The sequence below is a fragment of the Mytilus galloprovincialis genome, chromosome 12 (assembly GCF_965363235.1).
Source record: "Mytilus galloprovincialis chromosome 12, xbMytGall1.hap1.1, whole genome shotgun sequence".
Classification (NCBI taxonomy): Eukaryota; Metazoa; Mollusca; class Bivalvia; order Mytilida; family Mytilidae; genus Mytilus; species Mytilus galloprovincialis.
Window position 1 is genome coordinate 5,261,890 of NC_134849.1, and position 108,443 is coordinate 5,370,332.

The 108,443-nt window shown below is 31.8% G+C and overlaps 2 protein-coding genes and 2 long non-coding RNA genes across 10 annotated transcripts; 3 read left to right on the forward strand and 1 right to left on the reverse strand.

Moving 5' to 3' along the window:
- Positions 1–14,886: 14,886 nt before the first annotated feature.
- Positions 14,887–69,976, reverse strand: LOC143054322 (uncharacterized). Of its 7 annotated transcripts, XM_076227285.1 has the most exons (20): positions 69,470–69,976; positions 68,947–69,027; positions 68,380–68,487; positions 66,550–66,657; positions 64,779–64,886; positions 62,977–63,084; positions 62,749–62,856; positions 60,979–61,086; positions 57,211–57,318; positions 56,982–57,089; positions 55,211–55,318; positions 52,958–53,065; positions 52,729–52,836; positions 50,952–51,059; positions 49,173–49,280; positions 48,169–48,257; positions 45,755–45,848; positions 44,122–44,338; positions 42,756–42,832; positions 40,860–41,295 (listed from the first exon to the last, which is right to left on the reverse strand). In XM_076227285.1, exons 1-19 carry the CDS (start codon positions 69,774–69,776, stop codon positions 42,763–42,765), a joined length of 2,262 nt encoding a protein of 753 aa, XP_076083400.1. In that variant the 5' UTR covers positions 69,777–69,976; the 3' UTR covers positions 40,860–41,295; positions 42,756–42,762. The 7 variants fall into 7 exon arrangements, with proteins under 7 accessions (XP_076083403.1, XP_076083402.1, XP_076083400.1 ...); XM_076227288.1 differs by lacking the exons at positions 40,860–41,295; positions 42,756–42,832; positions 44,122–44,338; ... (1 more) ...; positions 48,169–48,257; positions 49,173–49,280 and adding exons at positions 14,887–16,756; positions 18,863–19,079; positions 20,009–20,102; positions 23,009–23,097; positions 23,839–23,946; XM_076227287.1 differs by lacking the exons at positions 40,860–41,295; positions 42,756–42,832 and adding an exon at positions 14,887–16,756.
- A 5,955-nt stretch (positions 69,977–75,931) lies between these two features.
- LOC143055369 (uncharacterized) lies at positions 75,932–77,818 on the forward strand. The gene is made up of 3 exons (XR_012972004.1): positions 75,932–76,172; positions 76,622–76,696; positions 77,110–77,818. It is a non-coding gene; the product is annotated as an uncharacterized LOC143055369 (long non-coding RNA).
- Positions 77,819–86,815: 8,997 nt separating this feature from the next.
- LOC143055371 (uncharacterized) lies at positions 86,816–96,926 on the forward strand. The gene is made up of 3 exons (XR_012972005.1): positions 86,816–87,070; positions 95,760–95,834; positions 96,261–96,926. It is a non-coding gene; the product is annotated as an uncharacterized LOC143055371 (long non-coding RNA).
- Positions 96,927–100,800: 3,874 nt separating this feature from the next.
- On the forward strand, positions 100,801–107,632 carry LOC143055370 (stromal cell-derived factor 2-like). Its single transcript, XM_076228507.1, has 6 exons — positions 100,801–100,949; positions 102,386–102,501; positions 103,159–103,241; positions 103,703–103,842; positions 104,842–104,923; positions 105,932–107,632. Exons 1-6 carry the CDS (start codon positions 100,883–100,885, stop codon positions 106,104–106,106), a joined length of 663 nt encoding a protein of 220 aa, XP_076084622.1. The 5' UTR covers positions 100,801–100,882; the 3' UTR covers positions 106,107–107,632.
- Positions 107,633–108,443: the final 811 nt, after the last annotated feature.

A 108,443-nucleotide genomic window follows, 5' to 3' on the forward strand; every position in this document is an offset into this window, starting at 1 on the left:
GGTAAAATTAAATCTATATTTGTCAATCTGATTGCAATGATTAAATATTGAAAAGTAATCCACCTTGACATTGGCTTCCAAAGTATCCAGTTGGACAGGAACAAACAAAACTACTTTCGGTTGGTGTACATTCTCCCCCATTCGAACAAGGTGAACTGTGGCATGGTGTGACTAAGAAAATAAAATAAAATTCTTTGAGTAAAATAAGTAAGAATCAATATTCTAAGTTATACTGAGATAGTTATTATTGGTACCTTGACTGCAATATTTAATTTATTGAGTTGAACAAACTCACATGATGCTAGAGTGAATACCAATAATTTTAAGCGTTTCATTTTTATACAGGTAAAATTGTATATCTTCGAATTGACAATTATCCCATTTTTTCTTAATTGGTGACTGTCAATTGGTTTGAGAAATATTCTTTCTAGAACGTTTTTACTCCTGTATTATTATGTTGTCCAAGACTGCTTTTTCACTGGTATCTTTTCTTATGGTCTTTGTTTTCTGTCAATCGTTATCATATATATTTATCTTCTTTTTGTGCAAAACAATATCTTGATTTGATGTAGCACCATTTGAATTTTAAATATTTATACAAGTCATGCTTTCACTCTGCAGTCAAAAGTGTTTTTTTTTATCTACAGACGTTAATTCTATTTCTATTATGCAGTGTCTAACCAAACACTGTAAATGTTATACATTTTGTAAAATAAAGAAACCATAAGTTTGTCGGAAGTTAAATGTATTCGTTGGTTGTTACCCTAAGAAAGTGACGAAAGATAACTGAATCAGCCAAACTCATAGATTGAAAATAAACTGACAACGTCATTGCTTAAAATAAAAAGACAAACATACAACTAATAATACAGAAGACAAAACATAGAAACATAAAGACTAAGCAACATGAATCCCACCAAAATCCGGGGGTGATTTCAGATGCTCCGGAAGGGTAAGCAGATTCTGCTCCAAATGTGGCACATGTCGTGTTGCTTATTTGATAACAAATCCGGTAAAAACTCTAATTCGGTAGGTCACAATTGTGAAACGGAAAGGTATTGTAGTTACGATTTAAGGAACATATCCCATATCATCTGTGAAACGGTTATCACATAACGTTCAACCAACCCGTGATGGCGTCCCTAAAATTTACGAAGGGATGATTTCAACTTCACCATTTTGAACTCTTTGTTCAATAGCTTCCTTGTGAACAGCAATCCTCTATCAAGAAAATCATGATAGAAAAAACAAGCCCGGGAATATCGTATCAATTTGAAGATATGTAATTCGTATTCAGGCGCTGCTGGAATGTTTGTACATAGAAATGAAAAGTTCACAATTGGGAAGCTGAAATCATCTCCTTTGTCTAACTTTTGCCATATGGATTCCAATTTCAGCGCGGATATTTTTTTACACCTAGACACCCGGAATTCCAAACGCCATAAATCATATCATAAACATAGGGGAAATTCGTCGCTTATCTGCTAACAAAGTTAATAACCTTCACATCTTGATCCATTGTATCCATCAGTACAAGTACAGAGTGGTAAATTACTATGTTCAGTGCAAGTTCCATTGTAGAAGCAAGGTTCTCTAGAACACGGTGTTTCTAAAATCGAAAACGAATATATTATCACGAAACAATTGCATGATAATGTTGAAATACCATTCAAAGCATGTTTAATACTAACATTTGCGTTATATTTCCCGTACAAAATTAAAGAGTACAGGTATAACATATATTGTTTTGGACAATGTCTCATTTACGTCGGGGTAATCATAATCAACTATGTGTATTTTCGTGTGCCTTACTAGGATCAACGACCTTTCTATGTACAGATAATCCACTTTTTTCAACATTCAATACATTTTACTTTTAATCTCATCAAGTTTGACGGAAGTTTGACATCTTGAACTATTTCGACCAATCAACGTTCATTTCCGGTAACTAGGATCTTCTACCATCTGCTTATTATAAGATATCACGTGTTATTCATTCAAAATATAGAAGGTCCTAGCTACCTCGATAATTAGATTCCGTTTCTCCAAAAGAAAAAGAAAGAAAAACAGGTGCACTTGTGTTTATATGTCCACCTTTACATATATTTACCTTAACTTTCAGATCAAAATATCTTTCGTGATACTCACAGTAATGATTGAATGAATCTATTAGTATCAATCTTTTGTGTTCAGATCTTATAAAGCCAGGATGTCAATCAAGTTTATGAGTTAACTATTGTATACTAAACGTATTTACCTTGACATTCAGTTCCATTAAAACCAACAGGACACTCGCATTGATATGTATCGTTTTGTACTTTACATTCTCCATTGTTTAAGCATGGTGAACTGGTGCATGGTGTCACTGTAATAATATAGAATAACTTAGCTACTTTATCGTTTAATTTTATATCAGATTATATTACATCTGACATGATAAATCAAGAATTTCAAGTTTCTGATATATAAACAATGTCTGACTTTAGTTTTCATTTTCAGATAAGTACGGAGCCCGGGATTACTAATCCGTTGCAAAGGGTAACTAATCCGTTATAACGGGTTGCTAATCCGTTTCCATAGATTACTAATCCGTTCCCACGGATTAGTTATACATTATTACGGATGTCTTCCCGTTATAATGGATTACTAATCAGTTATAACGGATTGCTTATCCATTCCCACGGATTACTAATCCGTTAAACGGATTACTTTTCCGTTCCCACGTATAACGTGAATTTTTTGAAATCCCAAATGAACTTAAGATATAAGATGTATACAACTTGTGCAATACCATTGTGTCCACTCGACCAATACAAAATAATTCAGTCAGTATATATATATTTTTGGCCGACTTCGAACTCAACTAAAATACAGTATTTCGGGATGTCTCTGGATTTCTTATCTAACTTTATGGTTAATGGACTTTATTTATATTCATTTATTTGATGTTATCATCTTTAAAAGACAATGAAAGCAAAGACAGAATATTTCTTAAGATCCAGACAGGTTTCTCTAGAAATAAAACAGTTCAACTAAATAATAATTTTAAAAACTATACAGACAAACATCTGTCTACTAGTTTGATTCTTGCTTAACTACGTGTTCATTCAATTTGATTGTTTTGACATTGACACCATTTATATTGTCTCTATTCTCATTTGGACATTTATTTATATCTTTTACGTTCAAGTGTGTCATCAGATTTATTTCGTTCCTGGAAATTGTTTTATTCAAAAGTTAAATACGCTTCCAGAATTAACATTTATTTACTGGTTTTTCGTCATAGAAACTAACTGAGTGAAAGAATATTGAATACTATGTTAGGACAGAGAACAGAATAGCGTGCCAGCCCATAAACAGGTATTTTCACGTTCGATTTTTTTCTGCGTTTGCAATTGGGGTAACTTTTATCATTAAGTTTCCCATTAAAATGAACGATGAAGGCAACACCAGTATACCACTATTCAAACGTTATTATTTCATTAATTTAGAGAGAAAAACTAAAACTTATCGAAACACTTCAACTATTAGAGGAAAACATCGAAACACTTCAACTATTAGAGGAAAACATCGAAACACTTCAACTATTAGAGGAAAACATCGAAACAACAGAATCACTGAAGTGCAACAAAACAAATATAAACAGTGACGTATTTTTATGACGTAAATATAATCTTGAAATGCATACAAGTATATATAACAAGATCGTTGATTTAAATTACTTTCACAATTATAGTCCAAACAATTATCATGATTATGAAGGTATTGAACATGTTTAAATACTGTTTTAAAATAATGCTGTGACGACGTTATAACTATTTGGACTAACACAACACTTTATTTAAGGAAAATGAAATTAACTCCACTGTACTGATTAATAATACATATATGACATATACCGAAAATATAGAATTAAAACCACAAACGATAAGACTTAACACAATATCCAACCAATCCCACAGTAGAAACATCATTACTAAATACAAAAAAAAATAAAGTCACTAATGTTAGTATACAGAAATATTTCCTAAATTTATTTTGATATATCATCAGATAATTTGTTGACATTACATCTTTTTATTTATATATTACAGATATATATCTAATAATAATATAATTATTTAAGTAGTTTTCCTCGAATTGAAAATCCGATGGATGTAACGGAAAGCTCCTTTTATCTTCCGGATTTATGTGTGGTTATTTTCTAGACCCGGTTGTTCATCTCTTTGTTAAATTTTAACCAAGTGTAAAATGTCATAACTCTTGGTTAAAATTTAACCCTAGGTTATTTTCAATTGTTCATCCTTCAGCTGTGACTTAGTCTAATTTTTTGTTAAATCCTTCGTTAAATGATTCATATTTAATTCAACCTTAATTATTTGTCCTGGGCAATCCTAAGTTTCGTTCAATATTTAGATTATTGATTTTGTTGTATAAACTGCAACAACCATGTACATGACAATGTATCTCTCTGAAGTATTCTAGTAAAATAGTAACTATAATAAGTGTCTATTGAACAGATATACTTCAAACGATAGAAAATAACAGAATAAAGCTAGCTTCAATTCATCCTAAAATGAAAACAATCTTTAGCTGCTATGCTGGCGAATATATCTATTCAGCCAATCTTTTTATCTCAGGTGTCTAGTGGTCGTGTGGTCGCCTCAAGGTCGGTACGTGTGAGTTTGACTCATAGTAGGGTTTACCAAATTAAGGTGTATTGGTTGCTTCTAAATTAAGCGTGGGACATTTAGGAGTAAAACACAAGAAAGATCATAATAATGGGTTCGGGAGACATCATTATCTAACGACTTCACTTCAAAGAGTAGAATGGTATATTCAAAGTAAGCGAATCATTGTGAATTGAGCAAACTTGTAAATATTTGTAAGTAATGTAGATTTTTTTTACTTTCGATTTCATCAATAAACATTTTATATATCAAACAAAATTTATTCAAATTGACACTTAGTAGTTAAGTAGTTTTCTCGTTAGACAGGAACTTTCAGTTTCGATGATTTACTATTGAATACAAACATAATAATAAAATTTAATTATGGTCACGCGATGAAATCTATGGTGTATTAATATGACACATGTGTTCCCTTAACGCAGTTTTATACAATATATTAACACGAAGGGACCATTTTTTTGTAAATTGATTAGGCTGTAAGTTTTCCTCGTTTTAATTATTTGACAATTGTGATTTCGGGGCATTTTAAGGCTTACTATGCGGTATGGGCTTTGCTCATTGTTGAAGGCCGTAGTACAGTGACCTAAAGCTGTTAATTCATATGTCATTTGGTCTCGTGTGTAGAGTTGTCTGATTGGCAATCATACCACATCTTCTATTTTATATAAGGAATATCAAAACACCTTTGATATATACATATACATATAATATATCCGAGCGAACTTGAAATTAAAGATACTACCGACACAGATAAGTCTGCTTCATATTTACACCTTTTTCTCGAAATGACTACTGATGGTAGGTTGAATACCAAAATTTATGACAAACGCGATGATTTTAATTTTTCTATAGTCAACTTTCCATTTCTGTGTAGCAACATCTCAGCGGCACCAGCATATGGCATATACGTGTCTCAGTTGATACGTTACTCTAGAGCTAGCTCAAAGTACGTTGATTTTGTTGAACGAGGAAAACTGCTTTCTCAAAACTTGCTACGACAGGGCTATGAATCAATCAAATTAAGGTCATCACTCCAGAAATTTTACGGTCGCCATCATGAGCTGATTGGATATTATGACAAAAGTGTGTCAGAAATCATATCGGATATTCTTCCTCAGCCATAATAACCTTCCATCATTACCGATCTGAACAAAGAAATAACACGACAGGTGCCGTATGTAGTGCAGGAAATGCTTACCCTTCCGGAGCACCTGATTTCATTCCCGGATTTTAGTGGAGTTCGTGTTGTTTCTTATTTCTTAGTTTTAACTGTTGATGTGAATGTCCACTGGTTTTGTGAGTCTTTGTTTACTCCTTGGTTTTGATTGTTATTGTCTTATTGTCCTTCACTATGAAGTCAATGTCAGATTAATATCAACTATTTTGTTTGAGAATATAACCGTGTTCACATTAATGTTATCTCGGTGTGATGTAAGTGAACTCAATACTTAAACTTAACTGTAATACTTTCCTTTTGATAATTATAAATGTTAACATGTAGTTTAAATCAGTTTTGACTACATGCAGTCGAAGGTCAATAAAGTCCTTTTGCCGGTTAAGTGTAGATACACTTAAATAGTAAGACGATTGGTTTCATTATGAATATTCAATAACGTTTCATATATTAAATTAAGATTATCATAATTATATTTTATTGATATCATTACTGATTTATTTATATATAACAAAAATCTCAAAAATTGCTCATTTAAAACCATAATTAAACATTATAAAAAAGAAGATGTGGTATGATTGCCAATGAGACAACTATCCACAAAAGACCAAAATGACACAGACATTAACAACTATAGGTCACCGTACGGCCTTCAACAATGAGCAAAGCCCATACCGCATAGTCAGCTATAAAAGGCCCCGATAAGACAATGTAAAACAATTCAAACGAGAAATCTAACGGCCTTATCTATGTTAAAAAAATGAACGAAAAAACAAATATGTTACACATAAACAAACAACAACCACCGAATTTACAGGCTCCTGACTTGGGACAGGCACATACTTGAATAATGTGGCGGGGTTAAACATGTTAGCGGGATCCAAACCCTCCCCTGATCCTGGGACAGTGGTATAACAGTACAACATAAGAACGAACTATAAAAATAAGTCGAAAAAGGCTTAACTACATATTTTAGAACAAGAGTTTTAGAAGTAGTTTACTGTCTACGGCTGGCACAATTTGTAGAGTAAAAGATAAAATTATCGGAAACAATTCTAATTTTTATCGTCAACAAATAAAAAAGATGTATTAACGATGTCGCTGAAATAGATATTATTTAAACATTCAAACTGATAATTTCTATTTGTTACGTTTTTATATTTTTTATATAAAAAGTGGCCTTCTTGTTTGTTGTAGGACTTATTAGTTGGTTTAATGAATGGGTTAAACAGGTACCATGCAAGGATCAAAAAGGTTTAATGTTTTGCAGAGCACCTCATTTTAATCTTTAAAAAACATAACCTAAATGGTTTTCGAAGTTTAAACCAAAGAAGGAAATAACCAGAGCAATCACATTCGATTATTTGTAGAAAAGTAAATTATATAAGAACAATAATATAATAATCCCAATACAAGATTTGCAAATTTTATGATACCTTGGTAAAGAGGGACGAAAGATACCAGATGGACAGTCAAACTTATGAATCGAGAATAAACTGACAACGCCTGACTAAAAATGAAAGAAGACAATTAGACAAACAATAGAACACCCGACACAACATAGAAAACTAAAGAATAAGTAACACAAACCCCACCAAAAACTAGGGGTGATCTCAGGTGCTCCGGAAGGGTGAGCTTTTCAAGCTTTGTTTTAAGAATTCAAACTTGAAAAAATGCATTGTAATATAAATAAAGCTAATACTAACAATGACCACTGCTCTTTTCTCGATCTTGATATCTATATCACTAATGGAAAGCTGAATACTAAAATTTATGATAAAAGGAATGATTTTTCATTTCCTATCGTTAATTATCCGTTTTTAGATGGTGACGTTCCCTTGTCACCATCTTACGGTGTTTATATATCCCAACTTGTACGATTCGCTCGTGTATGTAACAATGTTTTAGATTTTAACGAGAGAAATTTATGTATAACTGAAAAATTATTACACCAGGGTTTTCGATATCACAAACTAGTCAAAACATTTACTAAATTTTATCATCGGTATAAAGACATCATTCGTAAATATAGCTCAACATGCAGACTTCTAATACGTTCAGGTATTTCACATCCAATTTTTTATGGAAATATTCTTTATAAAGCACAAAGGTGTCAGTATTCACCTCAGAAACCTACAAAACCTTTGAATAGACTTATTAAGAAGGGATATAATTACGATACTGTTGTCAAGTCATTAAAGATTGCATATTTTGGCGTTAATATTGAGTCACTGATAAGGTCTTTGCATCGGAACTAAACACATTTGTTCTAAAAACAGTTGTTGGCATGACACGGGTTATGTTCTTCTCATATATGTTATGATGGTATGATACTAAACCCCTAACGGGAAGGATTGTGCCTGATGTTCATATGATGAAATCATAATCTTTCAGTCAGTTTAATTGAAGTCTGGAGCTGGCATGTCAGTTAACTGCTAGTAGTCTGTTGTTATTTATGTATTATTGTCATTTTGTTTATTTTCTTTGGTTACATCTTCTGACATCAGACTCGGACTTCTCTTGAACTGAATTTTAATGTGCGTATTGTTATGCGTTTACTTTTCTACATTGGTTAGAGGTATAGGGGGAGGGTTGAGATCTCACAAACATGTTTAACCCCGCCGCATTTTTGCGCCTGTCCCAAGTCAGGAGCCTCTAGCCTTTGTTAGTCTTGTATTATTTTAATTTTAGTTTCTTGTGTACAATTTGGAAATTAGTATGGCGTTCATTATCACTGGACTAGTATATATTTGTTTAAGGGCCAGCTGAGGGACGCCTCCGGGTGCGGGAGTTTCTCGCTACATTGAAGACCTGTTGGTGACCCTCTGCTGTTGTTTTTTATTTGGTCGGGTTGTTGTCTCTTTGACACATTCCCCATTTCCATTCTCAATTTTAATGCAGTTTGTAAGTGAATTGTAAGTTTAAATTGCCAACCCTGTCTTTTCTTGCATATATGTCAGATTTACAAGAAGTCCAGATTTGTATTTCGATATCATACTGTTTAACATTTGCAGTGTTTTTATCCAAAACAGTAAATTTGTCAGAAGTTTGATTGTGCTCCTTTGTTTAATCGCAATGTTCTATATTTCTGTATTTTGTAAATGTTGTTATCATTTTAAACGTTTTGCAAGCTATACTAATAGCTTTTCGATATTACCAAGTCCATTGGCAGTACAGGTTCATACGTTTGGTTTTCATAGAAAATTGGCTTTGGTGAGCAAGTATTTTCATCAAGATGAACAAGTTTTGTCCTCTTGCAGTATATGTTCATACGTTTGGTTTTAATAGAAAATTGGCTTTGGTGAGCAAGTATTTCTATCAAGATGAACAAGTTTTATCCATCAAGGTTAGAACATGATTTGGCAATCATATACATGTAGTGTTCTCTACCAATTTCAAATCCTACTTTTTTTCAATCATTAAACATTTGATATGTCATAGTACATTAACTCAAACAAACACAAAGAAATTAACAAATCGTTCAGCAGTTTTCCATGATTTACTGTATAATACAAATATAATACTTAAAAAAATTGAAAACACCACTTTGAATAATTCTATGCGTCCGAAGCGCTTTTCTGGATTTACCTTCATCAGGAACGCTCAAAGACAAACATTTGAAATCAGAAGATGTATAAGTACCAAAACCGTTGAAGAGCTATATGACAAAAATATCTAAAATAAATGGCCAAATTCATCTAAAGCCAACTTTGCCTGAGGGAGTTGAAACCTTAATACCTTAAATGTCCGTATTGTTACACAATGAAAATTTAAAGTGTCACAATATGATACTATAAAACATATACAGCTGAGAGGATGATGGAGCAGATTGGTACATCTCGAAAACCCTTGTCAACCTCTCAGCTATTTGTTATTCAATTAAGTATACTAAATAATCTATATTTTTTTTTTATTTTTGTCTGTATAATTTTGAATTGAAACTACTTTTATTAAATAATAGGATAAAAAAACCAGCCCTAATACTACCAAAACGGCATGTGTCATACTGGTGACGTCATCCTTGTCATATAAATCACGTGATCTATATTGCTTTTCAGCCGGGTCCAATATTTCCAATGAATCCTGAATTACATGTAAACATATATTGTGCATAAAATTCATGATTCATTGCCAGTCCGTATTGAAAATATTGGCCCTATATTCACATCATTGCCAGTCCGTTTTGGAAATATTGGCCAAATATTCACATTTGATGTGTGTAATACAGCATTCAGAACAAGTCTGTATTGAAAAGGTGGATTATTGAAAATAAGTGTTTTGAACTGGCTGTTTCTGTATTGGCACTGGTATAGATTCTCCTACGGGTCTCGAGGCCAATACAGCAAACCTTGAATCTACACCAGTGCCAATACAGAAACAGTCAGTTAACAACACTATAATACATGACGACAGGTATGTAACAACGTTACAATAATTAGAAACCTAACAAGTAATGCAATATTTTTTTATTTGAACAGTGTTAAATTTGAAGAAAAAAATCTGAGGATAAAACGTAGAACATGTGCATTGTTTAATTAGATTGATACAAGCCATAGGATAGAGTAATCCAATCACAATCTGTCATATATACGTGCTTTATAATAAATAAATGCATTTAACGCATTTATATACAATTCATCTACATGCACATGTATCACACGCGTTTACTCTTGGGAATCACGGTGTATCAAAACACATTTGATATATATATACATATTCAATACAAAGTCAATATCAGATGATTATCAATTATTTTCTGTGAGACTAAAACATTGTACATATTGAGCTAATCTCGGTATGGTATACAGAGTATGATAACAAGTAAGTTAGAGTATTCAACTCAACTCTCATGAATACTTCCCCATCGATAAACATTAAATGTGGTTTTTTTTTAATTTGATCAGAGACATATATACACAGAGATTGGCAACTCCGTGAAATCCCGTGAAAGATCGCGGCCCGGGATGAGATTCTCGTCGATAAATATTAGAACATGTAATCAAGTCAGGGATGAAAAACCTCGATAGATAATCAAGAAAAGCAAAGGGAAAATTATTTCAGATCATCTTATAATTTCTTTTTTTTTTTTAAATACTTGAAATCGTTATATTCATTTTTATGTATTTATTGAGAAAAAATTTTTTTCTGCATTTCATATAATTTAAAAATTCAAATCTGGTAATGATCAATTGTTATTACAAGAAACTTTTCTTTACCGCATATCTTTGCAATAGTTTGCTCCTTAATTACACAGTGAAATTATGTGTGTCCGATTTTTCGGTAATTAGTCCCTTAGAGTTGTGACTGTTGATTCACAGGTGTGCGATTACGCAATTTATTGCCCTGCGATCACCTGAATTTTGCCGGAGGTGAAGTTCTATATGGATTATTACTTGGTAATTGTTTTTAAAACTTAACAAATTCTGACATATTATTTTAACCATGACCAGAACTTTATTTTAACAGAAGCACTGGCCAATACTTTAGTATTCAATCAGGAAAACAAAAAGTCTTTTAACATGTCAAAAAAAGAAATGAAGCAACTTTTTCATATATAAAAAATATGTAGCCAGTAGAATTTTGTATCGTGAGAAACTGATTTTATATCTGTTTTAATTTAATTTTAATTTTTAATTGTCAATTTGACCTAGAATAAAATTATTTATGGAACCTTTGCATAAATTTGATTTTCCTAAAGGCACGTACATTATAGTGTTGTCGAAATCACTATTTTTGCTGCCATGAAATATTGAATATGAATCTGTCATTATTTGTAGTTTTTTTAAGACTTGATATCACAGACTCTGATTAAAAACAATTTGTATCATAAGTACATAAAAATGCCCTGCTGAACTGTAGCATTTTAATGTTTTGTTTCATAGATCACCGGAGTACTACTACATTCTTATCTTTACTCTTTCCTATCGGGTAGTGAAACTTGAGTTTGAAATTAGAAAGATTTAAAATTGTGCACGATCTTTTGTGAGTTTATGTTGTTCAAGGTAATTTTCGGTGCAGTTATTTTCTTTTCATTTGTTATTTTTTTCCTCTGTGTTACACGACCTTGTACTTTTTGTATTACCCCTTGACATCTCCTGCTTCTGTTTAAACCTTTTCCACCAATATATTTTATTTAAAACATATGTCATCTGTTTTAAATAAAATAGTCTCATTCCCGGAATTTGTTATACAGTTATTCATTTTAATATCAGCTTTTTTATAAGCATATAAACTGCTTGGTCTCTTCACACAACTTATGTTTAGGACTGAATGCAGAAATAGGTACATACATGTACCAGGTTATGGATATATAAGTACATGTTATGTGCTTTTGACCTTCACACGAATTCTTAAACATTCATAGATGTGCAAAGAATATTGTTGTCGTTGGGTTGTTGTCTCATTGACATATACCTCACATTTCTGTTTAGTCATAGCATCTGTGCCTTTTCAATTTATTGCAGAAAATATTAGCATAAACATTTTTTTCAAAACAGGAGAGGTGAAATAGTGATCACAGAATGAGAACATGTTATATTATAAAGAAGAAAACTGAAACAGATAAATATAAATAAGCACCATTGACAATTTGTTAAAGGACTGAAACAAACATAGATGGTGACCAATGTGAGCGACTAGTGTACAGTAGTAGAGTGGACATTTCTTGCTTCTTTTTCTACACATTTTGTCATTTCATATAAACAATTAAATATGTTACTTTCCATGGAGAGGAAGGAATTTGTGAAACGAAATATTTTGCTATTTAGTACTGTCAAGATATATCACAGGGGTGTTGTAAGATAAATGAACAGTTTCTCTTTTTTTACATTATGCTACCTTTATGCTACAAGGGTAGCATTTTCCATTCTCATGATGTACAAAGATATTATAGAGTGGACTTCCAATGATAGTCATACATGTAAATCATTGTCTCATTAGCAATCATACTACATCATCATATTGTTATACATGTACATGTATGTAAAAACTATGTACATGTATACTTTGTAAACATAAAGAAGACAAATGAAGTTGAACAAGATATTTATTTGCTTTTTTATCCATCTGCACAACTGCCACTGTATCACTTCTGCTTCAAATTCAATAGATTGAATGCAGAGTCTTGTATTTGTTTTTAGTTCAATGGTCTCGCCATCAATTGCACAAAAGTTGCAAACACATGTACATCAAGTTTGGCATATGAACTACAATAGTATGGTGTTTTTACAGTCAGGATAAGCACATGTAATTTTCTCTCTTACAAAACCATTGTTAAGTATCACATTGATAGTAGTAATCAGTCCACTACATGACAGTGCCGTCACATTCGGATAAAGTCATCACTAATAGTTGTTCCTGTTTGCCAGGGATTCTTAATTTCAATCAGAAAGACTTGGGAGTCCTACATTCAGCACATGTATGATATTTTATCTCTTGTATGCTGCACTGTTAGGTAAATTTGATCAACATCTTTGTTCTTTAATAACGTGCAGGATCCTGTTAAAAATAAAAAGCTGTCAGATACTGAATGTAAATATATATATAAAATTGTAAATGTCATCAAAGTGGTGGAAATAATGAAAAAAACAATTTTTATACCCAAATCCAGTATTAGTATGTCTTGTGAAATTAAATCATGTGATGGTTACAATTTTTCTCTAAAGATGGACAAGTTTATAACCTGTAGCCATGGACAGGGGTCTGTCTTTATATTGAAGAAAATTAACATGACCGACAGCTTGAGTACTGATTTTTAATTGTAAATTGCATCAAAGTGGTTGAAAATCTGAAAAAAACAACCTATATACACAAATCCAGTATGTCATAGGAAAGTAATGCAAGTACTGGGTACAATAATTCTCTGAAGATGGAAAAGTTTATAAAGTGTAAACAGACAGGGGTCTGTCTTGATATTGAAGCAAAACACCATGGCCTACAGCTTTAATACTGATTTTTAACTGTAAATTGCATCAAAGTGGTTGAAAATATGAAAAAAACAACCTCTATATACCAATCCAGTATGTCATAGGAATGTAATGCATGTGCTGGGTACAATAATTCTCTGAAGACGGAAAAGTTTATAAAGTGTAAACAGACAGGGGTCTGTCTTGATATTGAAGCAAAAAAAAACATGGCCGCTATAATACTGATTTTTAATTGTAAATTGCATCAAAGTGGTTGAAAATATGAAAAAAACAACCTCTATATACCAATCCAGTATGTCATAGGAAAGTAATGCATGTGCTGGGTACAATAATTCTCTGAAGACGGAAAAGTTTATAAAGTGTAAACAGACAGGGGTCTGTCTTGATATTGAAGCAAAAAAAAAACATGGCCGCTATAATACTGATTTTTAATTGTAAATTGCATCAAAGTGGTTGAAAATATGAAAAAAACAACCTCTATATACCAATCCAGTATGTCATAGGAAAGTAATGCATGTGCTGGGTACAATAATTCTCTGAAGACGGAAAAGTTTATAAAGTGTAAACAGACAGGGGCCTGTCTTGATATTGAAGCAAAAAAAAAAAACAAGGCCGCTATAATACTGATTTTTAATTGTAAATTGCATCAAAGTGGTTGAAAATATGAAAAAAACAACCTCTATATACCAATCCAGTATGTCATAGGAAAGTAATGCATGTGCTGGGTACAATATTTCTCTGAAGACGGAAAAGTTTATAAAGTGTAAACAGACAGGGGTTAAAAAATTTCATAACGTGCATGTCGGCCAAGCTTCCTTTATTATATACTGCAATTAAACGTTAATCGTCGCAATATTTTAACTTATAACTACTACAAACTGAATAAAACAAGGTAATTCATATACGAAATTGAAATATGTACTTACATTATGCTGTTTTGAAATGCTTGATGTAAAATAAAATCGAAGCGAGGTGGTGTACTTGTCGTGATAGAATAAAAATGGCGATCTCGTTAAAGTCTCGCGTGATGCGATGTTTGGATTAGATTTCGCTGACCACTGTTACAGTTGCCAATCTCTGTGTATATATGTCTCTGATTTGATAGATGCTTTTTGTAAATGTTTGTTTGTTTTGAGACTATAACACAGAGATGACAGCTGTAACCATATTTTTACTATTTTACCGATTATGTCGGTTTTGTTAACGCATCGTTGTAAAAATAACGGCATTTTATGCGACTGTCATCAAAGTGAGAGGTTTAGAGTTATAAAACCAGGTTCAATCCACCATTTTCTACATTTGAAATTGCCTGTACCAAATCAGGAATATGACAGTTGTTGTCTATTCGTTTGATGTGCTTTATCATTTGATTTTGGCATTTGATTAGGGACTTTTCCTTTAGAAATTTTCACGCAGTTCAGTATTTTTGTGATTTTACTTTTTACATGTAGTTTAAATCAGATTTTGACTACACATATGTATTAGGACAGTTGGTTTTATCATAAGAATTTAAGGAAGTTACATATATTGAATAAAGAGCTTTGTAATAATATTTTGAATTAATTATTTACCTATTTATATGACAACTACTCAAATTTTGCTGAGTTAACATCATGAATAAATTTAATTAGTCTTGGTGAGTTCTCTATGAGAAAAAGGATTTTTTAGTGATGGATCATTTATTTGACAACAATTCACTTAGTCAGACAGCAGTTGATCATAGATAAATACAAAAGTCTTATAAATGTTCCGACATGTGAATCAGTGTTTAATTTTATTCTTGCAAACACAAAAAGTGGCATCGCACATTTCGTTTGTAAATAAAGCAAAGTGACAAGTAAGAGTCATGTTTCATGGAAAGAAAAAGCTGATAATACAGATAAAAAATCAGGAACATTATTTATTGGAAATATTTTCTTGCTAGAGATAATCGAAGTTGTTAATGTTCTCCTTGACTACATTTATGTACATTCGTTACAGCCGGTTGCAATGAGTGTGTAGATAAAGGTAATACCGGGTATCTTTGGTTAGCTTGCTTGATAGCTGAACCTCGAATTCATTATTGGGTTAGGTAATAGTTCAGTTTGTATGTGAATTAGGTCAATGTCAGAAAAATATCAACTTTTTTGTATGAGGCTGAGAAACTGGGAAAGGGCGAGGTTCTACCGAGCCTTTCCCCAGTTTTGCACCGAGTACAAAAAAGTTGATATTTTTCTGACATTGACCTAATATTGTATTTATACTGCAACTTAAATAAATAAATTTATAGCTATTTAAAATGTAACACAAATTTCAAACTTACGTTCATCCCTTAATGAACCCCTGACTGTGGAAAAAGTCTTCCATGATGAAATTGGCATTGCACAAAATATAGCTGTGTTACTATATTTAGGAAATAAACACAACTCGTTGCAGTATATAAATGTTTATTCTGATATTATGCTCCATTCTAAACACATTTAAATCGGACCTTAAAAATTTATAAACAACACAACTTATATAATTTATTAGATAAAGTACTATTTTATAGAAATTATGATATTTTTTTCAGTACATGAAAACCTTTGGAATTGATCTGAAGCATGGATTCTTAATTTTCTTTATTTATGACACACAATTTTCAAAAAGTGCACGACTTAACATTTCCAATGAAGTCATGAGGTAAAACAAATTCTGTTCTCCGCTGTACCACTATTCGGAAAGTAAAATTTAATTTGAGTACTCCCATTTCAAAATCGTTTTCCCAGAATTATGCAGATATACACATGCATATTATGATAACGTTGTTCGATAAAGATAAACATACAAATATAAAACCGAAGTAACATTTGAATTGTTACAAATATATTTTCATGTTCTATCAAATGTCACCACGTGTTCTGTTCTATTAAATATCACCACGTGTTCTGTTCTATCAAATGTCACCACGTGTTCTGTTCTGTCTTTGTCATATTGTTTACTCCAATCTGAAATAAGAATTTTAACGATATAGACGTGTATTTAATGTGAATGATTAGGTATTTATTTGTTATTTATTTGTTATTGTATTGGTAATTCACTTACATCACAACGGTTTCCACATGTGGAACAGCACCTGAAATCCACCAAGTTTTTGGTGGGGTTCGTGTTGTTGTTGTGCCCCTATTTGTGATATTTTGTTCACGCTTCTTTGTCAATATGATGGAATTTTATGCGACTGTCGTACAAGGGGGAGGTTTAGCGCTAGAAAACTAAGTTCAATCCACCATTTTCTACATTTGAAAAGCCTGTTCCAAATCAGGAATATGACAGTTGTTGCCCATACGTTTGATGTGTTTTATTACTTGATTTTGCCATTTGATTAGGGACTTTCCGTTTAGAATTTTCCTCGGAGTTTAGTATTTTTGTGATTTTACTTTTCACTAAAGAAAATACGGAACCCCATGGAAAATTTAAAAAGGAAAGTTCCTAATCGAATGAAAAAAACAAAAATTCAAACACATCAAACGAATGGGAATATATGGAGACTAAAATTTAGGTCTGACCTTATTAGTTACTGATCGTTCTACGGTACATGTTATCAGCTTATGGATACAGTTGGTAGGGTCAGTAAGAGACAAAAACAATTGTAGTATATATGCTCGCTTCACTTTTTTCTCTTGAATTGTTATATGCAAAGTAACAAGTTTAGCGCAAATGACACGTGCTAAAAGGAATTGTAAGTTAACCCGTAAAAATGTCAATTATCAAATATGTGATTCCAATAAGAACTGAAATAATCTAGTTAATACCAAAATGTCGAAAACGAAAACGATACTCGTTTTATTAATTTCATTCTTTATGAAATTATTGTTCTTCTATAAAATTCCTACAAAATTTTCTTCATCATAGGTTTCCTGCGCTTGGGCTAAATTGTAATTTCAATTCCTCCGGAATATTCTGTTAAAAACTAATGAAGTACCGATATGTAAGTTCTGAGGACACAGTTATTGTCTTTTGAATTGTTCATATTGGGGTCATACATACATTTTCCAAATTTATTTCTTTATATTTAATGCAAGAAATATAAAGTAAGGGAAAGAAATTACATGTCAAAAACATTGTGTTCCGAATCTTTCTGTTAAGTAGGAATTTGGTCAAGTTAAAAAAGGTTAACAAACAATATATTAGAAGCTGTCCAACTGAATTTTAGACCACCGTAACAGAAAATTGTCCATATTTTAAGTTAAAACTGGTAGTCTTTTCTATAATTTTGGTATCATTTGTCCCTATTGTAGTACACTACACTTTAAAAATCTTTTTGAGATAGATGAGGTGCTTATTTTTTTTAATTTGAGTTTATTGTCTAAAAGAAATGCTTTACGAAATAACTGTGCACACCAATCTTTTCAATGGTCCTGTGCCCCTACATATTCATTTTCATTACGTTTTACAAAATTTAATATCTCTTTAATATGGATAATCTATGACGTCATTTTTATTCAATAGATATTTGATAATTTTTCATTAGTTTAGTGTTTCTCAATGATTACCAGTAGTTAATAATCGTAAATTATTAAGATGATTAAGTTGAATGTTTAACGTGCATTAGACAACAACTCAAAAACCAATTATGTTCTCTTTTTGAAGATATTTCCTAACGGAGTACTCCAATATAGCTATGTATAACAAAAGAGTACGTGATTAGTAAACTTTCATCATGTTGACCCCCAAAAATAATATAGAAATGACAATTTTAAATTTTCTTGATTTGTTAATTGCATTACTTTGAAAAAAAGATATAACCTATATAATTATTAAATGTAGATCAGGAATTTGATGTTCAGTAGTTGTCGTTTGTTGATGTGGTTCAAAAGTGTTTCTTTTTTTGTTTTTATATAGATTAGATCGTTGGTTTTCTCGTTTAAAGTTTTACACCAATAATTTCTGGGGCCCTTTATAGCTTGCTGTTCGGTGTGAGCCTATGCGCCGTGTTGAAGACCGTACTTTGTCCTATAATGGTTTACCTTTATAAATTGTGAGTTGGATGGAGAGTTGTATCATTTGCACATCTTCTTATATCTATGGATTTGGAGAATTTAGAGTACACTCACGGTTTTTCGCATATGAATCTATTCTGATTCCAACAGTTGTCATCATTCCATTCATAATCCAAGTTTTTATGCATGTCTAGACAATGTTCGTTTCCATTATTATTATTTGGTTCGTGCACAGTACGTGTATGCCAATCCGTTACTGTAAACCCCTGTCCACTAGTTGTCCATACCCACACACCTTCAGTAGCCAGATCTGATCCACCAAGCCAAAAAGCTGAAAAATATTTTTTAAGAATAGATTAACTATTTATTCTGTGTTTGACGCAAAAAGTGGAGCACAAATGCGAAAGTCTATAGTTGAGTATCTCATACTTTAAAGGTCAGAATGTACGGAAACCTATCGAGCACCTATACAAAAGTGTAGTTATTTAGGTGATAATAATAGCATATACTTATAACATTGCGCATGTCAAATTCGTTAAATGTAGATTGTTTGAGAGGTTCAATGTATAAACCACAACATTGTAAATATAACGGAATTTGATAAGACTGTTGTAAAAGTGACAGGTTTAGCGCTATAAAACCAGGTTCAATCCACCATTTTCTACATTTGAAAATGCCTGTACCAAGTCAGGAATCTGACAATTATTGTTCATTCGTTTGGTGTGTTTTTCATTTGATTTTGCCATGTGATTAGAGACTTTCCGATTGAATTTTCCTCGGAGTTCAGTTTTTTTTTTTGTGATTTCACTTTTTTCAAATAAACTACACGTCTGTACGTACTGATTGTATTTAACAATTGCAAATATGTTTCAAAGGGTAGTCCTATGAAAAGAAAAATTAAACAATGTTAAAATTGTCTAGAGTTCATGCGTTCGAAGCGCTTGTTTTGGTTTACGTTCACCAGGAACGCAAAAAACTTAAGATTTAAATGCCGAGGATAAATTTTAACTTTCAACAATTGAAAAGCTATATGACCAACAGCTGGCGGGGAAAAATAAACCAAACACAACTAAGGTTAATTTACCTGAAGGAGTTGAAATCTTAGTGCCAAAGTATAAAATTTAACGAATGTAAAGTTATCTTATGTATGCCAACGTATTTACATAATAATGCATAGTTGAATAGATTTCATTTGACAGGATTCTTATCCTTATATTTAATTTAATTCTTTTAAATAGTTTTAAAATTGCCCATACGTACTTTTCCGGAACTTTTTTGCATTTGAGTTCAGAAAGTTTATATCACTCATCTGTTTTGGTTCTGCAAGCATACTGTTAAGGTTTTGACAAGCACTCTGAAAAAAATACAGTTTTGAATGAAATATTAAAAAAAAATTCACGTTTGATCGTAATGTGTAACATAAATGTAGTAATGATGTTCGGTAATCTTGTTTTTTGATAATTATCAATAACTGCTGATTCAATTATTTTCGTGGGTACCAAATTTCGTGGATTTAGGAAAATTTGCATGTAAGTTGATATTTAATTTCGTGGTTTTGCCGGGATCTGCATAAAAGAGGGACGAAAAATACCAAAGGGACAGTCAAACTCATAAATCTAAAATAAACAGACAACGCCATGGCTAAAAATAAAAAAGACAAACAGACAAACAATAGTACACATGACACAACATAGAAAACTAAAGAATAAACAACACGAACCCCACCAAAAACTAGGGGTGATCTCAGGTGCTCCGGAAGGGTAAGCAGATGCTGCTCCACATGTGGCTCCCGTCGTGTTGCTTATGTGATAACTAATCCTGTAAATAGTCTAATTCGGTAGGTCACATTCATGAAAGGGAAGGGGATTGTAGTTACGACTTGAGGAACATATCCGATATCATTTGTGAAACGGTTATTCCATAACGGTCAACCAACTCGTGATGGCGTCCGTAAAATTTATGAAGGGGTGATTTCAACTTCACCATTTGGAACCCTTGGTTTGATAGCTTCCTTGTGAGCAGCAACCCTCTAGTAAGAAAATCTTAAGAAATGCTAGCACGGGAATATCGTATCAATTGGGAGATATATACCCCGTATGCAGGTGCTGCTTGAATGTTGCTACTTAGAAATGGAAAGTTTTACAATTGGAAAGCTGAAATCATCTGTTTTGTCGTAAAGTTTTGTTTTCAACCGACCCTTATTGTCAATTTCTAGATGTAAGTCAAGATAAGAGGCCGACTTAACTGTATCTGTAGTATCCTTTATCTCTAGTTCGATGGGATAGATACGTTCCATATAGTCACCAAATTTTGAATTATTTAGTGAAACATGCCTATAAATAATTTGTTATTCGTTGAACATTTAATTTCGTGGTTCATCTGTACGAAAATTGGTATCCAACGATTAATAATGAATCCACAGTATTCGTAATCTTCTAGTGTACTGTTGTGAATTCATGGGAGGTGTTCGTTGTTATTCTGTGGTTCACATGTTGTAATACACTATTGTATTACTTATTTCGTAGTTCTCTGTCCAGAGTGTTCTTCCGTTAGTTTGTACTGTACTCCTGTCAATTAATGTTGACATTGTATCTATGTTTCAACATTGCCATATAACCAAGAGGTTAGGCATGCCATAAAATCCAGGTTTAACGATAACCCAGCATTTTATTCCAGTACACTTCTGCCAGGTCAGGAATACGGCAGTTTTTATCAAATAGTCCGGTTCTTTGTATGTCGGCGTTTGTTTTTGATGCAGCACCATGTTTCTTTTTCCTCAGTATTTCCTCTTATAGCTGATCTGTTTTCCTCGGTTTCGATTTGTGACCCAGATTTGTTTTCGCTTTATCGATTTCTAACTATTTAACAGCTGTATACTACTGTTTTTTTATTCATTAAAGGCATTTTAAGTTTTGTACACTAACCCCTCATTTTCATTTCATAATTTTCATAATTAAAGTTTTAAAGGTAATATTTAAAAATCTTATTTAATTCTTTTTTTATATTTTTTATATTTTAAAAGAAAAAGATAAATAAAGGTAACAGTAGTATACCGCTGTTCAAAACTCATAAATCCATGAACAAAATCGGGGTAACAAACTAAAGCTGAGGGAAACGCACTATATATAAGAGGAGAACAACGACACAACATACACACAGAAACGGACTAAGCATTAGACAAAATCCTATGAGAATAACAAATATAACATCAAAACCAAATACATGAATATAATCCATGTCAAGTGACAGATGTCCTGGTTCCAAGTACTACGTTCCAATTATTTGCTAATAGCCATACGTTCTCACGTTGTATTGGTATATGTGTAACATAAGGTTTGGTACCATTTAAACGTTTAATCACATCGAAATCTTTGCACCTGTCCTAAGTCAGTAATCTGATGTACAGTAGTTGTCGTTTGTTTATGTCATTTATACGTGTTTCTAGTTTCTCGTTTTTTTAATAGATTATATCTTTGGTTTTCCCGTTTGAATGGGTTTACACTAGTAATTTGGGGGCCCTTTACAGCTTGTTGTTCGGTATGAGCCAAGGCTCCGTGTTGAAGGCCGTACATTGACATATAATGGTAAACTTTTATTAATAGTTATTTGGATGGAGGGTTGTCTCATTGGCACTCACACCACATCTTCCTATATCTATTAATATTGGGATCGGGAACCAGTCAAGTGTATTAAATCCCACGATAGAACCTTGCTTGCCAATTTTAAACAACAACGATAAATGCATTGCCTCAAAAAAGGCAATCAGACAAAAAAAAACTATAAAATGGTAAGATTCGACATATGCATTTAGGAATTCATGCAGAATTTAAGTTGCTTAGCAATGGCGGTTTCTTGAATGTTCAAAAATGTTAAAATATCAAGGCACGTTTTCTGTTTGTATTGTTTTCATATGTTTTTTTCAGTTTAAATTAATTACTGTTTGATGCAATATAGAATATCGTAAATAAATATAAGTTACGGATAAAACTATTATGATACATAATACTTTCAAATGACTACTAGTATTTTCATGTTCTGTAATATTCTCTGGGGCCGTATGGCGATAATAAGAATGATTAACAAAGAAGCAGCGTGTTCATTTGTATTCCACACGAATAATTATACAAATAATATATGGGGTTCACATAGATCATATCAGACTGATAACAAAGGGAAGTAACTCAACAAACGTAAATCAAAGTACGTAAAGTACTACATAAGAATAATGTTACATGTTCTTAATGTATAGATATTCCAAACCTTGGCACCTCTCCAATTCTTGTTGCTACTGCTGAAATAATAACATTTGTCTTCATGCATCTTCCAGCCGTATTTGCAAGATCGTTGAACTGTAAAATGTAATTCATAGATATCAAAATTAAAAAAGATATTATTATCGATGGATTGAAAATTTCAATTAATTTTAGTTTGAGTACGTAGTTATACATTAAAAAGAAATTAATCATATCAATTAACTGTTAACTAATAATCACGTATTTTGCGTACGCTAATGCAACGAATTCAAAACATCTAAAATAGTACATTTTTTTTATTTTGGGACTAGCTTAAGCGCACATACGGTTGCGGGGTTGATTACCCTTTTGAAGCCTTTGGCTGCTTTCTGCTATATGGTCGATTTGTTGTCTCTTTAAACATTTCCAATTTCCCTTCTTAATTTCCTTTATTGTTTATGTTTTTCTTCGTTATGTTCAATCGGGAAATAACTAAATATTTACTTGATCTTTGTTCTTTTAATTTGCTTGGTTTAATTATTTAGGTTATGGTATTCATTTCCATCCGAATACTGTCATCCCTTTTGGCGCCTAATTTTAGATTTTGTTATAACTGGTATCTTTTGTGAGTTATTTATAACTTTGCACAATTTACATTATACTTGTAGACACTCCCAATTGTTGTTAATCACTTTTTATTAAATCAGTGTCATATCTATAAAAAAAACAATTAAATTGAAGTTGTAGTTTTATGATTCCATTTCTTTTAAATTTTGAGTTTGTATATTTTGTCCATAATGAATTAGATAAATCGCACTGCTGACCAAAATATTGATAGAATATTCAGGCATAACAGACCTTGACATTGGTTTCCAAAGTATCCAGTTACACAGGAACAAATAAAACTACTTCCGGTTGGTGTGCATGTTCCGCCATTTAAACATGGTGAACTGGAGCATGGCGTGACTGTAAAAAAGAAAATAGAAGCAATGAAGTGGAATCATACTATTATAATAAAATAATCTATCCGGATTACATTTTTTTTATATAAGGCAATTAGTAAGTAGTAAGTAGCAGATATTAAAATTGGTCTTGGTTTATATTAATATACCATTTCAAATTCGAAACTCCAAAACGCATGCTGAAAATTAAAAATTATGCTTTTTCGATACATACCAGGAAGAGTATTTATTGGCGGTCCATGGTTAATGGTTATCAATGGCAATTTCTCCATTCCAATTTTTTATGTATAGATCGTACTTATTGGTATATATCTTTTTTCAATCGAGAATTACAGAAACCAATATAAAAATATAGAGACATCAATGATTCATTCGTTATAATTTTAAAAATAAGACGAAAAAAATATCAATGAGAGAAATCTTTCTCATGGGCATTGGTGTAACAAGTTTCTAAAAAACTGGACCTATAGTAAAAATATGAACATCATGAAACAAAACATATAGTCTTCCTCTTTGACTGACATATTATAAAGACATTGACCCTACTCAACTTGAGCACGTGTATTGTGTCGTTGTAACACTATATAAGGAAAATCGATGATTGATTTAACATGGATCACTCAGTCGCACTTTTTGACAATTTAATTGAACAAATAGAATAAAAGTTAGGAGGTATTTGTAGAAATGTTTTTTCTATTTATCAATGTATTCGTGAAGTATGCCTTAATTAAGCAAGCGATATTAGCGTATGAGGTCAATCAATCTGTTGATTTCTTATGTCTTAAATTAAGCCTCATATTGTTTTAGACACGCTAATGGTAGGCAAAAGGACACATTGGTCTTCTGACATAAGTTTTTCGGATTTTTAGGTTGAAGTTTTATAAATTAAAACATTTTTTTTCTAATTTGCTCAAACACTTTTTTTTTTAATTTCTAATGTCATTGTCATTGAATCTTGCGCAAATCGAATGGATAAAATATTAATATTTTTAACCTTTACATGTATTTTAGTCAATATGCTTTATTGGACAACGTAAAAATAGTTATTTATAACACAGGAATGGCAATTCTAGATCTTAAGTTGAAATTGCGAACGAAATTAAAGAATTATCCTTGTTTGTGGATTAACGATTGACGTGATGATGTTATCTTTAGCTTACTAAATTTCTTCGATACATGTATTTGTTCATTTTTCATTAAAATATGAATAAGAATATCATCTTATACTGTATGGTTAACAAATAAAAGAATAAGGTGTAAAAATTGTCTTACAACATTCATGATAGAGAAATATGGACCCAAATCAATTTAATTATAATTTAACTTTGATAACTTCCTAATTTGAATGCCAGTAAAATATCATTAATAAAATTAATTATAATTTCTCTTTAATAACACATATACATTACTTCAATAGACCATCTTACTTGAGACTTGACGAGTTTATGTTATTTTCATCAATGACACAAAATGTGTGAAATGTTTGATTGTCAGTTTAAAAAATAAGTTTAACACAACTTTGCGTTTTGAGCCTTTGCAAATAGATTAAGAGGATGCATTACAATATATCGAACGCACGTGTACGCGAGCTTGTGTGACCTAACACAAAACAATCAGACATAAATCACCAGTTATTTTAAACATTTAAGAAAATTTAATCATTCGAAGGTCTGATACGTCTACCTCACTAAATTGTGTAAGACACTATAACATAGTTTAACAACCTTCACATTTTGATCCATTATATCCCTCATTACACGCACAATTGAATGAACTCCCAAGGACAGTACATGTTCCATTGTAAAAGCAAGGTTCCACAGAGCACGGTGTTTCTAAAGAAAAACCAAGATTATTCAGTAGATATTTTCATGTTTGAATTCAAAATATACACATTAAATATATTACCGTAATATCTCTTCAAACATTTTGAACAGTAATTATGCGGCATACACCAAAGTAGGCACAACGAAGTCTATTAAACAAATTGTGCTTAAATAGAAAAACATTAGCTTGCTTTTGTGTCATAAATTTATATAATCCTAATATACAATATTCATCATTACAACGATTTCTATCGCAGTATCAATTAACTCTAATCGACAACAAATCTTTATTTTTAATCGGATTTCAAAGAATGTGTTGACCGATACGATCTGTCGGTGTCTAAATACATTTACAACTTGTTTTCGTGTTCTTAAATGTAAGATACTAACATAGAAATCTCATCTGATTATTTCACGAATTGTTTACTATTGCCTATATGGACACATTAACTGATATGAGATAGAATAGCGGTTGATTCATGAATAGCATTCAACGCTTTCATTGTCGACGCAACCGGTCATGCTCCCTTTGTGATAAAGGCAGTTCCCTCAGTTTCTATGAGTTACCTTGATATGCTTCTCCTAATATATTTACGAGATTTAAAAATATGTAAACTAAATAAATGTAGTCTTAATTTATTGTTTCCGTTTGTGCATTCATTCCTTCTCACTTTAAATTTATATTAGCACATACTTCAGACATAATTTGAAATATATTTTTGTGCCAATTTGCCTCATGTTTTAATCCGAACTATTTTTCTTTTCAGAAAAAAAAGCGAAACATGTATTATGCTATACCTATATGTTAGCTAGAGGTAGGAAATAAATATCTCCTTTTAATATATCTCGAAAACCAGGTATTACACATCATCATGTAAATACATTCTTCTACCTATACCATCTTAAAGAATTACATTTTGTTTATTCATAATTATAGCGAAAGAAAAATATGTCATTTTGTGTTTGATATCAACTTCTATTCATATCTAACTTAACTCTTCAGATGAAAAGTAGTCATTAAGAAAATGTTTTGATTTTGCATGCAGAGAGTCCACCAGTATCTGCCTTGAGATTCAGATCAAAGCTAAGCAACGGGCCTATTTCATTTGGAAGTTTTGTTTTATATGCAATATATTTAAGTATATACATTCACCTTGACATTCAGGTCCATTAAAACCAACAGGACAATGGCATTGGTATGTATCATTTTTGACTTTACATTCTCCATTGTTTAAGCAGGGTGAACTTGTACATGGAGTCACTGTAAAGATAATATAGAACATCGTACTTTTTTTTATTGAGGGAAAGGTGCATGGTGTCTTTTTAATTATTCATTTGAAGTGACTCTGTGGTTATGTAAAACCACATACTTTGAACGGCAAAATTATTTCATTTATTGATATTACTTTTACTTAAGGATCTTGACATACTATGAATGACAAAACTATTTTATTCAATAAGACTACTTTTTCTGTTTAGTCTGTTTTTTATGATATACATTTGACGTGAAACTGTACTTATGTATCCCGTCATACTTTGAACCACACCATTGTTTTATTTATTATTATTACTTTTACTGTTAAATCTGGTTTTTGTTATATCTACTTTACGTGAGTCTGCATTTATGTATGCCGTCATACGACAAAATTATTTTTATGTCTACCTGTGCGAATTTCAAACGCGCAATTTTACACCAGTAATGAAAACCTTCTATCATTTATGGGTAGACTTTACATAGATAAATTCAGCCGTATTTGACGTGAAACTGTACTTATGTATCCCGTCATACTTTGAACCACACCATTATAAAATTATTTATTATTTTTATTGTAAGTCTGTTTTTTTGTTATATCTACTTTACGTGAGTCTGCATTTATGTATGCCGTCATACGACAAAATTATTTTTATGTCTACCTGTGCGAATTTCAAACGCGCAATTTTACATCAGTAATGAAAACCTTCTTTCATTTATGGGTAGACTTTACATAGATAAATTCAGCCGTATAGGAAAAGCAAAATGAGAATGTTGAATTTGATGTATGCCTTTTTGTGCTACTTTGTTACATTTGTTGTTTATGTAGTGATATTAAGATGATAACACAATATTGACTGTTGTACCCCTATTTTTGACATTTTTACTCTTTGAGTATGTTTGTTTTGTTCATGCATCGTTGACAATGTAATGGAATTTGATGCGACTGTCATACAAGTGAGAGGTTTAGCTAGCTATAAAACCAGGTTCAATCCACCATTTTCTACATTAGAAAATAAAATTGAGAAAGGAAATGGTGAATATGTCAAAGCGACAACCACCCGACCATAGAGCAAACAACAGCCGAAGGCAACCAATGGGTCTTCAATGTAGCGAGAATTCCCGCACCCGTAGGTGTCCTTCAGCTGGCCCCTAAAATATGCCTGTACCAAGTCAGGAATATGACAGTTGTTATCCATTCGTTTGATGTGCTTGGACTTTTGATTTTGCCTTTTGATTTTTGATTTTCCTTTTTGAATTTTCCTCGGAGTTCAGTATTTTTGTGTTTTTACTTTTTCCTTATAATAATAAGAAAGAGCATAATTAGTTTTTATTACATATTGTGTAAAAAAGATTACATTGTATAGGTTTTAATACATATCTTAATATTAATGACACAATTCAGGTTAAGAATGTCTTAACGTAGGTGTCAATGTCAGGTGGATTTTGTAAATGTGTGCCAATGAATTCTATAGTACAGTCGTTGGACAACAGAAAAAAATGTTTAGAATAGGTTGTTTATCGTTATACCAACAACTATTCATATTATGTTATGCCAGTAAACTTTAAAAAATGTTTTATGAAAATTGTAGCCTTTATGTCTTTGCGGAGATGGAAATAAAGCTGATCTGGGGATGACTTTTGGTATATAAATGCAAATCTATGATGAATTTTCGAATAAATGTGGGATTGTTACACTTAACCCTTTTCGGGGCTATTGGTAAATAACAAAATGTGTCAAGTTGTTTGTCACCGTTTCTGTATCAATGATACAATCCACACAAACGCTTGAGGCAATTAGACAACACTTTATTAAGAAGACAGTCTCACGATGCATTTCGATTGCTTTAAGTGCTAAACTGTTATTTAAAAGTGGTAATATAACTATGTTGGAAATTTCCACTTGTATCATGGTTGTGAAATTTAATCATATATATTACTTTTATTATAAAGTACTCTTCTATTATTTAACATTTTCTTCAAGCAGACGTTTAAAGATTGTTATCCACATATATTATAGTGTCATAATTGAATGAAACATTTCATATATTTTGATTTTTAAATCCTCAAAAAAATAAATTTTCATTGTCATTTTTCATCATAAAATTACACATAAAATAAATCAGGTTAATATTTTAGTTTGTATAGTACGTCAGATTTTTTCAATTAAATTGCTATATAGCGTTAAAATCAAAACATGATGCAGATTTGACCAGACATGATCGAATTCCGTATTCATCCGTGAATTAACCCTACTGGAGAAAAAAGTAGTCACAAAAATATTGAACTCCAGGGAAAACTCAAAAAGGAAAGTCCCCAATCAAATGGAAAAATCAAAAGTTCAAACACATCAAACGAATAGATAACAACTTTCATATTCCTGACTTGGTACAGGTATTTTCTTTGTCTTTGATCATTACATACCGCATTAGTCGTGTAACTGATTGTAACATATTATGATATTTTGAAAAAAATTAAAATCCCCAAAAATACTTAACTCAGAGGAAAATTCTAAAAGAAAAGGATATTCCTGACTTTGTATAGACATTTTCTTGTGTAGAAAATGGTGGATTTAACCTGGTTTTATATCTAGCTAAACCACTTGTATGATTGTCGCATCAAATTCCATTGTATTGACATAGTGTAATTTCCCATTGCAGTTGACATTGCATAACATGAGACGTTCTCCCTGTCTTGCTCACTTTTTAGAATGAACCTATTCAATCACTTTAACATTTTCTCTTTGATTTGTATATCATAAAGGCTTATTGAGATATGAACATGATAAAAATGAAATAGCATTTGGTTTTGTGTGAGTTCTCGAGCCTACCAACTAACCTTACATACACCACACCATCGGACAAACTGTAACAATTCATTCGTGGCATATGTTGTACATTGTATAGAATTTTCTAATATCTCTTTGGTATCTAAATAATCGCTAATAAGTGCGAAAATACTACATAGAAATCCAAATACCAGTATGTTTGATTACTTTTCAGTTTCATTCAATATTTTTGGAAGTCAAAAGACTACAAATAGATAGACATGATCTGAAAACAGGTAAAAAAAAGACACCAAAAAAATGCTATCACTTTAATTATATGAAACAGAGAAGTTGACGAAATTACACAGTAATTTACATAACATTTAAGCATGAATCTTATCATCCAGGTAAAACCTCACTATTATCATATACCATTGAGATTATCAAGATTATTAACTCTTAAAATTGTGCTGGTGTTATTGCAGGAGTCAAAACAAATTTACTGCTTTTTCGATTAAATAAAGGTGTTTACACCTAAATAGTGTCTAATAATAACAAAAATACCGAACTCCGAGGAATTATAAAAAATTATAAATCTGTATTCAAAGGACATAATCAAAAGTTCAAACACATTATGTCGTAAATATATCGTAGTCAAGGATGTACGTAGGTGAAAGTAAGAAAATCAAGAATTCAAAATTGTTTCTATAAGTATGAAGAGCGTTAGTTAAGGTACAAAATAAGCTAAATATATTGATAGGTCATGGAATTCCTTTTCATGATATTCGATTTTTAAAATATAACTGCAAAAGACTGACTCGGACTTTTATCTTCTATATGCTTTGTACTATTTGGGTCTGAAATCAAATGGAACAAAGTTTTGGAAAATGATCTTTTATGAGCTATTAAGTCGTAAATGAAAAGATAAATGGGTCCGAACACCTGATACAAAATTCGAAAACCTCACCTAAGTACATCCTTAATTTTTTGATATTTTTTACCTGCACATTTATATCCCGTGATACCTTTTGGACATATGCAATAGTAGCTACATCCAGCTGTTACACAAGTTCCTCCATTTAAACAAGGGTAACTGACACATGCATCTTCTGTAACAAAACAATGCATTATTAACAATTTGATATAATATGGCTATGTAGTTGTAAGACTATAATCTAACAAGCACCAAAAACAAAGATGTAAAAAACAACAATAAACATTCCTGTCAATTCTAATCTGCAAAATCGTTACTGTATATCAAATCATAAAAACTATCTCTATGATAAAATATGAAGCAATTAAGCTGCTTTTCACCTAAAACAAAACTTTAGTAACGGTATTGTTCGTACCTCATATTGAAATTAACGTTTCGTCTTTGGTGGAATTTTAATTTTTTTGTTACATTATTAACTAATTACAGCGATTAGAGTAACACCTTTAAAGTATTTCTCAGAATTTTAGTAGATCTGAAACGGCGGATTAGAAAAGAAACAAATAAAAAGCTGATATAAATAGAAGGTGACTTATTTGACGATATTACATTAAGAACATACATATAAAACCAATGACAAATAAAATTGTTTACTTTTCTATTCAGAATTTGTGATGATAAAAAAATCTATATATTCACATTTATTCGGTGATTTTCAGAGAATCTTAACACACAACTTTCAATTGAATATCATTTTTTTTTGCATTGAAACAGATATAACAGCACCGAACTTGACCTTGGCATAACATTTCAAATATTTCAGTGTTTGTTATGCTATAAACTGTCGGGGTCATCAGACAGTGTTCAAAATATATTCTTATCCAAAGTCGATAATGTTTAAATGTATGTGGAGCTGCACAAGTATTTGTTGTCTTTAATTTGAAATTCATTCGGAAAAATTATTAATCAACTGTATATATGTTATTAGCAAGAAAATTTAGTCTACATGTTTTCTCCTTTAGCACAATTTCGGTAGTGGAAAGAATGTACATTATACTATACCTTTAGTTGTATGACCGTTCGTCTCTGTAAATCCTTTATAATTGGTAATATTTTCCGTCTTTTGTTGTAAACTTGAGTGTCCTTTAACAAAATAATAAATAAATTGATTTTAGAATCCGTAAGTATTAGTTCTTTATCAACAATGACTCCTTCTATCAGAAAATGTGTGGGTTGGTTCATGGAAGGAACGCAAAATTGTTTAATCAAGGACATCAGAGTTGGAATTTGTTCATACAATGTAATTGGAGAATGACCGAACACCTTGATGACAATACAAATAAAACTAAACTAATGACGATGAGTCCGAATCCCTTGTCTTAAATAATATTTTACAGGAGCTCTGTAGCCAGAAATTTTAAAGTTTAAGGTGTATGAATACGCTGACACGCTTAAAAAGAAAGAGCAAAATAAGCTGATATAATTAGTCAAATTCATTACGGTCAACTTTGTCAATAGAATTTGGAACCTTCGTTTTTTTCGTTAATTACATCTTATGTAAGAATCTTGGATTTTGATTGCTCGATAGCCAGTGTATTTTTCACCAATTTACTGTTATCAAATGAATATCCTTCATTTTTTAACGCAGCCGGTTTTTTTGTCAAAAGGATATGCCTTTTTTACCCTCTCTGTCATGGTATTTGCCAAAAAATCCTCTATCAGACTGGACATTTTGTAACGTCACGATCATCAATGCGTTTTTAAACATTAACATTCGGTGTAATTAAGCAGATATATCATGTTCTTGAGGGGCATTTGCGAAAAATACCAGTCTTGAGAATGAATTTACCTCGCCTTACGGCTCGCACAATTTAACATTCTCTTGACTTTTCGCAAATACCCCTCCTTAACATGATATATCTGTTTAAAACATATGAAGACAACCTTCATACTCTCTTTATTCGAGAAGTATAATCAACCTTTCAAATGTTGATACAGCTTTATTCTGTCCAACATAATTGTTTAAATAAATCTATATGAATTTTGTATTGTATATTGACATTAGGGATTCGCAGTTTTTATATTTATTCCACATTTAAGATCTAGTCATTTATAGGTAAATTATTTTACTACAAAACAGAATTGTTCAAAGACCTTAATGCGTTTAAAATATATCGTTTTTGAATGATGTTCTTCCTAATATATATTTTGACCAAATACTATGCCTGAAACGGTCATTCTATGTTACATACTGACGTCTGGGGTCGCACAGGCGTATGATGATTATATTCATCCCATTGTACTTTCAGTTGAACTTTACCAATTGAAGGCAACTATCTATGGTTATTAGTTTGTTGATAGAACAAGGGAATCTCCTATATTTGGGTTGGAAGGAGTGAATAATTAATAGTACCACAAATAAGATAAAACGTGTATAATACTAAATAGCATTTGACTTACCATGAGTATTTTTACTTTTGTTAGAACTGGATGTAGCAAAATAAATTGTTACCACCAAACACAAAACTGTCGTTGATATAAACAATACCGTTCCAAATCTCCATCTGTTTCTACTGATTTGCATATCTTTGCTGTCCTGGAACTGCCAAGTTTTATCAGATTGATCATCTTGCAATTTATGGTCACTGTCTTTAAATAAACCATCGTCATTTAAGGTTTCCTTTTCTTGAAATGTTATAATTTCCTGGGTATATGTGGGATTGCCAGTACGTGTAAAATACGCTACATGTCCGTCGGTTGTCATTTTTCTTGTTATGAACAAATACTTTAATTATACATTACGAAATTGACAAAATATGTACTTACGAAATATCAACCTTTGAACGATTTGAATGAGTGTTAAATTCCCAATTGTATGAGACTCTAAATGAAAAGGAAATGAACAGTTAACTAAATGCAAATACATGTACAATACAATTCAAGTGTATTTAACTCCAATTTGTATTAAACTCCAATGTCAGCCCCAGACATGTAGGAATCAGAACTGATTAAGATTTATGATGAGAAAGACATTGGGGCATAAATCAGAGCCAGAAAAAATATATTGATTGGATTGAAGTTGTAGGAAAAAAATAATGTGTATTTTTGGGACTTCAAATGCAAAGGCAAATTAAGATATCGATAAACAAGTTATTGAATGAAAATAACTATGTTTTAAAAGATCAACGTGATATTTTACTTGAAATTAAAAAACGATGATGAAAAATTATATTTTTTGTAAATTTTTGTTACCTTTTACAAAAATCTTCTTCTCTGAAGCTACTATGAGAAATTCTACCAAACTTGTCCTCAATCATCATTAGAGTATGTAGTTTTAAAATGTGTCCGATGACCTGGCCCGTGAACCAAGATGGCCGACATGGCTAAATAGTTATCAAAAGTACCAGGATTATAATTTAGTACGCCAGACGCACGTTTCGTCTACATAGCATAACAAAAAAAAAGAGTAAATAGGGTAAAATGCATTTTTTGGCTCATATCTCTGAAACCAAAGCATTTAGAGAAAATCTGCTGAGAAATAGAATTGTTCATTAGGTCAAGATCTATTTGCCCTGAAATGTTCAGACCAATCGGACAACTTGTTGTTGGGTTGCTGCCCCTGAATTGGTAATTTTAAGAAATGTTTGCAGCTTTTGGTTATTTTATTGAATATTATTTTATAGATAGAGATGAACTATACTGTAAAGTAAGAACTACAAATAGTCTACTTGACCAAAGTGGTCAATTGAAACCCTTATTGAGTTATTGTCCTTTGAAGTCAATCTACTTGACCAAAGTGGTCAATTGAAACCCTTAATGAGTTATTGTCCTTTGAAGTCAATCTACTTGACCAAAGTGGTCAATTGAAACCCTTAATGAGTTATTGTCCTTTGAAGTCAATTTTTTTTCAATTTTCATAAATTTTTTTTCAATTTTCATGAATTTTTTAAAACTTTTGCAAATTTTTACAAAATATTTTCCGCTGTCACTTTTGGGCCGATTACATTTTAGATACAGATAATTGTAAGCAGCAAGATTGTTCAATGAAGTTAGATCTACAAACACATCACCAACACCAAAACACAATTTTGTCATGAATCCATCTGTGTCTTTTGTTTAATATGCACATAGACCAAGGTGAGCGACCCAGGCTATTTAGAGCCGCTAGTTTCACTTTGAATTCAATGAATCATTTTAGAAATTGGGTTAAAACTTTGTATACTGATATTTTGGTCTTCGATACTCTTCAACTTCGTATTCTATTTGGCCTTTTAAACTTTTTTGGGATTTGAGCGTCATTGATGAGTCTTTTGTAGACGAAACGCGCGTCTGGCGTAAAAACAAAATTTTATCCTGGTTTATATGACGAGTGTATGTATCTGCTCTACTTTTTGTCATATCTCTGAAGATATTGGCACTGAGACTTCGAAATAACTAAATTTCAAAAATGATTTCAGATCAAATTTAATAGGAAAACCCATTGTATTAAAATAAACCAATTAGCTGTTGACACAACTTTATTTTTTAATGTTTTAATGACATCAAGCTAGCATTAAATGAATTTGAAATCTTTGGATCTTATTCCAGATTAATTATAAATAAAAATAAAACAGAAGGGTTACGGATAGGAAAACACAAAACTAGTAAAGACAAAATTGCAAATATTAGCTGGACATTTTAACCTGTTAAAGCTTAAGGGAATTGTTTTGGACATGATAATGAAGAATGTGAAAGATTAAATTTTGAAAATAAAATAGATGAAATGGATCATATGTAAAATAAAAAATAGAAAATAGAAATAGAAAGAAAATAACAAACCAGATAAAGTTAAAAGAAATACGATGATTAGTAGTTATGAAAACGAGGGTTTGAATATGATTGACATTGAAAGTCACTTTGAATCACTAAAAGCATCATGGATAGGTAGAATTTTAAATAAAGATATTGCTAGATGGCAACTTATACGTTTAAAAAGGCTCAGGAAAAATTTCCGTAGCAAAATTTTGTAAAAATGTATTAAAAAGCTGGCTAAAAGTAGGAGGAGGACAGACAGATATACCAAAAATCTTATACGAAATTAGAAACCAAATTATTTGGGGGAATAAATACATTACATTTAATAACAAATTTCTTTTTTTTTTTCAAAAATTAGATAAAAGGCAATTTAATTTACATAAATGATATTTTAGATGAACAATGTTTGTCAATTAGTGGTAATTATATTGACATTCTTCTTTGTCCAATATATCATTATATAACAAATAAGTAAAGAAAAAAGTCATGAAACCGGTTGGTATAAATGTATGGTTAAATATATTACCATTACAGTCAGAATTTCATTTGAACCATTGCATAACTTTATTTTTTTTATTATATAGATAGAAACTTTAAGAAAGTATAGCATGTATATTACCTACTCAAAAGATATTGTTAAGATAGAAGGTAACAGACAATTATCAACAATATTTTATGTCATAATCTTCATAGTTTATAATTCATTGCAAAAAGTAAATATAGAAAAAGCTGTCAGATTGAAAGATCTTGCATTTTGGCTATAAAATATCCAATTAATGTTACGTTGGCCTCAACAATCTTATTAATTTAATTGGATTTACAATTTATAAATTCTACTTTGTATCTGATCAGAAAATGAAAATACTTGATGTATTTTGTCTATTAAATAGAGAATTTACAAAATAAATGTACTATTCAAAGCATTTAGAAGAAGTTAAATTTTTAGTTAATGTTAGAAAACATTTATTAGATTGATCTTTTGTATATTAATATAATAAAACTTAAAATCATATAATTCACAAGGAGCTAGTGATATTATAATAAAGAACCTTTGGGACTTTGTGTAACAAAGTGTAATCAAGTACTTTATACATTTATTTCATGTCACTATTTGAAAATTAATACCTGTGAGCAAAAAGTGTGTATTGTTAATAATAATCAAATTTAATTCAACCTTAATTATTTGTCCTGGGCAAATCCTAAGTTTCGTTCAACATTTAGATTATTGATTTTGTTGTATATACTACAACAACCATGTACATGACAATGTATTTATATAAAGTATTCTATTAAAATAGTAACTATAAGAAGTGTCTATTGAACAGATATACTTCAAACGATAGAAAATAACAGAATAAAGCTAGCTTCAATTCATCCTAAAATGAAAACAATCTTTAGATGCTATTCTGGCAAATATCTCTTCAGCCAATCTTTTTATCTCAGGTGTCTAGTGGTCGTGTGGTCGCCTCGATGTCGGTACGTGTGCGTTTGACTCATAGTAAGGTTTACCAAGTTAAGGTGTATTGGTTGCTTCTAAATTAAGTGGGGGACATTTAGGAGTAAAACACAAGAAAGATCATAATAATGGGTTCGGGAGACATCATTATCTGACGACTGTAACATCACTTCAAAGAGTAGAATGGTATATTCAAAGTAAGCGAATCATTGTGAATTGAGCAAACTTGTAAATAATTGTAAGTAATGTAGATTTTGTTTTAATTTCAAAATATTATGGAATTGTTATCAAAGGAACCAGGATTATAATTTAATACGCCAGACGCGCGTTTCGTCTACATAAGACTCATGAGTGACGCTCTGATAAAAAGACTTTTTTTTTCTTATTGCAATGCTTTGTAAGTTGTTGAAGTTATATATTTTTAGGCTAATAGTTTTATCTCTTACTTATCTCATAAACCATTTAAACTCTTATTCCATGTGAACTAGAATCTATCAAAATCGTTATTCAAAATATAAAACAAATATGTTATAAAAATGACCTTACCTTGAGCCTGAGTGTTTTGCTTGTCGGGATCTTGCGAATTATTTTTCAGTAACATAAACGCAGTCATACCGACTATGACACCCAACAAAAGAAACCCAAATAAAAAACAAGTCCAACGTTTTCCTCGCCAAGATTTGAAAGTCAAATGTGTTGAAGCACAATGAGTAGGTTTCACTGCTTGAACTTCTATACTCTCATAAATATCAGAGTTACAACAAGTCTCGTGTTGTTCTTCGATACAATAATAATCTTGAGTATCGTCGCCAGTGTTATTATCCAAAATATGCTCCTTTTTTCAATCACTTTGCTCTATTCTTCCACTTGTCTTGTTTCTATTAATGATTTTGGCATTTTGATCGTTTTCATAATTGCTGTTCGACAATACAAAGTCCTCTATATTTTCATACGTTTGGTTTTCATCGGAAATTGTTTTTGGAGAACAAGTATTTACATCATGGTTAAAATATGATTTAGCCATCACACCCTATATTCTGTTCCAATCTCAAATCTAACTTTCGTTTTGATCGATAAACATTTTATATATCAAACAAAATTTATTCAAATTAACACTTAAGTAGTTAAGTAGTTTTCCCTTTAGACAGGAACTTTCAGTTTCGATGAGCTACTATTGAATACAAACATAATAATAAAATTTACTTATGGTCACATGATGAAATCTATTGTGTATTAATATGACACATGTGTTCCCTTAACGCAGTTTTGACAATATATTAGCACGAAGGGACCATTTTTTGTAAATTGATTAGGCTGTAAGTTTTCCTCGTTTTAAGTATTTGACAATTGTGATTTCGGGGCCTTTTATAGCTTACTATTCGGTATGGGCATTGTTGAAGGACGTAGTACAGTGACCTAAAGCTATTAATTCATATGTCATTTGGTCTCATTTGGAGAGTTGTCTCATTGGCAATCATACCACATCTTCTATTTTATATAAGGAATATCAAAACACCTTTGATATATACATATACATATAATATATCCAAGTGAACTTGAAATCAAAGATACTACCGACACAGATAAGTCTGCTTCATATTTAGACCTTTTTCTCGAAATGACTACTGATGGTAGGTTGAATACCAAAATTTATGACAAACGCGATGATTTTTATTTTTCTATATTCAACTTTCCATTACTGTGTAGCAACATCCCAGCGGCACCAGCATATGGCATATTTGTGTCTCAATTGATACGTTACTCTAGAGCTAGCTCAAAGAACGTTTGATTTTGTTGAACGAGAAAACTGCTTTCTCAAAAGTTGCGAAAACAGGGCTATGAATCAATCAAATAAAGGTCATCACTCCAGATATTTTACGATCGCCATCATGAGCTGATTGGACATTATGACAAAAGTGTGTCAGAAATCATATCTGATAAATCAGTTTTGACTACATGCAGTCGACGGTCAATAAAGTCCTTTTGCCGGTTAAGGGAGCTACCATTTGATTTTTATGGGGGGGTTTGGGGGGGGGGGCTAGGATGAAATTTGAAAAAAATAGGCACGACAGGAATTTTGAGTAAAAAAAAAGGCAGGATGAGACACTTGCAAAAAAAAAAGTCAGGATGACATTTTAGGTAAAAAAAAGTCAGGATAAACTAAAAAAAAGGCAGGACCGAATAGAGTGAAAAATAAAAAGGCAGGACAGAGATTACAACTAAAAAAAAAATGCAGGACAAAATTTTTCATCCTAGCCCCCCCCCCCCCCCCCATAAAAAACAAATGGTAGCTCCCTAAGTATAGATACACTTAAATAGTAAGACGGTTGGATTTATTATGAATATTCAATGACGTTTCATACAAATTAAATTACGATTATTATAATTATTTTATTATTGATATAGTTACTGACCTTTTTATATATGACAAAACCTCAAACATTGCTCATTTAAAACCATAATTGAACATTAGTTAGTTTAAACATGTTTATTTATAGTGGATTGGGAAACAAGTTATTGCAACTTATATTAATCCCTTTCAACTTTGTGTGTGCAAGTGCCTTTTTGTAGCGGCATTAACCTGCTCTTCTACGATATCGACAAGGGTGTCTTATATGTGCAAGACATATGGCTATCTCTTTACACGGGTCCGCCATTTATCGTCACCTTCCGACAGACTATCATCGTTTCTTCAAGACCATACTCGCAATTGGTGCCATGGGAGAGCCGAAAATTCAGTCCCTGAAATTTTCTGTCCGGAACGATGATCGAACAAGAAACCTTTGTATTAGTAGTCCGATGCACTAACCACTACACCACGGCTCTCGACCACATTAGTTGACCATCTGATTTTCAGTAGGAAGGGGAATTTTTTTGCGATGGAATATTAATGGTATAAATGTTGATAGAACGGCTTGTTAATTAAGAGATGAACTATTTTTGTTGTGCTTAACTATTTTTCCAAGTCCTGTGTTTTGTTGGTTAAAAATTTCATTGTTATCCTGTCTTGCACATGGTAACAATTTTTTTCTATTATTTCACGTATCACGTATCGCACAGGCATATATATTTTTTTAATTATCTCAGTTTAAACATATGTTTTTAAAAAATCATTAGCTAAATGGTATTCGAAGTTTAATGTTTGGCTTTGAGCGTTCCTGATGAAGGTAAATCCTGAAACGTGTTTCGGACGTGTTGTTTTCAAATTTTTACACCACTGGGTCGATACCTCTGCTGTTGGACTATCAGTCCCCGAGGGTATGATCAGCTCAGTAGTCAGTACTGACATGATTTAACAAATTTTACTAAAATTGTCCGTTTATAAATTTTGTAACTATTAAGAAACTAAGGTTTCAACTCGCTCAGGCAAAGTTGGCTTTAGATGAATTTGGCTATTTATTTTAGGTATGTTTGACGGTTTCGTTACTTATACACCTTTGGATTTCAAATGTTTGGATTTGAGCGTTCCTGATGAAGGTAAATCCAGAAAAGCGATTCGGACGCATGAAATTATAAATCGTGTTGTTTTTAATTTTTGTTTTAATCTTAGTTGCAACTTCGATCACTCATGCTACTGATATCGTCTTTAAAATCATTGTGTATAAAGACTAACAGTGGGAATGTAGTTCCAGAAACCTGGTAAATTTTAACCTGAAAATTCTGTTGAATTTTATCAACAATGCGTTTCGGGTACTCGTTTGATACTTATGATTCGTGTATGTTTATCTTTTCTAGAAATAATATTTTCCGAGGTCAAAAATGAAGGTCATTATGTTACAGTTATTTATAAGGTTTTGAAATTCCCTTAAAACGTCAAAAGTCAAATGATTATTCTGATATCATGCTCCATTTTACACAAATCTAAATCGGATCTTAAAAATTGATAAACAATACTACTTTATATATAATTTATTAAATAAAGTATTATTTTGTAGAAATTATGAGGTTTTTTTTTCAGTACATGAAAACCTTTGGCATTGATTTGAAGCATGGATGCTCATTTTTCTTTATTTATAACACACAATGTTCAAAAAGTGCACGACTTAACATTTCTAATGAAGTATCATATGCCATAAGGTACAAGAAATTCTGTACTCTGCTGCACCACTATTCGAAAAGTAAAAGATTTGATATGAGTGATCCCATTTCAAAATAATTTTACAAGAATTATGCATATATACACATGCATATTATGAGAACATTGTTCGATAAAGATAAACATAAAAATTGAAAACAGAAGTAACATTAAAATTGTTACAGGTATATGCTCATGTTCTATTAAATGTCACCACGTGTTCTGGTCTGTCTTTGTCCTATTGTTTACTCCAATCTGAAATAAGGATTATAAAGATATAGGCGTGTATTTAATGTGAATGATTGTGTATTCATTTTTTATTTATTTGTTATTATATTGGTAATTCACTTATAACACGACGGTTTCCACATGTGGAGCAGCACCTGAAATCACCTCAGTTTTTGGTGGGGTTCGTGTTGTTGTTGTGCCCATATTTGTGATATTTTGTCAATATGATGGAATTTGATGCGACTGTCGTACAAGTGAGAGGTTTAGCGCTATAACACCATCTTGAAAATGCCTGTACCAAGTCAGGAATGTGACAGCTGTTTTCCATACCTTTGATGTGTTTTATTATTTGATTTTACCATTTGATTAGGGACTTTCCGTTCTAAATTTTCCTCGGAGTTTAGTGTTTTTGAGATTTTACTTTTCACTTTTCACTGAAAATACGGAACTTCTAGGAAAATTCAAAAAGTAAAGTCCCTAATCAAGTGGAAAAATCAAAAACTCAAACACATCAAACGAATGGGAATATCATAAGAGACCATAATATAGGTCTGACCTCATTATTTACTGATCGTGTTACGGTACATGTTATAAGCTTATGGATATCATACAATTGGTAGGTGCAGTAATAGATAAATACAATAGTGTCTATTGGTTTGTAGTTTATGTGCTCCCTTTACTTTTTTTCTCTTGAGTTGTTATATGCAAAGTGACAAGTTTAGCGCACATAACACGTGCTAAAAGGAATTGTAAGTAAACCCGTAAAAATGTCGATTATCAAATATGTGATGTCAATGAGAACTCAAATTATCTAGTTAATACCAAAATGTCGAATACGAAAACGATACTCGTTTATTGGTTTCATTCTTTATAAAATTAATGTTCTTTTACAAAAGTCTTTCATCATAGGTTTCCTGCGATTGGGCTAAATTGTTATTTCAATGCCTCAGAAATATTATGTTTAAACGAAGTACCGATATGTAAGTTCTGAGAACATAGTTATTGTCTCTAGATAAATGGTTCATAATGGGAACAGTATATAACTTGCAATTTGTTTTACATACACTTTCCAAATTAATTTCTTTATATCTAATGCAAAAAATATAAAGTAAGAGAATGAAATTACATGTCAAAAACATTGTGTGCCGAATCTTAATGTTAAGTAGGGATTTGATCCAGTTTAAAAAGGTTAACAACCAATGTGTCAGAAGCTGTCCTACTGAATTTTAGATCCCCGTAACATAAAGGTGTCCATATTTTAAGTTAAAACTGGTAGTCTTTCTATAATTTTGATATTATTTGTCCCTATAGTAGTACACTACACTTTAAAAAACATTTTAATATAGAGGAGTTGCTTATTCTTTTAATTTGAGTTTAATGTCTTAAAGAAATGCTTTATGAAAGAACTGTGTTCTCGGGCCATATGAACGATTAAGCGTTCCAATCTTTGCAATATATATCCTATATAATTACCAAATGTAACTTACTGTGGATTCACTTATGTCCATGAATTGCTGAAAACTTGCATTTTCGTAGATATTTGAATTCGTGATTTTGCCCATCTCTGCATTTAAAGTAGTGGGAGATATTATGGACATAATTGTGCAAATCGTGATACAAGCATGAAATTTGGTATAAAGGTTAACTAAATGATACTTATAAAAAATCCGCTGCTGGCCAGAAAAAAAATCAATTTTTCAAAATAGCCACCACACGTTTTGGAAATGGCTCATTACAAATTGGCAATACTTCGTTAATCCTTTGAAAGGTGTGTTATACGCCAGGAATGAAACTGTGGTCGAGATGACTCTATACAACAGTCTTTTAAATCATTGAACGTCACATGACATAATTATACATTCTGAGTTTAGCTTTCATAATCCAAAATTAACAGTTCAAGCAAAATGAAGTTGTCTGATGCGCCTGTCTAGTCCTAGGTACATTTGAACATACATAAAAAAGAATCTCCCGTTCTTGGTGTTGCAATATTGGCTTCAGTAAAACAACATGTCCATCCCCTATCACGCAATATATCACACAGAGTTTTATAACAAGTCATTTCAATGTGCAATCCACCAAACATGACGATAAACATCTTTGACGTACAAATCAGGCAATTCCCAGTGAATTTGCTCACTAGGCATTTCCAAACGTGGCTGATCTGCAGTTACAATTGATATTTCTACGGGATTCACCACATTTTCGCCTTATCCATCGAATACCTTAGAATTGCCTGGTAGTGCATACAAATCGCTCTTGATGTCTATAATTAGTTAGCACATGCGCAAAAGTGTCAAACACATGTGTATCATAACCTTGAAAAATGTTATTAATCCAATTCATAATATCATTAGCAATCCAAAAACACTAAATATATAGTAATAGCTCAAATGTTTTTGAAAGAATTTTGTAACATTTTCGCGCATGCGCAAATACTGGATATGTCAAATATTCATTTTTGATAAATATGTGATGTAAGGAAGGTAGCCGCCAAACCTGATAATTGGTTTTTACTTAAAGAAGTTCAAAGAAAAGTTTTCCAGAAAAAACAGTATATTCAAACTGAAGAAAACAGCCATTTTAGAAAATTTTTTTTTAATGGCCAGCAGTTATTTCTTAAAAAGTATATAATAATGATGCTTTGTGGTAACTTTCATGCTTGTATCATCATTTGCACAATTCCCTCGATTTTGCTTGCTAATAGCTTCCACTAAAGCCTATTGAAAGTATGTTATTAACTGAACATTTGAAAACGTGGTTCACCTGTACCCACGAACCCACAGAAATCAGTATCCAACAAATAATTATGAATCCACAGTATATATTAATTTAGAGAAATTAAAGTGCCCTCACGGTTTTTCGCATATGTATCTATTCTTATTCAAACATTTTTCATCGTTCCATTCATAATCTAAGTTTTTATGGATGTCCAGACAATGTTCTACTCCATTCGCATTATTTGGTTCGTGTACAGTACGTGTATACCAATCCGTTACTGTAAAACCCTGTCCACTAGTTGTCCATACCCACACACCTTCTGTAACTTTATCTGATCCTCCAAGCCAAAAAGCTGAAAAATTATTTTTTAAGAATGGATTTACGTGTTGAACTTTTTATTTTGTGTTTAACCACTAGTTCGAAAGTCTATAGTTGAGTATCTCATACTTGATAGGTCAGAATGTATGGAACCCTATTTTTTTACTTTTACAAAAGTACAGTTATTTAGGTGATAATAATAACATACTCTTATAAAATTGACAATGTCAAATTCGTTAAATGTAGATTGTTTAGAGGTCAAATGTATAAACCATGTAAGATATAACAGTAATTGAGACCTTGTTAGAGAAACAAAAAGGGGATTTTCAGAGTATTATATTGAAAATGATGGATTAAACTTGATTTTTAAGCTAGCTAAACCTCTTACTTGTATGACAAGGAACATTAAACAAAGCACAACATTAAAACTTAAAACTGAGTAAAATAATCTTACCAAAATCAGGGAGGGATTTCAGATGACTCGGTTGATCTCGTGGAAGGATATCAGAAGATGTACTTATCAACTTTTTCCAGCAGCTGTCATTATTTTATCCCGATTGGACCACTTTTCAGAACTTACCTATTGGATTGTTTGTAATGTGTGTTCGAATGGGTTATTAATAATTCAAATCAACTAGGCGTGAAAAAACAAATGACAATCAGTCAAATAACTTCTGTGCCCATATTTTGACTCTTTTATTTATTATGTCTGTTTTGTTCATACATCATTGTACATATAACGGAATTTGATGTGACTGTTGTAAAAGTGAGAGGTTTAGCGCTTAATAACCAGGTTTAATTCACCATTTTTTACATTTGAAAATGCCGGTACTAAGTTAGGAATATGACAGTTGTTGTCCATTCATTTGATGTGTTTTTCATTTGATTTTGCCATGTGAGTAGTGACTGTCCAATTGAATTTTCCTCGGAGTTCAGTATTTTTATTGATTTTACTTTTTTCAAATAAACTACACGTCTGTACGTACTGATTGTATGTAACAATTACAAATACGTTTCAAAGGGTGGATGTATCAGAAAACAAAATGTATAGAAATGTTCATAACTAGTCCGATGGAAAGAAAAAATAAACAGTCTTAAAATTGTCTAGAGTTCATGCGTTCGAAGCGCTTGTTTGGGTTTACATACACCAGGAACCCCAATTATAATATTTAAATGCCGAGGATAAATTTGAACCGTCAACAATTGAAACGTTATATGACCAACAAAAGGCGGGGAAAAAATAAAACCAATCTCATCTAAGATTAATTTACCTGAAGGAGTTGAAATCTTAGTGTCAAAGTATAAAATTTAACGAATGTGAAGTTATCTTATGTCTGCTTACGCATTTGCACAATAATGCATAGGTGAATGGATTTCATTTGGCAGGACTACATGTACCCTTATAGTTAATTTAATTCTTTGAAATAGTTTTAAAATTGCCAATACGTACTTCTCCGGAACTTTTTCGCATTTGATTTAAGAAAGTTTATATCACTCATCTGTTTTGGTTCTGCAAGCATACTGTTAAGGTTTTGACAAGCACTCTGAAAAAAAAATACAATTTTGAATGCAATATTAAAAAAGTGCATATTTGATCGTAATGTGTAAAATAAATGTGGTAAGGATGTTTGGTAATCTTGTTTTTTTAATAATTACCAATTACTGCCGATTCAATTATTTCTGTGGATACCAAATTTCGTGGATTTGGGAAAATTTGCATGTTAGTTAATATTCGTGGTTTTGCCGGAGTCTGCATACATGCCTATTAACAACTTGTTATTGGTTGAACATTTAATTTCGTGGTTCACCTGTATGAACGAAATCTACGAAAATGGTATCCAACGAATATTAATGAATCAACAGTATTCGGAGTCTTCTTGTGTACTGCTGTGAATTCATGGGAGGTGTTCGTTGTTATTCTGTGGTTCACATGTTGTAATGCATACGCGCGTCTGGCGTATATACAAAATTTAGTCCATGTATCTATGATGAGTTTATTTGTATTACTTATGTGCGTATTTCTCTGTCCAGAGTGTTTTCCGTTAATTTATAAATTAACTGTTTACAAAATTTTGAATTTTTGAAATTCTAAGGCTTTTCTACCTCAGGGATAGATTACTTTAGCTGGATTTGGCAAAACTTTTAGGAATTTTGTTCCTCAATGCTCTTCAACTTCGTACTTTATTTGGCCTTTTTAACTTTTTTGGATTCGAGCGTCACTGGTGAGTCTTTTGTAGACGAAACGCGCGTCTGGCGTATATACAAAATTTAGTCCTGGTATCTATGATGAGTTTATTTGTAATGTACTCCTGTCACGTAATGTTGACATTGTAGCAATGTTTGAACATTGCCAAATAAGCAGGAGGGTTAGAGTGCCATAAAATCCAGGTTTAACGGTGATTCACCATTTTATTCCAGTACACATGTGCCAGGTCAGGAATATGGCAGTTGTTATCACATAGTCCGGTTCTATGTATGTCGGCGTTGATTTGATGCAGCACAATGTTTCTGTTTTCTCAGTTTTTTCTCTTATAGTTGATGTGTTTTCCTCGGTTTTGGTTTTGTGACCCAGATTTGTTTTCACTTTATCGATTTCTGACTATTAAAGAGCTGTATTCTACTGTTGCTGTTATTCATTAAGTGCATTTTAAGTTTTGTACACTAACCCCTTATTTTCATTTTATAATTTTCATAATTAAAGTTTTAAAGGTAATATTTAAAAACCTTATCAAATTCTCTTTAAGATTCTATTAGATTTTAAAAGAAAAAAGGTAACCTATGTCAAGTGTCTGGTATCCTGATTCCCGGTACTACGTTCCAGGTATTAGCTAATAGCCATACGTTCTCCCTTTGTATTGGTATATGTGTAACATACTGAATATTGGGATCGGAAACGATGGACGAAATATACCAGAGGGACAGTCAAACTCATATATCGAAAATAAACTGGCAACGTTATGGCTTAAAATTAAAAGGACAAACAGACAAACAATAGTACACATGACACAACATAAAGATAAAGAATAAACAACTCGAACCCCGCCAAAAACTAGGGGTAATCTCAGGTGACTACACCAGTCAAGTGTATGAAAACTTTTGATAATACCTTGCTTACCAATGTTGAACAATCACGATAAATGCAATGCCTCAAAAAGACAAACAGACAAAAAAAAATGTAAAATGGTAAGATTCGACATATGCATTTAGGAATCAATGAATAATTTAAGTTGCTTAGCAATGGCGGTTTCTTGAATGTTCAAAAAATTTAAAATATGAACACAATTTATGTTTGTATTGTTTTCATATGTTTGTTGCAACCAGAATTCATAAATCAGTTACTAATTTCCAGTATAAATTAATTATTGTTTGGTGCAATATAGAAAATCGTATAAAACTATTATGGTACATACTACTTTCAAATGACTATTTGTATGTTCTGTAATATTCACTGGGGCCGTATGGCGATAATAAGAATGACAAACAAAGAGGCAACGTGTTCATTTGTATTCCACACGAATAATGATACAAATAATATATGGGGTTTACATAAATCATATCAGACTGATACCAAAGGGAAGTAACTCAACAAACGTAAATCAAAGTACGTAAAGTACTATAAAAAAATAATGTTACATATAAATAGGAAGATGTGGTGTGAGTGCCAATGAGACAACTCTCCATCCAAATAACAATTTATAAAAGTAAACAATTATAGGTCAATGTACGGCTTTAATACAAAGCCTTGGCTCACACCGAACAACAAGCTATAAAGGGCCCCAAATTACTAGTGTAAAACCATTCAAACGGGAAAACCAATCTATAAAAAAACGAGAAACATGTTCTTAATGTATAGATATTCCCAACCTTGGCACCTCTCCAATTCTTGTTGCTACTGCTGAAGTAATAACATTTGTCTTCATGCATCTTCCAGCCGTATTTGCAAGATCGTTGAACTGTAAAATGTAATTCATAGATATCAAAATTAAATGATATTATTATCGATGGATTCAGAAAGGAAGTGAATTTAGTTTGGGCAGCGTCCGTGGAGACGAATTTTAAACATCTATGTTACTAAAATAGTGAAGTTGAAAACTGGATCCATGTGCGGGGTTTATTTGTTGTGTGTATGCCCTCTTCTATATTGTCGATTTGTTGTCTTTTTGAAACATTTCCCATTTCCATTCTTAATTTTATTTGTTATTTATGTTTATTTCGTCATGTTCAATCGTTAGGTTCCTAAATAGTTTCTTTTTTATTGTTCTTTCTTTGCTTGTTTTAATTATTTAAGTTATGGTATTCATTGCCATTCGAATCCTATTTACGCCGAATTATACTATTTACCGGATTTGGAATAACATGAGCAACACGACGGGTGCCACATGTAGAGCAGGATCTGCTTACCCTTCCGGAGCACCTGAGACCACCCCTAGTTGTTGGTGGGGTTCGTGTTGCTTATTCTTTAGTTTTCTACGTTGTGTCATGTATACTATTGTTTGTCTGTTTGTCTTTTTCATGGTCATGGTGTTGTCAGTTTATTTCGATTTATGAGTTTGACTGTCCCTCTGATATCTTTCGTCCCTCATTTTATAATTTGTAATTACTGGAATCTTTTGTGAATTATTTATAACTTTGTATACATACACAAATTATTAACCTTATACTTGTAGACACTACCAATTGTTGTTATTTACTTTTTATTAAAACAGTGTCATGTCAAAAAAAAAAGGACCCAATTAAACCCAAAATTGAAGTTGTAGTTTTCTGATTCCTTTTCTTTTAAATTTTAAGTTTGTATATTTTATCCATCATGAATTAAATAAACCGCACTTCTGACCAAAATATTGATAAAACATTCCGGCATAACAGACCTTGACATTGATTTCCAAAGTATCCAGTTGCACAGGAACAAATAAAACTACTTCCGGTTGGTGTGCATGTTCCGCCATTTAAACATGGTGAACTGGCGCATGGCGTGACTGTAAAAAAGAAAATAGAAGCAATGAAGTGGAATCATAATATCATAATACAGTGATCTATTCGGATAACATTTTTTTTCTAAGGCAATTAGTAAGTAGTAAGTAGCAGATTTTAAAATGGGTCTTGGTTTATATTAATATACCATTTCAAATTCGGAACTCATGCTGAAAATTCAAAATTATGCTTTTTCGATACATACCAGGAAGAGTGTGTATTGGCGGTCCATGGTTAATGGTTATCAATGGTAATTTCTTCATTCCAAGTGTTTATAATATAGATCGTACTAATTGGTATATATCTTTTTCCAAGAGAGAATTACAGGAACCAATATAATCTTATAATAATAAGAGGAAAAAAAACATCAATAAGACAAATCTTTCTCATTGGTCATTGGTGTAACAAGTTTGTAAAAAGCTGGACCTATAGTAAAAATATGAACATCATGAAACAAAATATATAGTCTTCCTCTTTGGATGACCTATTATCAAGACTTTGACCCTACTCAACTTGAGCACGTGTATTGTGTCGTCGTGACATTATAAAAAGAAAATCGATGATTGATTTAACAAGGATCACTTAAACGCACTTTTTGACAATTTCATTGAACAAATAGAGTAGAAGTTTAGAGGTATATGATTTTTCTATTTATCAGTGTATTCGTGCATTATTTCTTGATTAAAAAAGCAATATTAGAGCATGAGATTAATAAATCTGTAAATTCTTACGCCTAAAATTAATCCTCCTATTGTTTTAGACACCCTAATGGTAAACAAAAGGAAATATTGGTCTTCTGAATTTTAGCTTGAAGTATTTACAAAAAAATATTTTTTTCTAATTTACCCAAACACTTTTTTTTTTAATTTCTACTGGTCATTGATATTGAATCTTGGGCAAATCGAGTTGATAACATATTTATATTTTTCACCTTAACATGTATTTTAGTCTATATGCTTTATTGGACAACATAAAAATAGTTATTTATAACACAGGGATGGCAATTCTAGATCTGAAGTTAAAATTGCTAACGAAATTATAGAATTATTCTTGTTTGAGGATTAACAATTTAAGTGATGATTTTGTCTTTAGCTTACTAAATTTCTTCGATACATGTATTTGTTCATTTTTATTAGAATATAAATAAGAAATATTATCTTATACTTTATGGGTATCAGATTAAAGAATAAAGGTGTAAAAATTGTCCTATAACATTCATGATAGGAAAATATGGACCCCAATCAAAGATCTTAAATTTGATGTGTCATAATTTGACTTTGATAACTTCCTAATCTCAATGGCAGTAAATTCTCATTAATAAGCTAAATTATAATTTATCTTTACTAACACATATACATTACTTCAATAGACCATATTACTTGACTCTTGACGAGTTCGTTTTATTTTCATCAATGACACAAAATGTGTGAAATGTTTGATTGGCAGTTTAAAAATAAAAAATAACACAATTCTGCGTTTTGAGCCTTTGCAAATAAATTAAAAGGAGACATTACAATATATGGAACGCACGTGTACGCGAGCTTGTGTGACTTAACAAAAAACAAATCAGACATAAATGACCAGGTTTTTTAACATTTAAATACATTTAATCATTTGCAGGTCTGATTCCTCTACCCCACTAAATCGTGTACGACACTATAACATAGTTCAACAACCTTCACATCTTGATCCGTTATATCCCTCCGTACATGCACAATTGAATGAACTCCCAAGGACTGTACACGTTCCATTGTAAAAGCAAGGTTCCACAGAGCACGGTGTTTCTAAAGAAAAACCAACATTAGTCAGTAGATATTTTCATGTTTAAATTCAAAATATACACATTAAATATTTTACCGTAACATCTCTTCAAACAATTTGAACAGTAATTATGCGGCATACACCAAAGTAGGTACAACGAAGTCTATTATACAAAATGTGCTCAAATAAGAAAAACATTACCTTGAAGTTGTTATTGTGTCATAAATTTATATAATCCTAATAAATAATATTCATCATTTCAATGATTTCTATCGCAGTATCAGTTGACACTAATCTACAACAAATCTTTATTTTTAACCGGATTTAAAAGAAAGTGTTGACCGATACGATCTGTCGGTGTATAAATACATTTACAACTTGTTTTCGTGATCTTGGATTAAAGGAATTTCGCTGCTCAGTTTCAAAATAAATAACTTTCCATAAAACTAGTATATATTTATAGGGGATTAATTGAGGAATAAAAAAGCAAACAAAATATAGGGGTCAATGTGCTTCGCAGCTTGTTTTGGAGATATTAGCCATTGGAATTTTGGCGGGAAAAGTTCTCTCTTGACTTTTCATAGCTTTATTATTGACCAGTTAAAGTTCTCAAAAACTAATAAAAAATAAATAGGATTTTATAAGACTTTTACAAATAGCTGATAATTATACATGTAAAAGATTTATAAAAAGAAAAATGGGGGTCCATGGGCAAAGTTTTTAAGGCATTCAAATGGATAAAACCAGAGGATTTCGAAAATCTGACAAAAATTCAAAAACATCCTTAAGATACTAGCATAGAAATCTCATCTGATTATTTCACGAATTGTTTACTATTGACTATATGGACACATTAACTGAATGTGAGATCGAATAGCGGTTGATGCATGAATAACATTTGATGCTTTCCTTGTCGACGCAACCGGTAAAAGCAGTTTCCTCAGTTTCTGTGCGTTACCTAGATATGCTTCTTCCTAATATATTTACGAGATTCAAAAATCTGTAAACTAAATTAATGTTGTCTTAATTTATTGTTTCCGTTTGTGCATTCATTCATTCTCACTTTATATAAGCACCTACTTCAGACATTATTTGAAATATATGTGTGTGCCCATTTGTCTCATGTTTTAATCCGAACTATTTTTCTATTCAGAAAACAAAAAAGCGAAACATGCACTATGCTATACCTATATGTTAGTTAGAGGAAGGCAATAAATATCTACTTTTAATATATCTCGAAAACCAGGTATAACACATCATCGTGTATACTACATTCTTCTACTTATACCATCTTAAATCATTACAGTTTGTTTATTCAGAATGACAATGAAAGAAAAAGATGTCATTTTGTGTTTTATATCAACTTCTAATCATATCTAACTTAACTCTTCAGATAAAAAGTAAAATCACAAAAATACTGAACTTAGAGGAAAATCAATTTGGAAAGTCCATAATGACATGGCAAAATTAAAATACAAAACGCATCAAAAACGAATGGACAAGAACTGTCATATTCCAGACTTGGTAAAGGCATTTTCAGATGTAGAAAATGGTCATCAAGAAAAAAATTTAATTGTGCATGCATAGAGTCCACCAGTATCTGCCTTGAGATTCAGATCAAAGCTAAACAACGGGCCTATTACATTTAGAAGTTTCGTTTTATATGCAATATATTTAAATATATACATTCACCTTGACATTCAGGTCCATTAAAACCAACAGTACAATCGCATTGGTATGTATCATTTTCTACTTTACATTCTCCATTGTTTAAGCAGGGTGAACTTGTACATGGAGTTACTGTAAAGATAATATAAAACATCGTACATTTTTTTTGGATTTAGGGAATGGGGCATAGTGTCCTTATAATAATAAGAAAGAGCATAATTAGTTATTGATAAAACGTTCCGGCATAACAGACCTTGACATTGATTTCCAAAGTATCCAGTTGCGCAGGAACAAATAAAACTACTTCCGGTTGGTGTGCATGTTCCGCCATTTAAACATGGTGAACTGGAGCATGGCGTGACTGTAAAAAAGAAAATAGAAGCAATGAAGTGGAATCATAATATCATAATACAGTGATCTATTCGGATAACAATTTTTTTCTAAGGCAATTAGTAAGTAGTAAGTAGCAGATTTTAAAATGGGTCTTGGTTTATATTAATATACCATTTCAAATTCGGAACTCATGCTGAAAATTCAAAATTATGCTTTTTCGATACATACCAGGAAGAGTGTGTATTGGCAGTCCATGGTTAATGGTTATCAATGGTAATTTCTCCATTCCAAGTGTTTATAATATAGATCGTACTTATTGGTATAATATCTTTTTCCAAGCGTGAATTACAGGAACCAATATAAAAATATAGAAATATCAATATAATCTTATAATAATAAGAGGAAAAAAAACATCAATAAGAGAAATCTTTCTCATTGGTCATTGGTGTAACAAGTTTGTAAAAAGCTGGACCTATAGTAAAAATATGAACATCATGAAACAAAATATATAGTTTTCCTCTTTGAATGACCTATTATCAAGACTTTGACCCTACTCAACTTGAGCACGTGTATTGTGTCGTCGTGACATTATAAAAAGAAAATCGATGATTGATTTAACAAGGATCACTTAAACGCACTTTTTGACAATTTCATTGAACAAATAGAGTAGAAGTTTAGAGGTATATGATTTTTCTATTTATCAGTGTATTCGTGCATTATTTCTTGATAAAAAAGCAATATTAGAGCATGAGGTTAATAAATCTGTTGATTCTTACGCCTAAAATTAATCCTCCTATTGTTTTAGACACCCTAATGGTAAACAAAAGGAAATATTGGTCTTCTGAATTTTAGCTTGAAGTATTTACAAAGAAATGTTTTTTTCTAATTTACCCAAACTCTTTTTTTTTAATTTCTACTGGTCATTGATATTGAATCTTGGGCAAATCGAGTTGATAACATATTTATATTTTTCACGTTAACATGTATTATAGGTTGCACTTAGTAAATACAGCTGTTTCTCAAAACACGCCTCTTTTGGGGAGTAATAGAATATTCATAGAAAATTAATTTTGTTTACATACTGGTTCCCAGTTATGCTCTCTGTGTTCCATATCGCAGAGACAGAACTTGGGAATGTTACCAGTAAATAAACACGTGCATATTGTTTACATTGAAATCTGTGGTAACCTTTCATTCGAGGTAGGGGTAGTTAAGAAAATTAGTGTAAGTTTAAACTCTGAGAAGTTCAGGGCATATAAACGTTGAAAATATGCCGCACAGCCCTATATTTTGACCTTTGAAAAAAATTGTGGTGCATATGAACTTTCAATTCTAGGATAAGATTTTTTTCAAAACTTCATAGTAAAAGTGGTACAGTTTTAGCCGTAAAAGGAGTTCCTATGGGAAATTGCATTGTCAATATTTACAGAAATGCAACCTATAGTCAATATGCTTTATTGGACAACATAATAATAGTTATTTATAACACAGGGATGGCAATTCTAGATCTGAAGTTAAAATTGCTAACGAAATTATAGAATTATCCTTGTTTGAGGATTAACAATTTAAGTGATGATTTTGTCTTTAGCTTACTAAATTTCTTCGATACATGTATTTGTTCATTTTTATTAGAATATAAATAAGAAATATTATCTTATACTTTATGGGTATCAGATTAAAGAATAAAGGTGTAAAAATTGTCCTATAACATTCATGAAAGGAAAATATGGACCCCAATCAAAGATCTTAAATTTGATGTGTCATAATTTGACTTTGATAACTTCCTAATCTCAATGGCAGTAAATTCTCATTAATAAGCTAAATTATAATTTATCTTTACTAACAAATATACATTACTTCAATAGACCATATTACTTGACTCTTGACGAGTTCGTTTTATTTTCATCAATGACACAAAATGTGTGAAATGTTTGATTGGCAGTTTAAAAATAAAAAATAACACAATTCTGCGTTTTGAGCCTTTGCAAATAAATTAAAAGGAGACATTACAATATATCGAACGCACGTGTACGCGAGCTTGTGTGACTTAACAAAAAACAAATCAGACATAAATGACCAGGTTTTTTTAACATTTAAATAAATTTAATCATTTGCAGGTATGATTCCTCTACCCCACTAAATCGTGTACGACACTATAACATAGTTCAACAACCTTCACATCTTGATCCGTTATATCCCTCCGTACATGCACAATTGAATGAACTCCCAAGGACTGTACACGTTCCATTGTAAAAGCAAGGTTCCACAGAGCACGGTGTTTCTAAAGAAAAACCAACATTAGTCAGTAGATATTTTCATGTCTAAATTCAAAATATACACATTAAATATTTTACCGTAACATCTCTTCAAACAATTTGAACAGTAATTATGCGGCATACACCAAAGTAGGTACAACGAAGTCTATTATACAAAATGTGCTCAAATAAGAAAAACATTACCTTGTTATTGTGTCATAAATTTATATAATCCTAATAAATAATATTCATCATTTCAATGATTTCTATCGCAGTATCAGTTGACACTAATCGACAACAAATCTTTATTTTTAACCGGATTTAAAAGAAAGTGTTGACCGATACGATCTGTCGGTGTATAAATACATTTACAACTTGTTTTCGTAATCTTGGATTAAAGGAATTTCGCTGCTCAGTTTCAAAATAAATAACTTTCCATAAAACTAGTATATATTTATAGGGGATTAATTGAGGAATAAAAAAGCAAACAAAATATAGGGGTCAATGTGCTTCGCAGCTTGTTTTCGAGATATTAGCCATTGGAATTTTGGCGGGAAAAGTTCTCTCTTGACTTTTCATAGCTTTATTATTGACCAGTTAAAGTTCTCAAAAACTAATAAAAAATAAATAGGATTTTATAAGACTTTTACAAATAGCTGATAATTATACATGTAAAAGATTTATAAAAAGAAAAATGGGGGTCCATGGGCAAAGTTTTTAAGGCATTCAAATGGATAAAACCAGAGGATTTCGAAAATCTGACAAAAATTCAAAAACATCCTTAAGATACTAGCATAGAAATCTCATCTGATTATTTCACGAATTGTTTACTATTGACTATATGGACACATTAACTGAATGTGAGATCGAATAGCGGTTGATGCATGAATAACATTTTACGCTTTCCTTGTCGACGCAACCGGTAAAAGCAGTTTCCTCAGTTTCTGTGCGTTACCTTGATATGCTTCTTCCTAATATATTTACGAGATTCAAAAATCTGTAAACTAAATTAATGTTGTCTTAATTCATTGTTTCCGTTTGTGCATTCATTCATTCTCACTTTATATAAGCACCTACTTCAGACATTATTTGAAATAAATGTGTGTGCCCATTTGTCTCATGTTTTAATCCGAACTATTTTTCTATTCAGAAAACAAAAAAGCGAAACATGCACTATGCTATACCTATATGTTAGCTAGAGGAAGGCAATAAATATCTACTTTTAATATATCTCGAAAACCAGGTATAACACATCATCGTGTATACTACATTCTTCTACTTATACCATCTTAAATCATTACAGTTTGTTTATTCAGAATGACAATGAAAGAAAAAGATGTCATTTTGTGTTTTATATCAACTTCTAATCATATCTAACTTAACTCTTCAGATAAAAAGTAAAATCACAAAAATACTGAACTTAGAGGAAAATCAATTTGGAAAGTCCATAATGACATGGCAAAATTAAAATACAAAACGCATCAAAAACGAATGGACAAGAACTGTCATATTCCTGACTTGGTAAAGGCATTTTCAGATGTAGAAAATGGTCATCAAGAAAAAAATTTAATTGTGCATGCATAGAGTCCACCAGTATCTGCCTTGAGATTCAGATCAAAGCTAAACAACGGGCCTATTACATTTAGAAGTTTCGTTTTATATGCAATATATTTAAATATATACATTCACCTTGACATTCAGGTCCATTAAAACCAACAGTACAATCGCATTGGTATGTATCATTTTCTACTTTACATTCTCCATTGTTTAAGCAGGGTGAACTTGTACATGGAGTTACTGTAAAGATAATATAAAACATCGTACATTTTTTTTGGATTTAGGGAATGGGGCATAGTGTCCTTATAATAATAAGAAAGAGCATAATTAGTTATTGATAAAACGTTCCGGCATAACAGACCTTGACATTGATTTCCAAAGTATCCAGTTGCACAGGAACAAATAAAACTACTTCCGGTTGGTGTGCATGTTCCGCCATTTAAACATGGTGAACTGGAGCATGGCGTGACTGTAAAAAAGAAAATAGACGCAATGAAGTGGAATCATAATATCATAATACAGTGATCTATTCGGATTACAATTTTTTTCTAAGGCAATTAGTAAGTAGTAAGTAGCAGATTTTAAAATGGGTCTTGGTTAATATTAATATACCATTTCAAATTCGGAACTCATGCTGAAAATTCAAAATTATGCTTTTTCGATACATACCAGGAAGAGTATGTATTGGCGGTCCATGGTTTATGGTTGTCAATGGTAATTTCTCCATTCGAAGTGTTTATAATATAGATCGTACTTATTGGTATATATCTTTTTCCAAGCGAGAATTACAGGAACCAATATAAAAATATAGAAATATCAATATAATCTTCTAATAATAAGAGGGAAAAAAAACATCAATAAGAGAAATCTTTCTCATTGGTCATTGGTGTAACAAGTTTGTAAAAAGCCAGGGGCGGATTTAGGCGGGGGCGTGGCGGGGGTGCGCCCCCCCCCCCCCTAAAATTTGCAAAGCATGGGTTGACTTCAACATATTTAATTATCAGAAGAGACTATTCAATCTTTTTTAACATTCAAAGTATATAAAACAGTGAGTTTAACAGAATCAAGGTGATTAATCAAATGACCTACGCTTTATTAAAGTTCTATAAATAACTTCAAAGGAAGGTGTCAAACGCGGAGCTACGTTTGATGACAAATATCATATAATATAAATATAAAGATTTCCTCTTTATTTTTCTGTCATTATATCTATGGTTAAATATGTACACAGGCTTAAGAAGTTGGACACAGGGTTACTTTATGATGCTTATGTTTGTAATAAAATTTTAGATGCAGAAAACATTAATTGTTGGTATTCATCTATGAAATATGTACTTCAATCACTTGATATACAAAATTTAGATACAAAGCTCAATAAATTAATTAAATTTGTAAAATGTAAACTTTGTAATAGTTTCAAAACATTTTGGTTGGTCAAAAGATCTGAAACCTTATCACAAGGTAATAGTAAATTAGAGAATTATTTCAACCTCAAGACTGACTTTGTAAAGGAGGCCTATTTATCAATTAAAGATTTTAGTATAAGAAGAGCTATATGTAAAATGAGAATAAGTGCTCATGATCTTAAAATTGAGAAAGATAGATATAATAAAAAATACATAGAGAGAACTCAACGTCTATGTCATCACTGCTTATCACATGGATCAAATTCTATTGAAGATGAGACCCATTTTACAGTAAATTGTCCATTATATGATGAACAGAGAAAATTATTATTTGATAAAGTTATAAATTTTTGTACTAATTTTAAAGAACTACCTAATGATAAGAAATATTTCTGGCTGTTCACAAATGAGCATTTACCAACTCTCATGTGCCTAGGAAATTACATTATTAAAGGGTTAGAAATAAGATCCAGATGTAAACAAAATATATGAAGTAATTTAGTATTTTATTGTTATAAGATTTAATATAATAGTTATATAAAACACATGTTGTGTTAGGCTCTGATCCTGTTCATAACGTTAAAGTATGTATTAGTTTTCTGTTTTGCTTTTTCCAATCATATTGTGTTGTAAAATGATGCCCTTTATGGGTTCTTGATTAGATTAATAAAATTCTTATCTTATCTTATCTTATCTTATCTAATAGGTTTTTAACAGTTAAAGTAAAAACAAATGTTACATTGTATTTGCGGTTTTTATAATAAATTTGTTTGATAATCGAAGTTCCAAAACATCCCTTACTCACTTTCACAATTTCATAATGACACGGTCAAGAAAACAGTGAGATTCTTTTATAATATCCCTAATGAAAGATAGAAATACTGTTTCAAGCGAAAGGTTAGTTTATCAATTTGTTTCTCTGTGTCTATATATATCATTTATTTCTCACTTGCAACCTAAATATTTAGCCGAATTCTGTACCGTATTATTGTATGCTTGGGATTCCAAGAAAATAAATATAACTGCGTAAATGCATCTCATTCTGATTTTAGTTGTTTGTGGCGAACACAGTGAAGTCTGGCACGACCTCCGAAAATCAAAAAAGTAAAAAACAGATAGTATGAAAGGACAATTAAAAATCGCTGATAAAAGTAGAAATTTTCGTTTGAAAAATATATTGGTCAGGTGATCAATTGTGATCTGTCTCGTCTCACTTTCCGTCCGTCTGTCCGCCCGTCTATCTGTAGATTGTTGTCAGGTGTGGATTAAGGCAGTTTCAGCTTGAAAATTTAATTTCTCGCTAATTTTACCACACAATAGTTCGAGTTATCTACATTTCACCCCTTTAGAAGAATATGTCAATAGTTTTACCTAAAGAAACCTCCAAAAAAATTTCGCCTCGCTCCTCTCGGCGAACATAAAACTTTGCGCCCCCCTAACTGGAAATCCTGGATCCGCCCCTGAAAGCTGGACCTATAGTAAAAATATGAACATCATGAAACAAAATATATAGTCTTCCTCTTTGAATGACATATTATCAAGACTTTGACCCTACTCAACTTGAGCACGTGTATTGTGTCGTCGTGACATTATAAAAAGAAAATCGATGATTGATTTAACAAGGATCACTTAAACGCACTTTTTGACAATTTCATTGAACAAATAGAGTAGAAGTTTAGAGGTATATGATTTTTCTATTTATCAGTGTATTCGTGCATTATTTCTTGATTAAAAAAGCAATATTAGAGCATGAGGTTAATAAATCTGTTGATTCTTACGCCTAAAATTAATCCTCCTATTGTTTTAGACACCCTAATGGTAAACAAAAGGAAATATTGGTCTTCTGAATTTTAGCTTGAAGTATTTACAAAAAAATGTTTTTTTCTAATTTACCCAAACACTTTTTTTTTAATTTCTACTGGTCATTGATATTGAATCTTGGGCAAATCGAGTTGATAACATATTTATATTTTTCACCTTAACATGTATTTTAGTCAATATGCTTTATTGGACAACATAAAAATAGTTATTTATAACACAGGGATGGCAATTCTAGATCTGAAGTTAAAATTGCTAACGAAATTATAGAATTATCCTTGTTTGAGGATTAACAATTTAAGTGATGATTTTGTCTTTAGCTTACTAAATTTCTTCGATACATGTATTTGTTCATTTTTATTAGAATATAAATAAGAAATATTATCTTATACTTTATGGGTATCAGATTAAAGAATAAAGGTGTAAAAATTGTCCTATAACATTCATGATAGGAAAATATGGACCCCAATCAAAGATCTTAAATTTGATGTGTCATAATTTGACTTTGATAACTTCCTAATCTCAATGGCAGTAAATTCTCATTAATAAGCTAAATTATAATTTATCTTTACTAACACATATACATTACTTCAATAGACCATATTACTTGACTCTTGACGAGTTCGTTTTATTTTCATCAATGACACAAAATGTGTGAAATGTTTGATTGGCAGTTTAAAAATAAAAAATAACACAATTCTGTGTTTTGAGCCTTTGCAAATAAATTAAAAGGAGACATTACAATATATCGAACGCACGTGTACGCGAGCTTGTGTGACTTAACAAAAAACAAATCAGACATAAATGACCAGGTTTTTTTAACATTTAAATAAATTTAATCATTTGCAGGTCTGATTCCTCTACCCCACTAAATCGTGTACGACACTATAACATAGTTCAACAACCTTCACATCTTGATCCGTTATATCCCTCCGTACATGCACAATTGAATGAACTCCCAAGGACTGTACACGTTCCATTGTAAAAGCAAGGTTCCACAGAGCACGGTGTTTCTAAAGAAAAACCAACATCAGTCAGTAGATATTTTCATGTCTAAATTCAAAATATACACATTAAATATTTTACCGTAACATCTCTTCAAACAATTTGAACAGTAATTATGCGGCATACACCAAAGTAAGTACAACGAAGTCTATTATACAAAATGTGCTCAAATAAGAAAAACATTACCTTGTTATTGTGTCATAAATTTATATAATCCTAATAAATAATATTCATCATTTCAATGATTTCTATCGCAGTATCAGTTGACACTAATCGACAACAAATCTTTATTTTTAACCGGATTTAAAAGAAAGTGTTGACCGATACGATCTGTCGGTGTATAAATACATTTACAACTTGTTTTCGTGATCTTGGATTAAAGGAATTTCGCTGCTCAATTTCAAAATAAATAACTTTCCTTAAAACTAGTATATATTTATAGGGGATTAATTGAGGAATAAAAAAGCAAACAAAATATAGGGGTCAATGTGCTTCGCAGCTTGTTTTCGAGATATTAGCCATTGGAATTTTGGCGGGAAAAGTTCTCTCTTGACTTTTCATAGCTTTATTATTGACCAGTTAAAGTTCTCAAAAACTAATAAAAAATAAATAGGATTTTATAAGACTTTTACAAATAGCTGATAATTATACATGTGAAAGATTTATAAAAAGAAAAATGGGGGTCCATGGGCAAAGTTTTTAAGGCATTCAAATGGATAAAACCAGAGGATTTCGAAAATCTGACAAAATTCAAAAACATCCTTAAGATATTAGCATAGAAATCTCATCTGATTATTTCACGAATTGTTTACTATTGACTATATGGACACATTAACTGAATGTGAGATCGAATAGCGGTTGATGCAGGAATAACATTTTACGCTTTCCTTGTCGACGCAACCGGTAAAAGCAGTTTCCTCAGTTTCTGTGCGTTACCTTGATATGCTTCTTCCTAATATATTTACGAGATTCAAAAATCTGTAAACTAAATTAATGTTGTCTTAATTTATTGTTTCCGTTTGTGCATTCATTCATTCTCACTTAATATAAGCACCTACTTCAGACATTATCTGAAATATATGTGTGTGCCCATTTGTCTCATGTTTTAATCCGAACTATTTTTCTATTCAGAAAACAAAAAAGCGAAACATGCACTATGCTATACCTATATGTTAGCTAGAGGAAGGCAATAAATATCTACTTTTAATATATCTCGAAAACCAGGTATAACACATCATCGTGTATACTACATTCTTCTACTTATACCATCTTAACTCATTACAGTGTGTTTATTCAGAATGACAATGAAAGAAAAAGATGTCATTTTGTGTTTTATATCAACTTCTAATCATATCTAACTTAACTCTTCAGATAAAAAGTAAAATCACAAAAATACTGAACTTAGAGGAAAATCAATTTGGAAAGTCCATAATGACATGGCAAAATTAAAATACAAAACGCATCAAAAACGAATGGACAAGAACTGTCATATTCCTGACTTGGTAAAGGCATTTTCAGATGTAGAAAATGGTCATCAAGAAAAAAAATTAATTGTGCATGCATAGAGTCCACCAGTATCTGCCTTGAGATTCAGATCAAAGCTAAACAACTGGCCTATTACATTTAGAAGTTTCGTTTTATATGCAATATATTTAAATATGTACATTCACCTTGACATTCAGGTCCATTAAAACCAACAGTACAATCGCATTGGTATGTATCATTTTCTACTTTACATTCTCCATTGTTTAAGCAGGGTGAACTTGTACATGGAGTTACTGTAAAGATAATATAAAACATCGTACATTTTTTTGGATTTAGGGAATGGGGCATAGTGTCCTTATAATAATAAGAAAGAGCATAATTAGTTATTGATAAAACATTCCGGCATAACAGACCTTGACATTGATTTCCAAAGTATCCAGTTGCACAGGAACAAATAAAACTACTTCCGGTTGGTGTGCATGTTCCGCCATTTAAACATGGTGAACTGGAGCATGGCGTGACTGTAAAAAAGAAAATAGAAGCAATGAAGTGGAATCATAATATCATAATACAGTGATCTATTCGGATTACAATTTTTTTTCTAAGGCAATTAGTAAGTAGTAAGTAGCAGATTTTAAAATGGGTCTTGGTTTATATTAATATACCATTTCAAATTCGGAACTCATGCTGAAAATTCAAAATTATGCTTTTTCGATACATACCAGGAAGAGTATGTATTGGCGGTCCATGGTTAATGGTTATCAATGGTAATTTCTTCATTCCAAGTGTTTATAATATAGATCGTACTAATTGGTATATATCTTTTTCCAAGCGAGAATTACAGGAACCAATATAAAAATATAGAAATATCAATATAATCTTATAATTTTAAGAGGAAAAAAAAACATTAATAAGAGAAATCTTTCTCATTGGTCATTGGTGTAACAAGTTTGTAAAAAGCTGGACCTATAGTAAAAATATGAACATCATGAAACAAAATATATAGTTTTCCTCTTTGAATGACCTATTATCAAGACTTTGACCCTACTCAACTTGAGCACGTGTATTGTGTCGTCGTGACATTATAAAAAGAAAATCGATGATTGATTTAACAAGGATCACTTAAACGCACTTTTTGACAATTTCATTGAACAAATAGAGTAGATTTTTAGAGGTATATGATTTTTCTATTTATCAGTGTATTCGTGCATTATTTCTTGATTAAAAAAGCAATATTAGAGCATGAGGTTAATAAATCTGTTGATTCTTACGCCTAAAATTAATCCTCCTATTGTTTTAGACACCCTAATGGTAAACAAAACGAAATATTGGTTTTCTGAATTTTAGCTTGAAGTATTTACAAAAAAATGTTTTTTTCTAATTTACCCAAACACTTTTTTTTAATTTCTACTGGTCATTGATATTGAATCTTGGGCAAATCGAGTGGATAACATATTTATATTTTTCACCTTAACATGTATTTTAGTCAATATGCTTTATTGGACAACATAAAAATAGTTATTTATAACACAGGGATGGCAATTCTAGATCTGAAGTTAAAATTGCTAACGAAATTATAGAATTATCCTTGTTTGAGGATTAACAATTTAAGTGATGATTTTGTCTTTAGCTTACTAAATTTCTTCGATACATGTATTTGTTCATTTTTATTAGAATATAAATAAGAAATATTATCTTATACTTTATGGGTATCAGATTAAAGAATAAAGGTGTAAAAATTGTCCTATAACATTCATGATAGGAAAATATGGACCCCAATCAAAGATCTTAAATTTGATGTGTCATAATTTGACTTTGATAACTTCCTAATCTCAATGGCAGTAAATTCTCATTAATAAGCTAAATTATAATTTATCTTTACTAACACATATACATTACTTCAATAGACCATATTACTTGACTCTTGACGAGTTCGTTTTATTTTCATCAATGACACAAAATGTGTGAAATGTTTGATTGGCAGTTTAAAAATAAAAAATATCACAATTCTGCGTTTTGAGCCTTTGCAAATAAATTAAAAGGAGACATTACAATATATGGAACGCACGTGTACGCGAGCTTGTGTGACTTAACAAAAAACAAATCAGACATAAATGACCAGGTTTTTTTAACATTTAAATAAATTTAATCATTTGCAGGTCTGATTCCTCTACCCTACTAAATCGTGTACGACACTATAACATAGTTCAACAACCTTCACATCTTGATCCGTTATATCCCTCCGTACATGTACAATTGAATGAACTCCCAAGGACTGTACACGTTCCATTGTAAAAGCAAGGTTCCACAGAGCACGGTGTTTCTAAAGAAAAACCAACATTAGTCAGTAGATATTTTCATGTTTAAATTCAAAATATACACATTAAATATTTTACCGTAACATCTCTTCAAACAATTTGAACAGTAATTATGCGGCATACACCAAAGTAGGTACAACGAAGTCTATTATACAAAATGTGCTCAAATAAGAAAAACATTACCTTGTTATTGTGTCATAAATTTATATAATCCTAATAAATAATATTCATCATTTCAATGATTTCTATCGCAGTATCAGTTGACACTAATCGACAACAAATCTTTATTTTTAACCGGATTTAAAAGAAAGTGTTGACCGATACGATCTGTCGGTGTATAAATACATTTACAACTTGTTTTCGTGATCTTGGATTAAAGGAATTTCGCTGCTCAGTTTCAAAATAAATAACTTTCCATAAAACTAGTATATATTTATAGGGGATTAATTGAGGAATAAAAAAGCAAACAAAATATAGGGGTCAATGTGCTTCGCAGCTTGTTTTCGAGATATTAGCCATTGAAATTTTGGCGGGAAAAGTTCTCTCTTGACTTTTCATGGCTTTATTATTGACCAGTTAAAGTTCTCAAAAACTAATAAAAAATAAATAGGATTTTATAAGACTTTTACAAATAGCTGATAATTATACATGTAAAAGATTTATAAAAAGAAAAATGGGGGTCCATGGGCAAAGTTTTTAAGGCATTCAAATGGATAAAACCAGAGGATTTCGAAAATCTGACAAAAATTCAAAAACATCCTTAAGATACTAGCATAGAAATCTCATCTGATTATTTCACGAATTGTTTACTATTGACTATATGGACACAGTAACTGAATGTGAGATCGAATAGCGGTTGATGCATGAATAAAATAATACGCTTTCCTTGTCGACGCAACCGGTAAAAGCAGTTTCCTCAGTTTCTGTGCGTTACCTTGATATGCTTCTTCCTAATATATTTACGAGATTCAAAAATCTGTAAACTAAATTAATGTTGTCTTAATTTATTGTTTCCGTTTGTGCATTCATTCATTCTCACTTTATATAAGCACCTACTTCAGACATTATTTGAAATATATGTGTGTGCCCATTTGTCTCATGTTTTAATCCGAACTATTTTTCTATTCAGAAAACAAAAAAGCGAAACATGCACTATGCTATACCTATATGTTAGCTAGAGGAAGGCAATTAATATCTACTTTTAATATATCTCGAAAACCAGGTATAAAACATCATCGTGTATACTACATTCTTCTACTTATACCATCTTAAATCATTACAGTTTGTTTATTCAGAATGACAATGAAAGAAAAAGATGTCATTTTGTGTTTTATATCAACTTCTAATCATATCTAACTTAACTCTTCAGATAAAAATTAAAATCACAAAAATACTGAACTTAGAAGAAAATCAATTTCGAAAGTCCATAATGACATGGCAAAATTAAAATACAAAACGCATCAAAAACGAATGGACAAGAACTGTTATATTCCTGACTTGGTAAAGGCATTTTCAAATGTAGAAAATGGTCATCAAGAAAAAAATTTAATTGTGCATGCATAGAGTCCACCAGTATCTGCCTTGAGATTCAGATCAAAGCTAAACAACGGGCCTATTACATTTAGAAGTTTCGTTTTATATGCAATATATTTAAATATATACATTCACCTTGACATTCAGGTCCATTAAAACCAACAGTACAATCGCATTGGTATGTATCATTTTCTACTTTACATTCTCCATTGTTTAAGCAGGGTGAACTTGTACATGGAGTTACTGTAAAGATAATATAAAACATCGTACATTTTTTTGGATTTAGGGAATGGGGCATAGTGTCCTTATAATAATAAGAAAGAGCATAATTAGTTTATGTTACATAATGTGTAGAAGATTATATTGTATAGGTTTTAATACATACCTTAATATCAATAACAAGATTCAGATCGTTTAGAATGTCTTAACGTAAGTACGATGTCAGGCGGATTTTCTAAATGAATGCCAATAATTCTATAGTACAGACAGTCGTTGGACAACAGAAAAAAATGTTAAGAAGAGTTTGTTTTTCGTTATGCGTACAACTACTCATATTAATTTATGCCAGTGAACTTAAAAAATGTTTTATGAAAATTGTAGCCTTTGGGTCTATCCGGAGATGCATATAAAACTGATGAATTTTCAAATAAATATATGAGTTGTTCCACTCAACCGTTTTCGAGGCTATGTCAGAGCATTTATAACGTACAGCTACGTCTGCTTATTCTTATTTCATGTCATGAGGATGAAATTAATGAATCAAGTTGTTTGTTACTGTTTCTGTATGATCCACATAAACACTTGAGGCAATTAGACAGCACTTAATAAGACAACAGTCTTACGAAGAATGTTGATAACTTTAAGTATTAAACTGTTATACCTAAGTGGTAACATAATCATGTTGGAAATTACCACTTGTATCGTAGTTGTGAAATATAACTATACATATTACTTATATCATATAGTATGCATCTATCGTTTAACATTTTCATATAGCAGACGTTTAAAGATTGATCTCCACAAGTATTTTATTGTCTACAATTAACCGAAAATATTATATTTGTATTTTCTAAAGGGAATAATGATATTTGCACTTAAGTACAAGTAAGGGTGTGTTAACCCTGTTTGTGATCTAATCTTTCATCGGGCAAATTAGTCTAAATATGTATCAACTATGCACATAGCATATATAAGTAATACATAATTAGCCAATTAAACGTCCCTTTGGTATCTTTCGCCTCTCTTTTATAGGAGAATTTCGAAAATACTAAATAGATATACTAATACAATTATTTTTGCTTACTTTTTAGTTTCAGTCAATATTTTGAGAGTCAATATACATAACTAGATTAAAAATAGATAAAAATAATTAGAAATTAGGAAATATCAGTCACCAAAGAAAAACATCTTTATAATTATTGGAAAAAGAGTAAATCATCAAATTGACCATATTTCGGCACACCATTCGAATGAATCTTACGATAAGGGACTTACCCGTCTAAAAGAAGGCTGAATTCAAGTGTTTCAGTATGGATATAAAAACTTATCGACATACTCTATATAGCATGAAGTAATGTTTTTGAATGAATTTTATATAAATATTGACATCAATAGAATTATAAATTTATAGATGATTGATCATTACGATTTTCCAGATTTCTACCTCTAAGATACGGTTCATTCATGAAGGATTCAGAATAATTTACTGCTTATTTGTATAATTTTCGGGGTAAAAATGTAAAATTTGTCTAATATTTCAAATTTGACAATCACGTTAAATAAAATTTAAACGATTGAAAACAAAGTATTGTTTAACAACACATATTGTTGATATAAATTTAAAATATGGTTTGTAAAATTTCAAATCTTATTTATTTTTTTACTTTTGAAAGTCTGTCCGAAAACTCATTTTTCAATTTTTGCTCTTATGCCGGAAAAATCACCGTAGGTTTAAATATTTATTACCTGCACATTTATATCCCGTGATACCTTCTGGACATATACAATAGTAGCTACGTCCGGCTGTTATACAAGTTCCTCCATTTAAACATGGAGAACTAACGCATGCATCTTCTGTAATAAAACAATGCATTATTTATATAAAAAGTAATTGATAGACTATAATATTTTAAACATAAAAAAATAAGAATTTTAAAAAATACTGTAAACATTCTGGTCAATTCTACTGTATATAAAACCATAAAAACCATCTCTATGATAGAATACGAAGCAATTAAGCCGTTTTTTAATCTAAAAAAGAATTTGGTAACGGCATTGTTCGTACCTCAAATTGAAAATAATATTACGTCATTGGTGGAATTTTCATTTTTTTATTGCGTAATGAACTAATTACAGCGATTTGGTGAATGCCTATAAAGATATTTCTCAGAATGTATTTGATTCTAGTACATCTGAAACGATGAATCAGAAAGAAAACAAATAAAGGCCTAATTTAAGCTGATATACATTGAAGATGACTTATTTGACGATGTTCGAATCTCAATATTACGTACTTTATTATTCATATTATACCTTTAGTTGTATAACCTTTTGTCTCTGTAAATCCTTTTATCTTGGTGAGATTTTCCGTCTTTCGTTGTAAATTTAAGTGTCCTTAAATAAGATAATTAATAAATTTTAGAATTCGTACATTTGTGAATAGTTATAAAAGTTACCAGTCTAGGAATTTGCTTTTGTGAACAAACCTTAATCAACAATGATAAGGCAATCTTTTAATTATCTCTATTTGCGAATAAAGAAGTTTAATGAGTCCTTCGTATGTTGATACACATTACCCTGACCTGTTCAACTTCAATATTTACATTAATTTATCCTGGTTTGTCTTGTATATTAGCATTAAGGATTCGAAGTTCTTATATTTTGTCAAAAACAACAAAAACTGAAACAATAGACTCATTTTCACAGTGTTAATGCAGTGCATGAAAACAAAGATGATCAACAAGAAGAACCATCATTGTGTGTTGGAAAGAGTGAACGATTCGTTGTTGCATATATAGTTGAAAAAATAGACTATTGAATATCATATTTGACTTACCATGTGCATTTTCACTTTTGTTAGGTCTTGATGCTGTAGCAAAATAAATTGTAACCACCAAACACAAAACTGTTGTTAGTATAAACAATACCGTTCCAAATCTCCACCTATTTCTACTGGTTTGCATATCTTTGATGTCCTGGAACTGCCAAGTTTTGTCAGATTGATCATCTGGCAATTTATGGTCACTTTCTTTGAATAATCCGTATTCATTTAAGGTTCCCCTATCTTGGAATGCTATTATATCCTGTTTATGTTGAGGATCATTAGTACGTGTAAAATACGCTACATGTCCGTCGGTTGTCATTTTTCTTGTTATGAACAAATACTTCAATAATACATAAAGAATTGAAAAAATATGTATCAAATAAATATCAACCTTTGAACGATTTAACTGAGTGTTAAATTTCCAATTGTACGAGGATTTAAATGAGGGTCTTAATTATAAGAATACGTATAAGAGAAAAAACGGAAATACGTATACAGTTAAGAGAAAACACGGAAATACGTATGCAACGAATAATACAAAACAAGGCAAAGTGCATCAACCCCAATAGTATGATGCAGACTCAAAGGAAATACGTCATTTTTTTTTTATCGTAAACGTGATTCGATCCATCCTTGATTTTTTTTTTCTCATTGGACATCATACAACATCCCCTATATAAAATGGAGAATGAAAATGGAGAATGTGTCAAAGAAACAACAAACCGACCAAAGAGGAGAAAATAGCCCAAGGCCACCATTTTTCTTCAACACAGCGAGAAAATCCCGCACCAGGAGTCGGGTTTCAGCTGGTCCCCTCATCGGAAACGTGTACTCGCTCAGTGAAAATGGACGTAACACTTAATTCCAAAACAAACAAATGAACTAAACTTTAAAATAATATACAAGTCTATCTTACAAGGCCAGAGGCTCCTGACTTTATGCGGGGTTAAACTTGTTTTGTGAAATATCAACCCTCCCCTGGTACCTCTAGCAAACTTAGAATAAACAAACACACAGCAATTCGCACAATAAAATCAGTTTTAAAAAAAGCCCTGATCCCAGAATATGTAACAGAAGAAACAACAAAGCAGAATGATAATGATACATAAATTAACCATGTTAACATATGACAACTATAGCAGTTACTGACATGCAAGCTACAAACCTCAATCAAACTGATTGAAAGATTATGTCTTCATCGTATAAAAATCAAGCACAATCCCTTTCGTTAAGAGTGAAGAATCATACCATCACACACGATATGTCATCTTAGTCATCTCCTTTCAAATATCGCTATGTTCAGGCAGTTTTATTAATAAATTAAAATAACTTTTGCGGATTGTCTGGAATGATGTTTTTCTTTTTAACGTTACCAAGAACGGTCGAACTAAAAATAAATGAATGCCAAATATGAATATATACTTGAAGATTTGAGGAGCTAAATTTATGGCCAAAAGAAACTACAAAGAATATCCAAAACGTCTTTTTTTGGTTCTGGAACTTCTAATATGTATGACATCATTTTCAGATATATTGAGGGGCTTTGACGGTCAAGTGGGCTAATTTGTTCTACTTCTGTAATTGTAGCCAGTCAACAATGATGTTGTGAGTTCGAACCCCTCTCGTGCGGGTGCACTCGACTTCAATCTTAAGTGACTGGGATTGTCAGTTTTTCCTTCGGAGATCGCGATCGGTGGTATTCTCCGGGCATTCCGGCTTACTCCACAAATAAAAACTGGCGCTTAAAAGTGGCGTTAAAACACCAACAATCAATAAACAAATCAGATATATTAACAAAATGATCAAAACATTATTGAACACATTTGATAAATCATCATAATTTATATCACAAAAAATAAAACCATTATCCAATTTTACTTACTTTTAAATACATTTATAGCATTTATTACATTGATAATGTTTTCCGATTCTTTCTGAAATTGATCCTTCACTTTTGTCATTTCTTCGCATGCTTTTATTGCATTCATGCAAGCAATCTGCTTGATATATTTCTTTCAAAATCATCCATACGTTTCGCAATTTTATCCCAATGTGTATTCATAGATTCTGTCGATCCTACCACATGACTTTTCATATCACTCAATAATGAATTCATTGGTTGTGGTGAATGCTTTCTCGTTGTTAATGTCTTTATATCGGATACAAAAAGAGGAAATTTGAAGAAGAATGTGTCGCACTAAACGCAAAATGATCGAACAAAAAGCAAAACGGACCGAAAGCAACAGACACACAGCAAAAGTGTCGGACGATAAGTAAAATTTTCGGACAAAAAGCCAAACGGACAGAAATCAGCATACAGGAAGCAAACGTATCGGGGGGGAACTAAATTATCGGACATAAAGCAAAATCAGATTAAAAGCAAATCCCGGCTCAAAAGCACCGTATCAGTCGTCGTTGTGATGAGATATTTTGCCGACAATGTTAGTCTGGTGATTTTCATGAACACATGTATCGACATGATGACCATCTTAAATTATTAGAAGATTTTTACAAATATTAACGATATTAGCTGAAAACTGAACAAAGACTTCAGTGTTCTGACATCCTCATTTTCAACTTCAGCTATTCTGTTCTGGCTCAAATCAACATGGAGAGATCCAGGGAAAGTAAACAGTCGGTAATTATAAAGGAATCGTAATTCCGCTAACGAGTTTCTTGAGAGATCAATTTTCTTTATTTGTTTCATGGTTCTGAACATAACGTCGGAGAATAAACTGTTGGAACTCAGACTGTTACTGGGAAGACAGATTTCTGTCCAAGATCTAAATATTCTGTTTTCTAAAATTGCATTGATGGTGTGTTCTGTAGTAATAATGGAAAAATAGGATATTTCTATGAATCGCAGGTTGTCATAGATACATCTAGTGATTACTTTTGTTTTTATATTTTCTTTCTCTAGTACGGGTTGTTTATTAGGAATGGTTCCGGTAATGCAAAGGAGATATTCCGAAGTGTAACGCGCTCCATATACTCTGGAAATTAGCACCTTTCTTGCTTTAGTAGTTCTGTTGTGATTTAAAACGTTCCTTGTGAATACAGAATTTCTGTATTCAAAAATACAATTCAAAATTGTCATATGTTGATGACTTGGTTGAATAAATGATACTTCTGGTGAAAAATCATAATTACAATAGTTTTGAATGTAGCAGTTGTGAACTTCAACCATCATCAATCCTAAGGCTTGTAATTTGATTGGTTACTTCATATTTACTTTCGCGCCAATTCTGTAGTTAATGCGCAAGCTCATTGATGATTTATTGTGTTCCGTGGTCATATTGTGCTTTTTTAATATCAGAAACACATAAAGTATCGTCTCCAGCTACGTATTAAGTGACGACATGTACGTCGGTGGAAAAAACAATCCAACATTCATCCTCAATGTTAATACATTGTCCTTTTCCACATACAAAACATGTAAAACATCCAGAGCAATGCCATTGTTTCAACACACGGATTGTTATCATTGCAATATATGCAAAACATATTTATAGTGAATATATATGTAGGACTAAAATCTATGGTAGGTTCCAAATCTATGGCAGATTCCTTATCTATTGCAAATATGACGTCATGCCATCCCAAATCTATGGCAGTTTTTTTACAATCCTAATCTATGGCAAATTTTGTAATTTCCTAATCCATGGCGGATTTTTGTTGTTTCCAAATCTATGGCAAATTTTGAGGAAATGGAAAACAACGCAGTACATATATGATGAATGACTTGTCTGAAACCAGTGGAAATGTACAACATGTCTGTAAACATTTGTGAAATAATGGTCAACCAAATCGTGATGGTAACTAAATTTGTTTTTGTAAATGATGAATTCCTCAATACAGACTTCAGGCTTGAAATGTTGTGCCCCGTAAAAAAATTTAAAAAGTATAATCATGGTACCTACATTTAGTCCGTTCCTTAGACCAACTAGTAAAAAAGTTTTAAAAAAATAAAAATAAACAGTTTGAATTTTCAAATAATATTTATTTTATCGTTAATCGACTTTTTTATTTGTTGACAATTTAAATCAAATAGATATCCGTTAATTTTATCTTTCGCTTAATAAACTTTGCCAGCTGCAGATAGTAAAATTTGAACTATAACTCCTTTTTTAATAATGCGGTACTGAAAACACTGCCCTAGCTTGTTCATCCGACATCGCGGGTTTTGGCTGGTACAGCACATTTGGACCCTCTTCCGAATAATAGGTCACATCTTCCTTTAAACCATCCACAAATTGCTGTCCAGGATACCTTCATCTGGAATCGTGTTCAAATCTATGAGCTTCGCAATCGTTTATGGCGGCGACCATGTAATACTGCGTTTTTCCATTGTGACGTATAATGTTCCTCTTTTCCCCAGATCTGCCATAGATTTGGAGAAAACAAAAATCTGCCATAGATTTGAGTTGTTTGGCGTTTGTAACGTCACATTTGCCATAGATAAGGAATCTGCCATAGATTTGGAACCCGCCATAGATTTGAGTCTTACATATATAACATATTTATAGTAGGGGGAAACATGCGGGGTTATCATACCAATAGTAAAGCAACAAATATGATACACAGCCGTATATATTTGAAAGAATTATCTAACATTTTATGAGATTTTTGAAAATAAAATGAATGTCACTTTGTTTGTTATGTTCGATACCCATAAACAAATTATCTTTAGAATGTGTTGAAATCTCAAGCGTAGGATAAACATGGATTACATTTAAACATATTAATTTCTACTTTTTTTTAATATTATTTAATGGAGATTATGTATGTTTTAAGGTATTCGGTCCATAATTAGCCAATATACAACAAGCAAAATAATTTACATTTTTATCAAGGATTGTAAGTAGGGGGGTCTAAGATTTCTTACTATGAAATAAAAATTCGCAAAATATTTGAGGTTAACAGCAGAGCTGGGTTACAGTGTCCCCCTTTTTTGTCCTCAAATGCCAAATAATGGGTTCAAATAGTATGTAATTTTATGAAATCTATATATTATAATCTACTAATCTATCTTTTAAAAGGAACCTTAAATGTAACCTTGTAAAATTAAACATAAAAAATAAATTGTTTTTTTCCTATTCTATTTTTAGAACTGTGTTATTGTTACTAATAATAGAAAAGGAGAAAAGTATAAAGTTTGTCAATTTTATATCTTCACTAGTTCAAAAGTGAATATTTTAGCAGAGCATTAAAGAATGACATTTAAATTAACTTAACATATTGTTCCATCCTAAAAAAAAAATTTAGAAACTTTTACCGTACCAATTTCGAGAAATTTTGATTTAGAATGTCAAGGTCACAGTTCGTAAATGGAGACTTGGTATCCCTGTTCTGATGTTTTTTGGTATAATTTATGTAAATCTTTAGCAAAACTAACCATACTTCATATAATCTTATGATAAGAATAAACTATGATATTTATGACATGTAAAGTTCAAAAGGTCAAAGGTCATGGTCATTTTTGGAGCTAAAATCAACAAAAATCTCCTTTTTTGATAAATTTTCAAAAGTGTATCTACCTATTGGTCCCATAATCTTCACAACCTTTGTAAATAAAGACCATTTGATGATATTCAAAAGATCATGGTTTGGTTTCAACCTTTAGGGGTCAACAGGTCAAAAGGTCAAATAATTTTAGGAGCTAAAATTAGACAATGACCTCCTTTTTTGCTCAATTTTCTATAGTAAACTTAGCTTTATGTACTATAATCTTTCATTACATTTGTTAATTATGATAACTTTATGATATGCATTAGATAAAGGATTAGCTTCAACCTTGAGGTCAAAAGGTCAAAGGTCAAGGTAATTTTAGGACCTGAAATATGAAAATTCTCTCCTTTTTGCTCATATTTCAAAAGTATATAATAAAAAGATGTGGTATGATTGCCAATGAGACAACTCTCCACAAAAGACCAAAATGACACAGACATTAACAACTATAGGTCACCGTACGGCCTTCAACAATGAGCAAAGCCTATACCGCATAGTCAGCTATAAAAGGCCCCGATACGGAATATATAAACAATTTATAACACAGTCGAAGAATTCTTATAAAAACTATATTGAACAGCCAATTGAACTTTTGATCATGTTGAAGGGTAGCCTTGGCTTGAATCCCTCAATTATCTGATAGCATGCATGTTTTCCTATTTAATTCTACTGCACTTTTGTTTAATGCTTTCTTGCAATTGTTATCAATATGTTTGTATCTGTTTTTTGCCTTGACTTGGGTGTTTGTTCCTAAATTATAACAAACATATAAACTGACCGACCTGGATTATTTTTTAAATAATCATTTTTTTCATACATGTATCTAGTTTAGATTACTATGACATCTAACGGCTGTTTTGCCAGACAAGCTGGTGTCGTGGGGCATAATTGTGGTAGAGCTATATTTTTATGTTTTATGTTATTTAAGATTTTATGTTATTAGAATATATACTGGATATATTCTACTTACAGTTATTATAATTTGTAATATGCTAGTTTACTCAGGTAGAACATTTCTTATTGTTTATATCTTTTCTATTGGTCAGTATGATTTAGGCGGGAATCTTTTGTTTAACTATTCTTTGTTCTGGGCACTTGGCTAAAATATTTATATGAAGTGGTAGCCATTTTCTTCAGCTCTATTGGAAGTTGTTATATCTTTAATTTGATATTGAAATAGTCTAGGACTTTCATATTCTTTTATAAGGTCAGTTTATTACTAATATATTCATTACAATAACATTCAAGTTTTAATGTTCAAGAATGAGTGATATATAAGTGTATAATTGTATGAATAGGTGACCGTATTATGAAAGGTGTGTGCGATTGATTAAATAGTAAAGTTATGTGTAAACTATTCATAACTCATAAAGTAATAAAGATAAACTTGATAATATAGTTTTATTTGTAAGATTTAATAAACTATATAAATTCTACATAAAACTGGTAAAAGTATGATTTATACTTTAATTTCTAGTAACATTAATATATAATCTATTTTAACAGTTTGTATGAGTGAGCGTTAAATGATTTTATACTTCTTTAAAGTTAATACAAATAAATATTTGATTACCCAGATTTTAGGATAGATAACTCTGATTATTCTAATCTAGCAGTATAAATAAGGTTTCTATGATTTTAATATTTTGTCTTCAGGTTATATTATTGAAACAGAATGTAAACTGATTCAAATCAATCAGTTGGTGAAAAGGCCTTTGCACTACATGTGAGGTATGTTTATATGTATACAGTTTGTATTGTTCGTGTTACTTTTATGTTGCTTTGCTTAAATGTATTGTCTGCTTTGTGTAACTGTTGCAAAACGGAATGTCTTGTTTGCACTTACAATTGCGTGTTATTATTATGTTTTGGTATGATACTACAAGCGTAGCTATGTATTAGCTGTGAACTTAGTCTGTCGTTGCATATTTTACAATGCACTAAATACAGAGAAATATAGAATGTACTTATTTAGTACAGAATTCGGAATGGTGTAATATCGTTTTGTGTAGCTTGTAAAACTATTATTTTAAGGGCAAGGGAAATCTACAGTTTTCTTCTATGCATATAGATATATTGATTTTATAGTAATTGATAATTACTACTGATTGAATTGTATAAGAATTATATTGTTATTATTTCAGGGTCATTTTTGTTAGAATATTAACATCAATTCTGATGAAATAAGGAACCTAAGACCTATCAACGTGTTTGTGTTTATTTAAATACATGGGAAGCACGACTACATTTTGGCGCCCAACGTAGATTTCATCAGTGTTATTAAAGATCAACGATTTCCATTACCTGTGGAGGGAACTCCGTTATTACATAATAGACATTAGTGTATCGATACGTCACAGGAAGTGGTACGTCACTGGTCGACATACGTATATTGAACTTTGCGTTTACATCCGGAAGTCAAGAAATAGGACGTCAACAACACGGATTTTCAGTGAAAATATATTGCAGTTTTATGGTTACTATAATCAATGTCATTGTTCACTGTTGTGTTTGTTTGATGTTTTGTCTATACATGTGTGTTCATATAATATATGTCATATAGATTTGAACTTTGATTATTTTTTTTTTAAAAAGCGAACTTTGAAAAAAAAACTTTGATTTTTTTTACGTTTGTAAACTTAGAAACATTTAGATAATTAGCATCAGAAAACAAATTTGAAATTTTACGATTTGGTTTAACTGATTTAGAGTTATTACATACAGTGATTGTACAGTAGTTGTAATAGTATATAGACATTTATATATGATGTGTTTGTACATGTTGTACTTTGATTTTTTTTTGTAATTGAGACTTGACCCCTTTCTCCCCATTCATTTACCCAACCCCCCAGGGTGAGGTCAAGGTCAATTGTATACACAAAGCTTGTTTACATTAACAACCACTTATTACACTAAGCTTTACTGATTTAGATAGACTTTTGCACAGCTGAAACTTACTTTGTACATACACACATACACTTAGGGTGTACATTTAAAATATTTTAAAATATGTTTACACACTTTACATATCAAGTTGGATTTAGACTTGACATAGTCATACATCAATACACACATGATTGATTGATTGTAGCTATTACATACACAGTTACAGTTACTTGTTTACTTGTGCATATTTACTTACATACACATACACATAGCATATCTAGTACCCTATACCTTATAGTTGATACTTGTACTTTATTTGTGTTATATGTGATATAGTGTATTACTATATTTGTATTGTCATTGTGTATTGATAGATTGTAATTGTGTGTTGTCACTGTGCATTTATACTGACTTTTGTGTTTTGATACTTAGTGTACATTGTGTTTATGTTGAATATTGGTATGATGATTCATTGTTGTGTGTCATATTGATATAATTCAAATTTTGAGTTTACATATAAATAGGACATAAAGTAGTTAAATCTTCAACTTTAATAGGTACATATTAAAAGTTTAGATATAGCAGTAGTGAGACTGAATATCTCGTAACACTTTGTCACTTTAACATTATTAACTATCCTTATCCCTCAAGCATGCAAGCACACTAAGCATGCTGCTTCCGGTTCCGGTTAGAAGTTGTGAAAGATAAAGCTAAGAGAAATCAGATTTAAATCCGTGGTTATTGTTGGTAATCAGTGTACATCCATAAACTAAAACATCATTTACGAATCATCCAAACCTTTATATAGCATATACACAAAATTTTGATCATCCCAACACCAAAATGTAGATTATATCATCCTTCGTTCAGAGTTTGGCGGTCAAACCACGTTGCCGCAAAGTCGGACATTCATATTGTTAATTGACATTTATATTCTGTATTGTGCGCTTTTCTGTTCCGATATTTAAATTATATAATTATAGGGAAGCCCTATTATTATATTTTGTATTTATATACTTCACTTTTTGCGTTCGCCTAGAACAATATTGTTTGTGAACAAAAAATAGGGAAGCCCTTTTTTTCATTTACACCGCTTGTGCTATAGTCTATTAAATTAGTATACAGTCGTAGTAACAATCATTATATATATGTCTGTGAGGAAGATTATTAAAGAGAGGAAAAAGATATACCAAAGGGTTAGGGGAGCACAACTGGGAAGAGACACTATCTTGTTCACGGACAGCAAAGGGATGGGTCTAAAAGAATACATCCCAGAATCAATTGGGCAAAAATTTAAAGTGTTGTATAAGAGAGGAGGATCGATCGACAACACAAAACACATTAAATCACTCATAGACACGGTGAAATACTTGGATCACCCAATAATACTGATCTGGCTAGGTACATGTGAAATTACACAGAAGAAAAACAAAACCATCCAGTTTAGAAAATCACCGTATCAAAATATAAAAGAAACTATAACACAATATAGGGATCTCAAACAACAAATCATAACAACAAAACCATCAGCCACAGTGCTTTTTATAGAGTGTCCATACTATTCGATCGCAAGAGCCAATAAACCTAAAGATTCAATTAACTTAATTGTGAATAGTAAAAAAAGACATATCCGTCACTCCTGGTAAATAAAGCCACCAAAGGTCACAGAAAAGTCCAATTGGCAACAAACATAGACAAAGAACTCAGTGAACAGATTGACTACTTTAACGATCACCTAAAATTGATTAACCGCCTTTATTCTACACCAAGAATTTCTCAAGATTTTATCCTTTCAAACAAGACAAAAAGAGACACCAAAGTTAAATAAAGAAAGAATTTCAACCTAACATCGGACGGAGTACATCCCATAAGAGCTGTAAATAAATTGTGGATGCTGAAATTCATAGATTTAGCACTTGAACTGTCAGAGCAAGGATGTTAATTAAATAACCAGCAAAATAGCCAATAAAAACAAGAAAAATAGTTAAATAAGGAAGCCTTGTTTAACATACTAGATCCGAAAAAATTAATCTGCGCAATATAATTAAGGAAGCCTTAATTATAAAACAAAGAGGAAAATCAACAACATCAATCAATTAATAAAAAGAATAGGGAAGCCCTATTATATCATAGAATAAAAAGTTAATTAGAAATTGAATAAAAATATTAGAAAAATAGGGAAGCTCTGTTTTTTCTAGGAATTAACAACATTAAAGACCATACAGAGATAGCTAGCATAACTAAGTATAGAACAAATAAAAATAATTAACAGGGGGCCTAGAATAGATAGAGAAGCTCTATCTAGCATTAACATACTTCATACTTATTTAGTTCGAATAGGGAAGCCCTATTCGTCCTGATAAATAGAAAGGAGATATTAACTTAACGATCAATTCTATTAGGGAAGCCCTAATATAGAATATAAGAAAGAGCGGAATAAAGGGATAACAAGCTTAGAAAAAAAATTATAGATAGAGAAGCTCTATCTAATATCAGGAAAATAAATAATATTATCTAGAGAAATTTTATTTTAAGGGAAGCCCTAATTTTAAAATACTAGATAAAAATATTAATAATTCATTTCTTATTTTAATAATAGAGAAGCTCTATTATATGAAATAAAAAAAAAATAAAAATAATTAATATATTTTCATTTAGGGAAGCCCTATCTAAAAATAAATTAACTATAGTAGTAGATATGGCAACAAGAAGGAATAAATCTACCTCAAATGCAACAAGCGATCAAAGAAAGGAAGACCCATGGGAATGCAAAATATGCCAAAAGATATATAAAAATGAAGACGCTAAACTCCTTGAATGTCAAAGATGTAAAGATCATTTTTGCATAAAATGCTTAAATAAATCAAAAACTGAATATGATATATTAAGCAACTCAGACACAATGTGGTTCTGCGCCCCATGTAGACAAGTAGTAGAAGAACACAGTTACTGATCTGAAAATTGAAGAGAGATGCCGAGAGATCATGGACAACTATGAGCAAAGAATAAATGATATAGAAATCGCCATAGAAAAGAAATGTGATAAAGAAGAAGTAAGAGATATAGTAAGCCAGGAGATTATAAAACACAAATGTGACGAGGAAAGAGTAAGAGAAATAGCTAAAGAAGAAGCCTTAAATGGAGGGGCAGTAGCTAATGTTGTATCCGAGGATATTGAAGGAGGAGTGCTACCAAATCAAGGAACAGTAACCACAGTACTAGAGGAAATAAATGAGAGAAAAACAAGGGAAAATAATCTGATCATATTTGGGATAACAGAAAATGAGTCGGAAAATAAACAAGAAAGAATAGAACATGATGTACAGAATATAGTCCAACTCTTTAAAGATGCCAAGATAACATTGGATATTGAAAACATCAGAAAAACACAAAGACTAGGGAAATATGATAAAGAAAAAACAAACAGTCCTCTATTAGTCCATTTGAAGAGCATAGACTCAAAACTAACTCTATTTAGAAACATGCATTATATTAGATCATATCCCAAATACCAAAAAGTAAATGTAAGCAATGACCTTACTAAAAGTGAGAGAGAAGAAGAAAAGAGACTGTGGGCTGAGGCAAAAAAAACTTCAAGAAAACAACTCGGGGAACTTCCTGTTCAAAGTGCGGGGACCGCCATGGGCGAGGAAAGTAGTAAAAATAAAAAGGTGAAAAGAGAGACAAAAAATGTAAATATAAATGTACAAAAGAAGGGAAAGGTTTTCAACGGCAATGTAAATAACTTTACAGTTCTACCAAAATTGAACTGTTTTTATACTAATGCAGATCAGCTATTCAACAAAATGTCAGAATTGATCGTTCGTACAAGAGACAACAAACCAAATATCATTGGTATAACAGAAATAAAACCGAAAGCTAATAGATATAAACCATCAACAGCGGAATTTCAATACCAGAGGTAGGAAATTACAAAATGTTTGAGAAAAACATAAGTCAGATGAAGGACGAGGCCTTTTAATGTATGTAGACTCCAACCTAGAAGCTACAGAAATCACAATGAAGACAGAGTTTCAGGAAAATATATTTATAAAGGTAAAACTTAATCAAAATGACAAACTCCTTGTGGGTCTGATATATAGAACCCCATCCAACAGTTGCAAGGAATACAATGATAAGCTAGTAAACCTAATGTCAGAGGCAACAGATATGGGGTACTCACACATACTCATTATGGGAGATTTTAATTATCCTGAAATAAACTGGGAAACATGGAACACAAAGGGGGATAGACCAAATAGCACTGAAAATAAATTTCTGGAAGCACTACAAGATAATTTTCTGTACCAACACACAACAAAACCAACACGATGGAGAGGAGCTGACACACCCAATACACTTGATTTACTAATTACAAACGAAGAAGAGATGATTTCAAACCTAGAATATATGAGCACGCTTGGAAAAAGTGACCACTGCGTCCTAACCTTTGATTTTAACTGTTATGTAAATATAAAAAGAGCACCGAAAATAGCTAATCTGTACAATCATGGAAATTACAAAGATTTTATTCAAGAGCTGAATAAAATAGACTGGCATAATAAGCTTAATGCGGAAAATTCCATTGATAAAAATTGGAATTATTTTTTAACCATTTTAAAAGAATTAGAGAGCAGATTTGTACCAAAAAAAACTATGACACAAATAGGAAAAAAGAGAAATGTATTCCCAATAGATAAAAAAACGAGAGAGTTAATTAGAAGGAAAAATATTCTATCCAAAAAAATTATAACTAAACAAGATCCAGAAACAAGAGCTGAATACAATAAAGTCAGAAACCAGGCCAAAACATCAGTCAATAAACAAAAGAAATTATTCGAAAAAGGATTATCTGAAAATGCCAAAAGAAACCCAAAGGCTATATGGAGCTACATAAAATCCAAATCAAAGACCAGGGAAGGTATAGGTGACCTACATGTAGATACAGAAGATGTAAAATCCGAAAAAAAACAGATGACAATAAACAAAAGGCTGAGATACTATCAGAGTATTTTACAAGCGTATTCACTAATGAACCACAAGGCAATATTCCAGAGCCTAAGCATATTCCATTAGATAAAAAAATAGAGGAATTAAATATTGGTACTGATTTGGTTTTGAAGAAACACCTACAGAAAATAAAAATGGATAAATCACCCGGCCCTGATAATCTACACCCAAGACTGCTGTTTGAAGTCAAAGATGGTATAGCTGAACCACTTGGCATCATTTTTAGCCAATCTTTAACACAAAAAGTAGTTCCAAAGGATTGGAAAAGCGCCCTAGTGAGTGCAATATTCAAAAAAGGGAATAAATCACAAGCTAAAAATTATAGACCAGTAAGTCTCACATCAGTCGTCTGTAAAATAATGGAGAAAATAATAAGAGAACATATAATTAGTTACATGAAAGAAAATAAACTATTTTCAAACAAACAATACGGATTTATCTCTGGGAGATCGACATCACTACAACTATTAGAGATAATAGATAAATGGACAGAAGCTATAGACAAAGGCTATGAGATTGTCCCCTGTTATTTGTTCTATACATAAATGATTTGCCAGATTGCGTGACATCAGATGCCTACTTATTCGCGGATGACACAAAAATCTTTAGAATTATTGAAAGCAAATCAGATCAAACTATATTGCAAGATGATCTAAAAAATCTCGAGAAATGGAGTGATACATGGCTGTTGAAGTTCCATCCAGAAAAATGCAAACACATAAATATAACTAGAGGGGTAAGAGAAGAAAAGACAAGTTACAAACTATTAGGTCATGATATAAGCAAATGTCAAGAAGAGAAAGATATTGGAGTAGTAATTGATGAAGATCTAACCTTTGAAAGACACATATGCGAAAAAGTGAACAAAGCTAATTCAACTTTTGCCGCAATTAGAAGGACATTTAAAAACTTAAACGAAAAAATCTTCATACCTCTATACAAAACATTAGTGCGAACACACTTAGACTATGCTAGCTCTGTTCTTTTAAAAAGAAATCCATTGACAAAATCAAAAATGTACAAAAAAGGGCAACACGACAGATACCAGGATTCAATAAACTGAGCTACCCGGAAAGACTGAAAAAACTTAAGCTGCCAACATTGTCATATAGAAGGGTCCGAGGGGACATGATTGAGACATATAAGATACTTAATGGTAATTACGATCCAGAAACGATTTCATTCCTTAAATTAATTTCAAGCACTGAAAATAGACATAGCACAAGAGTAAACAGTAATAAAATCATTCACCAACGATTCAAAACAAGTCTGAGGAAAAACAGTTTTTCTGTAAGAAAAGCCAAATTATGGAACAAGTTACCGGATAAAGTAACTAAAACGCCATCTATAAACTCATTCAAAAATAGACTAGATAGATACTGGGAATACGAAGAAATCTATTATTCTGATTATCCAGCTGAATTAACCGGAAGCAGCATCAGAAATAAGGGAGACAATAATCAATTATATGAGTCTGGTGAAGAGGAACCGTGAGGATCCTGTACCGGAAAACATCATTAAGTATCATTAAGTAAGTAAGTATCTATTTTAACAGTTTGTATGAGTGAGCGTTAAATGATTTTATACTTCTTTAAAGTTAATACAAGTAAATATTTGATTAACCAGATTTAAGGATAGATAACTCTGATTATTCTAATCTAGCAGTATAAATAAGGTTTCTATGATTTTAATATTTTGTCTTCAGGTTATATTATTAAAACAGAATGTAAACTGATTCAAATCAATCAGTTGGTGAAAAGGCCTTTGCACTACATGTGAGGTATGTTTATATGTATACAGTTTGTATTGTTCATGTTACTTTTATGTTGCTTTGCTTAAATGTATTGTCTGCTTTGTGTAACTGTTGCAAAACGGAATGTCTTGTTTGCACTTACAATTGCGTGTTATTATTATGTTAAACTAACTATTTTTGGTATGATACTACAAGCGTAGCTATGTATTAGCTGTGAACTTAGTCTGTCGTTGCATATTTCACAATGCACTAAATACAGAGAAATATAAAATGTACTTATTTAGTACAGAATTCGGAATGGTGTAATATCGTTTTGTGTAGCTTGTAAAACTATTATTTTAAGGGCAAAGGAAATCTACAGTTTTCTTCTATGCATATAGATATATTGATTTTATAGTAATTGATAATTACTACTGATTGAATTGTATAAGAATTATATTATTATTATTTCAGGGTCATTTTTGTTAGAATATTAACATCAATTCTGATGAAATAAAGAACCTAAGACCTATCAACGTGTTTGTAATAAAATTGAGAATGGAAATGGGGAATGTGTCAAAGAGACAACAACCCGCCCAAATAAAAAACAACAGCAGAGGGTCACCAACAGGTCTTCAATGTAGCGAGAAATTCCCGCACCCGGAGGCGTCCTTCAGCTGGCCCCTAAACAAATATATACTAGTCCAGTGATAATGAACGCCATACTAATTTCCAAATTGTACACAAGAAACTAAAATTAAAATAATACAAGACTAACAAAGGCCAGAGGCTCCTGACTTGGGACAGGCGCAAAAATGCGGCGGGGTTAAACATGTTTGTGAGATCTCAACCCTCCCCCTATACCTCTAACCAATGTAGTAAAGTAAACGCATAACAATACGCACATTAAAATTCAGTTCAAGAGAAATCCGAGTCTGATGTCAGAAGATGTAACCAAAGAAAATAAACAAAATGACAATAATACATAAATAACAACAGACTACTAGCAGTTAACTGACATGCCAGCTCCAGACTTCAACTAAACTGACTGAAAGATTATGATTTCATCATATGAACATCAGGCACAATCCTTCCCGTTAGGGGTTTAGTATCATACCATCATAACATATATGAGAAGAACATAACCCGTGTCATGCCAACAACTGTTTTTAGAATAAATGTGTTTAGTTCCGATGCAAAGACCTTATCAGTGACTCAATATTAACGCCAAAATATGCAATCTTTAATGACTTGACAACAGTATCGTAATTATATCCCTTCTTAATAAGTCTATTCAAAGGTTTTGTAAGTTTCTGAGGTGAATACTGACACCTTTGTGCTTTATAAAGAATATTACCATAAAATATTGGATGTGAAATACCTGAACGTATTAGAAGTCTGCATGTTGAGCTATATTTACGAATGATGTCTTTATACCGATGATAAAATTTAGTAAATGTTTTGACTAGTTTGTGATATCGAAAACCCTGGTGTAATAATTTTTAAGTAATACATAAATTTCTCTCGTTAAAATCTAAAACATTGTTACATACACGAGCGAATCGTACAAGTTGAGATATATAAACACCGTAAGATGGTGACAAGGGAACGTCACCATCTAAAAACGGATAATGAAAAATCATCCCTTTTATCATAAATTTTAGTATTCAGCTTTCCATTAGTGATATAGATATCAAGATCGAGAAAAGGGCAGTGGTCATTGTTAGTATTAGCTTTATTTAAAGTAAGTTCAACAGGATAAATTTCATTAATATACATACTGAAGTCGTCATTATTGAGAGCCAAAATATCATCCAAATATCTAAAAGTATTATTAAATTTGTTTATCAGATGTTGTTTCGATGGGTCTTTGCTTATTTTTGTCATAAATTGTAACTCATAACAATACAAAAACAGGTCCGCAATAAGTGGTGCACAGTTAGTCCCCATTGGAATTCCGATAATCTGACGATATAAAGAATCTCCAAAGCGAACAAAAATGTTATCTAGTAAAAATTCAAGGGCATATATAGTATCAAAGCATGTCCAATTAACATAGTTTTTTTGTTTATTGCTACTAAAAAATGACCTAAAAGAGTTTGAACATATATATTCACATTCTGATTTTTTGAATGCCCATTTAATTAGGTGTGTGAATTTTTTCTTAATGAGAATGTGAGGCAATGTGGTATACAGGGTAGAAAAATCAAAACTGTGTTTATTTAAATACATGGGAAGCACGACTACATTTTGGCGCCCAACGTAGATTTCATCAGTGTTATTAAAGATCAACGATTTCCATTACCTGTGGAGGGAACTCCGTTATTACATAATAGACATTAGTGTATCGATACGTCACAAGAAGTGGTACGTCACTGGTCGACATACGTATCTTGAACTTTGTTGTCACATCCGGAAGTCAAGAAATAGGACGTCAACAACACGGATTTTCAGTGAAAATATATTGCAGTTTTATGGTAACTATAATCAATGTCATTGTTCACTGTTGTGTTTGTTTGATGTTTTGTCTATACATGTGTGTTCATATAATATATGTCATATAGATTTGAACTTTGATTATTTATTTTTTTTAAAAAGCGAACTTTGAAAAAAAAAACTTAGATTTTTTTTTTACGTTTGTAAACTTAGAAACATTTAGATAATTAGCATCAGAAAACAAATTTGAAATTTTACGATTGGGTTTAACTGATTTAGAGTTATTACATACAGTGATTGTACAGTAGTTGTAATAGTATATAGACATTTATATATGATGTGTTTGTACATGTTGTACTCTGATTTTCTTTTTTTGTAATTGAGACTTGACCCCTTTCTCCCCATTTATTTACCCAACCCCCCAGGGTGAGGTCAAGGTCAACCGGAACCGGAAGTTGTATACCCAAAGCCTGTTTACATTAGCAACCACTTATTACACTAAGCTTTACTGATTAAGTTAGACTTTTGCACAGCTGAAACTTACTTTGTACATACACACATACACTTAGGGTGTACATTTAAAATATTTTAAAATATTTTTACACACTTTACATATCAAGTTGGATTTAGACTTGACATAGTCATACATCAATACACACATGATTGATTGATTGTAGCTATTACATACACAGTTACAGTTACTTGTTTACTTGTGCATATTTACTTACATACACATACACATAGCATACCTAGTACCCTATACCTTATAGTTGATACTTGTACTTTATTTGTGTTATATGTGATATAGTGTATTACTATATTTGTATTGTCATTGTGTATTGATAGATTGTATTTGTGTGTTATCACTGTGTATTTATACTGACTTTTGTGTTTTGATACTTAGTGTACATTGTGTTTATGTTGAATATTTGTATGATGATTCATTGTTGTGTGTCATATTGATATAATACAAATTTTGAGTTTACATATAAATAGGACATAAAGTAGTTAAATCTTAAACTTTAATAGGTACATATTAAAAGTTTAGATAGAGCAGTAGTGAGACTGAATACCTCGTAACACTTTGTCACTTTAACATTATTAACTATCCTTATCCCTCAAGCATGACACTATTACCCACTTTAGCACTTGTCTGTTAGTTAATTCTTTCAGGACTTAGAGAGTTATTTTTTTTTTCAGAGTTTGGGTAGATTATTAGTGTGTTTATTGTAGTTGAGTTTAGTCTTGATTTGTTTTTGAGGTGATTTATATTGGATTTGTTTATTGCCATACGCTAGTCTTATATTTGTATACTGACTTTACCATACTTATAGATAGTTGATATTTTTATATATAAGTACTTTCTTTTGAGTTGAGTGTAAACGTAGAAGCTTTACAACTCAAATCCAAGTTTAGATATTGTATCAAGTAAGTAAGACATTTTGAATGTACTTATTGTGTTCATATTGACTAGATTGCATTCATTAATCTTGAGTCATTTTCAGTTGCATTGATTTATATTTATATATACATATTCATAATACTAATTACTTTAGTTTGAATTTCAGATTTCAGACATACTTATACTTATTGTACTTAGTACATATTTCTTTGCATAAATTTATTAATAAATTTTTTTTTTACAGGACATATTTCATATGTAGTTATTTGATTGATTTTTTTTTTCTTTCTTCTACATTTACATTATTTTAGTTAATAGCCTATCTTACTTTTCAGATTATTTACAAACTATTGTTTGTCATTTATTTACTATTTTTCATTGGCTATAGTTAGATAATCTTTAAGTAATTGACATATTTGTCATATAGTTAGCTTTATTTCACACTATTACTAGTTATACTTACGCACTCTTACAATTACTCAAGAAGGAAGTAAAAGAGAAACCAAAAGGAGATGATGTTCAAGGATTGAAAGACTGGATGAAAGAATACTTAGCCACTAGTGGAGAAATAGTTACACCGAAAGAGGAATCACAAGAGAAGGAAACATCTAAAAACAAGACAACTGTCACATATACTAAGATGAGAGATCCACCCAAAGTAACAAATTTTTCAGGATCCAACAGCAAGGGTGAAGCCACTTATGCCTTTTGGAGATATGAAGTTTGTGGACTCATGGAAGATAAAGTACACGACACAGATAACATCAGCTATGCTGTACGTAAGTCACTCAAAGGAGAAGCAGGAACTATTGTTATGCACCTTGGTCCTAAAGCTAGTCTACCAGATATCATACACAAGTTGGACAGCATTTATGGAGATGTAGAAAAGAAAGAAGACCTACTTGCTCAATTCTACAGAGCCAGACAGGGTGATGATGAAAGTGTAACTAAATGGAGTTGCAGATTAGAGGATATTATTGGGAAAGCAATTGAGAAAGGAATGGTACAACACAAGGATGCCAACACTATGCTACATTCCATGCTATGGTCAGGACTTAAAACAGAACTTAAAGATATATCTGGACATAAGTATGATTACGATCAAGGACTTTGATGAACTTAGAATAGCACTGAGACATATTGAGAGAGATCATGAGGAAAGGAAAACATCAAAGAAACCACAAACAGCCAAAGCTGCAGCAATATCAGAACCTATTAACAATACATCTGAATTTGAAGAAGTTAAAGGACTTATTCAACAACTCACCACAAGATTTGATAGAATGGAGACCGATTATAGAGGACGAGGCAGAGGCTATATTAACTACAGAGGTCAGAATAACAACAGATATACAGATACCAGACAACGAAGATGGCAAGACCGATCTAAACCACAAGCTTCATCAGCCAACCAGGATGAACGAAGATGTTTTAGATGTGGAAAACCAGGTCACTTGAAGTTGGGATGTATTGAGAAACTGGATAAAGATGGTAAACCTTTAAACTTCAAGAAGTCTATGGAGCAGGACCATCGATATACATATACTTATGTACATCAGGAACAGCATCAGGTCCTTATAGTTTACCACCAGGATTGTATGGAAAGCCAACAGAAACTGAAGTTGTACTTTATGGAAAAACAGTGAAGACTTTACTTGATACAGGATCAACAGTATCTACTATCAGTCATACATATTACCACAGCAACCTAACAGATATACCTTTACTACACATGAACGAGCTACTTGATATTGAATGTGCTGATGGAAAACAACTACCATATGAAGGGTATTTGGAAACTGAAATTATTCTCCCACATCAGACCAACATTTATCCATGTTTGCTGTTAGTGATACCGGATAGCAACTATAACACTCAGATACCATTGCTTCTTGGAACTAACACTCTTCAACCAGTCATGGAGTCATTGAAAGATCAACATGGGACAAGATTTCTACAGTCATGCAACTTAACAACACCATGGTACTTGACTTTTCGATCCATCACACTTAGAGAAAAGGAACTTAGCCGCAATAACAACGCATTAGCTATAGTCAGAAATGCTGTGAACAAACCTGTTACCATCAAACCAAATTCAACCATAAAGATAGATAGAAAGATAGACGTTCAGATTGCAAATGTTACCACAAGGACTATTACCATCCAACCAAAAGCTGTCTTATGTGCAATACAACCAGTCAACATTGAACAACAACCAACAGATACTTCATCAACATCATCAATACTTGAACAAGTGGAAATTCCAGAAAGTGACTTAACTGAAGATCAACTAGAACGAGGGATAGAATTCATCAAATCATTTGAAGATATATTTGCCAAGAATGATGAAGATATTGGAAACACAGAAGTGAAACACCATATTGATTTGATTGATACCAGACCATTCAAACATCGATATAGAAGAACTCCACCAGCCATGTACGATGAAGTTAAGTCACATCTTCGACAACTATTGTCAAATGGTACCATCAGACCATCACACAGTCCATATGTATCTAACGTGGTACTTGTACGTAAGAAGAATGATAAACTGAGACTGTGTGTAGATTATCGTCAATTAAACAACCTGACAATAAAGGACAGCTACGCTTTACCAAGAATAGAAGATCTGCTCGATTCGCTAGCTGGAAGTACATTTTTTACCTGCGTAGATATGAAAAGTGGATACCATCAGGTGGAGATTCTGGAAGAGCACAAAGAAAGGACTGCATTTACGGTAGGTCAATTGGGATTCTTCGAATACAACCGGATGCCATTTGGATTGACCAATTCACCTGCCACGTACCAGAGGATGATGGAAGAATGCTTATCTGACTTACATCTCAAGATCTGCTGTATCTTCATCGATGATGTCATCATCTTTGGAAAGACCTTCGAAGAACAGCTAGAAAATCTTCGCCTTGTTTTCGAAAGGATACGTCAGCACAACATGAAGTTAGCACCCGATAAATGTTCCTTCTTCAAGAGGAAAGTCAAGTACGACGGACATGTTGTATCAGCAGATGGTGTTGAGATCGATCCAGCAAAGACAGAGAAGGTAGTAAGTTGGCCTAAACCTACTAACACGGAAGATGTCAGGAGATTTCTAGGATTTGTTGGCTATTATCGACGATTCATCAAACAGTTTAGCCAAATCAGCAAACCACTTTCCGATTTGATGCCAAATCCAAATGTAAAGAAATCATCAAAGAAACACCAACAGAAACCATGGCAATGGGGAGAAGAACAGGAGTCGGCATTTAAGACGTTGAAGGAGTTGCTTATATCAGCACCTATACTAGGATACGCCAACAGTGAATTACCTTATGAACTGCACACAGACGCCTCCGGTACAGCACTAGGAGCAGTTTTATACCAGGAACAACAGGGAATTAAGAGGGTAATCAGCTATGCCAGTAGAGGTCTTACAAAGTCGGAAAAGAGATACCCACCGCATAAACTGGAGTTTCTAGCACTAAAGTGGGCAGTTAGCGACAAATTCAAAGATTATCTCTATGGAAGCAACTTCACGGTACTTACAGATAACAACCCCATGACCTATGTGCTTACAACAGCAAAGCTTGATGCCACTGGACACAGATGGTTGGCCGCTTTAGCCGCATTCAACTTCAACATAGTTTATCGTCCAGGAAAAAAGAATTGTGATGCAGATGGACTTAGTCGTCTACCACAACCAACTGACAAGGATTCCACCAACAGAGAGACTATCTCCATAGAATCTGTAAAGACCATCTGTAACTCTATTCTTCCAGGAGCATACATTGACAGTCTTGCTGTTAACCCAACTGTAATACCATCACAGGAAGAAGATATACCGGATACTGAAACAGTTGATTGGGCAGCTGCACAAGCCATGGATACTACCATCAAGTCTCTTATAATGTATGTCATCGAAGGAAAGAAACCGACAACTGCAGATATTGGACCAACACCACTACTGCGACAGTTCCAATACCTCAAGATGAAAGATGGTGTACTTTACAGAGAAGTTACTATTGGAGAAGACAGGAAGTCACAGTTAGTTCTGCCATCAGCAAACATCAGCGTTGTATTAGAGGCACTTCACAACGACATGGGACATCCCGGAAAGGATAGGACTCTGTCACAGATTTTACTGGCCTGGGATGGACAAAGATGTGGAGGATTGGATACAACAGTGTGGCAGATGCATAAAGAGAAAAACACCAGCCCGTCAGAGAGCACCTTTGGTCAGCATTGAAACTCAGTTTCCACTTCAACTTGTCTGTTTGGATTTTCTCACACTGGAGCAGTCAAAAGGAGGTCACCAGAACATACTGGTTATTACCGACCATTTCACCAGATATGCTCAAGCAATAACAACCAGAAATCAAACAGCAAAGACCACAGCACAGGCACTCCTTGATAACTTTATTCTACATTACGGAATACCACAGAGGATCCATTCTGATCAGGGAGCTAATTTCGAAAGTAAAGTTATCAAGGAGCTATGCAATCTAACTGGAATGAAGAAGTCAAGGACTACACCCTATCATCCCATGGGGAACGGGATGTGCGAGAGATTTAACCTACTCTTCTTGGTATGCTTGGAACCTTGGAATCTCATCAGAAAGCCAACTGGAAGCTCTACGCTTCACCCATGGTACATGCGTACAACTGTACCCGTCATGAGTCCACTGGAGTAGCACCCTACTTTCTAATGTTTGGAAGAAACCCAAGACTACCCATCGACTTAGCGTTTGGCCTACATAAAGATACCAAGTTACCAACAACTCAGTATGTAAAGGATCTACGAGACAGATTATCACATGCATACCAACTTGCAGCTGAAGCATCAAAGATTTCACAAGCCAATCAGAAGGAGGGTTACGATCTTCGTGTAAGAGGAGCAGCAGTACAGAAGGGAGATCGTGTACTTGTAAAGATTGTGGCTTTTGATGGAAAGCACAAACTAGTGGATACATGGGAAGATACTCCATATGTAGTCATTGACCAGCCGAATTTAGATATTCCTGTTTTCACAGTTGTGAAAGAGAACGGAGAAGGACGAACAAGGAATCTCCACAGGAATTTATTGCTACCTGTCGGGTATATCAGAGAAGAAACACCAACTGTTATACCAAAACCAGTTCCAAGACCAAGGACGAGATTACAGAGGACAATAGCTGAACACCGGACTTCTTCAAGTGAATCCAGTGATGAGTCATCTGATGAATCAGTGGATTATTTTGATGTAGACTATGTGCTGGAGAGGACAGTTGACAGTGAACCTACATTCACTCATGAACCAGCTGTAGATGTAACAGAACCAGCACAGGATGCCTTCATTCCATTAGGGGACGCCCAGCCTGAGGGGAACCAAGGGCCAGAAATGGAGACAGCTTCAGGAAGCGCTTCAGACATTGTTGGGGATGTTATTCCACAGGAGTATACACCTGTAGAACAGTAAGAACAACCTCAGGAACTAGAGATGTCACCGGTACCAGTCAGACGATCAGGGAGAGACCGTAAACCACCAGCATGGATTTCTTCCGGTCTGTACGACATCTCAGCTATTGGGACTACCTCTGTTGGTCACACTATCACCGAGGAACATTCGAAGCCAACAGCTGAGTGTCAAGAGAAGGCTGAATACATTACATCTTTAGCTAGAACACCATTATTCTCAGGATTACAACGAGAAGCAGCCTTAGCCATTCTAGATATAGTGAACCACCATTAGTTTGAGGAATGACGGGACGTCATTTTATAGCTGGGGGGAATGTGTGGTAGAGCTATATTTTTATGTTTCATGTTATTTAAGATTTTATGTTATTAGAATATATACTGGATATATTCTACTTACAGTTATTATGATTTGTAATATGCTAGTTTACTCAGGTAGAACATTTCTTATTGTTTATATCTTTTCTATTGGTCATTATGATTAAGGCGGGAATCTTTTGTTTAACTATTCTTTGTTCTGGGCACTTGGCTAAAATATTTATATGAAGTGGTAGCCATTTTCGTCAGCTCTATTGGAAGTTGTTATATCTTTAATTTGATATTGAAATAGTCTAGGACTTTCATATTCTTTTATAAGGTCAGTTTATTACTAATATATTCATTACAATAACATTCAAGTTTTAATGTTCAAGAATGAGTGATATATAAGTGTATAATTGTATGAATAGGTGACGTATTATGAAAGGTGTGTGCGATTGATTAAATAGTAAAGTTATGTGTAAACTATTCATAACTCATAAAGTAATAAAGATAAACTTGATAATATAGTTTTATTTGTAAGATTTAATAAACTATATAAATTCTACATAAAACTGGTAAAAGTATGATTTATACTTTAATTTCTAGTAACATTAATATATAATCTATTTTAACAGTTTGTATGAGTGAGCGTTAAATGAGTTTATACTTCTTTAAAGATATTGGAGTAGTAATTGATGAAGATCTAACCTTTGAAAGACACATATGCGAAAAAGTGAACAAAGCTAATTTAACTTTTGCCGCAATTAGAAGGACATTTACAAACTTAAACGAAAAAATCTTCATACCTCTATACAAAACATTAGTGCGAACACACTTAGACTATGCTAGCTCTGTATGGGCACCTTTTAAAAAGAAATCCATTGACAAAATCGAAAATGTACAAAAAAGGGCAACACGACAGATACCAGGATTCAATAAACTGAGCTACCCGGAAAGACTGAAAAACTTAAGCTGCCAACATTGTCATATAGAAGGGTCCGAGGGGACATGATTGAGACATATAAGATACTTAATGGTAATTACGATCCAGAAACGAGTTCATTCCTTAAATTAATTTCAAGCACTGAAAATAGACGTAGCACAAGAGTAAACAGTAATAAAATCATTCACCAACGATTCAAAACAAGTCTGAGGAAAAACAGTGTTTCTGTAAGAATAGCCAAATTATGGAACAAGTTACCGGATAAAGTAACTAAAGCGCCATCTATAAACTCATTCAAAAATAGACTAGATAGATACTGGGAGTACGAAGAAATCTATTATTCTGATTTAAGCTGAATTAACCGGAAGCAGCATCAGAAATAATGGAGACAATAATCAATTATATGAGTCTGGTGAAGAGGAACCGTGAGGATCCTGTACCGGAAAACATCATTAAGTATCATTAAGTAAGTAAGTATCTATTTTAACAGTTTGTATGAGTGAGCGTTAAATGATTTTATACTTCTTTAAAGTTAATACAAGTAAATATTTGATTAACCAGATTTAAGGATAGATAACTCTGATTATTCTAATCTAGCAGTATACATAAGGTTTCTATGATTTTAATATTTTGTCTTCAGGTTATATTATTGAAACAGAATGTAAACTGATTCAAATCAATCAGTTGGTGAAAAGGCCTTTGCACTACATGTGAGGTATGTTTATATGTATACAGTTTGTATTGTTCATGTTACTTTTATGTTGCTTTGCTTAAATGTATTGTCTGCTTTGTGTAACTGTTGCAAAACGGAATGTCTTGTTTGCACTTACAATTGCGTGTTATTATTATGTTAAACTAACTATTTTTGGTATGATACTACAAGCGTAGCTATGTATTAGCTGTGAACTTAGTCTGTCGTTGCATATTTCACAATGCACTAAATACAGAGAAATATAAAATGTACTTATTTAGTACAGAATTCGGAATGGTGTAATATCGTTTTGTGTAGCTTGTAAAACTATTATTTTAAGGGCAAAGGAAATCTACAGTTTTCTTCTATGCATATAGATATATTGATTTTATAGTAATTGATAATTACTACTGATTGAATTGTATAAGAATTATATTGTTATTATTTCAGGGTCATTTTTGTTAGAATATTAACATCAATTCTGATGAAATTAAGAACCTAAGACCTATCAACGTGTTTGTGTTTATTTAAATACATGGGAAGCACGACTACATAATTAACATGACAATGTTGTCCAACCCAAGTTTTAAAATGTTTGGATTTGTAAATGCAAATTACCTGGCACCTGCTCAAAGTTTTACACTGAAGCTTGGCATCAGCTTGGCCTTTGGTTTACTAGGTTCTCCATGTTAGGAACCATAAGAAAGTCGGTTCAATTCCATCCAGATATACACTTAACATTATAATACAGAACTTTAAAACATAAAAATGAACGATCCATTCAAATCGTCTCCCAGAGCAGATCGCCAGATGAAAAGGACAAGTGCGTGATGTGTTTACATTCCTTCTATCAACGAATCTTCCTATGCCGGTACAACATATTTGACAACCAGTTGCATCCAAACTGCACACAGTATTTCCGCATCACGACAAGACGAAGAGACTTAAATCGGCGTACTTTTTTTTGTAAAACGCCTTCGTCTGTCTTGGCAGCCGACCGAGTCGTCCATATTTGTTTACCATAACTTCTGTTTCCGGATTGTGAAAATTTGACAATTTATAGAAAAAAATAGCGTTTACTCTATAGTTAATGAAAATATACTTCAATTAAGCCTTTCTGATATTTTAATCGTCATTTTAAAAATAATAACTATACTTTCGCTTACTAGGCGGAAAATACCGAGGTGTTGAAAAAATTTACACCTCGGTAAACTCCGGAAAATTTTCCGTAAATCTTTATTATGGGTCGGATACCTTAACTAGTCGTGAATTCGTGATATCAAATTTAATGTATCGCCATTGTATGATGTTCCTTAATGACTCATTTTTTGAATTTGATATCTAATTAAAACTCTTTTTGGCTCGATAGTCATTAATGAGTCTTTTAATTGATATGTTTCCGTCAGTTTTGGTTTGTGACGATGAATTGTTTCAGCTAAATCGATTTATGACTATTAAAGAGCGGTATATTAGCATTGCCTTTATTGTAAATGAAACACACGTCCAGCATACACAATTTTAATCATACTATCTATGATGAGTTGATTTAAAATATGAACCAGTAAAGATCGAAGACCTGTTTGTAAATGCCAAAACCGTCTGATCAACTTGCGACTGATGGATGGTAAACCATCATTCTGAATGGGTTTTTCAATTTAGTTACACTATAGAAATAAGAAGATGTGCTATGATTGCCAATGAGACAACTCTCTACAAGAGACCAAACGACACAGAAATGAACAACTATAGATCACCGTACGGCCTGCAACAACTAGCAATGCCCATACCACATAGTCATCTATAGAAGGCCCCAAAATGACAAGTGTACAACAATTCAATCGAGAAAAACTAAAGGCCTAATTTATGCACAAAATAATATATGAAAATCAAATAAGTTACAAAGCAACCAAATACAACAACTGAATTATGGGCTCCTGGCCAGGGACAGGCACATACAGAATGTGATGGGTTTAAGCTCGATTGATTGCGCCAACCCTTCCCTAACTTGGGACAGTGGTGTAACTCTTCAACATAATAAAAAAAAACTATAAAAATCAGTTGAAAGGGCATTACTCATTTAAGTTTCTTAAAATTCTTATATTAAAGGTAGAGAATTTTTTTTTAGAGCCAAGGTATGTACCAAACTAAGTCCTCTGTAGTCTTCTTTTTTTTTTAATATTTATTACGAATCCGAAACATATAATCAACAAAAAATAATTAATACAGTGTTCCTTCTTATTAACTTTCATACTGTTTTCCCAAAGTTTACCAAACATGAAATCGTTGTATTTTTACACCATTTCCTTAGTGGTGATATTTCGTTTGTTCCTTATCGAATGCAGGTTGCAGCTGTTTTAAATGGTCATGCAATGTATGCAATATTTATATTATCCTCCCCCAAATGACAACAGGGATGCATGTGTGATACGTGGTTAATTACTTTTATCAAATCGTATTATGAATACATAATTATTGTCGAGCCTGCAACTTTTGTTGCAGAAAGCTCGACATAGGGATAGTGTTCCGGCGGCGGCGGCGGCGGCGGCGGTGTTAGCTAACTTCTTAAAAGCTTTATATTTTAGAAGGTGGAAGACCTGGATGCTTCATACTTTGTATATAGATGCCTCATGTTACGAAGTTTCCGTCAGTCACATGTCCAATGTCCTTGACCTCATTTTCATGGTTCAGTGACCACTTGAAAAAAAAGTTCAAATTTTTTGTAATGTTGAATTCTCTCTTATTATAAGTAATAGGATAACTATATTTGATATGTGCGTACCTTGCAAGGTCCTCATGTCTGTCAGACAGTTTTCACTTGACCTCGACCTCATTTCATGGATCAGTGAACAAGGTTAAGTTTTGGTGGTCAAGTCCATATCTCAGATACTATAAGCAATAGGGCTAGTATATTCGGTGTATGGAAGGACTGTAAGGTGTACATGTCCAACTGGCAGGTGTCATCTGACCTTGACCTCATTTTCATGGTTCAGTGGTTATAGTTAAATTTTTGTGTTTTGGTCTGTTTTTTTCGTACTATATGCAATAGGTCTACTATATTTGTTATATGGAATGATTGTAAGGTGTACATGTCTAGCGGGCAGATGTCATGGGACCTTGACCTCATTTTCATGGTTCAGTGGTTATAGTTAAATTTTTGTGTTTTGGTCTTTTTTTTCATACTATATGCAATAGGTCTACTATATTTGTTGTATGGAATGATTGTAAGGTGTACATGTCTAGCGGGCAGATGTCATGTGACCTTGACCTCATTTTCATGGTTCAGTGGTCAAAGTTAAGTTTTTGAGTTTTGGTCTTTTTATCTAATACTATATGCCATAGGTCAACTATATTTGGTGTATGGAAATATTTTATGATCTTTATGTCAGTAGCGCAGGTTTCTTTTGACCCTGACCTCATTTTCACGGTTCATTGCACAGTGTTAAGTTTTTGTGTTTTGGTCTATTTTTCTTAAACTATAAGTAATAGGTCAACTATATATGTTGTATAGAAGCATTGTTAGCTGTACATGTCTGCCTGGCATGGTTCATCTGACCTTGACCTCATTTTCATGGTTCATTGGTCTTTGTTTAGTTATCTTGGTTAATGTTAAGTTTATGAGACAGTTGTTATAAAGCTTTATACTTAGGACTATCTACATAATATCAATGATTAGTATAGAAGGCGAGACATTTCAGCGTGTGCACTCTTGTCGGGTTTTTTAATGGCAAAATATTGACAAAAAAATATGAAAGATGATACATGTCATCATGGTCACTGACTCCTATGGCAAGCCAAAGTGGACAAAATGGGCTATTTTCTAATATCAAAAAATAAATTTTTAAATACAAAAAATCATTTTATGATATAAGAGAATGATTTTTTTATATATAAAAAGAAAAACACTATGTCTTTATATATAAAAAAACTGTATTTTCAATATTAAAAAAAAGTGCATTTTTAATATTAAAAAATAATTTTTTTATATTAAAAAATTAATTTCTTATATTAAAGAAATTCTCTGTCAAATATTACAAATTCCTTTTTAATTATTAAAAAATCTAATAGTAAACAAATATTTATTAATATTAGAGATTCCTCTTTAAAAATTAGAAATTCTTTTTTAATATTTAAAAATCCTCTTCTTATATTAAAAAGTAATTTAATAATATTAGAAGTTCCTTTTTAAATATTAAAAATACCTGTTTTAATATTAGAAATTTATTTTGTAATAATCGAAATTAGTTTTCATATATTCGAACTTCATTTTCTGATATTAAAAATTCTTTTCCAATATTTATGAATTATATTTTTTAATATTAGAAATTAATTTTCTAATATGAAGAATTAACTCATATATTAAAAAATCTAACATTTTCTAACATTAAAAAAATCAACTTTCACAGATTCAAAGTAAAATCTCCACCACTGAAATGTTTTGACCAACCACTAACTTGTTCAATAACTAAATTATTTTCTAATATTAAGAAATCAATTTTTAACATTAAAAAGACATTTTCTAATATTAGAAATTCATTTTCTATTATTAAAAAGTCATTTTCTAATATGAAAAGTCATTTTTTAATCAAAGAAAATCCGGTATTTTTTTTACATAAAATTTTTTTTTTTTCTATATTAGAAAATCAGTTTTGGATATCAGAAAATCTTTTTCAAATAATAGGAAATGATTAATATTGAAATGATTATCTTATATTTGAAAATGATTTTCTGATATTTAAAAAAATATCTCTTTTTGTACACATTGGCATGCCATAAAACTTTACAATTTTTTATTTTATTTTTTGGATTTATTGGCATAATGGTGAGAATTTGGTAAAGTTATAATTAAAATGTTATTGCGTCTGGCATTTTTTAATACATATAGTTTGAAACAAAACTAACATTATTGTTAGTTTCTCCTGCTTTGCATATACTTATCTTTTCGGTATGAAGATACAAGTAAAGGGTATTTTCCCAAACCAACCAATGAAAATACTTCACGTGTTCCAACCGGAAGCGGGGAATTCCAGTTTTTCCCCTCTAGAGTTTTCATAAACGTAGACGTTACTGACACCATGGCGTTCATTTCCAGTGAAATGATTTCTTGTATTTTATTGTCATTTCTCATTTCATTGATAGAAGGTAAAACATATAAAATGTCCGATTTCAACTTAGAAATACGAACCTGAATCTGACACTCCCACTGAAGGTCGTAAGCTTTTTTATAAATAAATCCTTGAGCAAAGTTGAGGCTTGATCTGCTGTACAGTTTGAGTACTATACAAGCCTATACAACACTCATCAGCAAATGCAAGTTAAACAACTGTTTAACCAGAAAAAAAATCAAAATAGCCTTGCCAGACGTCATAAATTATTATTTGGAATACCCTTTTCCCTATTCTTCAAAAGGGGTACAATATTCATGTTTACTTTCGTATATATCCAGGGATAACTATACAGGCACAGAAAGTGGAGTATTAGGACATGTATATTAATATAACTTATAAGAAGATGTGGTTTAATTGCCAATGAAACCTAACGCCATAGCAGTTAATATCTATAAGTCACGGTTAATCCGCCAACAGTGTCACTGGGCAAAACCATTACCACCAGTCAGAAATGCTACTTGTTACACTGTTCATGGTAGACTGTTTTCAGAGGGTAGGGCACTGGCGCTTTTTAGAGTGGCGCCCTTAGGGTGTTTTGAAGATTGATTGTACTTTATTTTGTTCATTTTTTATGATCTGCCATTATGCAATTAAACATCCTTGTCAACATTTAGCTGTAGAACCCTAGCACTTAGGTCCTTGTGTTATGTTTTTAATATGTGTGTATCATTTCTTTTTGTGTCCATCTTATGAGTTGGGCCTTTTTCAACTCATTTGTATAGTTTGTTCTTATGTTGTACTGTAACATCACATGTTAGGGAGAGGGATTGAGCCTTCAAACTAGTTTAACCATGCCACATTCTGTATGAGCCCGTCCAAAGTCAAGAACCTGTAATTCAGCGGTTATCATTTGTTTCTATGTTTAATACATATTTGTTTTTTTGTTCATTATTTTGTACATAAATTAGGCCCTTAGTTTTCTCATTGAATTGTTTTACATTTGTAATTTTGTGGCCCTTCAAAACCAACAATGCAATATGGGCTTTGCTCATTGTTGAAAGCTGTACAGTGACGTATAGTGTCATTTGGTCCTTTGTGAAGAGTTGTTACATTGGCAATCATACCACATCTTCTTATTTTTATGCCCTATTCATGGGCATTATGTTTTTAGGTCTGTGTGTCCGTTTGTCTTTTTGTTTGTCTCTCTTTCGCAATTCAGATTGAAGTTTTTGGTCAAGGTAGTTTTTAATGAAGTTGACGTCCAATCAACTTGAAACTTAGTACACATTTCCCCTATAATATTATCGGTCGTGTCATAATGCCAAATTTAAGAGTTTTTACCCCAATTTCACAGTCCACTGAACATAGAAAATGATAGTGCTATTGGGACATCCTTGTACTAAGGACACATTATCTTGTTGTATCATATTGAGTAGCAATGGTTTAAATATATACATTCTATGTTGACAGGAAGATTTGATTACCATTATGTGACGTGTGGATCAACATTAAAACTCTTCAATCCATACCACAATATACGGCTACATTCTCATGATGTCAAGTATGGGTCAGGCAGTGGTCAACAGGTAAGTACGTCTCTAGTGGTCAAAATAAAATATTGCTTTAAATTCAGAAATGTTTGTGTGTAATACCAATACCAAATTGTTTATTATAGTGACATGTGTTTTATAATAGTATACAATATTTCAATAAGCAGTTGTAATTACATGTATCAACACCCAGCCCTTTGGACCTATAAGTCACTTTAAACATTTATACATAAAATATAATAATCATTTAACAGCGGACAAAATTAGAATTCATGTTTGATTGTTCCTATACAAAAAGATTTTTTCTCTTATTTTGTGTGTATTTATCATAATGATAATGTTGAACAATAAACAAAAGCGATATTAAATTAACTATTGTATTTGTTAAAAATGCTGCATGCAAATTTTAAAAGCTTTGGTATTTTAAAAATCCTTAAAGTACCGTAGCTTCATAGACAAATTTAATACTAAGCATACAGTCAACTTGAAAAATTTTAATTCAGAAAAGTGCTCAGCTAGAGGCACATTACGTCAATCATAAAGAGAGAAATTATCTAAATCTGCTATATTAATAATGTATGGATAAGATGGATGGAAAGAACATGGTTGGATGGAAAGATTGAATGGAGGGATGGTGAAAAATTCCCATTCAAACCATGTACATGTACATTATTGATTTTACTTCTTTTACAGTCTGTAACAGGTGTAGAATCTTCAGATGATCACAATAGTTACTGGCAAGTTATAGGCAAGACGGGCAAACAGTGTGAAAGAGGGTAGGTACATAAACATGATTGACAACCTTATAGGTAGAACTGGAACTTGACCAGTCCATTCCTTAATTTTCTTTAACTATTTCCTTAGGCATATCTATTATTAGCTGAGGAACTGTAACCTATGAGACCTAAGGTACATAGCAGTCTTCACGCTGAGTGGCAGCCCTGGCAGCCCAGGCTTGTAGAATTGCTCTCGGGCCTGTAAAAATCATACCTACAGGCCAACAGAATCTTACTAAAAAATTTCAAAAGTTGAGCTCCAGGCCTGAAGATTTAACAGTTCATCGTGAAGACTGACATAGGTTCACAAAAAGTAATAATAAATGGTAAGGACCATATCAGCTACAATTCAGAAGCTTATCTAATGAGATTATCAATCATTTCATTATCCAGTTTCTGAAATTCTTAGGATTGATAATGAACAACTAGACTTTAAATTTAAAAATTGAATATTTTTTCAGACAGCCAATCAAATGTGGACAGACAATTAGATTGTTACATCTGAATACCAACAGGAATTTACACAGTCACCATTTCCAGTCACCATTGTCCAGAAATTTAGAAGTAACAGCGTTTGGAGAAAATGGAGTTGGAGATGAAGGTCAGTTTATAAAATATACATAAACATTATATTTAAATTGTCATTAAGCTTTTTTTCCTGTACAAATAAATTTAGTTTTTCTGACAATGTGCATATATTTTTTACCCTGTATTTACACTGGGCACTTTAAGGATTAATTTTTCGAATCGAAGCAGTTGTCCTGGATTTTTTTGAAGTAATTGACAGAGTTTAAATATGGACCACAAGTACAAAAAAAAGCAAAAATGTATTTGTGTACAAAAGATAGCTGATTGCAGTATAAAGTTTATCAAGTGGTATAACAGGAAATAATTGTGTGCTTATTATTTCTAAAAAGTAGAAAGTAAATTTACACAAAGCGATCTTTATAGTGATTATTAAATAAGTTACTTTGTACAAGACTAAAGAACACACCGAATATGTAATAGTTCCGACTAAGGCTACAACCTAAAACAAAACCTGACAAGAAAATAACCTGATATAATGTCTTATTGAGTAAATTAACTAACTTAGGGTGGTTATAACTGTGGTTTGGTTGATTATATATTTTTGTTGATACTCAATTATGTCTTTGTAATAAATGCCATGTACAACAGTCTTGACAGTATAAGTACAAGCCAATTGTCAAATTTGTATGGGAAATTAGTATTCTGCTATACAATTAAGTTTGTTGATAACCATGAAATATCCCACAAATAATAATGAATCCACAAAATACAGTTGAACAGAAAAAGATTTAATACAGTGATTCACACAGCAATCAAACCTCATCATAGATTTGATGTCAGACAACAGAGAGGTCATACATTCTATTTATTTGTTTATAAACAACTGTTCACTGGATAATTAATTAAATTGTTATATAATGCCAATTTTTATGTTGTTCTTTATTGCAATTATTTTTGGGGTTTTCCTTTCAAAAAACATGGACGTTGCAAGGAATGTATAATTTTGTGAGCTTAGCTTGTATAAACAATTCCTCAGTAATATGCTGTTACATACTTATTTGTGTATTTACAGGTGATCACTGGGTTATTATATGTTCTGGTAATTACTGGGACAGAAACCAAAAAGTCAGGATTAAAAATGTAGTAACAGAAAAGTAAGTACAGTGGATTTAAATATTCCATTGAAAGTTCATTATCATAATTTGTGGTTGAACTAACAGGGTTCTCACTAAGGGAATTCCATGAGTCCTGGATTCATGAAAATCTTTCTGAACTCGTCATTTTCAAAACTGGTGAGTCCAAAGAGTTTCTAAGATATGTCAAGATTGAAATATTTTAAAACTGAACACACATATTTTATATCAAAAGTTTAAAAGAAATCTGAATAGAATATCATTTCATTGCTCTATTAGGTCATGGAGACTTCAAATGATAAGTTGTATTGCAATAAAATACCTTCTTCTTACTGTTGGACTCACCATGGGCAAAAATGACGAGTTCTTGGACTTGCCTTCAAAAGTCCTCAGTGTGAACCCTGACTTATCACTACTCTTGTTAATGATTGAACTAGTTTTTTTTAATTCCATGTAAAGATAGGATGGATGGAAAGAAGGAATGTGATTGTATGACCAAATGGAATGGCGAAAAATTCCCAGTTGAACAAAATAAATGCTAATAATAGCTTTTAATTCTTTTTTAGTCTGTATAAGTAGAAAAAGCTACTTTTCCTAATGATTTCTATTGTTAGAAATTTATCCTACAAACTAATGCATTCTGGGTAATATTTTCAAAAGAATACACTAAAAGTTGGGATTGATTTAAAAGTCTTGAATAATCAACACTCAACAAATGAAATGGCATTTTTTTCATTTTGGGGTGTAAACAATGAAGTCACCTTAGTCTTTTATGTTCTGAATTGCTAAATGGATTACAGACATATGACTCAAAAAACTTACTTCAGTTTACAGAAATCATAAGATGTGGTATGAGTGCCTATGAGACAAGTTCAGACAACACTCTATCCAAGTCACAATTTGTAAAAGTAAACCATTACAGGTGCAACATTTTTTTTCATGTGTTTGCATTGGTTATTAAAATGTCAACTTCACTTTTCAACTTAAAATTCATGTTGCACATTTCAATTTAATTCTTATATTTTACAGCTATTTACACGTTACTGGTGACACGTTTGGTCGACCAATCCATGGACAGAAAGAGATTTGTGCCTACCCCTCGCCAAGTGAACTGAATTATTGGCAGGCTGCGGAGGGAATCTTTATCAAGCCTACAGAATCTCCAGTCCCAACAGTCAGAACACCAGCGCATGATGAATTCTGATTTCACCGTCACTAGACACTTTTATTAGATGGACTTTAACAACAATTTATTATTTTTGGTTACTGCAAATTCAGAAATTATTGTGATGTTTTTATGGATGCTAAAAAATGCATAATGATAAAAACTAACATTCATAACGTCAGGAGTTATTTTCATTCACAAATTTTTTGCAATTACATTTATTAGTTCTCACACTATTGCTACTTATCTGTGATTAGCAATTATAAATACACACATTAATTTCTGAGATTTCAGTATTTTTAAAATTTTTGTAGATACATCAAATCCAAAAGTCTCAGATTTTTACTTGACGTTCATTCCAATCTACACTTAATATTTACATTTCTAATGTTTCATCGCTTCTTTGGTTTGAAAGTTCTTCTCAAATTTTCTGAATGTTTGGTCTCGTTTAAAATGTAAAATATCTGACTTGACCAATATTTACTATGACTTTTGTCTACTGACCTGCAGGGAAGCAGTGGTCAATTAAATGTTGGTCAGTCAGGCACTTTTGTATTCACTACACTTTCTCACAAGATCAAATAGAATGGAAATGAATGACTATGTAGGAAATTTAGTGAGATCTCTGACATTTTACTTCATGTTGTAGTTGTACATTTGTACTAGGAAAATGTGTTTAAGGGGATGTAACTCTTTGTTAAAAGTGTGAATGTTAGGTTTGATTGTATCATTGGAGTTGATTGATGATTGAAATTATCATATTTTCACCCATCTTCTTCAATATTCTGTAATTTAAAAAGAATTACTCTGTTTTTTTAGTTTTTTTTTAACTTTTCATATTCATTTTCACAATTTTGATGATTGAATCCAAATTTTCTTTATAACAAAAGCTTTCCATACATGTCACAATGTGTATTATTATCAAATCTGAAGCTTTATTTTCTACTGTAAACAAACTTGTATTTTCTGAAGAAGAAAAAAAAACTAAGTCCTTTCTAACAAACTTTGTTTTAATTCAGAAAGAAGATTCAAATTTGACATGTTTGAGTTATTTTTGTACTAATTAAGGAAAGTTGTGAAAATATAATGCTAGAATTAAAAATCCTGAAAATAAGTTGGTTTACAATTTTTCATACATCAGTGTTGTCTTGCTTGTATTACCAGAGAGGGATATTATATTTCTATGGGATATATTTGTATTTGAAATGTTTTTTTTTTACCAGTTGAAGTTATTATTTGTAAGCTTAACATGTTGTGTTGCAAAATTAAATGTGGGAATTCTAAGAAAACATGATTGAATCTATAAATGATATGGAAATATGATGTTGTATTGTTTGTTAGAGTTTGAATTGAAGAAAAGCATTTGTAAAACAAAAAAATGTATTAATTTAACTGTTTTAAATTTGGTAATATATTATAGAATTTAATACTCTGTCATGTTTTTGTTCAGATAATTCTTCAGAACAAGTTAAAATGAGGGAATAAATGATTAGGTTATTGTGTGTCTGAATGTATGTGTCTTGCTTATAAATTATACTAATAATTTAAATAAACTATTTTATATATTTACTTGTTTTCTTACGTTTAAACATTCAAAATAATAATTTGAATAGTGAATATTACCAATGTGATTATTGACATATCTCTGATACAAAACTAACAAGGTTAATGGCATATATTTAAAGTCAAGATTTTGTAGAAGCTGCATTCAGGGTTTCTGTACATTTCATTGTTTTCACTGGAGATTTCATTTCACTGCCTCAATGGTCTTGTGCTCACTTAAGTTTTCTATGCTGTGTCTTTTGTACTATTATTTGTCTGTCTTTTTATTTTTTTAGCCATGGCATTGTCAGTTTATTTTTGATCTATGCGTTGGACTGTCCCTCTGGTATCTTTCGTCCCTCTTTAAGAGTATAGGAGGTCGCAGGTATAATCATCAGATAGGCCAAACCAAAGACTTTAAAATCAGTAATTGCTGCTGCTCCAATAAAAGATTTTTGTACATACTACATGCCCCCATATAGTCACTGGGCAAACAAACTCTTTAACTAACAAGTTCATGGAACTCTCTTATGTAGAGGAGTTGAAATGACAAATAAAACTGTTGTAGTAGTATATTAAGGCCAAATTGCTATGTTTAAAGGGGCGAAACTTGGTGTGTGTGATTTCAGAGAAGTTGCAATGACAAGAAGAGGACCAATGGATGGGTCAAAAACATAACCTATGCAACTTTTTTGTGTAGATTAAAGAGCAAATAAAGGCAACAGTAGTATATATATCCCAGTTCAAAATTCATAAATCGATAGAGAAAAAAAAACAAATCTGGGTTACAAACTAAAACTGAGGGAAACGTATCAAATATAAGAGAACAACGAC

Excerpts from the sequence above, each read along its gene's own strand:
- LOC143054322 (XM_076227285.1), bottom strand. The coding sequence starts at position 69,776 with ATGACAACCGACGGACATGTAGCGTATTTTACACGTACTAATGATCCT. Across the intron at positions 66,658-68,379 it reads CACGGGATATAAATGTGCAG|TAACTCCATGTACAAGTTCA; the intron begins GTAATAAATATT and ends TTATCTTTACAG. Across the intron at positions 61,087-62,748 it reads TAATGGACCTGAATGTCAAG|AAACACCGTGCTCTGTGGAA; the intron begins GTGAATGTACAT and ends GTTTTTCTTTAG.
- LOC143055370 (XM_076228507.1), top strand. The coding sequence starts at position 100,883 with ATGGCGTTCATTTCCAGTGAAATGATTTCTTGTATTTTATTGTCATTT. Across the intron at positions 102,502-103,158 it reads GGTCAGGCAGTGGTCAACAG|TCTGTAACAGGTGTAGAATC; the intron begins GTAAGTACGTCT and ends CTTCTTTTACAG. Across the intron at positions 104,924-105,931 it reads AAAAATGTAGTAACAGAAAA|CTATTTACACGTTACTGGTG; the intron begins GTAAGTACAGTG and ends TATATTTTACAG.